Genomic DNA, 115,486 nt, shown 5'->3' on the forward strand with positions numbered 1-115,486 from the left:
TTAAAGTGACTAGTGATACATTTATTACATCCAATTTTTTATTATTAAAGTGGCTAGAGATTTGAGTCAGTATGTTGGCAGCAGCCACTCAATGTTAGTGATGGCTGTTTAACAGTCTGATGGCCTATACAAAACAATATCCCACATAGCAGGTGGGAAAAAGGACACACTAAGTATGATCCCCAATTAGAGGCAACGATATTCAGCTGCCTCTAATTGGGAACCATACACACACACCAACATACAAATCTAATACCTAGAAAAAACCCTAGTCACGCCCTGACCTAAGTCACCATAGAGAACCCAGAGGGCTCTCTATGGTCAGGGCGTCCTGTGTCATCGGGTGGTGTAGGTTCTGGATGGCAGGAAGCTTGGCACCAGTTATGTACTGGGCTGTACGCACTACCCTCTCGCCTTACGGTCAGATTTGTGAAACATGATAGATTTATGGAATTAAAATGACAGACTGCGTATATTTGGGAAACTTTAACTTCATGGTATATCACTCAAGTCTGGTTTTTAGATGGTTGACAGCAGGGGCGTCATGCATGGCAAAAATCTGAGGGGTCACAAAGTAAGTGTGGATGGCTTGGGGGTGGGTCAGCTTTTTCCTGCAATCTAGAGTCATAATCATTATGCTTAATTTCATGTTAAAAAAACTACATATCTAAGCATACCTCTTGAGCTATCTATATCCCCTTCACTGGTTGGTATTTTTTTTAAAGAAACTAAATATGCTTCTTTACTAAAATCTGGGTAAAAGATTGAAAGGAATGTAAGTCTTATTCAGTACATTTAGTAATTGCTTGCTTTTCTAAACTCTACCAGTCTTGCCAGCAGGCATACCAGTTAATATAGTTAGACAAGCTAGCTACTCTAACTTGATTGATAGTCTGAAATGGCTTCTTGGTAGCAAGGTTGGAAGATTGGAAAACTATCTGGGCTAGCTAAAGCCAACTTCATAACATGTCTAGGTGGCTAGTAGTATCACAGAGAAACAACAAATTTAACACAAATATATTCATATTTCTAATACAGGACAAATCTGAGGGGGCACGTGCCCATGTGCCCCTTATGGGCATGACACTTCTGGTTGACAGTCTACTATACCAGACTGAACAATGAAGTTATCAGGAATCAAGGTAAGACCCAGATGCAGACCGTGTTTTAGTAACAATGTTTACTACAGCAACAGGGGCAAAGGTACAGGACTGCAAGCAGGCTCAGGTCAGGCAGAGGTCGGTAATCCAGAGGTGGGGCGAAGGTACAGAACGGCAGGCAGGCTCAGGGTCAGGGGCAGGCAGAGTGGTCAGGCGGGCGGGTACAGAGTCAGGACAGGCAAGGGTCAAAAACCAGGAGGACGAGAAAAGAGAGACTGGGGAAAAGCAGGAGCTGAATACAAAAACGCTTGTTGACTTCACAAACAAGACGAACTGGCAACAGACAAACAGAGAACAGAGGTATAAATACACAGGGATAATGGGGAAGATGGGCGACACCTGGAGGGGGTGGAGACAATAACAAAGACAGGTGAAACAGATCAGGGTGTGACAGAAGTCCAGCCACGCAAATGTAGGCATGCACACATAGGCACACATAGGCACGCACGCAGGCAGGCAGGCAGGCGCACATACATAAATGCAGAATTCCAGCCTGTTTTACTCGACCCCCAGGAATGCACTCCTTAGTGTTTCCCAATATGACCTTTATAACCTATGAGAAATACAGCGAATGACACCCTAGCAGTCCAAACAAGTCTCTTAATCCCTGTAAGCCCCTCTTAAAAGAGGTATGCCCCATGTGAATACCTCACACAAAATCACATCTGGAGTGAGGACAGATAGAAGACGACGGTTTGCTCTACTGCCCGCTGTCTGTTAAGAGAGAGAATGTAAGTTGGTTTTCATTATGCACCAAACGGAAGATAACGGACTGAAACAGGGAGGGACTACCAATAAGAAGCGCTCAATTGACGGATATGCCAAGACGGATATGATGTCATAGTCTATATAGCTGCAGATCTCCAGACAGAGATAACAAGACACTCTGCCTGGGAAAAGTGAACCGAGAAGGGGAAAACAGATAGCATCAGAGGAAGAGGCAAAGCGACAGGGATAAATGGGCCCAAAATCTTTCTTCTCCATCAGGTGGCGTTTTTACTTTTTTGTATGGAGATCAATGGGTGTCGAATTTGGTAAACAAAATGTAATGGCTTATTTGCTCGAATACAAGTTCCGTAATGATTAGGTTGTTACAAGTGTGCTGATATAGGTAGGACATGTGACGTCCTGACAACTTTGAGAAAAAACACTTCCAATCAGAGTTGTGCCTGGTCGTCACTACTTACCACAGCTACAACATCATAAACCCTGCCTATTTCTACGTCTCCTCTTAAAGAGCGACTGCCTTTAAAAAGCAACAAATCCATTTGAAAATGGCATCGATATGAGTCAGAAACAGTTATTCTAGTATCAAAATTGACAAAGTGTAAATAGGATACTTTTGGTCATAAAGTCCATACTTCAGAACGGGTAAATTAAAGTTGGGTTTTGATTTGACGATGTCTATTTGCCCACTAACATGGGGTGAACAGACCCTGAGACAGACCTGCCCAGCAGTTCCTACTTTGTTTACATACAGTAAGCCAACATGTTGCGCATTTTTTTAACATGAGAAATACTGGACCAAACACCTTAGTTAGATGTAAAATTGCGCAACTAAAACAACCTCGGCAAAAAACGTAAATGAATTACAGATTTCTTAAGTTATCTTATATTCATTCTGGAGATTTTGAGGAAGTGAAGTAGGCCTCCTTATCTACAGTGCCTCATGGGGGACAAACATCATGAACCAAATGTGGAGTCGGTCAGGAAACACACCTCCAAAACTCAAATCCCGTTTTTCAGTGGCTCTTTAAAATGTGCTTTTAAACCTAACCCTAACCACAATGCTAACCTTATGCCTAACCCTGACCTTAAATTGTGACCAAAAATAACTTTGTTTAATGGATTTTTACGCTATAGCCAATTTTGACGTTGTGGCTGTGGTAACTAGTGGATACCAGAGTGCCTGTTGTTCGCACGCGTACACTGAGTACACAAAACATGAAGAACACCTTCCTAATATTAAGTTGCACCCTCCCTTTTGCACTCAAAACAGCCTCAATGTGTCAGGTATGGACTCTACAAGGTGTCAAGCGTTCCACAGGGATGCTGGCCCATGTTGACTCCAATGCATCCCACAGTTGTGTCAAATTGGCTGGATGCCCCTTGGGTGGTGGACCATTCTTGATACACACGGGAAACTGTTGAGTGTAAAAAGCCCAGCAGCATTGCAGTTCTTGACCCAAACTGGTGCGCCTGGCACCAACTACCATACCCTGTTCAAAGGCACTTAAATATTTTGTCTTGCCCATTCACCGTCTGAAAGGCACACACACAACCCATGCCTCAATTGTCTCAAGGCTTAAAAATCCTTCTTTAACCTGTCTCCTCCCCTTCATTTACACCAGCTATTCCAAACTGGCTATTCCCCAGGGGTACGCCCAATGCCGTCGGGGGTACGCCAAATAAAAATGTGATTCACATTTTCAAACAGTCCATTTTGATTTTCCAATGGGGCTATACATTTGGGTGATGTTTTTTTCTCGGCTGAGTAGCCTCGTTTCACTACAAAAAATGAAATTAAAGCATCTAGTGTTCATCAAAATAACAACACAATGTCAAATACAGGTAGCCTAGTCAAATAATTAACATCCAATCATATTAACCGTTACTGTCTCGCGGGAAACCTTGCGCAGACATTTAGAAACGACACATGCCCATTTCAAAAATAAGCCACAGGAGTTTTATTCCTGCTGCCGTGGATATGGCTGGGACAATGCTGATGGAAAATACCCCCAAAAATATACAGACAATATCTTCATCAAACAACACTGTTTCACGACGCATCAGTGACATGGCAGGAGATGTTTTGAAACAATTACTGCTTCGCATACAAGCCAGTGAATTATATGCGTTACAGCTGGATGAGTCAACAGACATGGCGGGCCTGGCACAGCTCCTGGTATGTGTCCGTTACATTCATGAGGGGTCAATTAAGGAAGACATCCTCTTCTGCAAACCCCTGGAAACCAGAAAAACAGGAGCGGATATTTTTAAAGTACTGGACAGCTTTGTGACATCAAATGGACTTTGGTAGTCAAGATGTGTTGGTATCAGTACGGATGGGTCAAAAGCCATGACAGGGAGACATAGTGGAGTGGTAACGTGCGTGCAAGCAGTACACTGCAGCATTCACCGAGAGGCTCTTGCTGCCAAGGGAATGCCTGACAGCTTGAAATATGTTTTGGACACTACAGTGAAAATGGTTAACTTTGTTAAATCATGGCCCCTGAACTCTCGTGTATTTTCTGCATTATGCAATGATATGGGCAGCGACCATGGAACGCTTTTACAACATACAGACGTGTGCTGGTTATCAAGGTGCAAAGCATTGACATGTTTTTTTGAATTGAGAGACGAGCTTAAAGTTTTCTTTACTGACCATCATTTTCACTTGTCTGACCGCTTGCATGATGAGTCTCTCACACGATTGGCATATCTGGGTGATGTTTTTTCTCGCTTGAATGATCTGAATGTAGGATTACAGGAACTCTCCTCAACTATATTCAATGTGCGGGACAAAATTGAGGCTATGATTAAAAGGTTGGAGCTCTTCTCTGTCCGCAACACACAGTTCTTTCCATCATTGAACTATTGTTTTGTGTGCAAAAGAACTCAAGCTTACGGACAATGTCAAATGTGATATAGCGAAGCACCTGAGTGAGCTGGGAACCAATTACCTATGTGAGAGTGGATTCTCGGCCCTCACTAGCATGAAAACGAAATATAGGCACAGACTGTGTTTGGAAAATTATTTAAGACAGAGACTCTCTCCAATTCAACCCAACATTGCAGAGTTATGTGCATCCTTTCAAGAACACCCTTCTCATTAACCTGTGGTGAGTAATTCACAATTTTTTATGAACAAATAAGGTTTTATATGTAAGATGGCTAAATAAAGAGCAAATTATTGATTATTATTATATTATCATTTGTGCCCTGGTCCTGTAAGAGCTCTTTGTCACTTCCCACGAGCGGGGTTGTGACAAAAACTCACATTCATTCTTATGTTTAATAAATGTATTGTGTGTGTGGCAGGCTTACAATGATGCACTGACCCTGGTGCTAGAGGGGTTACACAGCTGGAGGTTGAATGTTTTAAGGGTTACGGGACTATAACAAGTTTGGGAACCACTAAGAATGAGTGATTTGAAGTGGATTTAACAAGTGACCTCAACAATGATCATAGATTTCACCTGAATTCCCCAGTCTATATCAAGGAAAAAGCAGGTGTCCTTAATGTTTTGTGCACTCAGTGTATATGAAAATGTGACTTGACTATTCCCTGATGTCTATCCTTTCATCTCACCTCAAGTTTTATAGACACACACACACACACACACACACACACACACACACACACACACACACACACACACACACACACACACACACACACACACACACACACACACACACACACACACACACACACACAAACAAAGACTCTGAATTACAATTGCAGGGTATGGAAGGGAGCAAGGGAGGGGTTATTTGTTTAAAGTAAATCACGGCAGGAAAGGGATGGAATGGGGTAGTGAAGGGTGTTTGTCTCAACCTGGTGTTTGTGTGTGCTCACCTAGCTGTGTGTGTGCGCGCCCATCTGCGTGTCATCATCTGTTTCTGGCTACCAGTATCGCTGCATGCGTTTGTCTTTCTCTATGTCTACATTACGTCTGATTCAGTGCTTGTGTTCATGTGTCTTCATGTGTGTTGATGGCTTGTATATTTCCATGTGTGTCTTTGTGTGAAATGACTGGCCCAGCTCTGCCTCATCCCTCGCCGGCATGACCGTGGGGGGGATTTGAGATGAATGTCAGCTGGTGTGGCCTCTTTGATCCTGCACAGCCTGACCAGACAAGCATCTTTCATATTGGGTGACAGCACCAGGAGGGATCGCCTCCTAGCCGATGAGTGAAACCAAAACAAGACACAGACAACTTTTCTACATGTGCACATTGACCAGAGGCATATTGAGGCACATTCAATGGGTTAGGAAGTGAAGTGATGAGGAATGTTTCGGTACAGAAGTAGAATGAATGGAATGGAAAATGGTTCACTGCCAGAGGTTCTGAATCTTTATGGTGAATATGTACTGTGTCTTGAGCATTCCATGATGGCTTTTCAATATGCCCCCTGGTCCTTTTACCCATACAGAAAGAGAAAGAGGAGGAAAACGGAGAGAGAGAGAGTGTGAACTTCAGATGTTTTAGAACCAGAGAGAAAACATTTTACCTTTTAAAAAAAGGGTAAGGGAAGAAAAAGAAGAGTGTGAGTCGGAGTACAGTACCTGCTGATTCTCTCGCTGGCGTCCTAATCCCCTCTGCCAAAACATCTGTCCTTTTAAAGGCTCTCTCTCCCCGAGTGACACACATCTGTGGAAAACCTACAAGCAGGCTCTTGCACTTCTCGGAACCAGAGAGAGAGAGAGAGAGAGAGAGAGAGAGAGAGAGAGACTCAGACCTAAGAGCATATTTCTTTCCCAAAATTATAATTCAATACAAAGAATTTGAAACTATAAAAGATGAAGAAAAATTCAAATATTTATTGGGTGAAAAGCCAAAATGTGCAGTTTTGGCAGCCAAATATGTGTCCTCCTGCCACAGCCTGAGGGACAGCCAGTGAAAAATGCAAAGTAATGTTGATAATATTTCCCATTTAGCTTAGTTTTGTTTTGTCTTTCGTACCAGGTCATGTGTCTTCTCAGTCATGTTGACACTGGTCTACTACTGTTGCTTTAATGTATTGTTGTTCTGATTAATATTGTTGTTGTAGCTGTTATTAATGGTAATCCCATGTCCACTACTACTATTATTATTGCTGTTAATCCCACCATTTATTTATATATAAATATATATATATTTTGTGTATATATATACATATATATTTTATTTAAATTTTTCGATATGTATACTTTGACAATGTAAGTAATAATAACTTGCCATGTCAATAAAGTCAATTGAATTGAATTGAATTGAGAGAGAGAGAGAGAGAGAGAGAGAGAGAGAGAGAGAGAGAGAGAGAGAGAGAGAGAGAGAGAGAGATAAAGAGAATACCTGACCACTGTGACTGACCCAAACTTAAGGAAAGCTTTGACTATGTACAGACTCAGTGAGCATAGCCTTGCTATTGAGAAAGGCCGCCGTAGGCAGACATGGCTCTCAAGAGAAGACAGGCTATGTGCACACTGCCCACAAAATGAGGTGGAAACTGAGCTGCACTTCCTAACCTCCTGCCCAATGTATGACCATATTAGAGAGACATATTTCCCTCAGATTACACAGATCCACAAAGAATTCGAAAACAAATCCAATTTTGATAAACTCCCATATCTACTGGGTGAAATTCCACAGTGTGCCATCACAGCAGCAAGATTTGTGACCTGTTGCCACAAGAAAAGGGCAACCAGTGAAGAACAAACACCACTGTAAATACAACCCATATTTATGTTTATTTATTTTAACTTGTGTGCTTTAACCATTTGTACATTGTTACAACACTGCATATATATAATATGACATTTCTAATGTCTTTATTGTTTTGAAACTTCTCTATGTGTAATGTTTACTGTTCATTTTTATTGTTTATTTGACTTTTGTATATTACCTACCTCACTTGCTTTGGCAATGTTAACACATGTTTCCCATGCCAATAAAGCCCCTTGAATTGAATTGAATTGAATTGAGAGAGAGAGAGAGAGAGAGAGAGAGAGAGAGAGAGAGAGAGAGAGAGAGAGAGAGAGAGAGAGAGAGAGAGAGAGAGAGAGAGAGAGAGAGAGAGAGAGAGAGCACCTGCATATTTCTACATTCCACATATAAAGTAGTTTTACCTATACTGATAAAAATGTAAATGCAACATGCAACAATTTCTAAGATTTTACTGAGTTACAGTTCATATAAGGAAATCAGTCAATTGAAATGAATTCATTAGGCCCTAATCTATGGATTTCACATGACTGGGAATACAAATATGCATCTGTTGGTATACCTTTAAAAAAACATAGGGGCTTGGATCAGAAAACCAGTAAGTATCGAGTGTGACCACCATTTGCCTCATGCAGTGCAACATCTCTTTCGCACAGAGTTGATCAGACTGTTGATTGTGGCCTGTGGAATGTTGTCCCACTCCTCTTCAATGGCTGTGTGAAGTTGCTGGATATTGGCGGGAACTACAACATGCTGTCATGCACGTTGATCCAGAGCATTCCAAACATGCTCAATCAATGACATGTCTGGTGAGTATGCAGGCCATGGAAGAACTGGGACATTTTCAGCTTGCAGGAATTGATAAATGGGGACTCTGTTCACAACATTGACATCAGCAAACTGCTCGCCATCACAACGCCAAACACAACGCCAAACACAGCAATTTGTCGCATGGAATAGCCTTAATTTCTCAGAACAAGAATAGAATGATGAGTTTCAGAACAAAGGTATTTGTTTCTGGCCATTTTGAGCCTGTAATCGAACCCACAAATGCCAATGCTCCAGATACTCAACTAGTCTAAAGAAGGACAGTTTTATTGCTTCTTAATCAGCACAACATATTTCAGCTGTGCTAACATAATTGCAAAAGGGTTTTCTAATGATCAATTAGCATTTTAAAATGAATAACTTGGATTAGCTAACACAACGTGCCATTGGAACACAAGACTGATGGTTGCTGATAATGGGCCACTGTACCCCTATGTAGATATTCCATAAAAAATCTGCCGTTTCCAGCTACAATAGTCATTACAACAATAACAATGTCTACACTGTATTTCTGATCAATTTGATGTTATTTTAATGGACAAAAAAAAAACGTTTTTCTTTCAAAAACAAGGACATTTCTAAGTGACCCCAAACTTTTGAACAGTAGTGTACATTCTTTTGATCTGTTTTTAATAAACACTATTATGCTATCTATGCATTTTTCTCTCTCGCTCTTCGTGACAATGTTTGCGGCGTATAGTTGGGTCTTGAAGCCATATTGAACCACATTGAGAAAGTGAACAGCTGAAATGCTCGCAATTCCACCAACTTAATCTGCATTCTTCCTGTGCGTTTGGCTGAGAGAAATAAACACTTTTCTCAGTTTTGTCTCCCGTTCTAAATGAAAATGTTTAAGGAATGCTGTTTACCGGCTCTCGAAACCACCGACTTGAGGGAGAGAGAGCAGCCATATTCAATTTCACCTTATTCTAAGTCCTTCACTTTAATTCCTTGTAGCTTTTGGCTGCTAGAAATAAACACAATTATCTTTCTCTCTCGGACTCCCGCTACGAAATTGTTCAAACAACACTGCCACTCACACACTAGCTCTTGGGTTTCATTCACCATAACCCTGCATTCCATCAGTCTGCTGTGGAAGCAGCTAGCTACAGCTAGCCTAGCGCTCTGCTAATGTCCTGCTGGTGCAACGGGTCCTGTTCATTAGGAACCAAGTGGAATAAAACGGACTGAAACAAGGAGAGACTAGACGGACCTGGTCTAATAAGTTCAAAAATCAACATTCTTTTGTCAATGTCTGTTGCAAAAATATGATCCTGGATGAAATGTTGAAACGCTGGAAGCCATTCCAAAAAGTCACCCGACAGTATTCCCTATACAGTGCATTCTTCAAATATTCAGACCCCTTGACCTTTTCCACATTTTGTTACGTTACAGCCTTATTCTAAAATGTATTAAATGAAACATCAATCTACACACATTACCCCATAGTGACGAAGCGAAAACAGGTTTGAAGTATTTTTCTCCTTATTTACATGAGTATTTAGACCCTTTGCTATGAGACTCGAAATCCTGTTTCCATTGATCATCCTTGAGCTGTTTCTACACCTTGATTGGAGTCCACCTGTGGTAAATTCAATTGATTGGACATGCTATGGAAAGGCACACAGTTGACAGTGCATGTCAGAGCAAAAACCAAGCCATAAGGTTGAAGGAATTGTCTGTACAGCTCCGAGACAGGATTGTGTCGAGGCACAGATCTGGGGAAGGGTACCAAAAAATGTCTGCAGCATTAAAGGTCCCCAAGAACACAGTAGCCTCCATCATTCTTAAATGGAAGAAATTTGGAACCACCAAGAATCTCCCTAGAGTTGGCCACCCGGCTAAACTGAGCAATTGGGGCACCATCCCTACTGTGAAGCATGGTGGTGGCAGCATCATGCTGTGGGAATTTTTTCAGCGCCAGGGATTGGGAGACTAGTCAGGATTGAGGGAAAGATGGACAGAACAAGTACAGAGAGATCCTTGGTGAAAACCTGCTCCAGAGTGCTCAGGACCTCAGACTGGGGCGAAGGTTCACCTTCCAGCAGAACACTGACCATAAGCACACAGCCAAGACAACGCAGGAGTGGTTTCGGGACAAGTCTCTGAATGTCCTTGAGTGGCCCAGCCAGAGCCCAGACTTGAACCCAATTGAACATCTCTGGAGAGACCTGAAAATAGTTGTGCAGCAACGCTCCCCATCCAACCTGACAGAGCTTGAGTGGTTCTGCAGAGAAGAATGGGAGAAACTCCCCAAATACTGGTGTGCTAAGCTTGTAGCGTCATACCCAAGAAGCCTCAAGGATGTAATCGTTGCCAAAGGTGCTTCAACAAAGTACTGAAAATGGTCTGAATACCTTTTTAAATGTGATATTTAAGTTTTACATTTTTAAATTTACTAACATTTCTAAAAACCTGTTTTGCTTTGTCATTAAAATGTATTATGTGTAGATTGATGAGGGGGAAAAAACTATGTTATACATTTTAGTTTAAGGCTGTAACGTAACAAAATGTGGAAAAAGTCAAAGGGTCTGAATACTTTCCGAATGGACTCTATAATGCACTACTTTTGGCCAGAGCCCTATGGGCCCTGGTCAAAAGTAGTGCACTATGTAGGGAATAGGGTGCCATTTGGGGTGCAGATATATAGCCTGCAGCAGCCACTGGATGTCTTTGGTGAAGAGAGTAAAGAGAAGAGACTCTAAAGGGGACTAAGCTATGAAGCTACACCCCACCCAAGCCCTAATGATTAAAATAGAGAGAAGGGGTCCACTAGAAGGAGGGGTTGGGTTTTTTGTTCTCTCTGTTGCTGGCTGTGTGGGGGATAGAGTGTGTCTTGTAATTGTGTTGTGTGTGTGTGTGTGTGCCGACATTTGAATACTGATTTCACTTTAGATCTTAATACAGTATTCAAATGAATGTGTGTGGTGTCCCAAACACTCATTTAAATAATGTATTGAGATCCACATTTAAATGAAGTTTTCAAGTGTGTATGTGTGAGCGTGTGTGAATCCCACACTGGTCTGAAGCTGCTGCTGCCTCTGGAAAAAAAAGCCTGAAAAGCCTGGAGGGGATTTCCTTCTGAAAGGCAAAGCTTTTCTCCTCCCCCTTCTCCAGCAGTATTTCCCTCTCTCACGCTCCCACTTGCTCCAAAAACACAGTGCTGCCAGAGAAGCTCAAGACTGGAGCCAGCGAAGCAACAGGAAGCAAGACACTTCATCGCTTGTAGCTCAACTCACTCAAACTTGCGGAAAGTCACTAAGGGATGGGAACTTTCCTACTTACTCGCAGACCACTAACTGTCATGTGGACCTACCTTCATCAATGGCATTATCTTGGCTATTAAGAAACGTGAGAAGAAGACCGCTCTCGCTAGAGTCAATTATCTGGACGGAATTATCAGGACAAAATGTGAAGAAACATTCTGCAGGATAGAAGAGATACTGTCGGAAAGATGGTAACTAATGATACTTTTTCTATTGAGCTGTCGTGTGCTTTTGTCTCCGTTGTCTCATGTTACCTCTTCCAGGTCTGTGAGTTGCGGTGCTCCACTGACCTACTGAGTGAATAACCTACGGGTTTGTCTTTCTCAGTGGCTTCTTCTGTAATGCATAAATGGAGAGTATCTTGTATGAATGTTGTATTCAAAGCACACTGTCTGCAAACTTTGAGACACAGAGTACATTATGGATTTCATAGATGAATAGCAAAGCAAGTTACCTATTAATTTTTTTTTAATGGAATTTAAATCATGGTAGCTAGCAGTTCTACTGCAGCAAGTACTGCATATTGATAAAGCCTTGATAATGTTGATTAAACACATTTATTTCAGATTAAAGTTAACAGTCACTACAAGTATTGACCATTTTGCTCTCCTAAAAAAGTGACACATATTCAATATATTGTCCCTAAAGCACAGTGTATGTTGTTAGGGGCACCGTTTCATGCAGCGAACTAAACACAGCATCTCAAGCCCCTCAAGTGTCCTTCCACTAGAGAGAAAAGAAGCTGCAGCAAAGAGTCCTCGTTTTGTTTGCAATGGCAATATGTAACTTTTTGTGCAACCCGACTAATTTCAAAAATAAATGTATGTCTTTCTCATTGAAAGCAAGTCTAAGAAGCGGTAGATCTGTTCTATGTGCGCTATTTCTGTGCTTCCCGTTCTTAAGTTTAGTTCTTTTGTCTTTTACTTTCGGTTTTGTACTCCAGCTTCAAACATCTGAAAATACAATCTTTTTGGGTATGATAAAGATACTTTCACAGCGGTTAAGATATTACAATGATTCTCTACACTATACTTGCTTCTTTTGCCACATAAACTGAAATTTAGCTAACTTTTATGGAGCAATTTCTGCATAGTACATCTTTAATCATCGTTGATGTGTCAATAATCATCTACAAGTTAATAGCAGGCTGCATTTCACACACCAAGTAGGATAGTGGGAAGACAGCCAGCACTTAATAAAATACATGGCCCTACCAAGCAAAAAGACAGTACTAGACAACAACAGATAAAGACACAAATTATACTAATCACTCCTGGAGAGATCAGGAGTCCTCTAGCTATAGAATGAAGCACTCTTCCCTGTGTCTGATCATACTGCTCACACTGCTCTGATCTGGAGAAGGGTACAGAAAAATGTCTGCAGCATTGAAGGTCTCCAAGAACACAGTAGCCTCCATCATTCTTAAGTGGAAGAAATCTGGAATCACCAAGACTCTTCCTCGAGCTGGCCCCGGGCCAAATAGAGCAATCGGAGGAGAAGGGCCTTGGTCAGGGAGGTGACCAAAAACCTGATGATCACTCTAACAGAGCTGAAGCGTTCCTCTGTGAACATGGGAGAACCTTCCAGAAGGACAACCATATCTACGGTACTCCACCAATCAGGCCTTTATGGTAGAGTGGCCAGACGGAAGCCAAGTCTCAGTAAAAGGCAGACGACAGCACGCTTGGAGTTTGCCAAAAGGCACCTAAAGACTCTTAGACCATTAGAAACAAGAATCTCTGGTCTGATGAATCCAAGATTGAACTCTTCGGCCTGAATGCCAAGCGTCACATCTGGAGGAAACCTGGCACCATCCCTACGGTGAAGTATGGTGGTGGCAGCATAATGCTGTGGGGATGTTTTTCAGCGGCAGGGACTGGAAGTAGTCAGGATCGAGGGATAGATGAACGGAGGAAAGTACAGAGAGATCCTTGATGAACACCTGCTCCAGAACACTCAGGACCTCAGACTGGGGTTAAGGTTCACCTTCCAACAGGACAATGACCATAAGCACACAGCCAAGACAATGCAGGAGTGGCTTAGGGGAAAATCTCTGAATGTCCTTGAGTGGCCCAGCCAGAGCCCGGACTTGAACCCGATCAAACATCTGAAAATAGCTGTGCAGCAATGCTCCCCATCCAACTTGACAGCGCTTGAGAGGATCTGCTGAGAAGAATGGGAGAAACTCCCCAAATACTGTTGTGCCAAGCTTGTAGCGTCATACCCAAGAATACTCAAGGCTGTAATTGCTGACAAAGATGCTTCAACAAAGTACTGAGTAAAGGGTATGAATACTTATGAGCAATCGGAGTATTATTCAAGTTTTTTAATCTTAATACATTTGCAAAAAAATTCTAAAAACCAATTTTTTCTTTGTCATTATGGGGTAATGTGCGTAGATTGATTAGGGAGAAATAAAAAAAATGAAAAAAACTATTTAATGTAATGAAACAATGTGGAAAAAGTCAAGGGGTCTGAATACTTTCCGAATGCACTGTATAAACTGGTTACCAACGTAATTAGAATAGTACAAATCAATGTTTTGTCATACCCGTGGTATACGGTCTGATATACCACGGATTTCAGCCAATCAGCATTCAGGGCTCGAACCACCCAGTTTATATTTAATGGGTTCTAACTTAAAATTCTTTATTAGTTTACAATTGTGAAATGTATGCTCCCTGCATATAAAAACCACAAAGACTGGATCGTAATTTCTATGACTCACATGGTGGAGGAACATATTGCCTGTAGCCTACTGTACATGGTATATTTTTGTATGGAAAATGGCTGTGAGGACTTTTTCTACAATATTCAAAACATATTGACACAATTACAATCTTTAATTTGATGAAACATTGAATTTACTGCTATTAGCCGATAGAAATGCATTGAATAACAGATTAATACATGGAAAAACATCTTTCCATAGAGTAGTCAAACCGTTCGGACACCACAGACGTTTTCATGCGAAGAACGACTTTCGGGATGTCTTATGGTCTGACAAACACAGGTGCAGCTAGACCACCTTCCACCACAGAGGCGGATGTGGCGGATTGAGACGTAGCCCATGCATGGGGATTTTTTTATTTTGCCGATTAAATTTTCGCAGGGCACGGACATCGGCCCTAGGGGGATAATAGGCTATATTTGGTTATTATGACATGTATTAAATAGCTGTTTAATATAATTAAACAATGTAAGTCATTACTTTATTCTTTAGTCTTGAATTGTATTAATTGCATACATTTTTGTTTCTAAAGTATGTCATTTTGAGAGAAAAAAATGTACATCTCAAAATAAGACGCCGCACTTTTAAGACAATTGCGTTCCTAAAGAGATATCGACCTGGCTACAGACAAAAGCTAATCTCTATTTTTGTAGCTTTCTTTATGGATACTATCAACAGTAGCCAGCATATTGCTAGTATGGTCACTAATGAAGGTTTACTTTTGTAAATCACTTTCTCTTTAATAAATAATCTCAATGAGAAGATTGATGGGCACTTATTTTTGCTCAGGACAGTTTTTGTGTGCCGTCTGAACGTAGCTATCAACTTCTGTACTGCTCAAGAAGTTGTGGTGTTTGAATGAACTGCCAATCGCATTGCTCAAATACGAATAGCACAACTTTTCTGCATGTTATCTTCAATGGTTTTCAAAGGCAGACTGCGACAGAGCAGGTAAATGTTGAAATGGAATGCATATATGCTAAAAAAAATATGCTAAAAAGTTACTGGCACGATCGTTGCTGCTGCTTTGAAACTGGGGCAAATGCTGTCTCGCCACACGTTTTCCGACGGCTCTGCGTAGTATGCAGAGCCGTCGACCACTTTTGGCTGGTGAACACTACTTTCAGAACTACTGGCTAAAAAGTATACAAAAGTACAGGACAATCTCTTAAAAACTCAAAATTCTGCTACCAAATCTGTAACAGAATTACAAAAAATCTGTAACTGAATTACTGCAATTAGTAAGTCATAGTCACAAACCACAGTTGGGTCACCTGCTACAGTCCTCCCTTCCACTGGCATACTGGTATGTTCAGCTCATAACTCTTTTCTTTCTCTTTCTGTCGTCTGGTGGTCAAAGCAAGTGTTTGAGTTTTAGTTTAGTTTATGTGTGCTTGTTTGAAAAATAAGCACACATAAATCTTGAAAAAGCCATACATGCACATGAGTAAAATCATCGAGGATAACACAATAAAGTCAGGGACTTATTTCCATTGTGGTCCTCTTGAAACATTATGGCTAGGGAAGATCAAACACGGTATGACAGCAAGATAATAAAACAAAAATTCAAAGAAGAAGAACATCTATCTCGTCGTTGCAGTTACATCATAGGGGTCATTCATATTTGCACAGAAGACGTTAAACAGTTTTTTACTTTAATTTTGAAACTGGCTAGAGAGGACGTCATTTTTATGGGCAGAAGCAACTCATTTCACTCTGAGGCTCCAGTATACAAGAAAGTACCTTTCCCAGCATTACTCCTGAGCCTGTATAAGCACACATTAGCAACACCTGATCTGGTGCTGTGATTGTGTGCATCCCAAACACAGGGAAAGTAATCAGATAGATATCTGGGCGCAGAACCTAGATACTAGATAGATATAGATACTCCTGTAAACCAAACACAGTCTAATCTGGGACACCCTAGCCTCAACAGGCAACCAGTTGAGTTCCTGAAAGCAGCTCCTGCCTATGTGAGTATGTGGACTCACCTATCTGGAGCTTTCTAGACAAAAATGTAGTCCTGGCATTAACCTTCCCTAGCACTTTAGTGGCCATGCTCACACCTCCCAAACTTCCATTATGGATGCATCCCAGGTAGCTAACAGAGGTTTTAGTAGTCATCATCTCGCCCCCTAACTCCACTGTTATATCAGAGGACCTACTCAATTTAAGTCTGGATCGAAAAATAATTGCCTCAGTTTTACCTCAGTGCAGAGATAGCTTATTATCTCCAAGCCATTTACTAATGTTAGTAAGCTCTGTGCTCAGTATGCTCTCCAACATAGTTTTACTTTTGTGAGACAACAGAAGTGTGGAGTCATCCGCATAAAGGAAAAGATGACAAGAACAGCATCTTTCATGTCGTTAATATACAGTAAAAACAGTAGAGGCCCAAACGCGCTCCCCTGCGGAACGCCACAACTCATTGGTTTTGCCTGAGACAGTGAACCATTCACCTCTACTACTTGCTCCCTACCTAATAAATAGGACTTTACCCAGCCTAGAGGGATATTGTTTAACCCCAGCGCCTTCAGTTTGGAGATTAGGAACCGGTGCTTAATGTATCAAAAGCCTTTTGTAGGTCAAGTAGTACCATTCCACAGAGATTTCCTTCATCAATCTGTTTCCTGATGAAGTCAGTCAAGTGAAGTAGACATGAATCAGTGAAGTATGTTTTTCCAAAACCCGACTGAAAATCATACATTAGACTTTGTTTGTTGACATATTCATAAATGCTTGGATAGATTCTAGAATCTCATGATTAAACCAAGGGCAAGACAGTCTAGACAACCCTCCCTTTCTCTCCCCCTCCCTCCCTCTCTCTCCCTGCCTCTCTCTCCAGTTAATGTCATCTCTCCCGGCTCTTACTGACACTTACACATGAGCCACCTCTCTTTCCATTTACTGAAACCAGCATCCTTACCCACTGAGCACCAACACCGGACATCGGTGGACGTTGAAAAGTAGTTGAAATTTGGTCAATCCACCCTCGCTTTGATTTCAAAGTCCACATACATAATTTTTTGGTACGGTCCAGACTTGCTTTAATTTCAACGTCCACAGACTTTGATTTTTGGTGTGGTCCAGACCATCCTTGATTTGGCACAAACATAGACGTCCATGATTGGTCACAACTTTGGACAGCACAGTACAGTACAGTAGAGCACATAAGAGTACAGTACAGTCCTGTAGAATATAGTTCAGTACTGTACATGTAACAGTATAGCTTCCATCCCTCTCCTCGCCCCGAACCAGGGACCCTCTGCACACATCGACAACAGCCACCCTCGAAGCATCGTTACCCATCGCGCCACAAAAGCAGCAGCCCTTGCAGAGCAAGGGGAACAACTACTTCAAGGTCTCAGAGCGAGTGACGTCACCGATTGAAACGCTATTAGCGCGCACCACCGCTAACTAGCTAGCCATTTCACATTGGTTACATACAGTAGAGCACAGTAGTATAATGTACTGTACTGAACTGTACTTTACTCTACTCTACTGTGCTGTACTGTACTCTACTAATCTCTATTGTGCTGTACTTTATTGTCAAAACTTGCAAAACATGGACGTCTATGGTTGGTTCAGCTTTGGTAGGGTCCGGACCAACGAAATTTGATATTTTTTGGGGGCGGTGTGTAGAATAAAAACCACATATGCAAAGGAGGATATTGCATTTTTCTAGCTTTGTGTCCCTATTCAGGATATATCGGCATTAAGAGAATGATATTCATATTCATAATTGTGCATTTCTGTATCAGGGACCCATGATGAAATTCTGTTACTGTAATTCTGTTACCGGATGTCAATCCACTTCACTTACTGTAGTTCAATAACCCTTTTTTTTCAAGTCAAGGCGTCATGTCATAGCTGACACTGGTCACATAAACACATTTTTTTTAAACGAAAATCTGTTACCAAACTTCGCATCTGCACAGTTTTTTGAGTCACATGTTTTTGTAAAGATCAGTCAGTATAAATTGTTAAGATTGGTCCTTGTGCATAGAGTAGAATGGTTTGTTAAACTTTGAAATGAATGGTTTTTGTTTGACATACATTTTTAAGTAAAAAAGAGTCTCAGCAAAATACCATTACTGTGGAATTGCCCGTACCATACATTTAGGAACTCTTTCTTCTGCATGTGCATTTAGTTTTCTTTAGATGACAACACAATATTTGATTTACTGAACCAACCCTATTGGAGATACAGTATGTGATAACTACTTTATCACAACAGGACATTCATACAGTACATACTAGTAGACCGTTATTGTAAATAAGAATTTGTTGTTAACTGACTTGCCTAGTTAAATAAAGGTTAAATAAAATAAAATATATTTTTTAAATACTGTAAATTCCATTATGAATGTAGTCAAAGAAAGTTTCCAAGATTCTCTACATAATGGCAAATGTGGCAATGATAGACATTTACAAATGCCACATTTCAGTGCAATAACACGTGATATGCTACATACAGTAGATCACATAATAGATGTACAGAAACAGACACACTGTGTCTGTGTGTGTGTGTGTGTGTGTGTGTGTGTGTGTGTGTGTGTGTGTGTGTGTGTGTGTGTGTGTGTGTGTGTGTGTGTGTGTGTGTGTGTGTGTGTGTGTGTGTGTGTGTTTCTGGATGCTGATTGGTCAGCAGACGTTTGAAGTGGTCATGGCATGTAAACAGCCACGCCTGAGCCATCTACGCCTACATCTCCCTCCCCAGCCATTTGACAACTCATCGCATCTCAACAATGAGGCTGTTTGTGTTCACTTTGGCAGCCAAGAGTTCAGACTACTTCAGTTCAGACCACAGGATGCATTCTATGTGTTGGCAGGACTATGTGAAAACGTTACTAGCTGTGAAATCCTTCCCCCGTCCTGGTTTCCTCAAATCCTCTCAAAGCACACTTAAGGAGGAAGGAGGCTTGGATCCTCTCTTCCAATGAGCTTTCAGAGGAGTTGAGGAAACGAGTACGGAGGAAGCAAGGACCTGACAGCTAGTTTTCCGATTCAGTCGAATAATCCCATCTCAGCAGCTACAGATAAAAGTGTACAGGATGGGCATTTAGTGTAAAGTGTGTTCTTGTAAAATTGGACTTTTAGTTGTCTTTCTGTTTAGCCCATTCAGATAACTGACATAGGGTAGGGCAGAGTACTGGTATTAATGTAGTGGATGGCTAAGTAAGTGAGCATCACTTCTGCCTTCCTGAAAACTGAAGAACCGTTGCCCCAGACCCAGAAATACCTTGGCCGGGGTTGAAATCTCGTTATACCATGTTATACCATGTTATATGCAAGATGTATATACTGTATTCTACTGTATTTTGGTCAATGCCACTGCAACATTGCTCGTCCTAATATTTACAGTATATATTTCTTCATTCCATTCTTTTACTTTTAGATTTGTGTGTATGGTTGTGACTTGTTCGATACTACTGCACTGTTGGAGTTAGGAACACAAGCATTTAGCTATACCCGTAATAACATCTGCTAAATATGTGTATGTGACCAATCACATTTGATTATTAAAGGGAAAGGGGGTTACCTAGTTGTACAACTGAATGCATTCAACTGAATGCATTCAACTGAAATGTGTCTTCTGCATTTAACCCATCCCCTCTGAATCGGGTTTACTGTCTCTAGTTCAATGTGGGTCAGGCCAGAGGAAGTCTAGACCGTTGTGATCTAGAATTACTGGCATCTATTCAGAGAAAGTATTAATATGTGGCAATAACTTTTCTAAGAGTGAGTTTCTCGTGTGAAGTCCTTCCAGGGACCGAGTGAGAGTGTAACGAAGTGATTTCCTGCCTAGACTGAGCATCAAAGGTGTTATAGCAGTCTGTCTTTTCAGGAAGAGAATGATTGTAGGTCATTGTTGTCTTCTAAGCATACTGTGGTTTTTGCAATGGTGGGTCTTCTCCTTACTTTAGGTTAAAGTGATAGTTCACCCAAATTAGAATTTAACCTCAACTTATGAATATGTAGGAAGTCATAAACAGAAGAAAAAAATTCAGGAGGAGACTCCATGCAACTTAGTGGTATACTTTATAGGGCCAGGACGATACCAGTATTGCGATAGTCGTTTGTATCGTGACAAGGAAACAAAACACGAAGCTGATTTAACTTCTTTAAGAAAACAGCCCTAATGTTGGAAACATACATCATTATGTTGTCATCCAGAGTCACATTTATTTATTTTCCAAGCTACAACAGATATTTTACATCTAGCTTTTTAAAGGACCAGAGTTGGGTCTGCTTTGTGTTTACATTTTTGCCATAGAAAAAAATATTGTGATACTACTATTGTCCCGTGCCTAATACTTTCAGAGATGGTCGAAGTATCGGTGTCTATCCCAGTTATCAAATCAAATACATTTTTATTTGTCACATATGCCGAACATAACCGGTGTAGACCTTACCGTGAAATGCTTACTACAAGCCCTTAACCAACAGCGCAGTATTAAGAAAAGGTAAGAAAAAAGGTAAAAAAGGTTAAAAAAAATAAATGAGCAACAATAAAATAAACAATAACGAGTCTCTATACAAGGGGTACCGGCATTGAGTCAATGTGCGAGGGTTATTGAGGTAATATGTACATGTAGGTATGGGTAAAGACACTATGCATAGATAATAAACAGTGAGTGGCAGGAGCGTGAAAAAGGGGGGGGAGTCAATGCAAATAGTCCGGGTAACTGTTCAGCAGTCTTATAGTTTGGTGGTAGAAGCTGTTAAGAAGCCTTTTGGACCTAGACTTGGCACTCCAATACCGCTTGACGTGTGGTAGCAGAGAGAACAATCCATACTAGGGTGGCTGGAGTCTTTGGTGATTTTTAGGGCCTTCCTCTGACACCGCCTGGTATAGAGGTCCTGGATGGCAGGAAGCTTGGCCCCAGTGATGCACAGGCCCGTACGCACTACCCTCTGTTTCTCCTTGCGGTCGGAGGCCGAGCAGTTGCCATTCCAGGTCAAGATGCAACCAGTCAGGATGCTCTCGATGGTGCAGCTGTAGAACTTTTTGAGGATCTGAGGACCCATGCCAAATCTTTTCAGTCGTCTGAGTAGGCGTTGTCGTGCACTCTTCACAACTGTCTAAGTGTGTTTGGATCTTGATAGTTTGTTGGTGATGTGGACACCAAGGAACTTGAAGCTCTCAACCTGGTCCACTACAGCCCCATCGATGAGAATGAGGGCGTGCCCGGCCCTCCTTTTCCTGTAGTTCACGATCATCTCATTTGTCTTGATCAAGTTGAGGGAGAGGTTGTTGATACAGTATATTAGGCTCCAAGGTCAAAATCAAAATCAAATTTTATTTGTCAGATGTTCCGAATACAAAAGGTGTAGACCTTACCGTGAAATGCTTACTTACACGCCCTTAACCAACAATGCAGTTCAAGAAATAGAGTTTTTACTAAATAAACAAAATACATTTTTTAAATAAAAAGTAACACAATAAAATAACAATAACGAGGCTATATATATATATATATATATATATACATACTTTTTACATTTTTAATATTTCACCTTTATTTAACCAGGTAGGCCAGTTGAGAACAAGTTCTCATTTTACAACTGCGACCTGGCCAAGATAAAGCAAAGTGGTGCGACAAAAACAACAACACAGAGTTACACATAAACAAACGTACAGTCAACAACACAATATAAAAATATGTACAGTGTGTGCAAATGTAGAAGAGTAGGGAGGTAAGACAATAAATAGGCCATAGAGGCGAAATAATTAAAATTTAGCATTAACACTGGAGTGATAGACGTGCAGATGATGTGCAGTAGAGATACTGGGGTGCAAAAGAGCAAGAGGATAAATAACAATATGGGGATGAGGTAGTTGGGTGTGCCATTTACAGATTGGCTTTGTACAGGTACAGTGATTGGTAAGTTGCTCTGGCAGCTGATGCTTAAAGTTAGAGAAGGAGATATACATGTAAGACTCCAGCTTCAGTGATCTTTGCAATTCGTTCCAGTCATTGGCAGCAGAGAACTGGAAGGAAAGGCGGCCAAAGTAAGTGTTGGCTTTGGGGATGACCAGTGAAATATACCTGCTGGGGTGCGTGCTATGGGTGGGTGTTGCTATGGTGACCAATGAGCTGAGATAAGGTAGGGCTTTACCTAGCAAAGATATACACAGGGTACCGGTACAGAGTCAATGTGCGGTGGTACAGGTTAGTCGAGGTAATTTGTACATGTAGGTAGGAGTAAAGTGACTATGCATAGTTAATAAACAGGGAGTAAAAAAAAGTGCTCCATGTTTTGTGATACTCCAGCTGTTGGAGCAACTCCACAGCTGGCCCACTGTTAGGAACTGTTGCTCCATGAACTTTTTGGCCTCAGGGAGAACTTGGCATGAGCAGAGAACGAGAAAAAAACACAGCAACTGTCAGTGCCATTCAAATACAATAAAATCAAATGTATTTATAAAGCCCTTTTTACATCAGCAGAGGTCACAAAGTACTTAGACATACGCACACATAAACACACACACACACACACACACACACTACACCCCGGTGTCTTCACAACAGCATTTACACAAGGCAAATCATTCACCGTGCTATCTGGAGTGCCTAGGGTAAATGGGATGCCTTTCGGGCTAAGACCACCCCTATTGGCGCTGCGTCCACTGCATTGGCCTACTTAACCTGGTGAACGGTACTCAGGGAGCCAATACTTACAACTCCCCAAAAGCAAACAAACAAGTACTTTTCCTGATGTTTTTCCCGAAAAGCGAGCTCTGGGAATACTCGGAAGATGAGGAAATGTCATTGTTTTGTCATGCTAAGTGGGTCATCAGAGTTCAGCTGTAAGAAAAGTGCCTGAAAAAAAAGTTAAACGTCTTAAAAGCTGCCAGCTGTTGCTCTCACACTAGGGGCTTTTTCTTTGGGCCAGATTCCCAGATTTGAGGGTGAGGGTTGAGTGTTTGCATGCCAAACCTGTGGTGAGCCCAGTGCAAATCCTGCGCCACTTCCTGGCAACCCTGCGTCCCATTTGACCCAGTTCCACAGGTGTGCATCTATGTTGGGCATTGGCGATGGTGTTGAGATGTAAGGAGCTCACTTGGAAAGTTTTTTTTTCTATCCTTCCTTTCTTCCAAGCAAACATAAAGCAGACATGATTGAATAGATGAAGGCCAGGTTGAACTTTATATAACTTTCACCTACTGTACCATAGCATGACACTAAATTCAAGGACAGGAAAAAGAAAGGATGAAATTTCCACTATTCAGGATTCTGCATTTAAACCATAACCACTGGTGCTTTTGGACAAAATATGACAGGGAATGCTCACCCAGAGGTGGCACTCCTAGCGGCCGGTGATTTTAATGCAGGAAATCAAATCCGTTTTACATCATTTCTACCAGCATGTCACCTGTGCAACTGGAGGCGAAAAAACTCTATATCACCTTTATTACACAAACAGAGACACATAATACAAAGATCTCCCTCGCCCTCAATTTGGCAAATCTGACCATAACTATACCCTCCTGATTCCTGCTTACAAGCAAAAACTCAAACAGGAAGTACCAGTGATGCACTCAATACGGAAGTGGTCCGATGAAGCAGATGCTAGCTACAGGACTGTTTTGCTAGCACAGACTGGAATCAGTTCCTGGATTCAGTGACCATACAGTGACCGTACGTATATATCCCAACCAGAAGCCATGGATTACAGGCAACATCCACACTGAGCTAAAGAGCTGCCGCTTTCAAGGAGCGGACACTAATGATTATAATAAATCGTGCTACGCTCTCCGACGACCCATTAAACAAGTCCAGCATCAATACATGACCAAGATCGAATCCTACTACACCAGCTCTGACGCTCGTAGGATTGCAAACTATCACGGATTACAATGAGAAACCCAACCACGAGCAGTCCAGTGACACGAGCCTATCAGATGAGCTAAATACCTTCTATCTTCACTTCGAGGCTAGCAACACAGAACCATGGATGAGAGCTCCAGCTGTTCCGAACGACTGTTCCGAACGACTGTTCCGAACGACTGATCACAGATGGCTCACATCAACACCATCATCCCAGACACCCTGGACCCACTCTAATTTGCTTACCGCCCCAACAGAGCCACAGATGATGCAATCTTTATTCCACTCCACACTGCCCTTTCCCATTGGGACAAAAGGAACACCTACGTGCGAATGCTTTTCATTGACTACAATTCACCGTACAAGACTATATTGCACTCCAAGCTCATCACTAAGCTAAGGAACCTGTGCTGAGGAGTATTTCTTTCTATAATAAAGCCCTGTAGGGAAAAACTAATGGGTGGGCCTGGCTCCAGGCCCACCCATGTCTGTGCCCCTTCCCAGTCATGTGAAATCCACAGATTAGGGCCTAATTATTATTATTATTTTATTTATTTAACCTATATTTTACTAGGCAAGTCAGTTAAGAACAAATTCTTATTTACAATGGCCTACCCCGGCCAAACTCGGACGACGCTGGGCCAATTGTGCGCCACCCTATGGGACTCCCAATCACGGCTGGATGTGATACAGCCTAATTGACTGATTTACTTATTTGAACTGTAACTCAGTAAAATTGTTGAAATTGTTGAATGTTGCATTTACATTTTTGTTCAGTTGTTAACCAGTAGCTACCCGGACTATCGGCATTGAACTCTTTGTTACTGCTGTTACTGTTTATTATCTATCCTGTTGCGTAGTCACTTTATCTCTACATATAGTATGTAAATATCTACCTCAATTACCTCGTACCCCTGCACATCAACTCGGTACTGGTACCCCATGCACAGTTGAAGTCGGAAGTTTACATACACCTTAGCCAAATACATTTAAACTCAGTTTTTCACAATTCCTGACATTTAATCCTAGTAAACATTCGCAGTCTTAGGTCAGTTAGGATCACCACTTTATTTTAAGAATGTGAAATGTCAGAATAATAGTAAAGAGAATGATTTTTTTCAGCTTTCATTTCTTTCATTACATTCCCAGTGGGTCAGAAGTTTACATACACTCAATTAGTATTTGGTAGCATTGCCTTTAAATTGTTTAACTTGGGTCAAACGTTTCGGGCAGCCTTCCACAAGCTTCCCACAATAAGTTGGGTGAATTTTGTCCCATTCCTCCTGACAGAGCTGGTGTAACTGAGTCAGGTAACTGTAGGCCTCCTTGCTCGCACACACCTTTTTTTTGTTCTGCCCACAAATGTTTTATAGGATTGAGGTCATGGCTTTGTGATGGCCACTCCAATACCTTGACTTTGTTGTCCTTAAGCCATTTTGCCACAACTTTGTAAGTATGCTTGGGGTCATTGTCCTTTTGGAAGACCCATTTGCGACCAAGCTTTAACTTCCTGGCTGATGTCTTGAGATGTTGCCTCAATATATCCACATAATTTTCCACCTTCATGATGCCATCTATTTTGTGAAGTGCACCAGTTCCTCCTGCAGCAAAGCACTCCCACAACATGAGGCTGCCACCCCCGTGCTTCACGGTTGGGATGGTGTTCTTCGGCTTGCAAGCTTTCCCCTTTTTCATCCACAGGTACACCTCCAATTGACTCAGATGATCTCAATTAACTTATCAGAAGCTTCCAAAGCCATGACATAATTTTCTGGAATTTTCCAAGCTGTTTAAAAGCACAGTCAACTTAGTGTATGTACATTTCTGACCCACTGGAATTGTGATACAGTGAGTTATAAGTGAAATAATCTGTCTGTAAACAATTGTTGGAAAAATTACTTGTGTCAATTAAATTACTTGTGACTTGCCAAAACTATAGTTTGTTAACAAAAAATGTGTGGAGTGGTTGAAAAACGAGTTTTAATAATGACTCCAACCTAAGTGTATGTAAACTTCCGACTTCAACTGTATATAGACAAGTTATCGTTACCCATTGTGTATTTATTCGTCGTGCTATTATTTTTGTATTATTTCATTTTTTTTCTCTCTGCGTTGTTGGAAAGGGCTAGTAAGTAAGCATTTCACTGTCACCACTGCTGTTTACGAAGCATGTAACAAATAAAATATGATTTAATTAATTGTCATATAAAGCAATCATCATGGTTTATGGTGCCATTTAATTACTCTAAGCCCATGGTCCTCAGAGCCATGGCACAATACTCGCATATTTTCTGCATGACTAATGTTTACAGTATATATTTTTCATCTGTAACTCAAAATTCAAATAATTCGTTTTTGAGTTGGAATCCCAGCACACCCACAGGGAACTCTTTTTAACGCTGGCCCTTCCGAGGACAAGGACAAACAAAACATCAGACACCCAATACACTGTTTATGACGCCTCTTAATTTCCCTAACACAGCCTGAGAGTCTTACAGGCCTGGTAAAACTAGTATTATATAGGCTCTGCCAAATCCACTTGTAGGCACCACACAAGACTTCGCAAAAGCAAGATAGATAGATAGATGAATGGGTGGAAACATGCAGGGGGGCCTTGTCTTGTTGGGGGACTTTTATATTAGGCGGTTCAGTATTAAAGGATTTCAAATGGCTTGGTTCAATTGTGTGCCCCTTTGCCAAAGCCCTGAGCCGAGGTTTACAAGGGGGGTCTCAGACAAAGACGTTACTGTCCCACCAACCAACAGGAGTAACCCTCTCCGGAAGAAAGGAAGAGGGGATGAGATGCTGAAAACAGGGAAAGGGGTTGTTGCACGTCGGAAGCTGGAAATACAGGCCTTCTTATACCTTAAAAGGCAGTTTGTTTTTTCTTCGTTTATTTATAAATGTACTGCACATTTATTATACATGTCTTCACTAAAACAAGTATCTTGCCCCATTTATATTGTGCGGTGGTTGAAAGTAGCTCTACTTGCTGACACATGATGCGTGAGGTACACTGTACAAGTTACACTATTAATCAATAAATCAATCAACCAATCAATCAAATGTATTTATAAAGCCCTTTTTACATCAGCAGTTGTCACAAAGTGCTTAAACAGAAACACAGCCTAAAACCCTAAAAAGCAAGCAATGCATATGTAGAAGCATGGTGGCTAGGAAAAACTCACTAGAAAGGCAGGAATAATTTTTTTTATTTTTTATTTAACCTTTATTTAACTAGGCAAGTCAGTTAAGAACAAATGTTTATTTACAATGACGGCCTACACCGGCCAAACCCGGACGACACTGGGCCAATTGTGTGCCGCCATGTGGGACTGCCAATCACGGCCTGGAATCGAACAAGAGTGTCTGTAGCGACACCTCTAGCACTGCGATGGAGTGCCTTAGACTGCTGCGCCACTCGGGAGCCAAAGAAACCTAAAGAGGAACCAGGCTCTGCAAAACCTGACAGGAAGATCACGTCAGTGACTCAACCCACTCAAGTCGAGTACAGCGAATGTGCACAAAAAGCGTATTTGTCTCAAATTTTGTGAACAAATTTGTGTACATCCGTGTTAGTGAGCATTTCCCCTTGGCCAAGACAATCCATCCACCTGACAGATGTGGCATATCAAGAAGCTTATTAAACAGCATGATCATTACACAGGTGCACCTTGTGCTGGGGACAATAAAAGGCCACTCTAAAATGTGCAGTTTTGTCACACTACATAACGTCACAGATATCTCAAGGAGCGTGCAATTGGCATGGTAACTGCAGGAATGTCCACCAGAGATATTAACAGAGAATTTTATGTTAATTTCTCTACCATAAAACGTTGTTTTAGAGAATTTGGCAGTACGTCCAACTGGCCTCACAACAACAGTCCACAGGTAACCACACCAGCCCAGAACCTGCACAATTAGCTTCTTCACCTGCAGGATCATCTGAGACCACCCAACAAGACAGCTGATGAAACTGAGGAGACATTCTGTCTGTAATAAAGCTTTTTTGTGAGGAAAAATCATTCTGATTGGCTGGGCATGGCTCCCCAGTGGATGGGCCTATGCCCTCCCAGGCCCACCCATGGCTTCACCCCTGCCCAGTCATGTGAAATCCATAGATTTGGCCCTAATGAATGATTTCCTTATATGAACTGTTGCATGTTGCTTTTATATTTTTGTTCCGTATATTTTATAATTTCCATTAAAAAAAATTTAACCTTGAATAGTTATTATCAAAAGATGTGTCAACTTGCATATGTTGTAGCATAGACCCTATTTTACATAATCTAAGGTTTTTGTGATGTGCCCACCATTGGTTGAGACACAACACGCTCTTGAATATAAGGTGTGAATGGGACCAAATCGCTATAAGCCAGAAATAATTTTAGAGAGAGAGAAAGCATTGAAATACAATGCAATGGCATCCATATTAATGGAAACAAAGCAACAAAAAATGTATCCTCACTTCCCCCTACACTAAAGTATGGGATTATTGTGGGCAGTAGGGTTTACATTCTGGTTTCCTATTCTAGGTGATATGCTATTGTTACCGAGTTGCTCATACCATCACATTCCATTTAATCACAACTAATTTGATTTTAGAGTGCAGGTAGCATAGCAGTTAAGAGCGTTAGGCCAGTAACCGACAGGTCGCTGGTTTGAATCCCTGAGACACCTAGGTAAAAAAATTAAATAAATCGGTCAATGTACCCTTCAGCAAGGCACTTAACCCTAATTGCTCATGTATGTCGCTCTGGATAAGAGTGTCTGCTAAATGACGAAAATGTAAAGCTGCTCAAAGCCTGGTCCAAAGCTGGTCTAATTCAATGCTTAGCGTGTGGTCGGAGGCCAAAAAGGCTGCTATCAGAGCCCCATCAGAGAGATGACTCCTTTATGCAAATACCTGACCCATCTGCCAACAAACACAACGTGTTTTCCCTGGGAAGTATGTAAATAGCCCCGGCCTGTTTAGCATGTGGCGCTGGCAGTTTGTCAAAGTTAATAGGATACAAAATAACTCATAACACCACCTCATCCTCACTCCACTTGGCTTAGGGGCAGTCTGAACTAGGTCCAGCTGCGGAGCTACACTATCTATACACAAAAGTATGTGGACACCCGTTCAAATTGGTGGATTCTGCTATTTCAGCCACACCCGTTACTACCAGGTGTATAAAATTGAGCACACTACCATTAAATCTCCATAGACAAACATCGGCAGTAGAATGACCTTACTGAAGAGTTCAGTGACTTTCAACGTGGCATGCCACCTTTCCAACAAGTCAGTTCATCAAATGTCTGCCCTACCAGAGTTGCCCCGGTCAATTGTAAGTGCTGGTATTGTGAAGTGGAAACGTCTAGGAGCAACAACAGCATAATGCGCAGTGGTAGGCCACATAAGCTCACAGAATGGGACCGCCGAGTACTGAAGCGCATAGCGCATAAAAATCATCTGTCCTCGGTTGTAATCACGCTTCACCATCTGGCAGTCTGACGGACCAATCTGGGTTTGGCGGATGCCAGGAGAACACTACTTGCCCAGACACATAGTGCCAACTGGGTTCCCGAGTGGCGCAGCGGTCTAAGGCACCGCATCTCAGTGCTAGAGGCATCACTACAGACCCTGGTTTGATTCCAGGCTGTATCACAACTAGCTGTGATTGGGAGTCCCATAGGGCGGCGCACAATTGGCCCAGCGTCGTCCAGGTTAGGGTTTGGCCGGGGTAGGCCGTCATTGCAAATAAGAATTTGTTCTTAATTGACTTGCCTAGTTAAATAAAGGTTTAAAAATGTTACTATGTAAAGTTTGGTGGAGGAGGAATAATGGTCTCTGGCTATTTTTCATGGTTTTGGCTAGGCCCCTTAGTTCCAGTGAAGGGAAATCTTAACGCATACAATGACATTCTAGACGATTTTGTGCTTCCAACTTTGTGGCAACAGTTTGGGGATGGCCGTTTCCTGTTTCAGCATGACAATGCCCCCATACACAAAGCGAGAGCCATACAAAAATGGTTTGTCGATCGGTGTGGAAGAACTTGAGTGGCCTGCACAAAGCCCTGACCTCAACCCCATTGTACACCTTTGGGACAAATTGGAACACTGACAGCGAGCCAGGCCTAATCGCCCTACATCAGTGCCCTACATCAGTGCCCGACCTCACTAATGCTCTTTTGGCTGAATGGAATCAAGTCCCCTCAGCAATGTTCCAACATCTAGTGGAAAGCCTTCCCAGAAGAGTGGAGGTTGTTATAGCAGGAAAGGGGCGACCAACTCCATATTAACGCCCATGATTTTGGAATGAGATGTTCGACATACTTTTGGTCATTTAGTGTATGTTTACTGTATCTCAAGTGGGTCCCACTCACCAGAATATATCGCCAGCCAAGCCACCCATGAGGTGGAGTGAGTCAAGGTTGGAGCCAAAATGTCCAATGAGTTTAGCCTGTCTGGATTAAAATTGACCTTGTCAGTTTTTTTGTTGTTGCGTTTGCCATTTTAGCTAGGTGTCCTTGCACTTTGAAACCCATGCGCACCGTGACATATAGCACCACCACCGGGGCGAAATGGCATGAAAAGAGTGTGTTTTATGAGCACCAACGTGAAGTTCATAGTAGCATATCAAAATGGGTGTCAAATGAAAGCTAATTTTCAACCATTTTCCATCTAAAACATCTGGCTTTGTAAAGGCTTTGATTTCTGGATAAACAGATGGAAAAAGGGTCTTAGAAAACATCTACCAGAAAAAAGTCTTAAAAGATAATAGAAATATACTGAACAAAAATATAAACGCAACATGTAAAGTGTTGATGCCATGTTTCACGAGCGTGCAATTGGCATGCCGTCTGCAGGTTTGTCCACCAGAGCTTTTGGCAGTACGTCCAACCGGCTTCACAACCGCAGACCACGTGTATGGCGTCGTGTGGGCGAGTGGTTTGCTGATGTCAACGTTGTGAACGGAGCGTTCCATGGTGGCGGTGGGGTTATGGTATGGGTAGGCATAAACTACGGACAAGAAACACAATTGCATTTTATCGAATGGCAATTTGAACGCACAGAGATACCGTGATGAGATCCCGAGGCCCATTGTCGTGCCATTCATCATGACCAACAGATGCATATATGTATTCCCAGTCATGTGAAATCCATTGATTAGAACCTAATGAATTTTTTCCAATCTACGGATTTCTTTATATGAACTGTGACTCAGTAAAATCTTTGAAATTGTTGCATGTTGCGTTTATATTTTTGTTCAGTGTAGTATGAAAAAGGGAAAAACACCCCGCCCCTGTTTCGATAAAAAGCTGAGGGATGGGTCTGGATAAATGTTACCACTCTCACATTCATAGACAAAGCTATGGATGCAAGGACTGATCATCGATGATATCAAAATTATTGTTTTAACCATGTTTTGAGGCTATATGCTGTTTGTTTACATATGCGTTGTTTATAAACATTGGGTACAACAGGTTAGGGCAATTGAATGTAATGTTTTAAAGATGTTCACAAAATACTTTTTAAACATTTCTAGCCTGTCTATCCGTGGGGACCCATGGTTTACATGTTATACTTGAACCACTCAGTTATTAAACTGCACTTCATTGAATATAACAGGCTTTTAAAATGTAATATTGGTGCACAATTTCTATATAAAATATCAAAGGGACACAAAGGGCACTCATTTCATGGAACGACCCGTTGGACTTTTGATTTTGCATCTTACATCCTTTTAAACCTCTTCCCCAATTGCTTCCGTGTGTTTTGTTTGTACTATTCTCCACAGCTGGTCGAAGTAGCAGAAACCGGGGCATAACCACAGATGTGGCCTTGTTCTTAGTTCCTATTGCCATGACTATCTGAAACAGACATGTGTAGCCTAGCATATATGTAGTAAACACTACCATCATGCATGACTTAAGCGCACAATGGTGTACTTTTATACAGCCTTCTTTCTACGGGGACTTGTGATGGAGACCGTACATTTCTTCTTTCTCTCGCTCATACTTGTCCGCTTGAATCTGATCAGAACCTCACCCTTCCCCAGCTTGAAGTATACCAACTCAAATGAGGTGTATCTTGGAAGTACATGAAACGCTCACAGAGGACAGAGCTAAGCATATCCAGAGCATGGCGAAGGCTTTCTGATTAGTTTATTTCACTACTCAAACAGAAACCTTGATCTTTCCAAATGTCTGTTTTCTATTTCCCTCTTGAACTAAGAATGAAGATATAGACTGATACGTTTACATTTTAGAGGAATGTTTTGGTTTTGAGGACATTTGTTCCTCCTTTGCAACATTCAAAACACTTTTGTATGATGTGGATGCCTATGCTGAACATGAAGACACAACTAAAAGCTACAAAGCCCCCAAAATTACATCTGTACGGTTCACTGCACAGCAGTGGAGGCTGGTGACTTGAAAAATTGAGGAGGATGGTAGATTCTAACTTTAAATAATATTTATCTCAAAACTGTGATTCCTAAAAAAAATTGGTCAACTCCATCAGATTTGTCTAAAATCCTGAATGAATCAGGAATGAGCAGGGACAGCTATACCATAAGGACCCCTTATTCATGTCCTCATTGCATGTAGTGCAACAAGACCACTCATGGTCTGTAAAGTTCTCTCCTTTTGATAGATTTAAACAAACAATATTGAAATCACCATGGTCACAATCATAAACTGTCAACTCCATCGCCCTGATAGATTAAGAAAGGATATTAATTTTGGTTCAAATAGGTTTATTTTAAATAGGCTTTAGAGTCATAAAGCAACTGAGGGGAAAACTAAATTGCTACTTTGTAGCTCCGTAAAACATCAACTTCGTCAGATTTTTGTCTAACGTCAACTCCGTCAGGGTTCCTGATCTGATAGAATGATTATTTAGATATATATTTATTACTATTATGAATAATTTTCAATATTATACAAATGTTAGTATTGAACTTTTCTTTTTAGAGACAAAAATATGTCTGTTTTCAGTATTTGTTGTCAACTTCATCAGTGGCATGTCAACTCCGTCACTGATGGCTAACCCCCAAAGGATCGATTTACTTGTAAATATTAAAAAATATATTTTAATCACTGTTCTGCAGCATTATATATGCTTAAACTATTGACATATTTGCTGTGCTGGTCTAAGGGATAATCTTTGCTTTATAAATGTTGTTTTATGTTCTGAATCTAGAAAAACATGCCAAAATGCTAACGGAATTAGCCCTGGAGCATGATATAGCGGTATAAAATAAAACCCCAAAAGGTTTGGATATTGTTATTACATATTTGAGTAATCTCATGTTAGAATCAAACAATCAAGGCATTTACACTTGTTGGACATAAAATGTAAGAATTAAATCCCTTTTATGGTGTCTGATGGATTTTACATGAATCCAGTTAGTCGCGTTTTATGAAATAATAATAAAACATTTGGAGGTTGTTCCTTTACATGGTTTGATAGCTGATACGTTGGTCTATCAAAATACAGTATATACTTCAAATGTTGTTGTTATTAAGAACAATATTTGTGGAAAAAGTTGAGATTGTCCCATCTTTCAAGATCTTTTCAAGTTACTGGTCGACTATGGTATTTATCCAAACATGAGAGGGCTACTTACGCAGTGATTGAATGAGGTATGAGACATGAGTTGAGGTGTTCAGAGGCTTGACTTCAGTGCAGGACAGGGGTTGAGGTGTTCAGAGGCTTCAGTGCTGAACAGGGGTTGAGGTGTTCAGAGGCTAGACTTCAGCGCAGGACAGGGGTTGAGGTGTTCAGAGGCTTCAGTGCTGAACAGGGGTTGATGTGTTCAGAGGCTTCAGTGCTGAACAGGGGTTGAGGTGTTCAGAGGCTTCAGTGCTGAACAGGGGTTGAGGTGTTCAGAGGCTTCAGTGCTGAACAGGGGTTGATGTGTTCAGAGGCTTGGCTTCAGTGCTGGACAGGCTCATCGTGGATGGATGGCGTTTGAGAAGAGCTCAACTCTTCCACTGAGCGTTTACAGGATTTGACTGGGAAGACAAAAAACAATGACACAACACAGTTAGACAAAATAGCTAAGAACGAGTTAGTCCAAGCAAGGCGTAAAATGATCTTGATGTGTAATAATGTGATTGTGTATGTGACTGACTCTACATGCAGTATTGAGAGAAAATTGACTGGGCTACTCACAGTGCTTGGAAAGGAAACATTCATTGCGCCAGTGGATGAGAGGGCACATGACACTGGGAGTGGAGCGGTCAAATACAAATAGCAGATACATTGAGTTACACATGTAGGAGGGGAGAAGCAGAGGATCAGGGCTTCAGTTGTTCAGAGGGCCTTGGGTGGGCCAGGAGGGCAGAGGACCAGGGGCTTGAATCTCCCTCGAATCTCCCCATCACAGTAAAACACTTGCAGCTCTGTTGTCAGACATGAAAAAAAAATGTCAAAAGGTCTGTGATAGGCTTGTCAAAGCATCATCTGGGAACTCTCTCTTGAATTAATAAAATGTACTACCGTCTAACAACTCCAGGAATCGCATGGTGTCCAAGCTTTTGTACCTCTGTGCTGTCTGAGACTTGATGTTATCGTGAATTGAGTCATACAGTGCATTGTAGGAGTACCTCATCCTGAGTGCCCTGCCGATGCTTTCCCTCTGTGCATGATCTCTGGATCCTCTGTCATGCTTGCTGCCTTCTCATATATGTCGCTGAATAAATATTTCATCAAAAGTCAGAAATTCTTCCAGCTTTGCCTTGAACTCATCTGCACATGACACAGTATCATCATCCATGGTAGGGTGCTCTATAATAGGGTGAAGGGGACCTTCAGTTTGCTCACAATTTTTCGCAACAGTGTTGCCAATTCTAGAAGTGAAATTCCAATGCGTTTTTTGTCAAGCATGCATGTCCAGCCTGTTCAAGCAACATCACCCTCTTGGTCGACTTCCCCCCCAAAAACTGGTGAAGCCGCCAAGTGTCACAAAGAAAACCTCATCTTTGAGAATGCATAGCAATGCACAACGGTGGCCATTTAAGTCAGAAGCCATTTACTGAAGCACCATCATAGGTTTGGACAACAAGTTTCTCCGTGAACTTAAACTCTGACATCTCAGATTTCACTAAGTCAAACACAGACTGCACATCTTTGACACATCAAAGTAGCCCCCAAAAAAACGTTCCTGAATAAATCCCTGATCGTCCACATACCTGATGATAACTGACCACTGCTAGTGACTGCTGATGTCTGTGGTTTCTCCATTTGCCGTGTGAGAAAAGGCACTGCGTCACACATGTGTAGTATTAGGTTCCTTCTCTGATCCTTTGATTGGATGGACAACAAGTTAGTTCCTACTGCAAAAGCTTTGATTGGTTGGAGGACATCCTCCGGAAGTTGTCATTATTGAGGGGGTGAGGAGCACAAGCATCCTAGGTTTTGTATTGAAGTCAATGTAGCCAGAGGAGGACAGAAAATAGCTGTCTTCCGGCTACACCATGGTGCTGGCCTAGTTTGTTGTTGAGACTACTGTAGACCTTCATTGCAAAACAATGTGTTTTAATCAGGTATTTGGTGACGTGAATATATTTAGTATAGTTTTATCTAAAGAGGATACATTTGTATCATTTTTCAGAAAAAAAATCGGTCCTCCCTTTCCTCCTCTGAGGAACCTCCACTACCGTACAATACTTCAAAGTTCAACATTTGTTGGTTGCAGATGCTAAAGTGATTTGCTTAGAGTCATTCCAAAGGGCCCAGTATAGGGGTAAAGGCCAAGAAAAATAGCTGTCCTGTGGCTTGACATTTACCGTGTGTTGGACGTTCTGCGGTTATGTTCTGCGGCTTTCTTCAAACAAAGTGGTGCTGTCAACACCAGGGGAAGTGAAAATTGACACTGACCTCTGAAGCTACTCACACACACACACACACACACACACACACACCACACACACACACACACACACACACACACACACACACACACACACACACACACACACACACACACACACACACACACACACACACACGCTCATATTTGGGGATTTGCACTCTGGCAAACATACTTGCATTCCAATTGCTGCAATTACATTATCATTCACTCTTTGTTCATGCTCTCCTATCTTATATGAAAGTGAAATTAAATAAAAAGGGACTTGTGTGAACGTGTTAGTTGATGTGGGAGGTGACTTGAAACAAAAATATCTCTTCCACCCCGTCCCTCAGAACCCAGAATCCCTGGACTCGTCCATCCAGAGTGCCCTGTCGGCTCTGTTCCCGCCCTTTGAGGTCACAGCGCCCACCGTCCTCAGTCAGCTGTTTAGGACCATCGAGGAGCGCTTCCACGGTGACGCACTGCACTGCTTGCTGGACTTCCTCATCCCGTCCAAACACCTCTTGGAGAGTGTGCAGCAGGCGGCGTGTGTGAGTACACAGAAGCACTCACGCATACGCACACACAGAATAGATGGAGCAACTTGAGTTCAGTAACAGTGAAACCGCAGAGGTTCACATTGTGGATCTAACTGTATTGAAAAATAGACATCAACAAAAGGTTTACTTGTCTGTCGCGGGATATATCCAAGCTGTTGTTTATGCTTTATGCATTTTCTGTGGATCCTAGCCAGACATGCAACTGAGCTGACATCGCTCAGCAAAGGATCACATTTGATTGTTTCTCCTCCAAGTGTTCAATAGAAAAGAGAAAACACAGTCTAGGATTCCATTTGTGTTTGTTTGAGGCTCAGGAAAAGTTGGGGTTAGGCCAGAATCTGGGGTTCAGTTTTTCATAACCACAGCTCAGCAGTGGACATATGAAGAGGAATTTGAGTTATTCATCCTTCCCTCAATGCATTCCAGTCTGTAAAATGCAATTTAAAGTAAAAGTAAGCCTGATTTGTTTTGGATTATAGTCTTCTCATGTCACATAATACGTAGCTGAAGAACACCCCTAGTGGGAACCACGGGAATTTAAATGTTGGATCATTTAGTCTTTTTTCTTCTAGTCCAGCATTAACCCACCTGATTAAACTCATCAAGGGAGTTGATGATTGGTTGAGATCAGTTGAGCTGGTGCTGGGCTGGAACAAAAAAGTGCCATCCTACTGCGGTACTGACGATGAGAAACTCTGACGTAAGGGATCATAAATCCATGCAACTCACCCCCTCTCCAATCTCTCCCTCCCTCTCCCCAGGCTGCATACTCGGATGTGCTGTTCCGTTGTGAGGGCTGGCCCCTGTGCCTCCGTGACAGGACCGTGATCCAGCTGGCCCCCCTCAACCCTCTCCTGCTGCGCCCCGGAGACTTCTACCTGCAGGTGGAGCCCTTTGGCGAACAGGCTGCCCGCATTGTCCTCAAGAGTCTCCTGGAGGAGGGCTGCCACGAGGTGGAGGAGACCCCCATCCCCGACACCACTTACCCCTATATCTTTACCCTTGATTGGCTGAAGGAGGTGAACGACGGACGCCATGGCACCCTGCTGTCCCACTGCCTGCTTTCCACTGACCAGGGAGTGATGAAGGTGCCCTGGGCGCAAGTGGCAATCCCCGAGTTTCTGGTCAAGCACAAGACCATGAATACATCAAGTGTTATCCGGGACGTTCCGTTTGAGTCACGGCAGTTGCAGATTCCATCCTCTTCAGACTCTACCGCTTCCGCCCTTTCTCTGGAGACCATGATCCTTCCTGCCAGGGACGGGATATCTGTGTCCTTGCGACTCATGGACGGTACCTCGAAACTAATCAAGGGTGACCATGAGAAATCTGTCACCAAACCGCATGCCAAACCACTAGTCAAGCCTGTGGGCTGGGTGTCGCCCAACACCTGGGACACCAGCTGGAACTACTGCGAGATTGAAGGTGACTATGTGGATTTAGTGGAGTTCTCCAAGGAGAAAGAGTCTCCTGCGGGACACAGTAGGACTCCCAAACCTTCAAATCCTCCCCCTTTGTTCAAACCGGTCAGGCCCCCTCCTCCTATACCACTTGGGAGCAGCACCCCCTGTGGGTGCACCCTCAGGTTTTCAGAGGAGCCTTGCACACCATGCAGCCAGAGGAGGCTAGGGCAGGAGCCTAGTGGGCATGAACTAAAGTGCAGGTACAGGGACTCTTACCTAGCAGCCCTGCGCAACCCAGTTCCCTTTGAGAGGGGGAGCGTAGGACTGCTAGCTGCTCTGGAGGAGTCCGGCCCCTGCGGAGGTCACTGGGAGTGCTGTAACCACTATAAGGAGCCTATTGTAGGTCACGAGCCACACCAACATGGGCACTTTGCTAAGGAATCCCCAAACCTAAATCACATACCACACAAATCTATCAAACCTGCCATAACTCACAAACCAGGAAAACATACTAAAGAACCTCAAGTCATTCATAAACTCTGCCAAGTGGAACCCCATAATCAGGAACTTCAAACAAACCACAAAGCCCATCAAACAGGACCTGACTCAATGCTAATGTTACCTCCGGTGGGCCATCACCAGGGCGTGGTTGATGCCTTTGACTGTGACTTCACCTCCAAGCCAGTTTGGAACCCGGAGGCAGTGAAAACCATTGGTAAACACAAGGCCAAGCCCAGGGCACTCTCCACTGTGTCCGAGACTGCCAGAGGAAGTCCTCTGGTCCATAAACTGAACAACAGGAGTCACAGTGACATCTGTCCAGAGATGACCCCCGTCTGTGTCCAGGTGGTGAAGTGTAAGAAAATCAATGCCTTCGTCCTGGTGTCCCCCAAGCTGGAGAGGCGGCAGTCTGCAAAGAATGGTAAGAGGGACTACTGTTCCCTTTACACACTTTTGTGCTGACCTGAACCATACAGTGATGCCTTTGATATTGCAACAACATTGCAACATAGACTGGTATTGTTGTACCCCATCCAGCTTACTGTCTTGCTTCATAAATAGTGCATGTTTCAAAGGGACACTGAAACCATCTCTGTGTACACCAATTAATTTAAACTCAACCTCGGCCCCCTTTTGCTGAAGGGAGTGTGCTGTGTCGAAGGGGGGCCCTTAGGCCAGTGGCCATTGGCTATGGTAGTAAACATGACATTCCTTTTATGGAGAGAGACAGGGGGTGAGGGAGGAGAAGGCACTGTTCCCGTTCCCTACACCCTCACACGAGGACTCGCAAGGGCACTCAGAGGTCTAGCAGGGAGCTAGGGAAGAAAGAGAGGGGACTGTCCCCATTCCCTATTAAACCCTTCCTCCCTACACCCTCACAAGGGCCCTCCGAGGACTCAAGACTATTGGACTGGTGAGGGAGAGGGAACACAGACGAGCCTTTGTTGGCTCTAGAAGAAGCCAATTAGGATGCTAGAAATCAAAGCCATGCTTAACAGCCTGGCAGTGTTTGGTTACAGGGAGACAGCATGTGCAATGTTTAAAGGGTTTACATAGTGCAACTGTGGCACGTAAGGTTAAGGTTTGTATGAAAGACAGCCATTGAGATCTATGTCCAAAAAATAAATGCTCCCAGTGCTAAAAGGTCAAATCTTGACCAGGAAGACTTTACAGTAGAGCGTTGTTCTTCAACCCTGGTTAGTGAGAAATCTATTAATGCGTCACTGATGTCTCCTTCTGTGTTTATCATTTTAATCAACTTAATCAGTATTGTTCAAGACTGTGTGCAGGCTTTTGTTTTAGCCCAGCACTAAAATACAGTATGTGATGATTAGGTGTTTAGTTGGATGCGATGTGTTGGTGTTAGGCTAGAACAGAAGTCTAAGCACAGTCTTGAACAACACGGATTACGTTGATTAAAATGACACACACAGAGAAAAATCAGATACCTAGTAGAGAAGATGCACTAAATGACGTGAACACGTTCGCCTTCCCGGTTGGTCAAAAGTATCCGTCATTTTTTTTTTAGCTCAAGATCCCTCGCCTGGCAAAGTTGAAACGCAGGCTACTGCACCCTCCATCGGACCTGACACCAAACTCCAGAGTCCAAAGACCAAGCCCTCAGCGCCCCCAATCCCACCCCCCTCCCCCATACACAGAGCTCCTCCATATCCTCCCTCCCAAGACTCCATCTTCAGAAGTATCAGTGGGCTACTTCACCTGGGCTTCGTCAGTCTACCAGGTATTGTGTTTGTTCTGCATGCCATCCAGTGTTGTCCAATAAGAAACACACATGTAGCTACTGTGTTCCCTTATGAATACGCCCCTGGTCCACACTTTTCTTTGTCCAACCTCTCCACGACACCCTCTACTGTCCCCTCCACCCCCAGGTAGCAGAGACAGGGTGGGCAGGGCCGTGCTGGAGGTCCATGGGAACAGGCAGGCCTGGATGTCTCCTCTGCTGTCTGCCCAGGAGGTGTGTAAAGTGCTACTTTACCTCCACTCCATCCCCAGGTAATACCAATCAATCACTAAACATCTTCGGTGATAGTTCAAGGGAGTTTATTGTATGTGATTTTGTATAGGGTGTAGGTGATCAACTGGTTTGGGCCCAGTTTCCCAAAAGCAATGTTACTAAAGTTGACTATCAATACAAAGTTGCCAATGTCTTTGCAACTGTTTCAAACAAGCAAAGGATTAAAACAGAAATTGAATGAAAACCGAAATGACTGCATTAATAGCCTACAGTTCTGTTTTGCAAATTGTAGGCTGCACTGTCTGTTATTTTTGACTCAGTTCACACTGATCAAAAATATAAACGCAACATTCAACAATTTCAAAGATTTTACTGAGTTACAGTTCACTGTTCCCCGGACGCCGAAGACGTGGATGTCGATTAAGGCACCCCTTCACACCTCCCTAATTCAGAGGGGTTGGGTTAAATGCGGAAGACAGGAAATCAGTCAACTGAAATAAATTAATTAGGTCCTACTCTATGGATTTCACATGACTGGGAATACAGATATGTATCTGTTGGTCACAGATACCTTTAAAAAAAGGTAGGGGCATGGATCAGAAAACCAGTCAGTATCTGGTGTGACCACCATTTGCCTCATGCAGTGTGACATCTCCTTCGCATAGAGTTGATCAGGCTGTTGATTGTGGCCTGTGGAATGTTGTCCCACTTGCTTCCCACACCCTGTCGTACACATTGATCCAGAGCATCCCAAACATGCTCAATAGGTTACATGTCTATTGAGTATTCAGGCCATGGAAGAACTGGGACATTTTCAGCTTCCAGGAATTATGTACAGATCCTTGCGACATGGGGCCATGCATTATCATGCTGAAACATGAGGTGATGGCGGCAGATGAATGGCACAACAATGGGCCTCAGGATCTCGTCACGGTATCTCTAGCGCATTCAAATTACCATTGATAAAATGCAATTGTGTTCGTTGTCTATAGCTGATGCCTGCCCATACCATATTTCCACCATCACCATTGGGGCACTCTGTTCACAACGTTGACATCAGCAAACCACTCGCCCCTACAATGCCATACATGCTGTCTGTCATCTGCCCAGTAGAGTTGAAACCGGGATTCATCTGTGAAGAGCACACTTCTCCAGCATGCCAGTGGCCATCGAAGACAGTGGAGAATGGTAGAGAAATTAACATTAAATTATCTGGCAACAGCTCTGGTGGACATTCCTGCAGTCGGCATGCCAATTGCACGCTGCCTCAAAACTTGAGACATCTGTGGCATTGTGTTTTGTGACAAAACTGCACATTTTAGAGTGGCCATTTATTGTCCCCAGCACAAGGTGCACATGTGTAATGATCATGCTGTTTAATCAATTTCTTGATATTATCTTGGCAAAGGAGAAATGCTCAATAACAAGGATGTAAATAAGCTTTTTGTGCGTATGGAAAATTCTGGATCTTTTATTTCAGCTCATGAAAAATGGGACCAACATTTTACATGTTGCATTCACATTTTTGTTCAGTATATTTCATGATGTGTAACAACATGTCTGCAATGATGTGCAAAATCTGTGATTTAATGCATTATTATTGGTTAAGCATTAGAATAAGCTTCCTCAATAGTTGCAGCGATATAAGCCTGGGGGATTATATTCCTCTAGGAGCTGATCCGTCGTCAGTATTGTGGAATAATTCTAATGTTAAGGTAAGATTTGATTGGAGAAATCTGATCCGAGAGCAGCAATGCTGTTGTTTGGATGATATCAGTATCCACAACGCATATAGCAAACATTCTTTCATTGTGGAGTTTTGGGAAACACGTTACATATTCGGACATTGTAGGGATGATGCATCATTAAAACTCTCATAAGCCTAAATTCCATCGCTATCGGGAAACCGGGCCCTGTTCTGTCCACTCTTACCTTACTATAAATGTGATTCATGCATTTTTTTGTGTGTCCTTGTAATACATATTAAGAACACACTATGAAATGGAAGTAAATATTCTACAATGTTTGGAAGTCATTAAGGTAACCCTCTAATCACTTTTTTAATGGATGCTGTCAAAACATTTGACATGGATTTGTGGCTATATCTTTTCACCACAGGAGGGCAGTGAAATACCACCAATCTTATGTCTCACGCAACCCTACTATGCCCTTTTCGAATACTTTGATAATGCATCCTTCCTTCCACCCTTCCTTGAACTTATCAGTGATTACTCCAATGGAAGGAAGGAAGGAAGGAAGGAAGGAAGGAAGGAAGGAAGGAAGGAAGGAAGGAAGGAAGGAAGGAAGGAAGGAAGGAAGGAAGGAAGGAAGGAAGGAAGGAAGGAAAATATATAGTTGTAAAGTATTTGAACAGGGCCATAGTCTCCCACTTCTAAAACTGATGAACAAATAAAGACATGTCATCCACTGTGTTCTCAGTTAACCCTATAGCTTTACCCCCAGCTGACACTGGTCTCGCAGCCGGAGCTGTTTAAAAGCCAAATGTCCTCATGATACACATTTTACAATCTAATCTCTTTACACAGCTTTAATGGACACACATTGAAATTCAAGGTGACGGCTGTCTCGTTAAAACAGATTGGCCCTTTAATGTCGTCCCCGGAATGTTCCTCATTTAACCTTTTATGAGGCATCTCGTCCTGACAAACCACAATGACAACACTATAGCCCGCAGGCCATTGGCTGACTGCCAACTGTCTGGTATGCAGGTTTTTAAAGAACAGACAGACCCAACTGGTAACCTAAGATGGAGCAATTACGGTGAGGCGCGTGTGTGTGGGGGGGACGGTGTGTTCATGTGGTGCATGTGCGTGCGTGAGACGGACAGACACAGTCAGTGGGCGAGAAGAGGTGAAACCACTAAAACCGCTCAAATAACACTATCGATCTGATTGTGAGAATTCCAGGACAGTGTGAACAACTTTTAAAATGTGCCCCAACATGCTTCCCTGTTTTTTCTTTTCTAGAAAAGAGGTCCGGGACCTGGGAATGACAGTGGTGATTAATGCCAGAAAGATGCACCCTCCCTCCCTCTTCTACAAAGCCTTAATGATGGTTCAGGTTAGGAAAATATGAGTCATCACATCACAATAAGTCAACTATGAAACTATAATCCACCTATTTAGATTCGGAGATAGAGAGCTGATTGTGGTGTATCTAGTTACTCACCGTTCAAATGCAATATGGTGGAAGGTCACGCAGTTCAGATCAGTTTAGTTCACATTATTGGCTTTTGCAAGATTTTGCTTGCGTTCTCAAGCACTGAGGTAAAAAAGACTATCAACAAAGACAACATGGCATAGATGACAACAGGTCATACAACAGAGCCATACAACACAAGCTATTGTTCTGAGTAAAGTAAAGCATCGTTGCTGCAGTTCATGATAGTTTGGGGATTGCTGTGTCCTGGGAAGTCCACAAGGAGATATTGGTTGCTGTACATGACTGACTTCACTAAATGTATCCTTTATGAATTCATAGGGATTTCTGTCCACTGCAGAGTAGTCAATTGTGTCATTGACAATGATCTATCATTTTCTATCATGGATATTTACCGACCATTTAAACACATCTTGGGGACACATACACATGTGAATCCCTAGAGTGAAGAACACATTATGATGACCTTGCATGATGCCTTGTCCTGACATGTTTCCTTATTGGTCGGCCCCAAAGGAACAAGCCCTGAATGCAGTCCATAGTGTGCTGATACTGGTGGATAAAGACACAAGCCCTCGCCCTGAAAGACACCCTGGGCTACAGGTCAGAAAGCACATACAGTACCGGTCAAAAGTTTGGACACACCTACTCATTCCAAGGTTTTTCTTATTTTGACTATTTTCTACATTGTAGAATAATAGTGAAGACATCAACACTTTGAAATAACACATATGGAATCATGTAGTAACCAAAAAAGTGTTAAATCAAAATATATTTTATATTTGAGATTCTTCAAAGTAGCCACCCTTTGCCTTGATGACAGCTTTGCACACTCTTGTCATTCTGTCAACCAGGTTTATGAGGTAGTCACCTGGAATGCATTTCAATTAACAGGTGTGCCTTGTTAAATTTAATTTGAGGAATTTATTTTCTTCTTAATGAGTTTCAGCCAATCTGTTGTGTTGTGACAAGGTAGGGTTGGTATACAGAATATAGCCCTATTGCCCTAAAAATCTGTCGTTCTGCCTCTGAACAAGGCAGTTAACCCACTGTTCCTAGGCCGTCGTTCAAAATAAGAATTTGTTCTTAACTGACTTGCCTAGTTAAATAAAGGTAAAATAATAAAAATGCCTCCTGTCAATCAGATGGAAGTGGTGACCTCTCTGAAGGCCCTGCACAAGATGGTGGAGGGACAACAGCTGACCTCTGACCTAGGTGGGAACTTTCCCTACAGCCACACTGATTGGCTGCAGTTTCACCAGGTACAGTATAATATTTATAAATGGCTTTAGTGGGCAAGAAATCGGTTTGGAGGTGAACTTGTTCGCACTCGTGTGGCTGTTGTCTTTGCTATTCTGAAGCATCAATCCACCAAATCTATTGTATCGGCGTTGTTTTGGTATGAGTCTGGATCCTAAAATCTTTTTCCTGTGTTTCAGAAACTGGTTTCCTTTGTGTCGGACCTGCAAGGGGCAGCCCATTTACTACATAGAGCAATCAAGAAAATTGATGGTAATCTCAAAACGGACACCGCCCAGGTAGCTCATTACAATTATAAATTAAAAGTCTATAGCGTTATTTTTTCTAAGATGATTTTTTTTTTTTTACATTGCGTTGTTTTTTGTTCAGGATGTTCAGCTATCTATTCAAGATCAGAAGACCTCAATGAAAGAGGTGCTGCAGGATGCCCGATTGGTCCCTTTACAGAGAGAAGGTGGAGCCATTCTGACCAGAATGAGGAGGGAGGAGTTTCGATTTACCAAGTCCGACGACTACAGGTACTGTTATTAATCTAATTCATAAATGGTTGTGATTAACTGTGTGTAGCACCCTTAGAGATGGAAAGAGGGCACACCTATCTTTGCCATTGATCGCTTCTATGTCCCACCTACCCAGTCGACTACTTGCCCTCCATTGCATTGCCCATTCTAAAACAGGCTTCTTGGCAAGTGAGCCCTCTATCCATCTCTATGGTAGCAACCATCTATGTCAGGGCTACTCAATTCTTACCCTACGAGGTCCGGAGCCTGCTGGTTTTCTGTTGTACCTGATAATTAATTGCACACACCTGGTGTCACAGGTCTAAATCAGTCCCTGATTAGAGGGGAACAATAAACAATGCAGTGGAACTGGCCCCAAGGTCCAGAGTTGAGTTTGAGGGATCTAGGTAATACCAAGGCAGCCTTTTTTCTGCCAGAACACCACTGACCACACATAATCTATCAAGTTGGAGAGGTAAGGACTGGAGTGAATGTTTGATAACGTCCACCTCTCATTACAGGGATGCCTTGGAGTCGGTGACGGTCCTATATAACCAGGTGGAGGAGAATGTTCACACCCTGGTGATGAAGTCCAATGAATCACTACAGCATCTGGACTTCCTGCTCAAACTCAGGGAGGCGGAGTCAAATCTTAATACGGTAGGTCAGGAGGTTCTAACCTTAGAGAACATTCAGCTAGAAGTACTGTATCTTGTGTTGTACATACTTTCTTCCTTGTCACAAAGGAACTGTGCCTGCTTGCTCTTACTAAATCAAGCACACCTAACATTATCGAAAGAAAACGAATACTCTTTTCACCCGGGTCTGTTCGTATGCCTTATGATGTATAATTCCATATCTGAATTTGTACCTTGTAGGCCAAGGCATGGTTTGATACAGAAGGAGAGCAATGGCTGGTGTTCTCCAACTCCACTGAGGACACACTGGAGAGTGTGAACCAAGCCCTTCAGCGCTTTGACACCGTCCTCACTCAGGCCAAGGTACAGTTGGATTGGGGGTTAGACTTTAAAGTAAATAATACAAATACTGAGCTATATTGTATGCTAAGATTAATGGTGAAATTATATTATTTTTTAATACAATTGCTCAGATAAAGAGATTTTGTTCAACAAGTAATATTATTTTTCTCCAAAAAATGGGGGTAAAAATGATTGGCACCCCTGTTTTCAATGCCTTTCAATACCTCACATTGTGAGGATAACGGCACTGAGCCTTTTTGTAAATGGTTTTATAATATTGGAGAACACATTAGGGATATTAGACCATTCTTCCATACCAAAGCCCTCCAGATCCTTGATATCTTTGATCTGCACTTTTCAATTCAAACCACAGGTTTTCAATGGGTTTCAAGTCCGGAGACATGCGAAATGTTGATTTTGTGTTAAATTAACAATTTCTTTGGTGATTTTTATGTGTGCTTGGGGTTGCTGGAAGTTCCACTTGCAGCCAAGTTTTAGCCTCCTGACAGAGGCAACCAGGTTTTTGGCTAAAATGTCCTGGTACTGGGTAAAGTTCATGATGTCGTTGACCTTAACAAGGTCCAAGGACCAACGGAAGCAAAAGAGACCAATTACATAAAAAAATTGGGTATGAGGTTCTTTCCTGTTTATGCATCCTTATTTCGACACCAAACCCATCACTGGTATGTGTAGCCATAGAGCTCTATTTTCATGTAATTTGACCATAGCACCGATTACAATCCTAGTGCCAATGCCGTTTAGCAAACTCCAGGCATTTACATTTCTAGGATGACATGAACATAGAGTTCTTTGGCCACGCACACCAGTGGTGGGTTTAGCGTTGAAAAAAGGGTGCATGGGCAGACAATAACCCTACTGTAAAATATGGTGGTGGACATGTTGACATATTTTGTTATTCATCATAGGAGAAGAAACAGAAGACCTTGACCCTGGTGATGGAGGTGGAGAAGATTCTGGATTCCACCAACTCCAACCCCGAGACTGAGGTTTTTAGGACTGTGATGAACACGTTCAAATCTAATATGGCCGACTTTATGTTGCGCGCTGAGCAACGGCGTACCGAGCTTGACAACATGGCGCATGTCTACCGCTTCTGTGAAGAGGTTAGTTGAGGACGTTGAGGAAGACCCTGGTCCTGTCAAAATACTCTGAAAAATAGTCCATTCCTTCTCTTCCTTTCTTAAGTCCTTACCTTCTTAATTCCATTTAAATTCCTCCCAATTGCCAGAAATGCATCTGACTTTTACGGAGGAATGTCAACGAATTCGAGTCGATATGAAATTGACCTTAACTCTGCTTCATTTCTCCAACCATACTTTGACCACCACGACCATGTTGTCTGTTGTAACTCATATCACGTATGAACTGAGGAACTGAAGGAAGGATTGATACATTTTTACAATGTACGGACAGGCCACCTCTTTAACCCCTAGCCACAACAGTCATCAATATTGCCATCAATCTTCTCAGAACCCTGACTCCCCCATCCAAGATATACACAAATAAAAACTCTTCTAACTTCTCGATCACTTCTGAAATAACACTGATCTCTGTACTGTTCCCTCTAGGCTGCTGCCCTTGCCAAGGAATGCAGGCAATATCTTGAGCAGCTAGAGACGGAGCGCTATCCTGCCAAAGCCTGTCTAAGCATGCTTAAGACCTACGAGGAGAGATTGGGTGACTGCTTCTCGTCCCGACACTTCCAGAAGATCAAAGCCAAAGCCTGCAGCGTGAGAGGCTCTAGGGAGATGAATTTGTGGAATGCCACCTGGATCCAGTGCCAGGAAGTCAGCCAGCGGCTGGGGGAGAGGCTGCAGCAGCAGGGGAATGCAGCCAACAAATACCAGCAGCAGCTCACAGCTGGGGGAGCTCAAGTGAAAGACAGGGTGTTGGAGACTTGGAAGGAGAGGGAGAAAGAGGAGGAAGACAAGGAGGTGGTTGTGGCCCCTTGCTCCCTAACCCAAGCCTCAAACTCCCCTCCAGGGGTGGACGATATGGCAAATAACTCAGGGAGGGCCTCCGTGGAACAGATGGAGAGCAGAGACAGCCGTGCTAGGTACAGCGCTAACATTGCGTGTTTTAACCTCCCTTTCAAAGAGGACTTGAAAGGGAGCAAAGGAGCCAAAGAAGCATCCCGGTTGGCCAAATCCCCAGGCATAGAGGGGGAACTGACACCAGCGGTGCCCCAAGATGGAGAAGGTGGACCAGGAAGGCACCACAGCGAGACGGACAAAACGGGGGATCTGGTTGCTGGGTGTGAGGCGTTTCCATGGAAACATGACACTTTGGTGGGATCCCTGAGTGAGGGTTCCTGTATCAGCTCTCCCCTGTCCTCAAAGTATGGCTCCTCCCCCTTGTCGGCAAGACACTCCCATAGTCAGCCCTCAGTAGTGGCCCTGCCGTCCCTCCAAAACCCTTATGATATCTCCCATAATGGACGTTTCTGCTCTTGCAACTCCTGCTGTAGGACAAATGGGGAAAGGGACGATGACAGAGAAGATGGTGACCCCATAGAGGTGTCTTCAGTGTCCTTCCTTGACCCCTGTGACCCGACTGGTGACAGGACCCAGAAGGTCTCATCATTGGCCGACACACAAGCTGAAGATAATGGCAACAATGTTCTGTGAGTGATGCACCTCCTCCCCCTTCTCAACAGCTATGAGAAAAGCAATCCCAAAATAACATGCAAATGTTTCTCCAGAAATTCCAACAAAACCAACATGCCAACAGTCACCCAAGAGTTATTAACAATCTGCAATTCAGACAAACAAAATAGCATTGTTATTGAAATGGTTCTGGGAAACAAGTCTTGATATCATGCTTACTGGCAGTTTAAATAAACAACTGAGTGACAAATGACATTTACAGCATGCAGTGTTAGTAGAAGGGCAGCATAGAGATGGTTTTTCTTTGGGTCTTTGTTAGATTTCAGATGAAGATTATTTGCCTGAAACCTTGACAATAACTACACTAAGTATACCAGTCACACTTTATTGGGATATACCTACATGAAAAAATACTATAGTATACTATAGTATAAACAATATAGTATTCACTGTAGTGTTTTTACAGGCTAAAATCTCCAAAGACACTACAGTGAACACTGTAGTATGTACTGTATTATACTGTAATATATTGTAGTATTTACAGTAAACTATAATATACAGTGCATTCGGAAAGTATTCAGACCCCTTGACTTTTTCCACATTTTGTTAGATTACAGACTTATTCTAAAATGTATTAAATATTTTTTTCCCCTCATCAATTTACACACAATACCCAAAGCAAAAACAGGTTTTTAGAAATGTTTGCAAATGTATTAAAGATAAAAAATGTAAATTACATTTACATAAGTATTCAGACCCTTTACTCAGTACTTTGTTGAAGCAACTTTTTGCAGCGATTACAGCCTCTAGTCATCTTGGGTATGACGCTACAAGCTTGGCACCTGTATTTGAGAAGTTTCTCCCATTTCTCTGCAGATCCTCTCAAGCTCTTTCAGGTTGGATGGGGAGCATCGCTGCACAGCTATTTTCAGGTCTCTCCAGAGATGTTCTGGCTGGGCCACTCAAGGACATTCAGAGACTTGTCCCGAAGCCACTTCTGCATTGCCTTGGCTGTGTGCTTAGGATCGTTGTCCTGTTGGAAGGTGAACCTTCGCCCCAGTCTGAGGTCCTGATCGCTCTGGAGCAGGTTTTCATCAAGGATCTCTCTGTACTTTGCTCCAGTCATCTTCCCCCCGATTCTGACTAGTCTCCCAGTCCCTGATGCTGAAATACATACCCACAGCATGATGCTGCTACCACCATGCTTCACCGTGGGGATGGTGCCAGATTTACTCCAGATGTGACGCTTGGCATTCAGGCCAAAGAGTTCAATCTTGTTTTTTTGGCTAACGCCAAGCGGACTGTCATGTGCCTTTATCTGAGGAGTGGTTCAATTTGGTCAATCTACCATAAAGGCCTGATTGGTAGAGTGCTGCAGAAATGGTTGTCCTTCTGGAAGGTTCTCCCATCTCCACAGAGGAACTCTGGAGCGCTGTCAGAGTGACCATCTCCTCCCTGACCAACGCCCTTCTCCCCCAATTGCTCAGTTTGGCCGGGCGACCAATTCTAGAAAGAGTCTTGGTGGTTCCAAACTTCTTCCATTTAAGAATGATGGAGGCCACTGTGTTCTTGGGGACCTTCAATGCTGCAGAAATGTTTTGGTACCCTTCCCTAGATGTGTGTCTCAACACAATCCTGTCTTGGAGCTTTACGGACAATTCCTTCGACCTCATGGCTTGTTCTTTGCTCTGACATGCACTGTTAACTGTGGGACCTTATATAGACAGGTGTGGGCCTTTCCAAATCATGTCCAATCAATTGAATTTATCACAGGTGAACTCCAATCAAGTTGTAGAAACATCTCAAGGATGATAAATGGAAATAGGATGCACCTGAGCTCAATTTCGAGTCTCATAGCAAAGGGTCTGAATAGTTACATAAATAAGGTATTTCTTTTTTTCTTCTTTTTTTATAAATTAGCAAAAATGTCCAAAAACCTGTTTTCACTTTGTCATTATGGGGAATTGTGTGTAGATTGATGTGGAAAATATTTAACTTAATATATTTTAGAATAAGGCTGTAATGTAACAAAATGTGGAAAAAGGGGTCTGAAGTAGTAAAATAACTGTAGTGTATACTGTAATAAATGTAGTGTTTTTGCTGATTGAGGTATAATGTAGTATTACTGTAGTGTTTTTGCAGATATTACTGTAGTATTTAATGTAGTGTTTTTGTTTTATTATCTTTGGCTGAGAAGTGGAAGCGTTCTCCTTGAGAAAACTTACTGGTGAAATACTAAAAGAGCACATTTTCCATAACCTGTAGGTAGGCAGGACTGAACGGACAGCTTCTTTTCTTGTCTATAACCTGTAGGGAACACAATATATGGTCTATATTTGAAGCATGTATGTTTCATAATGTTGCGAATGCTTTGTATAAATCTTTAAAAAAATCCCTATTCCATGTTTCTTGTGTGGACAGGAAGTTGCAGAGGATCATGGAGGAGCTCTTGTTGACTGAGAGGGAGTATGTACGATCTCTAGGTTACGTCCGAGAGCACTACTTCCCTGAGCTGGAGAGGCCTGACGTGCCTCAGGACCTAAGGGGCCAGAGGGGGAGCATTTTCGGCAACCTGGAGAAGCTCCATGACTTCCATCGACACCACTTCCTGAAAGAGCTGGAGGGCTGCCTCCGAGAGCCCTTCAGGGTGGGACGCAGCTTCCTACGACATGTGGGTTCCCATAGTTACGTGCCTTAGCCGTTTGATAACTAACCTTAAAGGGATATTTCACTCAAAAATATCTTTCATTATTTTGTTCATAAGTCCACTGTTATTACAACAATTGTTTTATAGTTTAAGATCAAAAACTGTGATGATGATGATTTAAGTGAAGGACGGCACCCTTTCCAGGGTAGTGTCCCCATCACTTCACAGAGAAGTTAAAAGGAAAGTGACACTGGTATAACAGTATCTTGTAATCCAACTGCTCTTATACAAACAATCAACAACAACTTATTGGGGTGAGAGACGTTTCAGTCTTTTTTTGTATCTTATCTGTGATCTGCAGTCACCAACAAGTGATGTGGACCGCATGCCACAATTCAGTTCAACTAAAATCTCGTTCAATCAACAAGCCGGTAGTGTCTACCACTGTCTAAAATATTCCAGATGTGCACACTGGAGATTAGACAGAGTTCCTGGGAATTTCCTAAGATTTTAATCCCATTTCCTGTTTTCCCAGAAATACGGAAAAAAATGATATTTTCTGTTGTCTTTCATTGGAAATTGGAAACGAGGCAGAAAGATCCATTTCATCCAATGTTTCAACTTTGTTGATTGGATTGTTTTTCCTCTATCCAGAGAGAGAGCTTTGGTTTGTACGCCCTCTACAGCAAGAACAAACCCAAGTCAGACAGCTTACTTATCGACCACGGCCATGACTTCTTCAAGGTGAGGACTTCAACCATCCCTCACAGTACACTAATATTAGATCAATTAATTTGTTGTGGAAGTGACACTGGAACAACCGGTTTTGCAAAGAATTATGAGGCCTTTAATAGTATATTTTAACATGAACTAACCAATACTCCTGCATTTTCATAATCTTTTCCTATTGTACGACATTCCTACTAAGACGCTATTGAAGGAATAACTTGCATGAGCAAAGGCCTAACAAATCAATACTAAAGTAGGGCCCTGATGTATTGTATCTACCCTAAATCTATTGTAACCTATAAAGTGCATTCGGAAAGTATTCAGACCCCTTGACTTTTTCCATATTTTGTTACGTTACAGCCTTTACTAAAATGTATTAAATAAATGTCCTCATCAATCTACACACAATACCCCATAATGACAAATCGAAAACAGGTTTTTAGATTTAAAAAAAAATGTATTAGAAACAAAACAGAAATACCTTGTTTACATAAGTATTCAGACCCTTTTCTATGAGACTCAAAATTGAGCTCAGGTACATCCTGTTTCAAATTGATCATCCTTGAGATGTTTCTACAACTTGATTTGAGTCCTCCTGTGGTAAATTCAATTGATTGGACATGATTTGGAAAGGCACACACCTGTCTATATAAGGTCCCACAGTTGACAGTGCATGTCAGAGCAAAAACCAAGCCATGAGGTCGAAGGAATTGTCCGTAGAGCTCCGAAACAGGGTTGTGTCGAGGCACAGATCTTGGGAAGGGTATCAAAACATTTCTGAAGCATTGAAGGTGCCCAAGAACACAATGACCTCCATCATTCTTAAATGTAAGAAGTTTGGAACCACCAAGACTCTTCCTAGAGCTGGGTGCCTGGCCAGACTGAGCAATTGGGGGAGAAGGACCTTGGTCAGGGAGGTGACCAAGAACCCTATGGTCAATCTGACAGAGCTCCAGAGTTCCTCTGTGGAGATGGGAGAACCTTCCAGAAGGATAACCATCTCTGCAGCACTCCACCAATCAGGCCTTTATGGTAGAGTGTCCAGACGGAAGCCACTCCACAGTAAAAGGCACATGACAGCTGTGGTGGAATATTCTAATCAAGTGAGAGAGACTTTGTCATTTCTTCAGACAATCATCTTTATTCAATATTGATTAATTATTGCACTAATGAGACTGGTCCACCCAACAGTCTTGACTGTTGGGCCGAGTAGCCTAACTGAAAATGAACAAACATATATAATATAGGACCTAAAAATGCTTAGTCAGGGCTGGTTCAACCCCTCCCATAAGCCACCTTGGTTCATATCCTGGTTATCTGCACAGGATGTTTTACCCCCAACCCGGCTTAGTTTCCCAGATTCGAAGAAGATGAGACAATGAGAGATTGTTCTAAACTCATGCAGGCTATCTCTATCTTGGGTCACACACACCAACATCTTGTCTATAGATTGCCAGCTTGTGTTTTTATCACCAAGTCATTGTCAGCTCAAGCTATCTCTAGTAAAACCCATTTCCTTGACCCTCCATCACGTCTGGAGGAAACCTGGCACTATCCCTACGGTGAAGCATGGTGGTGGCAGCATCATGCTGTGGGGATGTTTTCCAGCGGCAGGGACTGGGAGACAAGTCAGGATCGAGGGGAAAGATGAACGGAGCAAAGTACAGAGAGATCCTTGATGAAAACCTGCTCCAGAGCGCTCAGGACCTCAGACTGGGGCGAAGGTTCACCTACCAACAGGACAACGACCCTAAGCACATAGCCAAGACAACAGAAGAGTGCCTTCGGGACAAATCTCTGAATGTCCTTGAGTGGCCCAGCCAGAACCCGGACTTGAACCCTATCAAACATCTCTGGAGAGACCTAAAAATAACTGTGCAGCGACATTCCCCATCCAACCTGACAGAGCTTGAGAGGATCTGCAGAGAACAATGTGAGAAATTCCTCAAATACAGGTGTGCCAAGCTTGTACCATCATACCCAAGAAGACTCAAGGCTGTAATTGTTGCCAAAGGTGCTTCAACAAAGTACTGGGTAAAGGGTCTGAATACTTATATAAATGTGATATTTCAGTTTTTTTCTAAAAACCTGTTTTATCTTTGTCAGTATGAGTATTGGGTGTAGGAAAAAACTATTTGATCAATTTTCGAATGAGGCTGTAACGTAACAAAACGTGGAAAAAGTCAAAGGGCCTGAATACTTTATGAATGCACTGTATATCTTCCCAACACTTTAGCAAAAACAGATAGAGCTGGGCGACAAGATGGACCTGTTATCATACCTGCTGAAGCCGGTGCAGAGGATCAGCAAGTACAGCCTGCTGCTGCAGGACATAGTGAGGGATTGCGGGCCCCACAGGGGCCGCGAGGAGGCCGAAGTCAGGCGTGCCCTTGAAGTCATCCAGTTCCAGTTGCGCCATGGCAACAACCTGCTGGCCATGGACGACATACAGGACTGTGATGTGAGTGTTAGGGGGTGAAGCCAATCAATCAAATGTATTAATGAATCCCTTTTTTAGTGGGGGTTATCGGCAGCTGTCACATGTGCTTTTACAGTAACCTGGGCTAGACCCTAAAGAGCAAGCAGAGGCAGAAACTCCATCTTTATTCCATATATACTACCGGTCCAACTTTTAGTACACCTACTTATACCAGGGTTTTTCTTTGTTTTTACTATTTTCTACACTGTAGAATAATAGTGAAGACATTAAAGCTCTGAAATAACACATATGGAATCATGTAGTAACTAGAAAAGTGTTAAACATTTCAAAATATATTTTATATTTGTCACGGATTCCCCCGGTACTGCTGCTCATTCCGTTCAGGTCTACGTCACCGGCCTTCCAGGCTTCACTGAACTCGATCATTACCACCAACCCGGACTGTCTTGTCTCATTACGCACACCTGGTTCCCATTCCCCCTGATAAGCATGTTTATATATGTGCCCTCTGTTCCCCTTTGCTCTTGTTGATTATTGTTCCATGTCCATTGGTCTTGTAAGTACCTGTGCTCTGTTGTATAGGCTTGCGTGTTAGTGTGCACTTGTTATTACGGGTTTCGTCCTGTGTATTTATTAGAGGTTTACACCTAGCTCTTTGTTTGGGTAACAGCCCTGTATTATATATATATACGTGTTTGGTTTGACCTTCGTCCCCGTCATGTTCATGATGTACTCTATTTTGAGTAGAGGAATAAAAAAACAATTTCGTATTCCTGCTCCTGTTTAATATCATTATACAACTTGACAATATTTGAGATTCTTCAAATAGCCACCTTTTGCCTTGATGACAGCTTTGCACACACTTGGCATTCTCTCAACCAGCTTCACCTGGAATGCTTTTCCAACAGTCTTGAAAGAGTTCCCATATATGCTGAGCACTTGTTGGCCTCTTTTCCTTCACTCTGCAGTCCAACTCATCCCAAACCATCTCAATTTGGTTGATGTCGGGGGATTGTGGACGCCAGGTCATCTGATGCAGAACTCCATCACTCTCCGTCTTCGTAAAATAGCCCTCACACAGCCTGGAGGTGTTTTGGGTCATTGTCCTGTTGAAAAACAAATGATAGTCCCACTAAGCGCAAACCAGATGGAATGGCGTAGCGCTGCAGAATGCTGTGTTAGCCATGCTGGTTAAGTGTGCCTTTAATTCAAAATAAATCACAGACCGTGTCACCAGCAAAGCACCCCCACACTGTAACACCTCCTCCTCTATGCTTTATGGTGGGAAATACACATGCAGAGATCATCCATTCACCCATCCGTTCTTGAAATATTCCATATTGACTGACCTTCATGTCTTAAAGTAATGATGGACTGTCGTTTCTTATTTGAGCTTTTCTTGCAATTATATGGACTTGGTCTTTTACCAAATACGGCTATATTCTGTATACACCCCCCCCCATCTTGTCACAACACATCCAATTTGTAAGTCGCTCTGGATAAGAGCGTCTGCTAGATGACTTAAATGTAAATGTAAACACGACCAAATGATTGGCTCAAACGCATTAAGAAGGAAAGAAATTCCACATACTAACTTTTAACAAGGCACACCTGTTAATTGAAATTCATTTCAGGTGAAGCTGGTTGAGAGAATGCCAAGAGCGTGCAAAGCTGTCATCAAGGCAAAGGGTGGCTACTTTGAAGAATCTCAAATATAAAATAGATTTGGATTTGTTAAAGTTTTTTTGGTTACTACACGATTCCATATGTGTTATTTCGTAGTTTTGATGTCTTCACTATTATTCTACACTGTAGAAAATAGTAAAAATAAGAAAAACCTTGGAATGAGTAGGTGTTCTAAAACTTTTGACCGGTAGTGTATGTCCCTATCTAAACATTACGTTCTTACACATCCTCTTCTTTCTGGGTGTACCGTAGTAGGCATGTGGGGTTGGGTGGGGGATGGGGTCATCTGAGAGTAGAGGAGAGGACTGGGCAAGACAGGACAGGACAGGACTAGACTGGACTGTTGGTTATTCATTGTCGTAGTGTTGGATAGGACATACTACTCCCGAGGCAACTTTATCCTTGGAACAGCTGTGTGGGATGTTAGTTGTCTGTCTCATATCAGTTCCAGTATGTAAGAACATAAACTGTAGAATAGATAGGGAAGAATAGGAAATTACGATGGATTGTGGTACGGGGGAGTGGACAGGAGTAATAGTTGGTCCTATATTGTTAGATTAATGGAATGGAAAGCAGAGGAATGTTGAGTGTTATTTATTCAGATTTAAAGTGTTTGTGGTAAGACATACTATCGAGGCAACATTTTTATGGATGTTTGTTTTATGTGCTACCGGTTGTCTATGTCAGTGGTTTTCAAACTTTCTTTCAGAAGATCCACATTGGAAATATGATTTACCAACATGACACAAATAACTATCTGTAGCCTATACTGTGAACCACATTTACATTTGACATCTTAGTCATTTAGCAGACGCTCTTATCAAATCAAACTTTATTTGTCACATGCGCCGAATACAACAAGTGCAGACCTTACCGTGAAATGCTTACTTACAAGTCCTTAACCAACAGTTAAACTCAATAAGAGATTATATATATATATAGCGATAAAATGAAAGCAACCAAACCACCTCGTTATCGCTCTCAGAACGATCTTCTTGACCCTAACCAGTCAGGCTTCAAGGCAGGTCACTCAACTGAGACTGCTCTTCTCTGTGTCAGAGAGGCTCTCCGAAAGCACTTGAAACCCTGGTCATCGTCAGCCATTTGCTAATCTGATCTGGGGCCTTGGCTCCTCAGCCAGGAGAGTCATGACAGATGATATCAGAGAGTGTGCAGAGCCAGAGACGCCCAGCCCTGAGAGGGTGGAGAGGAGGATCTGATGGTTCACAGTGTCGAAGGCAGTGGATTGAGCTTGGAGGATGAGAACGGAGGAGAGAGACAGTCAGCTTTGGCAGTGCGGAGAGCCTCTCTGACACAGAGAAGAGTCGTCTCAGTTGAGTGACCTGCCTTGAAGCCTGACTGGCTAGGGTCAAGAAGATCGTTCTGAGAGAGATAACGAGTTTGTGAGGTGGTTTGGTAGCGTTCATTTTTTGTAAGATAACAAGCTTGTTTAACCCTTTCACTCCTTTTAGACCTGTATACTGCCCATGCAGTTGACCGCACTCAGTCCACAACTCTTGTTATCTCTGACCTTCAAGGCACCACTTGGCTCTGATCTACTGTGCATTGGCAACTGACCTGGCGGTCATACAGTATAGTGCAGGGGTCATCAAACTCTTTTTCAGGTGACTCACTTTGGCATAATGATTGACCCACCTGATCCAAATAACTATCTACCACATTTGTGAGGTTGTTCAGAACCTGAAAAACATGCTAGTTTGTTCCTATCAGGGGGTGAATACAGTATAATGTCAAGGTAGTAAAAATGGTTTATCTTACCATAGAAATATCCTGACAGAATACAGCCCGCCCTCAATGTCATCTTCCTTTGCCTCTAGGTCAACCTGAAGGAGCAGGGGCAGCTGATTCGTCAGGACGAGTTCCTGGTGTCCTTCAGGAAGAAGAAGTGTTTCCGCCACATCTTCCTCTTCCAGGACCTCGTCCTCTTCAGCAAGACCAAGTGGACTGATGTGGGCAATGACACTTATGTCTACAAACAGTCATTTAAGGTATGCAGACAGTCAGTATACAACACAGCACAGTATACCCCAATATGAATCTTTTGCTAAAGCGACTTCCCTTGGCTTTCATTGAAACACATGTTTAAGTTATAAAAGGCCTTGTGTGACATGAGAGAGCATTATATGGAATGTCCCATTTGACCTAGCTACACTCCTAAAGTTTCACTTCCTCTATTGCTTAGCAAAACTGTATATGATACATTAACACATACCCTACTTTAAAATGGAGAAGGAAACTGTGCACTGCAGATGACCTCGTCTGTCTAGGGCAGGAGTTTCAAACTCATTCCATGGAGGACCTAGTGACTGCGAGTTTGTGGTTTTTCCTTTCAATTAAGACCTAGACAACCAGGTGAGGGGAGTTTTTTACTAATTAGTGACCTTAATTCATCAATCAAGTACAGACACTCGGCCTTCCGTGGAATGAGTTTGACACGTGGTCTAGGGTGATTAATTTCTAAGCAAAAATTAAGACGAAGTTGTACACAGTAATATCCATAAAGTGTAGGCCTTTATAGTCTTTATAACGTTTATGAAGACTTCATAAGCCTTACAAGTTGTATTTAGGTAAAAGCCATGTTGTCTATTTTGACAGACCTCTGACATTGGGATGACCCATAACTCGGGGGACAGCGGGCTGTGCTTTGAGATCTGGTTCCGAAGGAGGAAGTCCCAGGACACGTACACGCTGCAGGCCGGGAACAGTGAGGTGAAGGATGCCTGGACCAAAGACCTTGAGCGCATCCTCTGGGAGCAGGCTGTACACAATAGAGGTCAGAGGTCACCCAGCCAATCAGGTCTCTCAGAATCACCAGAAAGAGTCCTCAGGTGATCTGGTCTGTGTCGGAAAACATTTACTAAACGTCAATTGGGAATTGAGGAAAGAAGGACGGAGGAAGCAAGGATTTGAAGGCTACAGATGTAGGATCTTAATTGGATCAGTCTTTTGTTGCTGAGAATTTTCCTGTACCGAAGGAAATGTAGATTCATGATTCACATAAATGCACTGAAATAAATGGAACATCACACGGTTATATGAACAGTATTCCCCTTTTCATGTAGCCTAATTTTGGCCAGCTAATAGCCTTACCACCGATCAAGCAACATTATGGACTAAATGATAAAATCCTGTTTCTGCAGAATGATTTTGCTGCTACAATACTGGTCACAATAAGATCCTACACCTGTAGTAACATTTTCAGAACTGTCACACATTTATGTGCCAGAAGTGAAGTATGTATTAGTAGTAAAGATGTTGGATCTTAATTTGACCTGTATTGTCACTGCAAAATGATCCTGCAGCAACAAGATTTGAACGTTTAGTCCATAAGGTTGCTTGATTGTTGGTTAGGCTATTAGCTGGCCAAAATTAGTTTACATAAAGTGCAATATGGTTAATATAACTGTGTGTTAATGCATGTTTTCAGTGAATATATGTACATCTTGAAGCTCAATCATGTGGTGCAGGAACATTTTAACCTGTCTAGGAGGAACCCCTCGCCAACAGCCAATGAAATTGCAGGGCGCCAAATTCAATCAACAGAAATCTCATAATTCAAATTTCTCAAACATACAAGTATTAGACACCATTTTGAAGATAAAATTCTCGTTAATCCAACCACAGTGTCCGATTTCAAAAAAGCTTTTCGGCGAAAGCAGAACATATCATTATGTTAGGTCAGCAACTAGTCACAGAAAGCATACAGTAATTTTCCAACCAAAGAGAGGAGTCACAAAAAGCAGAAATAGAGATAAAATTAATCACTAACCTTTGATATTCTTCATCAGATGACACTGCAGGGACAACATGTTACACAATACATGTATGTTTTGTTTGATCAAGTTCATATTTATATCCAAAAACCTCAGTTTACATTTGGCTTTGCCTTCAAAACATCCCGTGAAGTTGCACCGAGCCACATCAATTTACAGAAATACTCATAATAAACATTGATAAAAGATACAAGTGTCATTCACAGATGTAAAGATATGCTTCTCCTTAATGCAACCGCTGTGTCAGATTTAAAAACAACTTTCCGGAAAAAGCAAACCATGCAATAATCTGAGTACGGCGCTCAGAGACCGACACAACCCAAAAAGATATCCGCCATGTTGGAGTCAACATAAGTCAGAAATAGCATTATTCACTTACCTTTGATGATCTTCATCAGAATGCACTCCCAGGAATCCCAGTTCCACAATAAATGTTTGATTTGTTCCATAAAGTCCACCATTTATGTCCAAATAACTCCTTTTGGTTCGCCCGTTCAGTACACAATCTAAATTCACGACGCGCGGGCAGGTCCAGGCAAAAGTTCAGACGAAAAGTCATATTACAGTTCATAGAAACATGTCAAACGAAGTATAGAATCAATCTTTAGGATCTTTTTAACATAAATCTTCAATAATGTTCCAACCGGAGAATTCCTTTGTCTTCAGAAATGCAATGGAAAGCAGGTCGCTCTCACGTGAGCGCGCATGGTCAGCTCGTGGCTCTCTGGGAGAGACCTTACTCAATCCCCTCATTCGCCCCCACTTCATGGTAGAAGCCTCAAACAAGGTTCTAAAGACTGTTGACATCTAGTGGAAGCCCTAGGAAGTGCAAAATGACCCCATAGACACTGTGTATTCGATAGGCCAAGCGTTGAAAAACTACAAACCTCAGATTTCCCACTTCCTGGTTGGAGTTTTCTCAGGTTTTCACCTGCCATATGAGTTCTGTTATACTCACAGACATCATTCAAACAGTTTTAGAAACTTGTGTGTTTTCTATCCAACTTGAGTATTTTCTATCCAAATATGCATATATTAGCAACTGGGACTGAGTAGCAGGCAGTTTACTCTGGGTACGCTTTTCATCCAAACGTGAAAATGCTGCCCCCAACAATAGAGTGATCAAATTAAGATCGAACACCTGTAGGTTTTATTGGTTTCTCGCAGTCATGTAGTATGTCATTCTCTTTCCCGCATTCCCCCTGATGTGAATGGAATTGATGGGTGAGTGCAATACGATATACACCAATCCAACACTTTCAACTGTGATCATTTGGTCAGGTGGTCATGAAGGAATAGAGGCAAGGAAAATAAAAAATGTCAGGCTTCTGGCATACAGCTCGCCTTGCCAGTACTATTAACCTGGATTTTAAGTAGAAGCAGCGAGGGTCATGACGGGAAGCTCTTGCAACAAAGTAGTAAATTAAAGCACTCTACCTGATGTACTGTTCAAATACACATCTTGGAATGAGACTAGTACACAGGCATAGTATTTCTTGGGGCAATGTTTGAGTTTTGTTGTTGTGTTCCTACCCTTATATGTCAATTACTTACTAACTAAATCATTTTCATTCCCATGTCACATATGTAAGGCCAAAATTAGATCCTTCCACTTCTTTCTGTCCATGGTAACATGTTGTGCCTTGCTCCAAGAAAAATGTATCTCTGCCAGCTCATTTCTCAAAATAGGTCAATGTTTAAACGGTATTTTGTTTGCTATATTCTAGACATTCGTATGCAGGAGAGGGTGTTCATGGGTATCGGGAACAAGCCCTTCATGGACATCCAGCCTAGCGATGCGGCCATCAACGACAGGGCAGTCAATTGTGCTCTCATGGGAAGAGGTACACACCCATAATAGAATATTCCAATTAGACTATAATTGGAATGGTTCTTCTTAGTAATAAATTAACAACATCGTAAATGTTTTTCCCAGGTCCTGGTTGATCCTCCTTCGGAATTTCAATTTTTGTCTCATTCATGTCCCGTCTTATACAATTTGATTTCATCTGGCCCTCCCAGAATCCAAGGCGTTGGCCTCCTCGGGGACGTCTAGCTCGCAGGGCGGTTGTCCTGTGCTACGGCCTAACTCCATTGGCTCGGGGAGCTGTTCGTCGTCTTCCGGCAGCCACTCCTCTTCGTCCTCTGGGAGAGGGTCCCTGTCGTCCGCCGTGGAGGGGTACCTGTGTGGCCCGAAGCGGAGGGGGGCGGGGGGTCACGGGGGGTACTCCCCACCCCCTGGGGTCCTGGAGGAGGATGACATGGACCAGGAGAGTGGAAGTCAGAATCTACTGAGTAAGTGGATATAATGAGAAGGGTAGCTAATTTGGGGAATATACACTAAAACATGCTAATTTGGGGAGAAGTTTGCTTTTGGTTTTGACAGTAGCCAGGTAAACAAATCCAAAGCATGAATTGCTGTCTCCTTGTCCAAATACTGTTTACAGGGTCAGACTCTCTTCCTATGATTCCTATTTGATGTAAGACACAGCTACTGTTGAGAGAGGCTAGGTGGTTCTCAGAAATATTTGTGCTATGAGTGACCCAGCCACCAAAAATGGTGGGGATTTTTCTGTGACCCCCAAAATTGAGAGAGAGTGATCTATTTCTAGAGAGGACCTAATCTCATACCACAGCCCAAAATTAAGCAGCCATGAATCAAATTTTACTGGTAACATACATGTGTTTAGCATATGTTATTGCGGGTGTAGCGAAAAGCTTGTGTTTCTAGCTCCAACAGTACAGTAATATCTAACAGGTAATATCTAACAATTTCACAACAATACACACAATACACACAAATCTAAGTAAAGGAATGGAATTAAGAATATATAAATATATGGATGAGCAATGTCAGAGCAGCATAGACTAAGATACAGTGGAATAGAATACAGTATATACATATGAGATGGGTAATGCAAAATATGTAAACATTATTAAAGTGACTAGTGTCCCATTGTTAAAGTGGCCAAGTCTATGTATATAGGCAGCAGCCTGTAATGTGCTAGTGGTGGCTATTTAACAGTCTGATGGCCTTGAGATTTTTCAGTCTCTCGGTCCCAGCTTTGATGCACCTGTACTGACCTCGCCTTCTGGATGATAGCGGGGTAAACAGGCAGTGGCTCGTGTGGTTGATGTCCTTGATGATCTTTTTGGCCTTCCTGTGATATCAGGTGCTATAGGTGTCCTGAAGGGCAGGTAGTTTACCCCCTTTGATGCGTTGGGCAGACCGCACCACCCTCTGGAGAGCCCTGCGGTTACGGGAGGTGCAGTTGCCATACCAAGCGGTGATACAGCCCGACAGTATGCTCTCAATTGTGCATCTATAAAAGTTTGAGGGTCTTAGGTGCCAAGTCAAATTTCATCAGCATCCTAAGGTTCAAGAGGTGCTGTTGTGCCATCTTCACCACACTGTCTGTGTGGGTGAACCATTTCAGTTTGTCAGTGATGTGTACGTCGAGGAACTTGAAGCTTTCTACCTTCTCCACTGCTGTCCTATCGATGTGGATAGGGGGGTGCTCCCTGCTGTTTCCTGAAGTCCACGATCATCTCCTATGTTTTGTTGATGTTGAGTGAGAGGTTATTATCCTGGCACCACACTCCCAGAGCCCTCACCTCCTCCCTGTAGCCTGTCTCGTCATTGCTGGTAATCAAGCCTTCTATTGTTGTATCGTCTGCAAACTTGATTATTGAGTTGGACCACGCAGTCATGATGGCCCACCATTTGGTTCCAAACCCAACCCACCATTTGGGAATCAAAAACTGACATGGGATAATTTACTTCATAGAATAAATCATGCACACAACCCACTGGGCAAAAACTGGTTGAATTAATGTTGAATAATTTCAACCCCAAAATATCTGATGACATTGAATCAATGTAAAAAACTGATTGGATTTGCTAAAACTCATAAACGTAAATACATTTTGTATTTTTTCCCCAAAACGTTTTACTTAAATCCACAGGGCCAGATTAAGAAATCACAGACATTCCCCAACCTCCTGTCACACCATAATTTTCTGTAAACAAATCAATACAATTCCAATCAGCAGATGCCACAAAGTGCCTATACAGAAACCCAGCCTAAAACCCAAAGAGCAAGCGATGAACAGTGGCTAGAAAACCCCCCCGAGAAAGGCAGGAACCTAGGTGGCCAGTCCTCTTCTGGCTGTGCCGGTGGAGATTATAAGAGTACATGGCCATTAATTAATGCGAGATCATTCTTCAAGATGTTCAAGCAGTCATAGATGATCAGCAGGGTCAAATAATAGTCACAGTGGTTATAGAGGGTGCAACAGGTCACCACCTCAGGAGTAAATGTCTGTTGGCTTCTCATAGCTGAGCATTCAGAGGTCGAGACAGTAGGTGAGAGAGAGAGAGAGCCCCCTCCCCCCTCCCTCAACAGGCCTGGGACCAGGTTCTTCAACCGGGGTAAGCCCCTGCATTAATCTGGCCCTGTAAATCCAATAACATGGTGACATGTTTTTTTGTTGATTTCATGTTGAATTCAATCCACAAAAGAAAATGAGCCAGGCTATTTTACACCCTCTTCCCAATGGTAGCTTTAAAGGCAGAAAAAAGTCATGTAAATTGTATGAAATGTGTTTATAAAAGGACACTTTTTTTGTCATGCAAAGAAAGGAAAGAAACTTACAGTATCTGTTATAGCCTAGCCTAGGCCCACTCCACTACTCGCTGCTGTCTTTTCTGCAAATAGATTGAGTTATGTTATTAAATTATGACCTTCCAATGTACTCATCACTTTAGCAATAGTAGCCTATTTTACATAAGTCTGCAAATGCGACGATGAATGGAATGCTTTATTATAAAGGTGACTTTTTATGGTGAAAATGTGCTTTCGCAAACTTGAGTCTCACTGCCAGACAGATAACTAATTGCATTTGGGAATGCTTTATTAATATGACAGAGGATCTATTTTGTAATTTATGATTGAACTAAAGACAATGTATAAAGGATCAGTCATTTAAAAGCTCTGAGCCCATATTTACTAAGCGTCTAGTAATGTAGGAGTGCTGATCTCGGATTCGTTTTGCCTTTTGAGTCACAATGAATAAGAGGTGGGACCTGATCCTAAATCAACAGTCCTCTGAGCACTCCTTTCAGGTTAGAATGTGGACAAGTCTTACGGTTTCCCCTTCCCCTTCCTATTCCAGTGAACAGCTCAGAGTCTTCAGGAGGGAGCGTGAGCGGCTTCAGCAGCTCCAGCCACAGCTGTCACTCCGCAATTGGTAGAGAGGCGGAGGACGTCTCCTCCGTGTGCGCCTCCGTCGTCAGCCTGAAGGAGGTGCTAGCCCACAGACCCGAAGCCAACCTCCACAAGGCCAAGAGTCCCACCCGGTCCACAGAGAAAACCACCTCGCCCTCGCTCCCACACAGACCACCAGCCATGACTAAGGATCCACCTAAGGTGTGGGTTGAGTTGTACAATTTCGCAGGATTATAATACTATTAGGGTGAATTCTAAATCAAATGCATTGAGGTGGTGTAGAGCCCGTGGTGTAGTGGAAACACGGCTGGCGCTATCGCAGGTATGCCTCCCCGCCGAAGACCAGGCCCGCCTTACCGCCTGCGTCTCCCTTTACCTCCTGCATCACCATCTACTTCTGCACTGTTTGAATAAAGCATAAAAATTACAAAAAATAACAATATAAAAAATTAAGTCATACACTGATGTCAATGGGAGGCTAAGTGAAAATTCACCTCTTTGGGATCTGGTAAGCTATACAACATGAAGTGATGTTTAATTGTATTTTTTCCACCACAGGTTCAAAATGTGGCCATTGGAAAGTCAACCGAGGTTTGAGCTCTGAGTTTGGTAAGTTTGTCTGTAATGATGAGGTCACTATTCGCCATCTATAGTTGGCCTGTATTCATGTCTGGGGATTTCAAAAAATATAATTCCGTATGTTTGTTTTGTATGTAACTGTATTTACTGTATGTAATGTATTTTACACATGGATGTTTCATGTTTTCAGTCATTTTCGCTAGGTTATCCAACTACAATCCTATATTGTCTCTCCTCACAGAATTGGACCTATCGACAAAAGAAGGACACCATGAACTGTGTCACTGTATAAAAGGGACCATTATATGACAGTTACTGTACTCTACTTTTTCTATTCTTTTTTTATCTCACCACTAAAATGTACTGTATTTCACATATGTTCTTATATTGTTTTGCAATTTAAACATGTGCGTCTGAATTGTGTTTGAGTTGTGTAAGACAAGTACATTCAACATGTAATTAACCTTAATGTTATCTCAGATTCAATAGATTACAATACAATACGGTCCCTCTTTAAACAATCTACAACTTAGCCTTTATGTAACACATTACATTACTTTTCCTATCTGGGGCCTTTCCTTAAGACTAGCAATGTCACATGTAATGTCATCATATGCATTGCACAATGTCACCCTATATAAAGCACAGCTTTTTAGGGGATTGACAAAATAGGTTATAGTGAATTGCAAAATGTGACAAAGAAATTGTTGCACGTACCTGTGCTTGAGCGTGCTCTGACCTGGAGCGGCAGGTGTGAATGTCATGCCAGGCCAAGAGAATGTTTTCTGCCAAGCTAAACCAATAACACATGATCTCAGTAAACTGTAACCTTTTCATAAATACAGTGGTGAATCAACCAATAAATCAACCTCAACTGTCTTTTTATGTATACGGGGAAAAAATATAAACGCAATATGTAAAGTGTTGGTGCCATGTTTCATCAGCTGAAGTAAATGATCACAGAGATTTTCCATACGCACAAAAGCTTATTTCTCTCAGATTTTGTGCACAAATGTGTTTACAGTTCTGTTAGTGAGCATTTCTCCTTTTCCAATATAATCCATCCACCTGACAGGTGTGTGATATCAAGAAGCTGATTAAACAGAATTATCATTACACAGGTGCACCTTATGCTGGGGACAATAAAAGGCTACTCTAAAATGTGCAGTTTTGTCACACAACACAATGCCACCGATGTCTCAAGTTTTGATGGAGCATCCAGTTGGCATGCTGACTGCAGGAATGTCCACCAGAGCTGATGCCAGAGAATTTCCCTACCATAAGCCGCCTCCAAAATCGTTTTAGAGCATTTGGCAGTACGTCCAACTGGCATCACAACCGCAGACCACGTATAACCACTTACAGCCCAGGACCTCCACATCCGGCTTCTTCACCTGCGGTATCGTCTGAGGCCAATCACCCGGACAGCTGAGGAGTATTTCTGTGTGTAATAAAGCCCTTTTGTGGGGAATAACCCATTCTGATTGGCTGGGCCAGCTCCTCAGTGGGTGGGCCTGGCTCCCAAGTGGGTGGGCCTATGCCCTCCCAGGCACACCCAAGGCTAGGCCCATGCTCAGTCATGTGAAATCCATAGATTAGGGCCGAATCAATTTGTTTCAATTGACTGAATTCTTTATATGAACTGTAACTCGTTGAAAATGTTGCATGTTGCATTTATATTTTTGTTCAGTATAGATATGTTTTTTGTTTTTTTACTTATGCTCTTATTACATGAAATATGCAGTTCTGGCATGACATTACATTTACACCTGCCATGCTTCAGACCAGAACTACACCCTAGGTATGGTGCATCACGTGTAATAACAATATTACAATAGCCAAAACTTGCTAACTAGTTTAAGCAATTTGATCGACAAACATTGTTGTATCAAATGTGCAAGACCAAACATCTTTTAACAGCAGAACCATAAATTGGTTCCATGACTTCCTTTCAGTAGGAGAGCCATGACAAAATCTGTCCATGATTTTTAAATCTCATGTTGAAGAGAGCTTATCAACTAAATTAAATTAACGTTAACTGGTGCTTGCTTGTAATGTGTTTTATTGGATTTTACTAGTACAATTATAAGCACAGTATTGCACTGTTATGACAGTATGGCTAGCCTCGTAACAAGTTCATAAGGCTGTCCGAGACTAATGAGCATTTCTCACTTTGATTCCTCAACATTAACATCTTTTTACTCTTATTTCCATGTTGTTAGCTACATTTTATGTATTAAATTATGAAACTGGTCAAAATATTTACCCTTTGTGTGTTTGTATTTTTCTTTACTTTGATAAGATAAAAAAAAGATAAAAAACATTTAATTTAATCCCAAACAGAAATTGATTTGTCAAAAATGTGATACGGTGCCAAACATTTTAAAGGAATTATCCATCAAATAGGTAGTTTATGAAGACAATCAGATGTCATAGAAATTACAGTGCCTTCGGAAAGTATTCATACCCCTTGACTTTTTACACATTTTGTTACGTTACAGCCTTATTCTAAAATTGATTCAATTGTAATTTCCCCCTCATCAATCTACACACAATACCCCATAATGACAAAGCAAAAACAGATTTTTAGCATTTTTTGCAAATGTATAAATAAATAAAAACTGAAATATTCATTCACATAAGTACTCAGACCCTTTACCCAGTACTTTGTTGATGCACCTTTGTTGAAGCACCTTTGCCACTCCTGCGTTGTCTTGGTTGTGTGCTTAGAGTCGTTGTCCTGTTGGAAGGTGAACCTTCACCCCAGTCTGAGGTTCCGAGTGCTCTGGAGAAGGTTTTCATCAAGGATCTCTCTGTACTTTGCTCAGTTCATCTTTCCCTCGGTCCTGACTAGGGGACGGACGAAAGGGGACGGACGAAAGCTAAACTGTTGCATTGATTCTGTTGACCCGGATCACTGGTTGATGTGGAAAAGGAGGAGGTCAAAAGGGGGGTGAATGTAACCGATGTGAAATGGCTAGCTAGTTACCGGCGGTGCGCACTAATACCGTTTCAATCGGTGACGTCACTCGCTCTGAGGGACCTCTTCTCTGAATTTCTCCTGGACCCCGTTGTGAAGTAGTTGTTCCCCTTGCTCTGCAAGGGCCGCGGCTTTTGTGGTGCGATGGGTAACGATGCTTCGTGTTTGACTGTTACAGTCTGGTTCGAGACCCGGGTCGGACGAAAGCTATACTGTTACACATGCCCATTTCATTAAGAAGCTAAGGGAACTTGAGCCTTCACAGCAGCCCATTGAACTCAAGAAACTGTCTGATACGCAATGGTCCTGCCGGTACTACTCGCTGTGGGCAGTGCAAAAAACCCTCCCAGCCATCATTGCAACCTTAAAGGACATTAAGTTGCAGCCAAATTCATGCAGCTCGACTGATGCGCGGTCACTATTCACACTCATTGATGCTGAATTCATCCTCCACCTTATCCTGTTTGAGGATCTGTTCCGCACAGCAAAGTTCATGTCTGTCACTCTACAGTCCCCTGATCTGTTGCTCGAGACTACCACTGACCTCGCACACTCGATCATCACAAGCAATAAAGAAAAGTGCACAGAGGACTCTTGGAGAGCCATTTGGAGCAAGGCAGAGGCCCTGTGCGCAAAGGTCGGTGTCACCATACAACCGCCGCCGCCCCCACAAGAGAAGAGACAATCCCAACAGCCCCGCCATTTACAGCACATCGCCATCTACCGAACATCCATCCATGTCCTCCCCGGATGAACGCAGAACAACCGTACTCGTTCTTCCCTGTCATTGACCGACTGGTGAATGAAATGACCAGACGCTTTTCCACAGAAGCAGGTGCAGTTCTCATGGGAACGTCAGCCCTCAACCCCAAGCATGCCACATTTATTCAAAAAGAAAGCCCTGTGCCCATGGCACAGCACTATGGAATCAGAGGACAATCTGCTGGCCGAGGTGCAACAAGTACTTGTAAAGAAAAACAAAACAGGGTGAAACAGTTAGCAGCACACAGCAGTTCCTGTCCATGCTTAAAACTTCTTAGGGCTAGGCGTCCCGTCACCAGGACACCTGTCGAAAACATCCGGTGAAATTGGAGGGCGCGCAATTCAAATAAATAATCGTAATATTTATTAATATTTATAATATCTTATATCAGTTTAAAGCTTAAATTATTGTTAATCTAACTGCTTTGTCCGATTTTCAATAGGCTTTACAGCAAAAGCATACCACATCAACATATTTTTCAACCGGCACAGGGTTCATAAAATCACAAATAGCGATGAAATAATCACTTAAAGCTATACTGTGTAACAGTATAGCTTTCGTCCGACCGGCTCGAACCAGACTGTAACACTCAAACTGTATGTGTAAACATGTATACGCAGGGCCCAGCTGTAAAAGAGACCTTGGTCTCTCTGTGTTCCTTGTTGAAATAAAGGTATAAATATATATATATATATATATATATATATACTGGTCAAAAAAATAAAGGGAACACTTAAACAACACAATGTAACTCCAAGTCAATCACACTTCTGTGAAATCAAACTGTCCACTTAGGAAGCAACACTGATTGACAATAAATTTCACATGCTGTTGTGCAAATGGAATAGACAACAGGTGGAGATTATAGGCAATTAGCAAGACACCCCCAATAAAGGAGTGGTTCTGCAGGTGGTGACCACAGACCACTTCTCAGTTCCTACGCTTCCTGGCTGATGTTTTGGTCACTTTTGAATGCTGGCGGTGCTTTCACTCTAGTGGTAGCATGAGACGGAGTCTACAACCCACACAAGTGGCTCAGGTAGTGCAGCTTATCCAGGATGGCACATCAATGCGAGCTGTGGCAAGAAGGTTTGCTTTGTCTGTCAGCGTAGTATCCAGAGCATGGAGGCGCTACCAGGAGACAGGCCAGTACATCAGGAGACGTGGAGGAGGCCGTAGGAGGGCAACAACCCAGCAGCAGGACCACTACCTCCGCCTTTGTGCAAGGAGGAGCACTGCCAGAGCCCTGCAAAATGACCTCCAGCAGGCCACAAATGTGCATGTGTCTGCTCAAACGGTCAGAAACAGACTCCATGAGGGTGGTATGAGGGCCCGACGTCCACAGGTGGGGGTTGTGCTTACAGCCCAACACCGTGCAGGACGTTTGGCATTTGCCAGAGAACACCAAGATTGGCAAATTCGCCACTGGCGCCCTGTGCTCTTCACAGATCAAAGCAGGTTCACACTGAGCACATGTGACAGACGTGACAGAGTCTGGAGACGCCGTGGAGAACGTTCTGCTACCTGCAACATCCTCCAGCATGACCGGTTTGGCGGTGGGTCAGTCATGGTGTGGGGTGGCATTTCTTTGGGGGGCCGCACAGCCCTCCATGTGCTCGCCAGAGGTAGCCTGACTGCCATTAGGTACCGAGATGAGATCCTCAGACCCCTTGTGAGACCATATGCTGGTGCGGTTGGCCCTGGGTTCCTCCTAATGCAAGACAATGCTAGACCTCATGTGGCTGGAGTGTGTCAGCAGTTCCTGCAAGAGGAAGGCATTGATGCTATGGACTGGCCCGCCCGTTCCCCAGACCTGAATCCAATTGAGCACATCTGGGACATCATGTCTCGCTCCATCCACCAACGCCACGTTGCACCACAGACTGTCCAGGAGTTGGTGGATGCTTTAGTCCAGGTCTGGGAGGAGATCCCTCAGGAGAACATCCGCCACCTCATCAGGAGCATGCCCAGGCGTTGTAGGGAGGTCATACAGGCACGTGGAGGCCACACACACTACTGAGCCTCATTTTGACTTGTTTTAAGGACATTACATCAAAGTTGGATCAGCATGTAGTGTGGTTTTTCACTTTAATTTTGAGTGTGACTCCAAATCCAGACCTCCATGGGTTGATAAATTTGATTTCCATTGATAATTTTTGTGTGATTTTGTTGTCAGCACATTCAACTATGTAAAGAAAAAAGTATTTAATAAGAATATTTCATTCATTCAGATCTAGGATGTGTTATTTTAGTGTTCCCTTAATTTTTTTGAGCAGTGTATATTATCCCCGTCACTGCAGGAGGCCTTTTGCCTTTTGGTCATCATTGTAAATAAGAATTTGTTCTTAACTGACTTGCCTAGTTAAATAAAGGTTCAATAATAAATAAATAAACAAATAAAAGAAATATATAAACTAATGCAAATGCAGCTACTTTGCTGTTTATTCTGGCTTCACTTTTTGACACAAGTTAGCCATAGTTGGCTAGCAAGCAAGCAAAGGATAAGAACGTTGCCAGCCAGTATGCCAATGGAACATTTAGAATGAACAACTGGGTTGCGTCCATAGATACAGGACAAAACAACACCCGTGCCAATACATCCTCCAAACACCAGCTTCTCGGGCATTATCACTTAATTAATACTCATACAATGTTTACATTAACCCTCAAATTACCAACACATTTTATATACATTGATTAACAACGTGGGTCATTTTGACCCCAAGAAGAAACTATTGGATAAAGCAAGAATCACAGCAAAATATCAAATTATTTCTTATCAAAACATGAACCGGTCAGACTAACTCCTACATTTTATTCATTAAAGTATGTCTACACATACATGAAAATGACTTCCCTCTTCCCTCTTCCCACACAAATTAATGTAGTAAATAGTAAATTATGCAACTATAGGTGGAGATCTCAGTGGAGTGTGTACCGTGTGTGTGTTTACGTGCACGCGCACCCTTTCCATGCATGTGAGCGCGCGTATACGGGGGTTCTAGGGAAGCCCAATCACTCCCCAACCGAAATTATGCATTATGCTGTCTGTCGCCTTCTGCAAAGTTTGGTGCGCAAGATGGCAAGAGTAGGCTACAGTTCCAAGGAATTTCGGTGACGCGCATGACCACTCCAAATAAGACCTTCGTTCAGTTTGAATAGCGCGGCACAGTGTAATAGACAGTCATTGAGAATAACCTACATCCAATATCCCTTGCAAGCCAGCATACCCCAGACTCTTGCCCGGCTGTAGATCAACGCGATCATGGCTCAAGGTAAGATTTTAATAGCGAGACTATTTATAATGTTATATTGAAAATATTGTATATCTGCGAATCTTCTTCTGTAGTGCTTGCATCGCCCAATTTACTGCTTATTTGAACATAACTTTGAACTTGATAGCGACTATGAATTACTTGTTTTTGTTTCATAAACAGTATGCTAAAACAACAAATGCATTTTTTGCAATATCAACAAAAATGTAGACTCTACACAGTGGCAGACTTTGTTTGTTTCAGACTCATTCTCGAGTAACATATCGTATTAAAATAGCGCATGTTATGTTGTTGCTTCCAAAAATAAATCACTCCATGCAGGGCTGAGCCATCAACTTGGTACCTAAATATTTGAAGAATTTAGATTATTTCCATATTGCCTTATAAGGCTATTCGAGAATAATTGCTTTGTTTTGAAAAAACGCTAAAAACTGAAGAGGCAAAGTAAACTTTGACCCAACCCCACCATAGACGAATTATGACAGCAAATAGCTTTGTTAGTTGTCATTTGATGGCCTAGGATATGCTATAATGGTGTGAAAGTCCAGCAACAAATATTTTCCTATGGCCAATGCTTAAACCATAACTACCAACTTAACATGGTGCATACACAGTAGACATAGCTATGAGAAGATGTTTTGAGGTAGGGGGAGGGGAGGGGGTACATTTTTTCTCTAATAACGCATTCTGTCATGCATTTGCTAGTGGCATACAGGATTTACAAACATGTGGATTTTTTTTAGTAGGGTCCAGAAAAACTTGGCCATTTCATGCAATTCTAAGTCTTTTAGGCTTACACGACAGGAGACGTTCTAATAATATTTTTTTCTACTATCCAAATGACCTAAATGAGTGTCTCTGACACTGTCAAACAGATCAATAAAAACGGCCTTGTCTTGACCTGGCCCAGGGTCAATAAAAGAAGGGAGATACAGATTGTACAATATTAAGAGGACATATAGATAGGCTACAGTAGGCTACTAAATCAACTTTCCAGTGACACTGACTTACACAACGATGAAGATAGCATGGATATGCATAGCTTAGGCTTCTCACCATACCGGTGATGGTCTCAAGATAGGCTTGAGCTACTTTGAAAAACAGCGGTGTTCGTCTGAGTTGTTGAGAATTTTTTTTTTTGCGTCTAGTGTACCGACAGATTAGTCTTCTCTTTTTAGCAGTAGGCGTTTGCTTTCCAAACGTATTGCCCACAATTATATTTTGAAATTGGTGAAAGGCCTATTAGCTATTCACTGACAGTGTGAAGAGAAATAGAGTCCAGAAAAATGGAATCCAGAGAATGACAGTGCCCATTCAAGTCTGGACTGGCAGCCATTTTGAGCATACCTATGAGTTTACCAGTCAAATTGTCAGGGTGAGAGGCCACAACAAGCTGTGTTTGGTGTGTGTGCTGCCCAAATTCAGTCAGTGTTGAAACAGGAGTAATTATATCATTATGACAAAATTATTTCAATTCATCAGGGGATACTGCAGCACCTTCAGCACCCCTACTTCCCGTGGTTATGCATATAGATCATCCTTTGATTATTATAAATATAAAAACCAACATTTCATTTTTCTGAATGACCATTTCTGATGACACTAATGACGTCTCGCACCTTGTCAGTTTTGTTTCGTATAGCAAACATCTGAAGAATGTTCCAACATTGTGTTTCAGAGGGAGTTAATTGTTGCTAAGGGACATTTGGCCTTTTATTAATAGCAAATGACAGCAGCTGTAAATGCAACCAGTAACTGTCCCACACTACATTTTGTCCTTGGAATGAGTTTGACCCATGCCTAAGCCTAATATATTGACATATACACTGAGTGTACAAAACATTAAGAACACCTGCTCTTTCAATGACTTAGACTGACCAGGTGATTCCAGGTGAAATCTATGATCCCTTATTGATGTCACTTGTTAAAGCCACTTCAATCAGTATAGATGAAGTGGAGGACACGGGTATAAGAATAATTGTTAAGCCTTGAGACAATTGAGACATGGATTGTGTATATTATGTGCCATTTGAACAGGGTATGATAATAGGTCCCAGGCCCAAGAATTTTAGTGTCAAGAACTGCAACCCAGTGCATTCGGAAAGTTTTCAGACCCCTTGACTTTTCCCACATTTTGTAACGTTACAGCCTCATTCTAAAACGGATTACATTTTTTTCCATCATCAATCTACACACAATACTCCATAATGACAAAGCAAAAACAGTTTTTCAGATTAAAAAAAAAGTAAATATCACATTTACAAAAGTATTCAGATACTTTACTCAGTACTTTGTTGAAGCACCTTTGGCAGTGATTACAGCCTCAAATCTTCTTGGCTATGATGCTACAAGCTTGGCACACCTGTATTTGGGGAGTTTCTCCCATTCTTCTCTGTAGATCCTCTTAAGCTCTGTCAGGTTGGATGCGGAGCGTCGCTGCACAGATATTCTCAGGTCTCTCCAGAGATGTTCGATTGGGTTCAAGTCCGGGCTCTGGCTGGGCCAGTCAATGACATTCAGAGACTTGTCCCGAAGCCACTCATGTGTTGTCTTGGCTGTGTGCTTAGGGTCGTTGTCCTGTTGGAAGGTGAATCTTTGCCCCCAGCCTGAGGTTTTCATTATGGATCTCTCTGTACTTTGTTCCATTTATCTTTGCCTCGTTCCTGACTAGTCTCCCAGTCCCTGCCACTGAACAACACCCCCACATCATGATGCTTCCTTCACCATGCTTCACCGTAGGGATGGTTCCAGGTTTCCTCCAGACGTGATGCTTGGCATTCAGGCCAAAGAGTTCAATCTTTGTTTCTTTAGACCAGAGAATCTTATTTCTCCTCCGATTGCTTTGTTTGGCAAGGCGGCCAAGAGTTGGTGCTTCCAAACTTCTTCCAGATTGATGGAGTTCACTGTGTTCTTGGGGATCAAGGATGATCAATGGAAACAGGATGCATCTGAGCTCAATTTCGAGTCTCATTGCAAAGGGTTTGAATATTCATGTAAATAAAGTATTTCTGTTTTTATTACAAGGAAACATTGTTAAATGCCTCTAAGCTTAAGCTGCATGCTGCATACCACAGCATTCGCTCATCTTTTGGAGCCATGCAGGGCAGTTTGGTTCAATGTGCTTTATTTAAACAGTTAGGGAATGGGGAATAAGTGTCACCTGTTTACAATGTGTCTCTCTCTACACATGCACAAAGTGCTCGATTATGATGACTCCCAGGAGTGCACAGCGCTGCCGGTATGAGGGGAAAAACTAAATACCACATTTCCAACAGAGAGTGGGCCGGCATTTGTGACACAGTGTTGTGCTTTTACAACTGTCAGAGGATAGAGAGAGACCTGCTTCATTCATGACTAGGCTGGGTAAGTTGCTTGTAATAGCTGAGAGAATGGAATTCATTTTTCCTGGGATTTACTGTACCTGCCTCTGTAAAAATATTACTGACTAGGATCCTTCATAGCACTGGCCTTATTGGATTTATGCTGGCCCAGTAGTTCTGCTAGGCCTATAGCACGGGCCTTGACGTGGGGGTGGTCATGGTTAGTCGACTGGAAGCAAAACAAGGGAGGGTAAGCCAAGAGTGATGGCATGATGGAGATGGCGACCTCATAGTAGTACTGTTGCTTCACTCAATGGAGTTATGTGACAACCCAAATGGGAAGACACATGCCCTACACACATAGCTTGTACTAATCTTTGTCAATTCATGATTTTAGCAGACTGTAATACAGTGATATCATCGATTTACAATTAAACAGTGGAATAATCCAAAACAACAATAACTACACCCTACCTACAGAAACCCTTTCAATTCAGATGGCACATTATCTTTCATACCACAATGCTAGAGTGGCTAATAAAAATGTATTTCATTTGACACCAGTGATGTAATGCGATTATGACACGCAGCAATACACTGCAGTTTACCATTACATTGATTTAGCCTTTGCCTGTGTTGTCAAAAAACAACATTTTGGTTCACCACCTCTCATCTGCTATTAATCTTCGTAATGGTCTCCAGATTATGACATTGATAGATCCATTTAGAGGCCTGTCGCCTCGAGGTGTGCAAAAGCACAAGCTCCGATATACTTTATGGCTGAGTAAAATAGGGTTACTATGAACTACGTTTCCCTTTAGGATGAGCTAACAATGCCCCAGGGTTGGACTGACGACTGGAGTTTGTCTCCTTTAAGTCCCACTTTTCCAAATACGAAAAAGTTTGAAAATGTACGCACTCACTACTGTAAGTCACTCAGGATAAGAGCGACTGCCAAACGACTCAAATGTAAACGTAAACTACAAGGTGTGAAACATGCTGTCGGTAAAATGTAGACGATATGCTATACAGATGGTCCTAAACTCCATACATGTTAGCGCCCTAACATTCTTCAAGAAGTAGCATCCTGGCAAGCAATCGTAAAAAGTGTGAAGAAGACATCTCTGATTGTGTAACATGGTTAATGTAACTTCATCTTCTTAGCTGTTTCTGTGAAAAAGAGATGTTATGTTGTCCTATAGGCAATTAGGATGCGACCCAATATAGTGTGTTTAGCTTAACACTTGAAGTGTTAAACAGGGGTCAGTGTTAAAACACCAAGCTGTAATGCACCATGTAAATAAAAACACACATACAAAAACACTTGTCAGTCAGTGTTTAAACGGGCATAACCTTTGGCACCACACGTTCACTTTCCATCAAGTTTTTTCAATGCCCAAGATTGTTTAACAACACCCTGTCTTGTCTTTAGGAAGCAGGGGGACTGTAGTTCTTCCTACTGTATAAACAGGAAATCAAAATGTGGGACTTTAGTCACACTGAGGCCGGGGGATAAGGAGGAGTACAATAGTTGCTTGCGCACTTCGCCTAGCAGGCAGTGACAGAAAATGTACGTTGTCTCATTTTCTCTCTTGTGAAAAACGTCCCTTTTTTTAATGAATCAATAAAAGTGTTGAGATGGGGGAGCCAGGAGCAATTGGAAGAGCCACGTTCTCAGCCTATGGCTGAAGACATAGAAAGCCTATATAGACCCTACTGTCCTAAAAGCAAGGGGAGGGTTGGTCCACAACTGAGGCGCCAAGATAGTTATTCAATAAAATGTTATTTGTATAGCGCTTTTTACAAACACATTTGTCAGAAAGTGTTAAACCGTGCTATAATGAAGGTGGGCCTACAGTACACCCTCAAAGAACAAACAGAGGAACTTTCGAGCAGAATTCTGTTCCCTCGTAACTGGCTGGGTAGTTGTTAAGAGGTCAACCCTGAGGTCATTCCACTCACTATGTCCTCTCTCTCTCTCATCCATCTCCCAGCATTGGAAATTGCCAGATGGGACCTGGAGTGTGAGTTCAACAACACAGACCACCGTACGGAGCTCAACGGGGTGGAGCAGCTGATCGTTAGAAGGGGCCAGCCGTTCACCATCAACCTGCACCTCCGCTCGGGGGAATACCAGCCTGGCGGCAGTGCACTCGACCTCACCGTGGAGACAGGTAACTGTGTTTTCAGTGGATTGTTAGCTAACATCAATTAAGTGTGAAAGGCACTAGCTCAATGTTGTTTAATTTGGATTAAAGATCATAGTTTAAAACAATACAAAAATAGATCATAGTCTGTTGTTATGATGCTACACACTAAGGAGCAGCTTGATCCCCACTCAACTTTGTTTCCATGTCATATACAAAATATTGAATCAACACAGAAAAACAACTTTTAACCTAAATCCAATGTCATGGTGACAGGTTTTGTTGATTTTATGTTGAATTCACATTAGTTGACAACTCAACCAAATGTAAATAAAAAATGTATGTTGAACTGACGTCTGTGCCCAGTGGGGAGACGTTGCTGCCATGCCCAATAGACTGTTTTAATTTAATCAAATAACATTTTAAGCAGGTATTCACTGTGGCTATTTAAAAGTCCTTACATATTTTGGAACTAAGTTTCTGTTTAGATTTTGAACAGGGAATTGAGAACATTTTTTAACTGGGTTTTGTCTGTCAGGAAATGTCAAATGTACGATGGAAATGCATAATTGTGTGTTTCTATTGGCACTGGGACCTTGTTTATTTTCTCCAATGGCAATTGTGATCTAGAAGACGATAGGGAGGAAGAAAATATGATGGTGAAGTCTAATGTTGTTTCAAGGAAAGGGAAACTGTTTTAGCCTGGTCCAATTGTCAGTGATACCAGTATTGAGCAGAATAGTTAGTTGCCTCCTCAGGGTTGGGTATGTTACTTTCGAAATATAATCTGTTACAATTGCTAGTTAATTGTCCCAACTTTTTATCAGTAACGTAACTTTTGGATTACCCAAACTCAGTAATGTAATCTGATTAGTTTTCATTACTTTTGGATTACTTTCCCCTTTAGAGGCATTAGAAGACAAAAAGGCTCCATAAAACTAATTTGGTGTGTGATCATAGTGGTCTCTGACTTGTGGTCAGACTCGCTCAGATGGAACAAACTTAAACTTGCACCTATTTTCAATGCTGAATTGAATGTCATTGAGAAAACAGAAAGGTGTTAATGTATTATTTTTCACAAACATCAGTTCTGTGTTTCAACGGTTCCTATTCCATCCCTATCCCTTTCTCTCCTCCATGTCTTCTCCCAGGTCCCCAGCCCAGTGATCAGTATGGCACACGGGCCTCCTTTGGTCTGATTGACCAAATCGACACCTCCCGCTGGAGTGCCGCAGTCACCAGTCCCCCCGGGTACATGGTGTCCCTGTCCATCTGTTCCCCCCCAGACGCGCCTATAGGACGCTGGCGCCTGACCCTGGGTCAGGGGGGCTTGGTGGAGTTTGTGCTGCTATATAACCCTTGGTGCACAGGTGGGTAAACATTCCTTGAGTCATGCTGTCTGCGAGTGTATCCATTCAGTGTAGTGGGGCCTATGTACATTACAGCGAGGGAATGCCTTAGATGTCTCTATTACATAGACAGAGAACATGATCAATGAAGAGATTCGGGCTTCTAGCAGTGGAAGGACCACAAAGTGTGGAGAACAGGATGGATGGATGGTAGTTTGGGAGAGGATATGATGATCATGAATGGGATGAATGGGGATGGATTTTTTGCCCTACTATGTGCTGTATCTACAATACATGTTTCACTTAGAAATTGTATCCCCATAGGCAACAAAGTAAATAAACAGCAGGTAGTCTCATTAGAGACAATTCTACCATGCATGTTTTAGCCAGCAGCATACCATTCTGCATCCCACTGCCGGCTTGCCTCTGAAGATAAGCTGTTTGGTTCCTGGATGGGAGACCAGAGGCTGCTGAAAGTGGTGTTGGAAGGCCAGTAGGAGGCATTCTCTCCTCTGGTCTAAAAAATATCCCAATGCCCCAGGGCAGTGATTGGGGACATCGCCCTGTGTAGGGTGCCGTCTTTCGTTGGGATGTTAAAAGGGTGTCCTGACTCTTTGTGGTCACTAAAGATCCCATGACACTTATCGTAAGAGTAGGAGCGTTAACCCCGGTGTTCTAAATTCTCAATCTGGCCCTCATTCCATCATGGCCACCTAATCATCCCCAGCTTCCAATTGGCTCATACTTTCTTCCCTGTAACTATTTCCCAGGTCATTGCTGTAAATGAAAATGTGTTCTCAGTCAAGTTACCTGGTTAAATAAATATTGCCAAAAAGGTTCATTTTAAAGGTAAACTCAGCAAATGGCAATGCCACGAGCAGCACCGCAGATATCGAGATGAGCGAGAATCAAGACTTCGCTCTGACACAGTATCTGCACATTTGCATGGTTAGTTTTATGCAGTTCACAGCCTGGTAGCCAGGGCACCAAAACAGAGGAGAAGTTGAGCGTCGCACTTTAACGCTCTTAGTTGTTGCGGAAATTGACCCACTATTCTGTTTATTTCTTCATCTCCGTTATATCACTGAGTCTACCTTCAATAAACCCTGTGCATGTTGAAATACTGTTTTCTCACTGCAAGCACATAATGAGGCATCCTTCATTCCATTTACTATTTTGGGAGCTTGTCTTTTTCTATGGAGGACGATACCTTATTACTGTATTATTTGTATGTCTCTTGGCAACAGGCGATGTGGTGTACATGGACAGTGAGGAGAAACTGACGGAGTACGTCTTGGCTCAAGATGGTATCATTTTCCGAGGCAGCTGGAAATACCTCATCCCTACACCTTGGAACTTTGGCCAGGTACCAACACCAACACCTCGTGCTATCAGCTTCACTTTGGCCCAAGCTTACCCCAATAAGGAAAAATTGTCCGTTATCAAAATATGTGCTCTTAACATTCAAAATAGAGATAGTGTTGCCTATATACTTATCAGTGGCCTGATAAGTTTGATAAAGTAAAAAAGGTAAAATAGGGTTCAGAGGAACTTGTGATGGGTGGGACATCCTGTCAACAGCTGACTGGAAAAATCAATTTCAGGCTGATCGATTTTAGACATGAAGTTTAGACACTTCCATTGGTTCAATCAGTGTATGATTGACAGATCATGATAATCCCACTGTGAGATTTTGAGACCTAGATTCCATTGTTGATACAGCTCTGTATTTAATGGGTGTGTGTCATAGTTGCATACTTCTTTTGCATGTAACTGGTATCCAGCTTTACTAAGCATTTGTGCCTGTTATTTTCAGGAGGGAATCAAAGTCAAGAAGCAAACTTCTAATCCTTTGATCATTATTTGACCTTTTGCTCACTCGTGCATGTTTACTTCCATTTAGAAAATATATACAGTACCAGTCGAAAGTTTGGACACGCCTACTCATTCAAGGGTTTTTCTTTATTTTTTACTATTTTCTACATTGTAGAATAATAGGGATGACATCAAAATGATGAAATAACACATATGGAATCATGTAGTAACCAAAAAAGTGTTAAACACAGTAGCCACCCTTTGCCTAGATGACACCTTTGCACACTCTTGTTATGCTCTCAAACAGCTTCATGAGGTAGTCACCTGGAATGGATTTCCTGTACTCTGTTGTATCGGTTTGCATGTTACCGTGTTAGTGTGCACTTGTTTTTACGGGTCTCGTACATTGTATTTATTAGAGGTTTACACCTCGCTTTTTGTTTGGGTTACAGCCCTATATTATATTTATACAGTTGAAGTCGGAAGTTTACATACACCTTAGCCAAATACATTTAAACTCAGTTTTTCATCATTCCTGACATTTAATCCAAGTAAAAATTCCCTGTCTTAGGTCAGTTAGGCTCACCACTTTATTTTAAGAATGTGAAATGTCAGATTAATAGTAGAGAGAATGATTTATTTCAGCTTTTATTTATTTCATCACATTCCCAGTGGGTCAGAAGTTTACATACACTCCATTAGTATTTGGTGGTATTGCCTTTAAATTGTTTAACTTGGGTCAAACGTTTCGGGTAGCCTTCCACAAGCTTCCCACAATAAGTTGGGTGAATTTTGGCCCATTCCTCCTGACAGAGCTGGTGTAACTGAGTCAGGTTTGTAGGCCTCCTTGCTCGCAAACACTTTTTCAGTTCTGACCACAAATGTTCTATAGGATTGAGGTCAGGGCTTTGTGATGGCCACTCCAATACCTTGACTTTGTTGTCCTTAAGCCATTTTGCCACAACTTTGGAAGTATGCTTGGGGTCATTGTCCATTTGGAAGACCCATTTGCGACCAAGCTTTAACTTCCTGATTGATGTCTTGAGATGTTGCTTCAATATATCCGCATGTACAGATATAGGACCTTAAATTGGACCTACAGTACAGGTATATTGTCATGGCAAAATAATCCTGCAGCAACATAATTTGATCATTTAGTTCATAAAGTTGTTTGATTGGTAGTTAGGATATTAGCTGACCAAAAGTAGGCTACATGAAAAGTGTAATACTGTTAATATAACAAACTGCATGTTAGTGTGAATTTTCAGTCATTTTTTGTAAATCACAAAAATAATCTGCATTTCCTGTGGTGTAGGAAAATTTGAGCAACAAAAGTGTGATCAAATTAAGATGCAACATCTGTAGTCAATCTTTCCTTGTTTGTTTTGTCTGTGTTGTGTAGTTTGAGGATGGGATCCTGGAAGCTTGTCTGAGAATCCTGGAAATGAACCCCAAATGCCTGCGTAACCCTGGGAAAGACGCTTCAGGGAGGAAGAACCCAATCTATGTGTCCAGAGTTCTCAGTGCCATGGTGAGATCACATCAAATGGGTTTCCCATCCTGTCATGCACTACATTACACACTACAGTGCGTACAGCAGAATAGTTCAACATAGATGGCAAATGGCACCGCTCAAAATAACATAGCAAATTTAATGTGAAATGAAGAGCCTGACCATTGTTGTCCATGTCCCTCAGGTGAATTGTAATGACGACAAAGGGGTCTTGCTGGGCAGGTGGACTGACAACTATGACGGTGGGGTGAGCCCCCTGTCATGGAAGGGCAGTGTGGAGATCCTGCGGAACTGGGACACAAATGCCTGTCAACCTGTGCGCTTTGGCCAATGCTGGGTGTTTGCAGCAGTGGCCTGCTCAGGTTAGACATGAACGCATAGAAACGCTAACAGCATGTTTATATACTGTATCGTGATGTAGGATTAAAACGTTTTGTTTTGCACAAGACACGTTAAGTTGCACATTCTATGAACTACTTGTGTACAATGTATTTATAATGCCATATGTTAAACCTGTAGTAGTATAGTTCATGAGTAGTACTGGCTAACTGTACATTATTTCTCTGCCCTATCAGTTTCACGAGCCCTGGGCATCCCTTGTCGAGTGGTCACCAACTACAATTCAGCCCACGACACCAACAGTAACCTGGTGATAGAGCGGTTTGTGGATGAGAACGGACAACTTGTTCAGAAGTCGAGTGACATGATATGGTGAGAACTCAGGGCTATCAAATTGATGAGTGACTGAATTTCCACTCAAACAAATTCAACACAAAGCTAGAGGATGTTGTACTGTACATAGTCGGAAAATACTGTTTTTCACTGTAAAAAAAATTATAATTATAAATAAAAAAACGGTCAAAAGTATGGCAGCACAGGGTGCCAAACATTAACCGAAAAAAGACATCAAAGGTCGTCAAAATCTTAAAATTACAGACATTTACATTAAGAGTCAGAGTCACAAAAACGGTAACAGATATTAACTGCTTTGGCAGGCTAAAATGACAGAAACCCCCCCAGTAATTTCTGATTAAGGTATATGTTTTAAGATGTAAATTAACTGAAACGTATTGTAGAAATACATTCTAAATAGTATATTTTTGGGGTAAATCATTGTATATTTACAGTTTTCAACGGGTATGCTATAGAAAGACAAAATCAAAATACAGTAATTTCTGATTTTAAGATGAAAATCATCTTGCCGATTATGTAGAATAGATTAAATTTATTCATGCCTTTTAGCCAACAATCTGTAAATAGTCAAAGCATTCCGGAGGATACATGAGCAAATGTCCTGCTCTTTTGCCAGACAGCAATCTGGAAAGGTCTATTATCCTACCAACGGAACATTAAAACTTCTTATGGCTGCAATCCCGGTAACGGGATGACAGCCAGTGAAAGTGCAGGGCGCCAAATTCAAACAACAGAAATCTCATAATTAAAATTCCTCAAACATACATATATCTCATACCATTTGAAAGGTAATATTGTTGTTAATCCCACCAAAGTGTCCGATTTCAAATAGGCTTTACAGCGAAAGCACCACAAACGATTATGTTAGGTCACCGCAAAATCACAGAAAAACACAGTAATTTTTCCAGCCAAAGACAGGAGTCACAAAAAGCAGAAATAGAGATAAAATTAATCACTAACCTTTGATGATCTTCATCAGATGACACTCATAGGACTTCATGTTACACAATTCATATATGTTTTGTTCGATAAAGCTCATATTTATATCTAAAAACCTCAGTTTACATTGGCGCCATGTTCAGAAATGTCTCCAAAATATCCGGAGAAATTGCAGAGGGCCACGTCAAATAACATAAATACTCATCATAAGCTTTGATGAAAGATACATGTTTTACATAGAATTAAAGATACACTTGTTCTTAATGCAACCGCTGTGTCAGATTTCAAAAAGCTTTACAGCAAAAGCACAATATTCAATAATCTGAGAACAGTGTTCAGCCACAAAAGGAAGCCATACAGTTACCCGCCAAATTGTACAGTCAACAAAAGTCATAAAAAGCATTATAAATCTTCACTTACCTTTGCTGATCTTCGTCGGAATGCACTCCCAGGACTCCCACTTCCACAAGAAATGTTTGTTTTGTTCGGTAATGTCCATAATTTATGTCCAAGTGTTTGTGTTTGGTAAGCAAATCCAAAGTCAGGAAGCGCGTTCACTAAAAGCTGACGAAATCTCAAAAAGTTCCGTAACAGTCAGTAGAAACATGTCAAACGATGTATTGAATCAATCTTTAGAATGTTTTTAACATAAATCTTCAGTAACGTTCCAACCGGAGAATTACATTGACTTCAGATGTGCGATGGAACAGAGCTCCCTCTCATGTGAACGCGCATGGTCAGAGCATCGTCAGGTCATGGCAGACCTGACTAATTCCTGTCTCCTTCGGCCCCACTTCACAGTAGAGGCATCAGACAAGGTTCTACAGACTGTTGACATCTAGTGGAAGCCGTAGGAAGTGCAAACTCATCCATATCCCACTGTGTATTCAATAGGGTCTTGGTTAAAAATCGACTAACCTCAGAATTCCCACTTCCTGTTTGGATTTTTTCTCAGGTTTTTGCCTGCCATATGAGTTCTGTTATACTCACAGACATCATTCAAACAGTTTTAGAAACGTCAGAATGTTTTCTATCCAATACGAATAATACTATGCATATATTAGCAACTGGGACTGAGGAGCAGGCAGTTTACTATGGGCACCTCTGGGCACCTTTCATCCAAGCTACCCAATACTGCCCCTGCAGCCATAAGAAGTTAAAACTATAATATCTTATGTTTCACTGAGTCGTGGCTGAACGAAGACACGGATAATATAGAGCTGGCTGGGTTTTTTGTCCATTGGCAGGACAGAACAGCTATGTCTGGTAAGAAGTGGGGTGGGGGTGTGTTTCTATTTGTCAATAACAGCTGGTGCGCGATGTCAACACCATAGTGCCCACTAAGCTAAGGACCCTGGGACTAAACACCTCCCTCTGCAACTGGATCCTGGACTTTCTGACGTGCCGCCCCCAGGTGGTACGGGTAGGAAACAACACATCTGATCCTCAACACTGGGGCCCCTTAAGGGTGTGTGCTTAGTCCCCTCCTGTACTGCCTGTTCACCCACGACTGCGTGGCCAAGCACGACTCCAACACCATCATTAAGTTTGCTGACAACACAACAGCGGTAGGCCTGATCACCGACAACGATGAGACAGCCTATAGGTAGGAGGTCAGAGACAACAACCTCTCCCTCAATGTGAGCATGACAAAGGAGCTGATCGTGGACTACAGGAAAAGGAGGGCCAAACATGGCAAGCGGTACCGGAGAGCCAAGTCTAGGTCCAAAAGGCTCCATAACAGCTTCTACCCCTAAGCCATAAGACTGCTGAACAATTAATCAAATGGCCACCCTGACTATTTACATTGACAGCCCCCAACCCTTTGTTTTTACACTGCTGCTACTCGCTGTTTATTATCTATGCATAGTCACTTTACCTAGTCACTTTACCCCTACCTAAATGTACAAATTACCTCAACTAACCTGTACCCCTGCACATATAGCCTCGTTATTGTTATTTTATTATGTTACTTTTTATTAAAAAATGTACTCTAGTTTATTTAGTAAATATTTTCTTAACTCTATTTCTTGAACTGCACTGTTGGTTTGTAAGTAAGCGTTTCACGATATTCGGCGCATGTGACAAATACAATTTGATTTGATTTGGCTGTTGTGTCCTTGTACGACCTATAAAAAAAGAAAGAAAAAGATACACATCCAACTTATCAGTTGCAGGACAGAAGCAAAAAGGAACATATCAAAATAGAAAGGAATGTCCGCAACTCTGGTGTGCTCCAACTCTGGTGTGCTCCAACTCTGGTGTGCTCCAACTCTGGTGTGCTCCAACTCTGGTGTGCTCCAACTCTGGTGTGCTCCAACTCTGGTGTGCTCCAACTCGGATCGAAAAGTCGTCTTTTTTTTGTCCATCTGATTAATTCACCAGGGGAACATGCCAGAGTTGGTATTTTTTCTTTGTAGGAACTACCACTGCTGGGTCGAGAACTGGATGACCAGACCTGACCTTAAACCAGGTTTTGATGGCTGGCAGGCCATGGACCCCACACCACAGGAGAAGAGTGAAGGTAAGGCATTGAGAATAACACCAACTATAATAACCCCAACAAATACAGAATAGCCCATAAAAGGGCCTGACCCCAATTCAAATGTGTATTGATTCCCCTCATACCATTAAAGTTACATATTAGGATTTGGTGTAGAAACTGCTAAATCGCTAATCGTCATATTTTACTAGTAGAGATAACGATATGCCTTAAAGATAAGTCTTAAAAACATGTCATTTTCAGTTCTCTCACAGATTCTCCGACTTTTTCATTCACTCACTATCCCGTTCTTTCAGGGGTTTACTGCTGTGGCCCTATCCCACTGAAAGCCATCAAGGAGGGCGAGCTCACCTATAAATATGATGCCCCGTTTGTGTTTGCGGAGGTCAACGCTGACGTGCACACCTTTATGAAGCGCAAAGACGGCAGCACAGAGAAGATCATTAGCTCCGTCCAAGTGGGCCTGAAGATCAGCACAAAGAGTGTGGGCAGTGATAGGAGAGAGGACATCACACACCTGTACAAGTACCCTGAGGGTAGGGAGCTTCGCTACAACAAACAATAAGGACCACCAATACTTGATAAGCATTTGCAGTGTGGCAATAGGGCCAGGCATGGCTGGCATCCTATTATGTAGGGTGACCAACAGAGTCAGACAAGTGCTGACCTGAGGTGCATTCAACAAGGGAAATTGTTTGCGAACGTTCACTAACGTTAGCTCACATATTCCATTTTGTCTTGTGTTAGCCGTGACCGTTCGATAACATTAGTGAACCGTCTGAGAAGGTAGTGTGCGGCAAACATAAGTGTCTGTTTCGGTCTAAACTGCTACTACAAATAATCAAGTGAACATGCAGGCTTTCTATTACATGTAGTAGAGATAGCGAAGCCATTTACTGTTTGAATATTGTCGCTAAAAAGCCACAGTAGTCGTTACAAAAAGTAGCTGTTTGATGTTTCACCATAACATTTTAGAATGTTAATTCAAATCGTTCAACTGAAATTGTTACTCTGGCAACATTTTCGCCGCAACAGAAGCCTTGTTGAATTCGCCTCAGGTTGTGAGTGAAAAGGCGGGGATATAATAAGGGGAAGGAGAGGTAGGAAACGGGAAGCTTGGGGGTCGATGATATATACACACCACTGCACCACACTGACTGAAAATGGACAAACTAACAAACACACAACTGTAACATGGCATCAGGACACACTGTCACATTACACCACGATATGCCACCAAGACAGTAGATAGGAAAATCACATATTATGTATCAATATTTGTAAAAGTCTGTTCACTATATGTACAATCTGAGAGCGTATGGAGAAATTTGTGGTGAAGGACAATAAGGACTACTCCGGTTTGGAAACAAGTTCTTATACTTCCCTGAATGTGTCAGGGTTGATCAGAGGTTATACACAGTATGAAAGCATGTATAACTTTTCGTTTTTTTGTGCCCCCAGGTTCTGACGAGGAAAGGGAGGCCTTTACAAAAGCCAACCACCAGAACAAACTTCTGCAGCAGCAAGAAAATGCTGGTCTGCTTATCGCTATCAAGGTTTCTGCGGAGATGAGGAAGGGCTGCGACTTTGACGTGTTCGCCGTGGTTACGAATAACACACCGAATGGGAAAAAGTGCCGTCTGGTGTTCGGCTCCAGAGCTGTGTCCTACAACGGCATTCTGGGAGAGAACTGTGGGTTCAAAGACCTGCTCAACGTAGAGTTGGCACCTGGAGAAGGTCAGTTGGCTTTGTAGAATGGAGAGTTCGGTGTAAAAATGTATGAGTGTGATATACTGTATCTATTTCTGGATTTGATTATCATTCACACCTAGCTCATTTAGGGTATAAGCCTGTGTACAGATTTATCTTTTCATGTGCTTTCATTGTCTAATGCTAATTGTGTAAGACCCAGAGTGCTAAGAACCTTGGCGTGATCCTGGACAACACCCTGTCGTTCTCAACTAACATCAAGGCGGTGACCCGTTCCTGTAGGTTCATGCTCTACAACATTCGCAGAGTACGACCCTGCCTCACGCAGGAAGCGGCGCAGGTCCTAATCCAGGCACTTGTCATCTCCCGTCTGGATTACTGCAACTCGCTGTTGGCTGGGCTCCCTGCCTGTGCCATTAAACCCCTACAACTCATCCAGAACGCCGCAGCCCGTCTGGTGTTCAACTTTCCCAAGTTCTCTCACGTCACCCCGCTCCTCCGCTCTCTCCACTGGCTTCCAGTTGAAGCTCGCATCCGCTACAAGACCATGGTGCTTGCCTACGGAGCTGTGAGGGGAACGGCACCTCCGTACCTTCAGGCTCTGATCAGGCCCTACACCCAAACAAGGGCACTGCGTTCATCCACCTCTGGCCTGCTCGCCTCCCTACCTCTGAGGAAGTACAGTTCCCGCTCAGCCCAGTCAAAACTGTTCGCTGCTCTGGCACCCCAATGGTGGAACAAACTCCCTCACGACGCCAGGTCAGCGGAGTCAATCACCACCTTCCGGAGACACCTGAAACCCCACCTCTTTAAGGAATACCTAGGATAGGATAAAGTAATCCTTCTAACCCCCCCCCCCCTTAAAAGAGTTAGATGCACTATTGTAAAGTGGTTGTTCCACTGGATATCATAAGGTGAATGCACCAATTTGTAAGTCGCTCTGGATAAGAGCGTCTGCTAAATGACTTAAATGTAAATGTAAATGTGTATCTATGTCAATGAATGCAAACTGTACAGTGCTTTGTGTCTCTGCTTATGTCAACGTGTCAACATGTGAGAAGTTGTGATATTGTGTGTGTCACTTTCTAAGCTTTATGTCTCTCTCCAGAGAAGCGAGTTCCTCTGAGAATGAACTATTCCAAGTATGCTGAGAAGCTCACTGAGGACAATTTGATCCGGCTGGTGGCTCTGCTCCTAGACTACGGCACCCGAGAGGCCTACCTCGCTGTGAGGAACGTTGTACTGGAAAATCCTGAGATCAAAGTCAGGGTACGGTCACTACTGTAACACTAAAGCATACAATAAAAATGTGTAAATGCAATCACAATAAGAAGTCACAATATTCACGTGAAAAAAATGGTTCTAGCTGGCATTGCAAGCTTGAGTCAGATTTGTATCGATGGAACATTTCTCTAGCTGATGAAATGCAACGTCTCAGAGCATTAAGTGATGTCCCTTACGTTGTAGATTCTTGGGGAACCCAAAGAGAAGCGTAAGCTGGTGGCTGAGATAACTCTACGGAACCCTCTGCCAGTACCACTGCAGAACTGCTGTTTCACCGTGGAGGGTTCCAACCTCACTGGAGGACAGATCATCACTGAGAAGTAGGACAACCATGGCAGTGTGACATCTACGTTATGTCCAATAAGGACTGATAACAGATCAAGTCCATGTATATCAAACACTAACAACAGGACATGTGCTTTTGTGTAGGACATGTTAGTAAAGGTCAAAGCGTATAGCCATTTAGTGTAGTTTGTCAGGTATGTCCATAACCATATGTAATTCATACACATATAATCATCTGGTCACCGAGTGGTGTATGTCCATGCTTTGGTAGTTGGAGTCAATGATAAGAGAAATGTCTGTAGCAGACAATAATGCTAACATGTCAAAAGCAGAGTAACAGCCTTATTAGGGCTAAGATGGATACTGAATTCCCGGCCATCTTCAAATCAAGCAGACTAAAACTACCCAAGTGTCTTGCCAAGGTCACAACTCATGAAGCTTCTCAAAAAAAGTATTTTGATTTGAACAGTAACACTTTCACATCAAACACTAGGGAGTTGGCTCGACAAAAGCAAGCTGTATCACCAGTTAATTAATGTTTGTCTGGATTTATTCACTATATATAAAATAATTGGATTTGAGAGCATCGCTTTGTCAGAGTTGGATCTCCAAGCATTCAGATGGTGGTGATGATAGGGTTTGGTTGACTTGCGATTCCCAGATGTTTGGCTCAATGTGGTGTTTCGCAACTGAGGCAACTGCCTAGAGGCAGAGAATATGAATGGGATTTGATCATAAAGAAAGTTTTGAATGAGTTTGAGAAGCTCCTATGACAGATGTACATATCCTATACGGATATATGAATTTGGTTATTTAGCAGATATTTTATTCCAAAGTAACTTCTAGTTCACACACATGTATATGGCTGGTGGTGAAGGATGAGAGCCTACTGTAGACAGTGAAGCAATACATACACAGTCCTGGCTGGTCAACTCAGCAAAAGTATTCCAATCACACTAGCTAAAGACATCCATTGATAGCCAATGTATTCATTAAAAAAAAAGATCAACTCTCTAAGCAGTTATGCTGAGAATATAGCATGATAGAGTGTTACAGAGTATGTCGATAGAGTAACTTCTAAATATGTACCTTTCTTAGACTTAACTCCACGGTGGAACCCGGGCAAGATGCCAAGGTCAAAATCTACTTCACGCCCACCCACTCAGGCCAACGGAAACTGGTGGTTGACTTTGACAGCAATGAGCTGTGTCACGTCAAGGGCTACAGGAATGTCATCATCGGCAAATAGAGGACCCACCCTGAGCCTGCACTCCATAAAACCCAGTGAAGACAAAGACCTACAGTTGTTTCACAATCTATATGCATATCTCTATACTCCAAGATCTCTTTTATCACCTATAGATTAACAAATTCTCTGTTTGTTAGGATTATACAGTGCCTTCGGAAAGTACTCAGACCCCTTGATGTTTTCCAAATTGTTGCGTTATAGCCTTTTTCTCATCAATCTACACACAATACCCCATAAGAACAAAGCGAAAACAGGTTTTGAGATATTTTTGTAAATGTATAAAAAAAAATAAAAAAAATCTTATTTTCATAAGTATTCAGACCCTTTGCTATGAGACTCGAAATTGAGCTCAGGTGCATCCGGTTTCCATTGATCATCCTTGAGATGTTTCTACACCTTGATTGAAGACCACCTGTGGTAAATTCAATTGATTGGAGATTATTTGGAAGGCCCACACCTGTCTATATAACAGTGCATATATGACAGTGCATGTCAGAGCAAAAACCAAGCCATGAGGTCGAAGGAATTGTCCGTAGAGCTCCGAAGCAGTATTGTGTCAAGGCACAGATCTGGGGAAGGGTACCAAAACTTTCTGTAGTATTGAACGTACCCAAGAACACAGTGGCCTCCATCATTCTTAAATGGAAGAAGTTTGGAACCACCAATACTTTCTAGAGCTGGCCGACCGGCCAAACTGCGCAATCAGTGAAGAAGGGCCTTGGTCAGGGAGGTGACCAAGAACCCGATGGTATCTCTGACAGAGCTCTAGAGTTCCTCTGTGGAGATGAGAGAACTTTCCAGAAGGACAAAAATCTCTGCAGCACTCAACCAATCAGGCCTTTATGGTGGCCAGAAAGAAGCAACTGCTCAGTAAAAGGCACCCAAAGTTTGCCAAATGGCACCTATAGACTATGAGAAACAAGATTTTCTGGTCTGATGAAACCATTGAATTCAATGGTGGAAAAAGTTCCCAATTGTCATACCTGAGTAAAAGTAAACATACCTTAATTGAAAATTACTCAAGTAAAAGTGACAGTCACCCAGAAAAATACTACTTGAGTAAAAGTCAAAGTATTTGTTTTGAAATATACTTAATTATCAAAAGTAAATGCAATTACTAAATATACTTAATTATCAAAAGTAAAAGTAAAAGTACAAATCATTTCAAATTCCTTATATTAAGCAAACCAGGTTGCACCATTTTCTTGTTTTTATTTACTTACGGAAAGCTCAGACATAATTTGCAATCAAAGCATTTGTGTTTAGTGAGCCGCCAGATTAGAGGCAGTAGGGATGACAAGGGACTTTCTCTCTTGATAATTGTGTGAATTCGAACTCTTTGGCCTGAATGCCAAGCGTCACGTCTGGAGTAAACCTGGCACCATCCCTACAGTGAAGCATGGTGGTGGCAGCATCATGCTGTGAGGATGTTTTTCAGCGGCAGGGACTGGGACACTAGTCAGGATCGAGGCAAAGGTAATGGGGCAAAGTACAGAGAGATCCTTGATTAAAAACCTGCTCCAGAGTGCTAAGGACCTCAGACTAGGGTGAGGAATGGAAGAAACTCCCCAAATACAGGTGTGCCAAGCTTGTAGCATCATACCCAAGAAGACTCGATGCTGTAATCACTGCCAAAGGTGCATCAACAAAGTACTGAGTAAAGGGTCTGAATACTTATGTAAATGTTATATTTCAATTTTGTATTTTTTATAAATTAGCAAAAGTTCTAACAACCTGTTTTTGCTTTTTCATTATGGGATATTGTGTGTAGATTGATGAGGGGAAAAAACTATTTCATACATTTTAGAATTAGGCTGTAATGTAACAAAATTTGGAAAAAGTCAAGGGGTCTGAATACTTTCAAGTAAAATTCTGAGTATGTGTAAATATACTTGGCAAATAAAGGAGTTTCTGATTATACATTGTTGCCTGCAAAGCTTTGAAATGTAGGACTTTTATATTTTTGCATATAAACCTTTCATCAGTGATTATACAATGAGAAGAGCAACATTACCAAATGTGGCTCGCTATCAGTAATCCTTTGGCAAATACTGAGCATTTTGTTAGGGAGGACAAAAGGTTCACTTCCATCTTCTTGACAAAAATGAAATAGTAAGACATTGGCAGAACCTAGAGATTATTGAAAGAAGCTAGAGATACAAATCATTCCACAAGACTGATTCAAGACATGAGAACGCACATTGGCTCCATGTAAAAACTCCCTGTACCTGGAAACTGGTCCAGTCCATCATGAACAGACAAAGCCCTGTGGTAGAATGAATCTTGATGAACACTTAGTACACCATGGAATTATTTATATAACTAGCCCCTTCACATTGAACAATCCACAGGTATACTACCGTTCAAAAGTTTGGGGTCACTTAGAAATGTCCTTGTTTTCCATGAAAATATACATGAAATTAGTTGCAAAATGAATAGGAAGTATCGTGAAGACGTTGACAAGGTTATAAATAATGATTTTTAATTGAAATAATATAATTGTGTCCTTCAAACTTTGCTTTTGTCAAAGAATCCTTCATTTGCAGCAATTACAGCCTTGCAGACCTTTGGCATTCTAGTTGTCAATTTGTTGAGGTAATCTGAAGAGATTTCACCCCATGCTTCTTGAAGCACCTCCCACAAGTTGGATTGGCACTTCTTACGTACCATACGGCCAAGCTGCTCCCACAACAGCTCAAAAGGGTTGAGATCCGGTGACTGTGCTGGCCAATTCATTATAGACAGAATACCAGCTGACTGCTTCTTCCCTAAATAGTTCTTGCATAGTTTGGAGCTGTGCTTTGGGTCATTGTCCTGTTGTGGGAGGAAATTGGCTCCAATTAAGCGCCGTCCACAGGGTATGGCCTGGCTATGCAAAATGGAGTGATAGCCTTCCTTCTTCAAGATCCCTCTCACCCTGTACAAATCTCCCACTTTACCACCACCAAAGCACCCCCAGACCATCACATTGCCTCCACCATGCTTGACAGGTGGCGTCAAGCACTCCTCCAGCATTTTTTCTTTTTCTGCATCTCACGAATGTTCTTTGTGATCCGAACACCTCAAACTTAGATTAGTCTGTCCTTAACACTTTTTTCCAATCTTCCTCTGTCCAGTGTCTGTGTTCTTCTACCCATCTTAATATTTTATTTTATTGGCCAGTCTAAGATATGGATTTTTCTTTGCAACTCTGCCTAGAAGGCCAGCATCCCGGAGTCACCTCTCCACTGTTGACGTTGAGACTGGTGGTTTGCGGGTACTATTTAATGAAGCTGTCAGTTGAGGACTTGTGAGGCGTCTGTTTCTCAAACTAGACACTCTAATGTCCTTGTCCTCTTGCTCAGTTGTGCACCGGGGCCTCCCACTCCTCTTTCTATTCTGGTTAGAGCCAGTTTGCGCAAATCCTGTGAAGGGAGTAGTACACAGTGTTTTACGAGATCTTCCGTTTCTTGGCAATTTCTCGCATGGAATATCCTTCATTTCTCAGATCAAGAATAGACTGACAAGTTTCAGAAGAAAGGTCTTTGTTTCTGGCCATTTTGAGCCTGTAATCGAACCCACAAATGCTGATGCTCCAGATACTCAACTAGTCTAAAGAAGGCCAGTTTTCAGCTGTGCTAACATAATTGCAAAAGGGTTTTCTAACGATCAATTAGCCTTTTAAAGTTATAAACTTGGATAAGCTAACACACCGTGCCATTGGAACACGTGAGTGTTGGTTGCTGATAATGGGCCTCTGTACGCCTAGTGTAGGTAGATATTCCATAATAAATCTGCTGTTTCCAGCTACAATAGTCATGTACAACATTAACAATGTCTGCACTGTATTTCTGATCAATTTGATGTTATTTTAAGGGACAAAAACAAGGACATTTCTAAGTGACCACAAACCTTTGAATGGTAGTGTACATCTTAATGTCTTCCATTGAATGATGATGGCATGAAGAATTGGGGTGCCATTCCGCCATACTGCCAATGTGCATTCTGATTAAAAAACATGCCCCCAGCCTTGGCTCAGTTATTTCAGGGAGGTTTAACCTCATTGAGAAAAGGTAGTAATCTATAATTTTACATACCATGCAAAATGCTAACGTAAATCAGATCCAGGGGGAAAATGCAAACAAATGCAATAATTCATTTTGAGCAGGACACCTGGATGTAATGGTCTGGTTCTGGTTAGGTTCTGATAGTTGGTTCTTACAAATGGACCTTGTGATGGAAAATTATGTATTCACCTTATTTGGTGGATATTACATTTTTATTTACTTAACAAACAGTAAGGTATTTCTGTCCTGCTAATGCTGAGTTTTATGGTGTCAACTCTAGCTTCCTGCAGCTAGTCTGGGCGTCAAGGACATGGGTTTTACTAGAAATGGCTTGAAGCTGACAATTGATTGATGTCTCGGTGATAAGAAACCAAACATTCCACATTCCATTCTATGATTAGTGGTGCATGTGAGACATATGTCTCCGGTCTGATTGAGCCTGCATTCCGTAGACAATATATTGTTTATGTTTAGCTGGGATAGAGAGGAGTAGAACAGTGGTCCTTAGACATCCTGGCCTGGGAAATTAGGCCGGGGTCGGGTGTTAAGATAACGCCAGGGGCAAATAAAGACAGGATGAGCCCAAAGTGGCTCATGGTGCCCCACAATCTATCTGGGAAGGGTGGAGCCAGCCATGGTTGAAGCATTTTTAAGTTTGGTATATAAAGACACGGTATTCTCTGTATGATTCAAGCAATCGATCCGACAGTCAAGACGGTTGGGCTGACGGTTTCATTATTGCAATAATTAATCAATATTAAATAAAGATGATTGTTTGAAGAAATGACCAAGTCTCTCTCAGTACTGAATTTCCACGACAACCTCCATTTCGTTGTGCATAGAAAAGTTAGCAACAGGGACATTCTAAGCCCTGATTTTTCGTTTAATTGTTGACTTTGACAAAACATTACATGTTATTAATTAATAGATGTTAAATCCCACAAATGGGTGTACCTGTCACACTCTGATCTGTTTCACCTGTCTTTGTGCTTGTCTCCACCCCTCTCCAGGTGCCGCCCATCTTCCTCATTATTCCCAGTGTATATATACCTGTGTTCTCTGTTTGTCTGTTGGCAGTTTGTCTTGTCAGGTCTCACCAGTGTGTTTCCCCGTCTCCCTGCTTTTATCAAGTTCTGTTTCCTAGTTTCCCTGGTTCTGACCATTCTGCCTGCCTGCTGTCCTGTACCTGCCTAACTCTGACCCGTTTACGAACCTCTGCCTGTCCTGACCCCGAGCCTTCCTGCTGTTCGGTACCTTATTGACTCTGTCCTGGATTACGGACCTATGCCTGCTTTGACCTGTCTTTTGCCTGTCCCATGTTTGGGTCAATAAACATTTGTGATTAGAGCTGTCTGCATCGGGGTCTTATCCGGAGTTTTGATAGTACCAATCCCAAATTGCCCCTTTAAAGCTAGAATCCTTATTTGGTCAAACTGCTACGTCCGTTTGGGATATTACAACAACAAAGAAGTTACTGCAAAAAACGAACAGTTTTTTTCCGCCTCGGACATCATTGCACACGCAATAAAATAGCATTATTTTTTTACCACGCTACCGGACAATCCTCCATTTCATCAAAAAAACAAATACAAATAGGTGCTGTGGCACTGTTTCCCCAAATGCGGATTCGATCTTCAAGGTATAGAAGACATTGTACAATTTTACTTCATGTTTTGCTTTTTAATGGTTCGATTGTTTGAAAACAAGCCAAATAAGTATAAGTTGTAAATCAAGTGTGTAATCACAAACAACTTAGTCTGAAGGTAGGGGGGTCATTTAGGCTGGGATTGCTACAGCATTTTCAGACATGCTTTAGAGCAGTGATTCCCAAAATGTGTAGGGGGCACGAGGGGTCGGCAGTGGGGTGCAGGAACTCAGTCCGACTTTTAAGGAACTCAGTCCGGCTTTAAAATTACTCTTGAAAGTTGTAATAGTAGAATGCACAAGGTGCAATTTTGAAATTGGGTAGTGCATCATCAGTTCCTCTTGTCATGTTAGTCATTGCATACCTTAGAGAGCTATTTATAACTTGTCAGAAATATCCAGATCAACTAGCCCAGCTAACGTTTTCTTATTTAGGTTTTTTTAGCCCAGAGATGTTGTTGTAATATTTTAGTCACTCAAATATCACATGAATACCTATTAGACATGGCAAAATGTAGATTTGCAAGACAGAAGCTTTAAACCTGCTGAATTCTCTTCACCAACAAGAGGGGTGTGAACCGTTTGTGTCATGAACAGTGCTTGTGCCCATAGAAATAGACGTAGCGCAAAAAAGTTTGGGAACCTCTGCTTTCGAGCACCACGGTGAACTAGCTCTGCTGAAATGGAACATGTCTCCCACCATCTGAAGAAACCTGAACTGCCTCATATCTATGTGTAAAATACCTCACACACATAAACAAAGGCAATATGGTTCCCCCCTTATCTAGGATAAATTACTGTATCTTTCACAGCAGATACTTTGGCCTCAGCATTACCTCAAACCAAAACCTTTTGACTAGGTTTCATGGTACAACCTGGTTTACATAGTCTGTGAATGTAACATCACTCCGCCGAAAACCGCACAAGAGCAGTTATTTGAGAAAGACGTTTTCAAAGGGATAAGTAGTCTAAGAAATAAAGTGTAATGGTTAATGGTTCGAGTTTTTCCTGACCCTATGAGCTTAGCAGGGAAAGCTCGGGACCTATTACAGTCAGCAGGGGATAGGCCGGTGTAACACTGACCCCTACTGTTTAAACAAGGAAGTGTAACTAAGCAGGCTGAAGAGCACCGGTATTCGTTAGTACTGTGTGCGGCAGTAATGCACTGTATCTCAATCTGTATTAATAAGTACGGCGTGAGAAGAATGATAAAGGCTGTGTGTAAAACGTCCTATTACTTTGTTGTATCCCCAGACCAACATAGACCAACTAAAGGGGCCAAATGTATAATTTTTTTATTTTATTTGATTAAAAACACCAGAACTGTTTTGTGTATCCTAAAATATTTCCCAGTGGCAGTATAACCTTGTGTTTGTTGCATCCCTGCTCTCCTTTAAAATGTTCAGAGAGTATGTAACTGTAACTTGAAGATAACCTATACTCACTTTGCTCTAATTATACAGTGCCTTGCAAAAGTATTCATCCCCCTTGGCGTTTTTCCTATTTCGTTGCATTACAACCTGTAATTTAAATGGATTTTTATTTAGATTTCATGTAATGGACAGACACACAAAATAGTCCAAATTGGTGAAGTGAAAGGAAAAAAATTACTATAAATAGAAACAGAAAACTTGAGCGTGCATAACTATTCACCCCCCCAAAGTCAATACTTTGTAGAGCCACCTTTTGCAGCAATTACAGCTGCAAGTATCTTGGGGTATATCTCTATAAGCTTGGCACATTTAGCCACTGGGATTTTTGCCAATTCTTCGAGGCAAAACTGCTCCAGCTCCTTCAAGTTGGATGTGTTCCGTTGGTGTACAGCAATCATTAAGTCATACCACAGATTCTCAATTTGATTGAGGTCTGGGCTTTGTCTAGGCCATTCCAAGACATTTCAATGTTTCCTCTTAAACCACTTGAGTGTTGCTTTAGCAGTATGCTTTGGGTCATTGTCCTGCTGGAAGCTGAACCTCCATCCCAGTCTCAAATCTCTGGAAGACTGAAACAGGTTTCTCTCAAGAATTTCCCTGTATTTAGCGCCATCCATCATTCCTTAAATTCTGACCAGTTTCCCAGTCCTTGCCGATGAAAAACATCCCCACAGCATGATGCTGCCACCACCATGCTTCACTGTGGAGATGGTGTTCTCGGGGTGTGAGTGTAACGAACTTCTACTTCGTCCTCCTCCTCAGACGAGGAGAGGCGAGAAGGATCAGAAGACCAATATGCAGCGTGGTAGTTTGAAGACATAATGATTTATTAACAGAACCGAAAAACACGAAGAACACTTGATAAATTACAAAACAACAAAACGACGTAGACAGACCTGAACTTGAGCACTTACATAGACACGAAGAACGCACGAACAGGAACAGACTACATAAACGAATGACAAAACGAAACAGTCCCGTGTGGTAAAACATACAGACACAGGAGACAACCACCCACAACAAACAATGTGAAACAACCTACCTTAATATGGTTCTCAATCAGAGGAAACGTAAACCACCTGCCTCTAATTGAGAACCATATCAGGTAACCCATTAACCAACATAGATACACATAACATAGAATGCCCACCCCAACTCACGCCCTGACAGGTCAGGAACGTGACAGTGAGAGGTGTTGGGTTTGCGCTAGCGTTTTCCTTGATGGCCAAAAAGCTACATTTTAGTCTCATCTGACCAGAGTACAGTCTTCCATAAGTTTGTGGAGTCTCCCACATGCCTTTTGGCAAACACCAAACATGTTTGCTTAAATTTTTTCTTTAACCCTTTCACACATACCATCACACGGGTGTGATCATTCTACAGTGGACCCTGAAGCTTACGATCACACCCGTGTGATTAGAACGTTTATTTCGAATGAGCAACATTCAGCATTTGAGCTGGCCACACCTTTTTCAGAAACTATTTACACACACACAGTCCTTACAAAGGTATGTCCAGAATGTGAGCAGTTTATTTTTGGATGCAATGTTCAGATATTCACAGAAGTATCTATAGCATTACACAATCATCCAAACCGGAAAAATGTAGGCTACATTTGTCCTAGCGCTGAGGAAAGATTGACGCAACACAAGCGGTCATATTTTATAACTCTCGGCTGACAAACTACAATATGAATTAGATAATAGCAATTACTATTTATAATTACTCACATCACGGGTGAACTCACCATTGAACAAATTAATTGAGTAAAACACTTTCTAGAAATCGAAATCTAATCCGACGATTAGTTTCAGCGCACCGCCAGGCTTTTTTTCCCTCACAGAAACCAAAGATAAGACAAGATGAGTTTGGTCTGTTTATAGTATACATGTTGAAGGGGTGTGTCGTCTACCATTGTTCACATCCCACCATTCACTTCCTGAATTTCTCCAAAAATTTGTGAACCCTTACTCACCTCATTTTGTTATAGCATCTTTGGTCTGACAGACGATTACATGAAACCCAGAATGCATTGTATGTCAACAAACATGGCTCCACACATACCTGGATTTAGCTTAGCTCATCATAATCAGTACAAACCTTCAAAAAAGTATTTTACACACATAATAATGTGCCCATTACAATCTATGCAAGAATTGGAATGCATGATTTATCACAGGTACTTGAAAAACATGTGAATAAAACAGTAAATATATCAATAATTACCACACAAAACATTTTATGATAGTGATTTGATACAAATGGCATGTGCAAGCAGTCAATCACATAACCTCTCACTCCCACTCTGAGCCATTTAGTGTTGTTGTTTATGTATGTAGCTAGTGAGCTAAGCTGTAGCATTAGCAATGTCTTTCAAAAGGAGACAACTCACAAATGCGGAAATTTTGGAGATTTTTTACAACTCTGACAATGAGTCTGAAAGTCAGGAATCAGATTTTGACAGTGAGGAGCTGCCCCCCAGCCATTGAGGACCCGGAACCTGAGGACCCTTTGTCCATTGACAAAGTCCCAGTTCCCTTTGAAGATGCTGGTGGTGATGGAGGCAGACCGACAGTGGATGAAGTACAGGAGTTCTGTGGTAGCGGGAAGGCCGCCAGCCATTTCACCCTTCCTGGCCCTGCTGTTCGCTTTGATGAGTCCCAGTCTGGAGTGCAACGCCCCTTGCCATTTCCATCTGAGGCAGAGTGCTTCAAGTTTTTTCTGACAGAGGAGCTGGTGGGAGACATATCAGAGACCAATTGCCATGCCTTGGAGCTACAGGATAAGAGAGAGCCAGGAGTGGGGGGGGGTCCAACCACAATTAGTGAAATGTATACCTTTCTGGTGACAGTCCTTCTCATGGGGATAGTGAAGAACTCCCTAAGAGAATACTGGAGCACAGATCCTATGTTTGCAACTCCCTTCTTTGACATCCTTTTCCCCCCAAGACTTCTTCCTAGTTCTGCTGTTATGACGGCATTTCATCAACAATGCTACTGCCATCCTAAATGAGCCGTTATACAAAATAAGAAATGCCAACAACTGGCAGTCAAGTAGTGCTTGACTATAACCTCAAAATGGGGGCAGTGGATAAGGCGGAGATGATAAACAGCTTTGTGGAATGCACTCAGAAAACGACCAAGTAATACAAGAAGATATTTTTCTATTTTTCCCCAGGGTAGCTTCAAAATACAACAAACCAATATTTCTGACGCAATTAGCATTGTTTTACAGAGCTAATAGAAGAATGTAACTAGCTACATAAGCAGGATTGAATATAACACCATAAAGGTTATGACATGAGTACCATTACCTCGTGTCCGCGATTATAAGGAATATACAAAAATATATTATGCTCCATACACACAGTGAGCTACAGTAGAACGGTATAACACGACTTACAGCAACTATTATAACATAATACAGCACTTACTTTGATAGAAACGTAGTCTGGATTTGAACCTTGGTGTCTGTAGTGACGCCTCTAACACTGAGACACTGTTCCTTAGACAGCTGCGCCACTTTGGGAGTCATAAGGCCAGGAAATCTTCAAAATACAAAACATGCTAATACTTCTCTAACGCAATTAGCATTGTTTTCCAGAGCTAATAGAAGAATGTAGCTAGCTACTTAAGCATTGAGTATAACACCGTAAAGGTCATGAAATTAGTAACGTAAACTCACCCCATTCCGTACAAATGTGCGCAACCGCAACATTCAAACGAGGCTATAAAGAAAACTAATGGGACTGTAGCGACTGTGTTGACTTCAAAATCGGGGGTGTGAACTAGATTTCTATTCAAGCGTTGATCGACATGGTAATGACTCTATAGTATTGGAGAAAAGTTGAAAAAACTGACCCTCCGTTACATCGTGACGTGTCATAACGTACAGCATGCATAAAGCAACTATTTCTGTCTTACAATCTCTCTCCGCCAGGTGTAGCACTTCTCTCATCGTTTAAAAACAAGAAATGGACAGTGACGGGGGTAAGGGGGGATACCTAGTAATGTTTTGCGTCATCATTGCATGCGATCATCATTCTCAAAGCCGCTGTTTACTTCTAAGATCACTTTAGCACCACCCTAAAAACCAGATTCATATTCGACACAAACCTTCAAATAGGTATGTAATGATATAAACTCTTTATAGTGTTTTATTTACATTTTAGATGCGATAAGGTGATAAGTTGGACAGATCAAATGAAAAAAAGCAATTTTCCCACACAACATCTCTCCTTCTCACTATCACACATTAGTTTCGCTTCCCCACCGCCATTTTTAAAAAGACCCGACGGGTCTCATTGCCTGCTTGAATTAGACAGAAACGGGCAGCGTTTAGGTCATGTAATTGATTCTGTTGGAAAGGGGAGAAATTGTGCTTTACAATGGTATTGACAGTACAGTTGATCTGGAAGTATTACGTTTTTGGGGCGCTAACATAAGGGCAATTGTCCGGACCAAGGCGATGTACGAGTTTACGTGAGTTTACGTTAACGTTACCTCGCGTCTCCGCGGTTATAAGGAATATACACAAATATTATGCTACAGTAGAAATGACATAACACAACATGCAGAAACTATTATAATGTAATAAGGCACTTACTTTGATAGAAACGCACACATTTCCAAAGTTATTATTGGTAACGAAAACAACTATGACTGCAATGCAGGCAACAGACGGAAAATGTGAACACGTGTGTGCAGGACGGGAGATGAGCAAATGTCCGCAGACTTGAACTGCACAAACAATTAGGAAGTGTTTGGGGAATTTTGTCGGGGTCAGAAATGTAAAAAAAATATGAATTGGTCCGCAAAAGTAAAAATGACTACTTTTGTGTGAATGAATGAGGCAGAACACACCTCAATTCAAATTGTTCTTAGAAAAAAATAAACTTGTTAGAAAATAATTTTAAAAGTTGAAAACAGCCTATAGATAAAAAAAGGCTGCGTGCCTTGGTTTGAGGGTTAAATGTACTGTTGCGTAACAATCACATCCTGGAATTGAGAGAACGTTCTAACATCACGTGCATTAAAAAAAACTCACGCTGGGGCGACCGTTAGAGATATTTGGAACTCACGCATGAAAGGGTTAAGCAATGGCTTTTTTTCTGGCCACTCTTCCGTAAATAATGGATAAATAAAATAAAATAAAAATAAAAAGCCCGGCTCTGTGGAGTGTACAGCTTAAAGTGGTCCTATGGATAGATACTCCAATCTCCGCTGTGGAGCTTTGCAGCTCCTTCAGGGTTATCTTTGGTCTCTTTATTGCCTCTCTGATTAATGCCCTCCTTGCCTGGTCTGTGAGTTTTGGTGGGCGGCCCTCTCTTGGCAGGTTTGTTGTGGTGCCGTATTCTTTCCATTTTTTAATAACGGATTGAATGGTGCTCTGTGGGATGTTCAAAGTTTTGGATATTTTTTATAACCCAACCCTGATCTGTACTTCTCCACAACTTTGTCCCTGTCCTGTTTGGAGAGCTCCTTGGTCTTCACGGTGCCGCTTGCTTGGTGGTGCCACTTGCTTAGTGGTGTTGCAGACTCTGGGGCCTTTCAGAACAGGTGTATATATACTGAGATCATGTGACAGATCATGTAACACTTAAATAAAGTCCACCTGTGTGTAATCTAAGTAATTATGTGACTTCTGAAGGTAATTGGTTGCACCAGATCTTATTTAGGGGCTTCATAGCAAAGGGTGTGAATACATATGTACGTACCACTTTTCCGTTTTATATTTTTTAATTTTCACTTCACCAATTTGGACTATTTTGTGTATGTCCATTACATGAAATCCAAATAAAAATCATTTTAAATTACAGGTTGTAATGCAACAAAATAGGAAAAACACCAAGAAGGATGAATACTTTTGCAAAGCACTGTATTAATGCCTTAAACAAAATACACAAATAAGTCAAACCACCTCCTAAAGAACACAAGGATGCTGGTGGAAGTAAATACTCAGAGACTAATTAATAAAATAATTGCCTCTGCTAATTTAACACCAGTTATAAGAAAGTATGCCTCTTACTATACCACAAGTAAAAATTTGAGGCGACTAGAATTCAATATTTATTTTAACATACAATGAACTGGTCACAAAGATCTATTATTAATAATAATTAACTGTGAAGTCATAGATATGGACAAAAATATATCAACAATCAGAAACAGTTCAATTGACACAAAGGGAAAATAGTGGATACACGAGTTAAAACAACTGATTATAAAGGCCATAGAAACAGAAAATACATTATATTACAAATATCTAAAAAATATTAAAAAATTAAATACATTCCAATTTTAAGATTTAATGTGAGTGAGATGGGCAGCAATGATCTCTGCACCAATTTTCTTTTAAATAAGGGTTCATTTCATGCGGGCAACCCGCTTTCTTAATATCAACTTCTGAAAGCTCAATCTCCTTCACTCTGCGGTCCAATTCATCCCAAACCATTTCAGTTGGGTGATTGTGGAGGCCAGGTCACCTGGAGGTGTGTTTTGGGTAATTTTCCTGTTTAAAAACAAATGATAGTCCCACTAAACGCTAACCAGATGGGATGCCGTATCGCTGCAGAATGCTGTGGTAGCTATGCTGGTTAAGTGTGCCTTGAATTCTAAATAAATCACAGACAGTGTCACCAGCAAAGCACTCCCACACCATCACACGTCCTCCTCAATGCTTCACGGTGGGAACCATCATCCGTTCACCTACTCTGCATCTCACAAAGACACATCGGTTGGAACCAAAAATCTCAAAAAGGACAGATTTCCACCAGTCTAATGTCCATTGCTCGTGTTTCTTGGCCCAAGCAAGTCTCTTCTTCTTATTGGTGTCCTTTAGTAGAGGTTTTCTTTGCAGCAATTCGACATTGAAGGCCTGATTCACACAGTCTCCTCTGAACAGTTGATGTTGAGATATGTCTATTACTTGATCTCTGTGATTTGCAATCTGAGGTGCAGTTATTTGCAGTTTTCTGAGGTTGGTAACTCTAATGAGCTTATCCTCTGCAGCAGGGGTAACTCTGGGTCTTCCTTTCCTGTGGCGGTCATCATGAGAGCCAGTTTCATCATAGCGCTTGATGGTTTTTGACACGGTTATTTGCCGTTTTCTGAGGTTGGTAACGCTGTGTAATACTCCCTTCACAGGATTGCGCAAACTGGCACTAACCAGAATAGAAAGAAGAGTGGGTGGCCCCGGTGCACAACTGAGCATGAAGACAAGTACATTAGTGTCTAGTTTGAGAAATAGACACCTCACAAGTCCTCAACTGGCAGCTTCATTAAATAGTACCCGCAAAACACCACTCTCAATGTCAACAGTGGAGAGGCGACTCCGGGATGCTGGCTTTCTAGGCAGAGTTCCACTGTCCAGTTCCTGTGTTCTTTTGCTCTTTTATTGGCCAGTCTGAGAGTTGTCTTTTTCTTTGCAACTCTGCCTAGAAGGCCAGCATACCGGTGTAGCCTTTTCACTGTTGACCTTGAGAATGGAGTTTTGCGGCCAGAATTCAACCAGCCTTAACAAGACCATAACATTTGCAAATACAGTATGTCCCCTGTTGTGTTTCAAACACCTCCAGCACAGGAATGACATTTCTGAGTGCATGTAATTCAGTTTCACTGGCATATAGAACGTTCTATGGATGGCCTTAATTTATGCAGTAATTTATGTCTGAGATTATATGGACATGACTAGGCATTCAAACATACAGTATCTGTATCCATTCATCATCATCAATAGCTTCTACCAGGTCTTCCTCACATTTTTGTTTTACATGTTTGTGTCATCAGGAAAAGCATCCATCAACCCTTGTTGCAGTTTTGAAATCAACTTTGGAGGTTTGTCAGACTGCCTTAAAATCTGATCCTCCTAAAATGAGACATGACAAAGAATTACCTTGGTGTACTTTTATACATTATATTATACAAGAATATAATCAATGGTTCAATAATTGAAATGACCATTATTCCCAGATCACAGACTGTAGCTATAAACTTAAGCTGCTGTTCTGTAGCTACTTTAGGTCTACCCATCAATTCCAGATGGAACATTCACTGACATTGTTAATATACTGAAAAATTCTCCTGAGCTCAGTAGACTGGTTTTCCCTGGCTGTCTGATCCTGCTTGGACCCCTGTCACCATCTGGTCCTGCTAAGACATGATGAGCATAGTGTTGTGTACTAACTGCACTCGAGGGCTGCATTCCTGCAGGATGCCTGTGGTCCAGAAAGAGATCATTGCGGTGCGGAGGCATTTTTCGATTTTGGGATGACAATATTTTTGTTGTCCCACAGATTATTTGGAGACGGTCCTCTTTCTGCTTTGTATGCGTTAGCTTACCTGTTGTATTAAAAGCACATATTTTTCGCATTATTCACACACTCAGATTTCGCTGCTTCAACTTCAGTAGTCTACCTCTCCTAGTTGAGCGTGAGAGTGCGCCTAGTATGTGTGGTCTCATTGAAATAGAGTAGACTACCTACATGTAAATGTTTTACATTGGATACAATTAGAGACTCAGAGCTACAAAATGGTATATCATACACTGCATTTGAGGAACAATGGGAAAGCAATTTTTCTTTGAAAGTTGATAAACTTGTAAACTCACTTTTGAGAAAATGGCCTTTGAATGTTTTGGTACTACTACTGGAGAGCCCTTCTTTGTCTACAACCATTCAACATTGTTCACAGAGACTCTTGACCATTTATTTTGGGACTGTTCTAATGTCAGAAGATTTTGGAGTGAGTTCAAATATGTTATTTTAAAATAAACTACTATTAATGTTCATTTGAAAGACTCTGATATGATGTTTTATTTTGATCCAAATTATATGGACCCTTATTTACCTATCATTGTTAATTTGTTTATTTTTCATGGCAGATTCTTTATCCATAAAATGAAGTGGGTGGAGAACAAACCCCTCTTCACATTGTTTAAGATAGAATTTAAATATTATTTAGAAATTATTAGTAAGTGTAAAAACAAAAAAGCAATACATAACTTTCTATCAAATAATAAATGTATCTCGATATGTAATACCCCTGTCTGTTAGGTTTTTGTACTCTTGTTTGTATATTTCTGTTTTTGTATTTGTTTTGTTCATAGTAATAATAATAATAATAATAATAATGAAAAATAGCAGTCAAGCACCCAAGCTAACTTGATAGCAACTTCCAGACACAAATGAAAGAACAGCTCTGTTACGTTTCCCAGTTTCTGTGTTGTAGGTTTGTGTATATGTATGTGTGTATTTCAGGAAATGGCTTCCTGGATTCCCCCAAGCAGCTGATTGGTTGGCCCCATTGCAGATTGGCGCTCTGATCCCACCTTCTCGTTAGGGGATACAGCTGTCGGCAATTACAAACTGCTTCTGCAGCTGGATAAAAGCCAGTGTTTCTTTGAGGAAGAGAGAGCTTCTTGGATGTCCTGAGTTGGGTGTTGCGCAGAGACAGTTTTGCTGAAGGTATTTTGTAGCCGCAACGTCTGAGGTATGTGTGTGCCAATAGGACTCAGTGTTTTTGATTATTCAAATTCTTCACTTTAAGTTTGTGTTCTGTTTCATTTGTTCCCAGGGGGGAAGGGGAAGGCACCTTGGGACTGCTTAGGCAAGAGGCCTGCGGGCATACATATACCCGTAGTATGTACTCTGTCTATACACACTAGGTAAGACCTGGGCGGACCACCCCCTGTATTTTGGTTAGTGCACCAGGTGGTGTTAAGGTTAGTAAAGTACTGGGTAGGCAGGTAGGGTAGGAGAGAGGACTCTAACTTTTACTTTCTTTGCTTCGCCAGCCCCTTTTCCCCACATTACCATGTTAAGGAAATAAATTCCCAGTAAATTATAATATTCTCTGCCTCTGTCATTCTTACTCGCACCTGCAATCACATACCTCTTTCACTCCATGGGGAGTTGAGTGTTGCAATCCCTCCAAGAGACATGTGTATCAAGCTCACTGAACATTACTCTGGCCGATGAGTAGGGTTGATCCGAACGTTCTGACTTCAGTCAAGCACCCAAGCTAACATTGGCTAGCTACTTCCAGAGCTGGTTAGGCTGTTTTCATGTTATCCTGAGCGTTGATGACTAACTGTGCTGCTGGCAACAATTGAATTATGCTTTTTTCCCCCCGGTGTTTACTGACACTGTCCATATTCAACTGGTGTTGAGGGTTAGTAAATTCATCAGTTATTCTGCGCTCTGGCACACTCAGACGAGTGCCTTTTTCCATGTGTTGAACTCTCTTCTATCTCACCGAGCATAAACAAATGATATGAACCCTGAACTCGAACTATACTAAACCCAAAAATTAAACATGTAAAGATCCAAAAGGGGGTTTTCCCACTAGCTAACATGCAGGGGATTTCAACTTTCCAATGTAGACTCTTAAGTCTGCATTGCCACTCAATAGCCTCATCCTTTATATATATATACAGTGAGGGAAAAAAGTATTTGATCCCCTGCTGATTTTGTACGTTTGCCCACTGACAAAGAAATGATCAGTCTATAATTTTAATGGTAGGTTTATTTGAACAGTGAGAGACAGAATAACAACAAAAAAATCCAGAAAAACGCATGTCAAAAACGTTATAAATTGATTTGCATTTTAATGAGGGAAATAAGTATTTGACCCCCTCTCAATCAGAAAGATTTCTGGCTCCCAGGTGTCTTTCATACAGGTAACGAGCTGAGATTAGGAGCACACTCTTAAAGGGAGTGCTCCTAATCTCAGTTTCTTACCTGTATAAAAGACACCTGTCCACAGAAGCAATCAATCAATCAGATTCCAAACTCTCCACCATGGCCAAGACCAAAGAGCTCTCCAAGGATGTCAGGGACAAGATTGTAGATCAACACAAGGCTGGAATGGGCTACAAGACCATTGCCAAGCAGCTTGGTGAGAAGGTGACAACAGTTGGTGCGATTATTCGCAAATGGAAGAAACACAAAAGAACTGTCAAACTCCCTTGGCCTGGGGCTCCATGCAAGATCTCACCTCGTGGAGTTGCAATGATCATGAGAATGGTGAGGAATCAGCCCAGAACTACACAGGAGGATCTTGTCAATGATCTCAAGGCAGCTGGGACCATAGTCACCAAGAAAACAATTGGTAACACACTACGCCGTGAAGGACTGAAATCCTGCAGCGCCCGCAAGGTCCCCCTGCTCAAGAAAGCACATATACATGCCCGTCTGAAGTTTGCCGATGAACATCTGAATGATTCAGAGGACAACTGGGTGAACATGTTGTGGTCAGATGAGACCAAAATGGAGTTCTTTGGCATCAACTCAACTTGCCGTGTTTGGAGGAGGAGGAATGCTGCCTATGACCCCAAGAAACCATCCCCACCGTCAAACATGGCGGTGGAAACATTATGCTTTGGGGGTGTTTTTCTGCTAAGGGGACAGGACAACTTCACCGCATCAAAGGGACGATGGACGGGGCCATGTACCGTCAAATCTTGGGTGAAAACCTCCTTCCCTCAGCCAGGGTATTGAAAATGGGTCGTGGATGGGTATTCCAGCATGACAATGACCCAAAACACACGGCCAAGGCAACAAAGGAGTGGCTCAAGAAAAAGCACATTAAGGTCCTGGAGTGGCCTAGCCAGTCTCCAGACCTTAATCCCATAGAAAATCTGTGGAGGGAGCTGAAGGTTCGAGTTGCCAAACGTCAGTCTCGAAACCTTAATGACTTGAAGAAGATCTGCAAAGAGGAGTGGGACAAAATCTCTCCTGAGATGTGTGCAAACCTGGTGGCCAACTACAAGAAACATCTGACCTCTGTGATTGCCAACAAGGGTTTTGCCACCAAGTACTAAGTCATGTTTTGCAGAGGGGTCAAATACTTATTTCCCTCATTAAAATGCAAATAAATTTATAAAATTTTTGACATGCGTTTTTCTGGATTTTTTTGTTGATATTCTGTCTCTCACTGTTCAAATAAACCTACCATTAAAATTACAGACTGATAATTTCTTTGTCAGTGGGCAAACGTACAAAATCAGCAGGGGATCAAATACTTTTTTCCCTCACTGTATATGAAAATCAATAGGAGATTGAGGCTCTTCCACATAAAACCAAGCCTGGGCACCAATATAGATTCACCCATATCTCAGCCTGAGCTATAGCGGCAGTTACTTTAGCAATAAAAATATGAATATTACTGAACCGGAGCACGTGAGAACTCACACGACTGTTTCATGATCAGATTCAAATAAAATAAAGTTATCCAATGCTGCGGAGGTGCAGCTTAAAGTTATTTACCCGAGAGAGTCATTAAACGCAGCCGCCTCTTCAGGTGTGTAGAGTTTCTTAGGCGATCCGTTGACCATAATCTTCAATGTGGCTGGGTACAGCAGTGCGTAGTCCATCTTCATTCTCTTGAGTCGAGCCTTCGCCTCATCAAACCCTTTGCGTCTTCGTATAACCGCTGTGGAATAATCATTGAAGAATGAGACCTTTGGACCTTTACGTTGACTACCGTCAGAACCGATGCTTCTAGCCGCATCCATGACGCGCTGCTTGTCGGTGAAGTTGTGGAACTTTACAACCACTGGCCGTGGGCGCTGGTTGGGACCGGGTATCGGTGCTTGAGAGCGATGGGCTCTGTCCAGCTTCACACGACCAGCCTTAGTGTCCATTTGTAGGTAGTCAGGGATCCATTCCTCAAAAAAACGTACTGAACGTGTCCCTTCAGAATTTTCCGGGAGTCCCACAACACGAATATTGCATCTGCGTCCTCGATTATCCAAGTCGTCAATGTGCCATTTCGCGCACCTGTTTCTCAAGTGCTTTTATCTTAGTGTCCATAGATGTACTTGAAGCTTCCACTGTAGCAATTCTTCCTTCTGCCTCAACATGTTTGACAACCCTCTGTAGTTCATCTGAATGGCCTGCTATTGCTTCCAATACCATTATCTTAACATCGATCACTTTAGTAATGTTATCCGTCATCTTTTGAATCACCAGGTCCATTGTGCCTGGATCCGCAATGGTGTTAGCTTCACTAACGTTAGCTAGCTCCTCCTGCACATCTACAGGGATGGTAGTTTTGGTCGAGTTCTTAGTAGTTCTGCTGGGCATGTTGTCGGAGATTTTTGAGAAATAGCCGTCAAGACTCATTGTAGGATAACTTATTTAGCCAATTCTACCACTTTTTCAAGCTAGGAGATTAATGAAAAAATATAAATTTACGAATGCCACAGGAGCTCGCTGAAACACAGTGTTCTCTCTACGGCGCCATTTTGTCCCCGGCCTATGTTTTTTTAATTTAGCCTTTATTTAACTTGGCAAGTCAAGTTTAAGAACTAATTCTTATTTACAATGACGGCCTACCCCAGCAACACTGGGCCAATTGTGAGCCACCCTATGGGACTCCCAATCACAGCTGAATGTGATACAGCCTGGATTTGAACCAGGTACTGTAGTGACACCTCTTGCACTGAGATGCAGTACCTTAGACTGCTGCGCCGCTCAGGAGCAATGTAGTCCCTTGAGAAACCCAACTACCTATTACAAAATCCTGTGTGATCATATGATGTATTTCTTACTTTTGTTTTTATTTTGAGTGGCAGCCCATGGGTACATGTTATATAAACGTAATATATGAATTGTTATGAATATTGTACCTGTAACACCCCCCCAAATTCTATTTATTTATTTTGTCACCCCAAAAATTACGTCTGACAGAGTTTCAGGCAGATGCAGGCAGAGGTTCAGGTAGAGATGCAGGGGCAGCAGGTAGAGTTGCTGGTGGGGCAGCAGGATTGGAATTGGTACGTTTAGAGGCTGGGGTAGAACTGGGAGCTGAAACGCATACATTACAGGTGGTTGGATTAGTGATCCCAGACAGAAGCAAAGAAGCCATATGTATGGGGCAAAATGGGAAAGATAAGACGGCTGGGGACAGAGAAAAGGTTGCAATTTTGGGAGGGACATCAGTTAAACTAAGAGGGGTGCATCAGGTAGAGCAGCAGGTCGGATAGCAGCTGGTTTACAGGCTGGAGTAGTTGGGGAAGCCACAGCAGGGGCATTAGGAGGAGTGCAGAAAAAGCTGCAAGAACATTTGATTAAATTAATCATCCAAATGAATCTGCAAAGAGCAAAAAGCTGAAATTACTGATGGATATAGTCGATTGCACTGTGATTGGCTCAGTGTTCTGTCACTCATGGGGACACTGCGTCACCGCAAAATCTACGGGTAGAGCTCGAAAATTCAAGCCCTTTGGGTGCTGCCATAGACTTAGATTTCGAAGTGCCCATCCATGAAGGCTCAAGGTCATTTGCCACAAATAAAATTACATATCTACCATAGATTTGATTGCACTGATCATGTCAACATCATATTTTCAAATTCTTAGCTGCCAAGATAGACAAGCAGTCATCATCATGCATCAAGGCAGCGATCTACAGGCAAATCCTTTTCAACCCTGATCATATTAAAATAAATTATAGATAAAACGTATCGGTGCTCATCGGCCATTGGACATAAATATTATGCAACAATTTGGAAATCGCAACTAAGGCACCACTGCAGCCCTGGGTTCGATCCCAGGCTGTGTCACAGCTGGCTGTGACTGGGAGACCCATGAGGCTGTGCACAATTGGCCCAGTGTCGTCCGGGTTATGGGAGGGTTTGGCCGGCCGGGATGTCCTTGTCTCATCATGCTCTAGCGACTCTTTGTGGGGGGCCGGGCGCCTATAAGCTGACTTCGGTCGTCAGTTTGACAATGTTTCCTCTGACACATTGGTGCTGCCGGCTTCCGGGTGCTGCCGGCTTCCAGTTTGGCTTGGCTCTCGACCTTCGCAGAGTCCATAGGATAGTTGCAGCGATGAGACAAGCTTGTAACTATCACAAAAAAAGAGGTAATGCCATAAGCCAGAAAAGTTTGAATACATTGGCCATGCTGTCAATCCAGCATGATTTCTGCCGCGTTCAAATCAACTGGAAACTTGGAACTGGGAAATCTCAAACTTCAGTAAGTTCAGGACAACAGGGAACTCGGAATAAACTAGCTCTGACTTGGAAAATACAGAAAATAATTTTGAATGGATTTCAGGCCTCTTTCTAGAGCCCACAAGAAGGACCGTTGCGCCATCTTCCTGTTCAAGTGAGCACAGCACAACAAGGTGAGTCCAGAAATGTATTGTATGCTGCTGCACAAATTATGTAATACGCCAGGGAGATATGAATCCTGTAGACAAGAAAGTAATACTAAGTGTATGTTGTGTAGTATGCTGTTAGTAGCCCATGTGTCTCACCCTAAAAATGTGGTCCCTTTCCTCCGTCAAAACTTAGCCTACTGTTCTGACTTGATAGTGCACATGTAGCCTATAGCTTTCTTTAGAGAAATGTAATCATCAAATATTGTAAGAGCTTTCATTGTCTGCTTATATGCACCCTTTATTTATCCTACGGTTCTGACTTGGTGTAACACTGTAAGAACGGCCCGTGTTCTGAATTCTGTCGCTGTACATTTCAAAAGTGCTAAACATGTAGCTATATTGATGAAGTCCGTCCTTGCTCTCTCATTAAGGTCTTAATTGAAATTAAGGATTGCCTCTTATCCGCTCGTTGTTCCCTTATGCCATAGTATGTACATCTCGATTGTCAGTAGAAACCACATTTGTTTAAGCAAGTCAGCCATATCAGCTATGTTTTTAAAAAAGGCAGTAAATGAGGCTGAATGAACTGACAAGGTTCTGCTGATAGCCAGCTGTAGCGGTGGTAAGGATTCACTCCATGTGAATTTGTCACCTTTATAGTGCAATGAATGTATTGTTTAGTGTTGTGTAGTGGCTTAGCTGGCATGTATCATTTCATTTATTTTGCAACACCAAGATTTACATGCTAAAATTGCCACTGATCCGACCATCCAAATTATGCTATAAACAAAGCCCCTGCAAAGCAGACATTACAGATGGTTGGATTAGTGATGGGAAATGCAAAAGGTAAAGGGATTGGGGACAGATAGAAGGTAGCAGTTTTCGGGGGGACATCAGTTACCTGTTGTGACTAATACGATTTGATTTGATTTGAGAGGAAGGATAAAAGGAGCAAAATCTGCAAGAACATCTGACAATGGAAATTATAGTGCAAAAAGCAAACATTACCAATAGATATAAACAAAGAAGATGCAAACAATTGTCACGTCCACTCCTGCTCCGGCACGCGACGTCACCAGTATGCTAACCACAGCGCTCTGTGGGGAAGGAGTTTGTGGCTCGAGTGTCAAAGCCTGTTATTGATGTTTTGCTGGATGGACTTCTGTAACAGAAAGGGATTAAGGCCAGTGATGTGAAAGCAGTGAAGGGGATTTGTGTGAGGGAAGAGAAGGCACGTGACGCCATTGAC

At 42.1% G+C, this 115,486-nt stretch overlaps 2 protein-coding genes across 4 annotated transcripts; both read left to right on the plus strand.

Annotated features, from left to right (window-relative positions):
- The first annotated feature begins 11,386 nt into the window (after positions 1-11,386).
- On the plus strand, positions 11,387-68,448 carry LOC139564737 (pleckstrin homology domain-containing family G member 4B-like). 3 transcript variants are annotated; one of them, XR_011672824.1, is made up of 24 exons: positions 11,387-11,873; positions 36,448-36,645; positions 37,416-38,979; positions 40,087-40,299; positions 40,448-40,571; positions 43,521-43,614; positions 44,230-44,316; positions 44,859-44,975; positions 45,153-45,251; positions 45,343-45,491; positions 45,995-46,133; positions 46,352-46,474; positions 47,380-47,577; positions 48,043-49,097; positions 51,502-51,751; positions 52,382-52,471; positions 54,693-54,917; positions 58,421-58,591; positions 59,199-59,312; positions 62,104-62,220; positions 62,399-62,671; positions 65,552-65,805; positions 66,163-66,213; positions 66,425-68,448. XR_011672824.1 is itself a non-coding variant. In XM_071384515.1 (24 exons), the coding sequence occupies exons 1-23, from the start codon at positions 11,871-11,873 to the stop codon at positions 66,199-66,201; spliced, it is 5,760 nt and encodes a 1,919-aa protein (XP_071240616.1). In that variant the 5' UTR covers positions 11,401-11,870; the 3' UTR covers positions 66,202-66,213; positions 66,374-68,448. The 3 variants fall into 3 exon arrangements, 2 of the variants coding, with proteins under 2 accessions (XP_071240616.1, XP_071240609.1); XM_071384515.1 differs by having other exon boundaries at positions 11,401-11,873; positions 59,199-59,376; positions 66,374-68,448; XM_071384508.1 differs by having other exon boundaries at positions 11,403-11,873; positions 59,199-59,376.
- A 4,614-nt stretch (positions 68,449-73,062) lies between these two features.
- Positions 73,063-92,317, plus strand: LOC139564751 (protein-glutamine gamma-glutamyltransferase 2-like). The gene is made up of 13 exons (XM_071384531.1): positions 73,063-73,201; positions 78,516-78,695; positions 79,820-80,038; positions 81,265-81,383; positions 83,235-83,363; positions 83,530-83,707; positions 83,921-84,056; positions 87,398-87,501; positions 87,777-88,016; positions 88,942-89,217; positions 90,299-90,459; positions 90,658-90,794; positions 91,858-92,317. Exons 1-13 carry the CDS (start codon positions 73,192-73,194, stop codon positions 92,006-92,008), a joined length of 2,040 nt encoding a protein of 679 aa, XP_071240632.1. The 5' UTR covers positions 73,063-73,191; the 3' UTR covers positions 92,009-92,317.
- The last annotated feature ends 23,169 nt before the right edge of the window (positions 92,318-115,486 follow it).

This window comes from Salvelinus alpinus, chromosome 2 (assembly GCF_045679555.1).
Source record: "Salvelinus alpinus chromosome 2, SLU_Salpinus.1, whole genome shotgun sequence".
In the NCBI taxonomy this organism is placed as follows: Eukaryota; Metazoa; Chordata; class Actinopteri; order Salmoniformes; family Salmonidae; genus Salvelinus; species Salvelinus alpinus.

What these genes read in the sequence shown, in the direction of transcription:
- LOC139564737 (XM_071384515.1), top strand. An exon ending in GTGTGCAGCAGGCGGCGTGT is followed by an intron (nt 36,646 to 37,415) that starts GTGAGTACACAG and finishes CCCTCTCCCCAG; the next exon opens with GCTGCATACTCGGATGTGCT. An exon ending in TTGTGCTCTCATGGGAAGAG is followed by an intron (nt 62,221 to 62,398) that starts GTACACACCCAT and finishes TGGCCCTCCCAG; the next exon opens with AATCCAAGGCGTTGGCCTCC.
- LOC139564751 (XM_071384531.1), top strand. An exon ending in CACCTTGGAACTTTGGCCAG is followed by an intron (nt 81,384 to 83,234) that starts GTACCAACACCA and finishes TGTGTTGTGTAG; the next exon opens with TTTGAGGATGGGATCCTGGA. An exon ending in CCAGAGTTCTCAGTGCCATG is followed by an intron (nt 83,364 to 83,529) that starts GTGAGATCACAT and finishes CATGTCCCTCAG; the next exon opens with GTGAATTGTAATGACGACAA.